The 144,179-nt window shown below is 43.5% G+C and overlaps 3 protein-coding genes and 1 long non-coding RNA gene across 9 annotated transcripts; 2 read left to right on the top strand and 2 right to left on the bottom strand.

The window, feature by feature from the left end:
• Positions 1-661: 661 nt before the first annotated feature.
• On the top strand, positions 662-42,383 carry CDH17 (cadherin 17). Of its 2 annotated transcripts, XM_056333079.1 has the most exons (18): positions 662-789; positions 14,651-14,720; positions 17,481-17,579; positions 18,232-18,369; positions 20,496-20,634; positions 21,837-21,995; positions 22,649-22,848; positions 24,549-24,680; positions 25,556-25,706; positions 26,431-26,646; positions 27,929-28,005; positions 29,476-29,667; positions 30,883-31,127; positions 32,731-32,861; positions 34,032-34,268; positions 35,530-35,646; positions 35,751-35,867; positions 41,484-42,383. In XM_056333079.1, exons 2-18 carry the CDS (start codon positions 14,676-14,678, stop codon positions 41,591-41,593), a joined length of 2,505 nt encoding a protein of 834 aa, XP_056189054.1. In that variant the 5' UTR covers positions 662-789; positions 14,651-14,675; the 3' UTR covers positions 41,594-42,383. The 2 variants fall into 2 exon arrangements, with proteins under 2 accessions (XP_056189054.1, XP_056189053.1); XM_056333078.1 differs by lacking the exon at positions 662-789 and having other exon boundaries at positions 14,360-14,720.
• Positions 42,384-77,237: 34,854 nt separating this feature from the next.
• On the bottom strand, positions 77,238-78,919 carry LOC130145750 (uncharacterized). Its single transcript, XR_008820671.1, has 3 exons — positions 78,858-78,919; positions 78,334-78,402; positions 77,238-77,331 (listed from the first exon to the last, which is right to left on the bottom strand). It is a non-coding gene; the product is annotated as an uncharacterized LOC130145750 (long non-coding RNA).
• A 31,521-nt stretch (positions 78,920-110,440) lies between these two features.
• PDP1 (pyruvate dehydrogenase phosphatase catalytic subunit 1) lies at positions 110,441-119,039 on the bottom strand. 5 transcript variants are annotated; one of them, XM_056332785.1, is made up of 3 exons: positions 118,074-118,223; positions 117,575-117,609; positions 110,441-114,394 (listed from the first exon to the last, which is right to left on the bottom strand). In XM_056332785.1, exons 2-3 carry the CDS (start codon positions 117,603-117,605, stop codon positions 112,743-112,745), a joined length of 1,683 nt encoding a protein of 560 aa, XP_056188760.1. In that variant the 5' UTR covers positions 117,606-117,609; positions 118,074-118,223; the 3' UTR covers positions 110,441-112,742. The 5 variants fall into 5 exon arrangements, with proteins under 5 accessions (XP_056188760.1, XP_056188762.1, XP_056188761.1 ...); XM_056332787.1 differs by lacking the exons at positions 117,575-117,609; positions 118,074-118,223 and adding an exon at positions 118,708-119,039; XM_056332786.1 differs by lacking the exon at positions 117,575-117,609 and having other exon boundaries at positions 118,074-118,220.
• LOC130146548 (translation initiation factor IF-2-like) lies at positions 117,905-120,069 on the top strand. Its single transcript, XM_056332789.1, has 2 exons — positions 117,905-118,119; positions 119,199-120,069. Exons 1-2 carry the CDS (start codon positions 117,905-117,907, stop codon positions 119,422-119,424), a joined length of 441 nt encoding a protein of 146 aa, XP_056188764.1. The 3' UTR covers positions 119,425-120,069.
• The last annotated feature ends 24,110 nt before the right edge of the window (positions 120,070-144,179 follow it).

Below are 144,179 nucleotides of genomic sequence, written 5' to 3' on the forward strand. Positions count from 1 at the left end.
GAAGGCAAGATTCGCTACAAGTACCACAGGGCCTGTGCAGAACATCTGCATCCCTGGTGGGTGGCACCTGCTGTAAGGCTGCTAAAATATAAGCTGCCAGTGACAGTTCTGGTTTCCAGAGTAGTAACCTGGAGGGAAAAAATGCTCGTTCTTGGTCCTGCTGTGAGAGTCAGAAAATCTTGGTTACAACAGTCTAGGCTGATGGATGCTATATGGTAGAGGAAACCCTTCTGCAGAACTGCAGCCTCAGACACTGTGCAGGCTCTGTCACTGAGCATTTACTGCAGTAATTCTGGCTATCCTTGGCAAAGACTTTGCCAAAGTTTATTGCAGTACAAGTAAACCAGCAGACTCTTCCCTCTCTAATTAAAGAGTTTAGTTTGATGGCAGGCAAATCTAAGTAAGATATATAATTGAGATTTTGACCTTGAACCACAAGATTAAAGACTGCACCTGTCTTCAGAAACCGCATTATTTTCTGCACGCAATATGTATTTAAAGCAGTTACAGAATTATTAACCACATTTACAGAAATAGATGACCATAGTCAGGTGTTGACACGTATACTAAAGTCTATCATTAATAACAGTCTAGCTAAAGAAAATGAAACTTCTTTAAATCTCAATAAGAAAAAACTACAGTTTTTTTTCTAATATGACTCCCACACAGATCTGCAAGGACTTTAGCATAGCAGAAGCCTCCCTGCACAGCATCTCTGAAAATCCCCTGGAAGGCCACATACTGCTGCGTCCCTGCTCTGCCTGCTGAGGTCCTGCCACCCTGGGCTGCGTAAGTAGCACTGATGCTGCTCACTTCATTAGGCTTCTCTCTCCGCTGTGATCTTTGCTATTTTGCAGCAGGAATGTACATCAAAAGTTATGAGCAAAAAACCATGAAGCCAGAGGTGCTGCCTAGCTGCCTGGCTACCATCTAGCTGGTCTGACAACAGCACCTTGGCTCTAGTGGCTCAGCTGGAAGCTGACCCCCGCCAGCCCATGCCTGACCCAGTCCACATGCCCTCAGCAAACAGGGTGTATGCAAGTTGCAAGTAGTGACTACAGACTCCCTGTCAAAGTGGCAAGCAAGCAAGGACCTTGTGGGGCATACAAGAAGTACAAGTTTCTGCTTGAAAAGAAAAATGGAGTGAGCTAGTGACCTGTTGGCTTTGAGTTCTCCCAAGCCAATATAATTAAGGCCCTTGGTAACATTGCGTTTTCTTTCTGCCTTTTTTTTGCCTTCCTCTTGTAAGTCTTCCCTTTTAAAGTGCATGTAAACGGGAGTTGGATGTGGCTTGGAACCATAACACAGCCAGCCAGAAAGCTTCTTTTCTGCCTGTAAGGATAGCAGGGCAATGGCAGGAGTGAGACAAACTGTTATCTGAATCGGTAGCAACACACAGGTCCAGCATCCCACGTGGAAGTGGTGATACAGCAGCAGGCAATGAAGGACAGAGCAGGCTTGCTCCGTGCCAGCTGCCCGCTCAGCTCAGCTCTGCTGGGTCTTGGGGGCAACAGCCGTGCCTGTTTGTCACCACTATGGCTGGTCCCGCATGCTCTTCCCGAGGGCACACAGGATCATCACAGCTTTTGTCCTCAGAACTGAATTCTATTTCATGCATCTAGAAACCTTGCTCCTCCTCTTCAAAAGCTATACTCTTCCAACAAAAAGATAGTGCATGCTTCAGAGCACCAGCCAAGAGAACTTGCCCAGCGATCGACTGAACTCTAGCTTTTTAACAATCAGTGGAAGCCACTGTAAAAGCAAGTCTTGGCTGCATTCATACTCTGCATCTTGTGTAGATCCTCACACAACGGTCACTGTTGTCTAAATACAGAAGCAAAAATCACCTACAGAAATCCCCAATGTAAAATATATTTCTGTGAGACCTCTGATAAAAGTATTTATTTTTTTTTAGATTGGGCAAATATTAGTAAGAGAAATTTAGAACATTACTACAGATACATGGAATTGTGCTAAAGATACAAAGTAAACTGTTTATATTAAGCATATAAGAGGTAAAGATGTAAAAAACCAAACAAACATGCATTTATATGTTATGTGACCCAAAGCTTCATAATTTATAATAGACAATAATGGCATGATATTTAAATGGAACTTATTTAACATTTATGTAACATTCTCTTTATGTTGTCCTTTGCAGCATTTCTGTTATGTCAAATACTTGTTATGAACAAACTGCTTTCCTTGCTGCAAGCAACTTAGCAAATATCTACATAAAAATATACACACATAACTTCTATAGTAGCTACATATTAGAAGCAAAGAAAAATAAACCTAAACCCATCAAAACTGACATTCTTTCTTAAAGTATAACAGAAAGTCTGCAAATAGGGCATATTTAAAACTGGATTCCACAAGCAGCCAAAAATAAAGAACAAGAACAAAATAAGGAAAATAAGTTTGCTTCTGTTTCGCTCACCACATTTAATTCAGTAAAAATTTGCAGTGACATGAAGTTACCAATTCTAAGAGTAATTAGCACTTTGTAGGAATTAACTGTAAAAATCCTGTTGTAGTCAAACTATATATGCACAAGTCCAGCTTTTATTTTTACCTGAAATGTTATGCCATTGTCAAAATGTGCTACTTTTCTCATGCCTACTTTTAAAAATAACCAGAATATCAAATACCATAATAGCTTGTGCTTCCTTCCTTCTTTTTGACTTAAGATGTTAATGGAAGCAAAAGGGGTCTTAGTGGGGATTTATAAAATAACCTCACTTGCATTTTTGAAGTAAAGAAAATTCAAATGTTAGTAAAAAAAAGAATTGTAAAGTAAAACTATCATTTAAGAGAGAATTAAAAGAATTAAAACGCCTGACAAAGGTAATCTTACAGTTAGTCAATACTGTTGCAGTTTTTAGAAAGGATTCCTCCCTGGACACACCTCCTCACCAGTTTTTCTGTTTCTAAATAGGAGAAATAATTAAAAAAGTATTAGACACTTCTGCACGAATAATGCAGCACTGTAACCAAAAGATGCAAATAGATTAAGTAAGGCTAAGAGAAATTCAGTAAAAACCTATAAAAGGCAGAAATCTGAAGACTGAACTAAAAAATAAAATGTTTCCAAAGTAAATAGAAATGTAGCTAAATATGTTTTGGGTAACAAAGGACCAAAAAAATCCCCTCAAGTTTTATTAAAAAACCTCAACCAGCTACTACAGAGAGCAATACTCTGTCCTCATCCCACCTCTCCTCTCTGTTATCTTGTCACAGTAGGTTGCACAAACATCAAAGGCATTGGACATGTATTGCTCCTCTTTCTACATCAGCTGCTCATTGTGCTGTTTAACTTCCCAGAAAAGTCATTCATAAAAATTTACTGCCAGTGCTACTGTTTCACAAATGCAAGTCAAAGTCCTTGGACCAATAACAACCTCTTTATGCTTTAGGTTAGTTAAAAACAGGAGCTAAATATCTCTGTAGTTCCAAATAGCTTACTAATTCATTTGAAAAATACATGGGAAGTTCAGACAAAGTTATATTTTTATTTTCTGAGCACACTGTGTTGAAAAAGTCTTATTTTTGTTTGATAGCTTATCCAATTCTATGAACATGTGAGAAGTTCCTTTTTGTTCAAAAAAAGTCTAATCTTCATAACTATAAAGAAACATTATGAGTTACACAGCAGAAGGTGAATAAAAAGACATTAATTCCTGTGGTTGTCCCTATTAAGACCTTTTTAAGTCTATCATTGTATTTTTGGCCTGAATTATGTTTTTTGAATTCCTGGAATTGGCAGTAGCACTACATTTGTGGAGAGGAGATAATTTTTCTTACAGAGATCTTGCAAAATTGGATTAATCCAAGTCTGCAAAACACTTGGAGCTCCTACAATGCATTTTCTAAATGTAAATGTATCATCAACCAGTAATTAATGTAATTTATTCAATATCCCATGAACTGTTGGGTCCACGCAGCACTTACAGAAGACCCATTAAGAAGTTTCGGGCAAACTGTTCTTCAGCAAGCTTGTTTTTGTTTTATAGATGTGCTACCGAAGCGTGGTGGTCTCCCTTTGGACTGGGAGGAGAACCTGCCCCGCAGCAGTGAGCTTGCTGGGCACTGGGCACTTGTTTGCTCTACCCTGCCCTGCTGCACCTGTGCTGGGGATATGGTCTGGGATTTACCTATGGCAAGCAAATGCACACCTGAAGCAGACTTGATGTGCTGCTCAGACCTGAGCCCAGCCGATCACAAGACCTTGCTGGAGTCTAGGGTAAAAGGAAACGGCTTTGCGCTTCATTTTCTTAGTGAAACCTTTAAGCTTGTGTTTGGGCTCCTCAGGAAGAAGTTTGCCTTCTGTTCCTGTTGTCTTTGACCATGAAATTAACTCCGGAGTGCGCAGCACTTAGCTTAAGCTTTGCTGGTCTTGGATGCCTGTGGTCTAGGATGGACACTGGTACCAGCAGCTCAGGCCAGCACCCCTGCATCCCTGCTCACGGGCGCTGCGATGTTAAAAGCACTGATTCATCCTCAGGCTGCACTGACCTGGAGATGTAAAAAGGCAGAGGTAGCTCTGAAGTAAATTTATCCTATTGACCGCCCTTTTAACTTGAAAGGTAGTGAGATGAATACAAGTTTGAGACTTTCAGGTGAGAGATGATGGGGGGCATTAAGTCATGCAGTTTCCATTAACGCCACGGAAATGGAGGTGTACGTTCAGGGAGGCATTTCCATATAAGTCACAGATGAGGCAGGGAAAGAGCTAAAACGGTTGCACTGCAATCTTTGGAAGTACAGAAGTGAACATGAAGTACGTACACTGATAGCCCAATACCACAGCTATTTGGTCACAGAAACAGTCCCTTGAGGTCCTAGCTTGTGTATGGTGTGCCAACGAAAGCTGGTTGTCCACGGTTGGCAGGAGTCACGTGGTATTTCTGGCATTTTCTATTCTAAGCACAGGAATTAGTGCTTTAAATAATGCTCGTTGTAGGTGGCTGCAACACAAAATGTGCGGAGCCTTTTCTTGCAATCCATAGGCCTTATCTTCTAAAGGCTCATCCGTGTGACTAGGTCTTGATCACCAAAGTAGGTAATTGAAATAAATGATCTTATGATGTTTGGCTTGGCCTCTAATGCATGTAAAAATCCTTCCAATAAATAAAGGTCAGTCTCAGCACTGATTCAGGTTTATGATGTGAGCCATGGAATTTGACTCTGAAATGATATAGCCAGTTCCCTATAAGGTTAAAATCCACTTCTCTGGGAGTCCACACTGCTTCCAGTGAAAGGCATGGCTGTAACCAGACCTCATGGTCCTGCTGTGATGAGATGTAGTACAACTGATTTGTGACATTTTTTCCAGCAATAATTACATTTATGGCCATCTGGCAGTTCCTCTGTAAAGAATGCATGCTAGACACGAAATACCTTCATTGCTAGTCAAAGTTGATGCAAATATTCAGTTCCTTGCTATCTATTCCTACCCTTGTCAAAGGCTTTAAGGAAGCCAATTCAGTGTTGGAAATGCAGATATTATTTAGGGAAACATACTCGGGGAACTCAACTATCAGTAAGAATTCCTGATGAGCTGAAGTTTGCTGCTCTTCTTGCTGTTACAGTTGCTGGTACAAATATTTATGAGAGGCACTGTGCTCAAGGGAGCCACCTGGTATCTTATCAGACTGCAAAAGTTTCACCCTGTGATGTAAAGCAGTGTCAGTCTGAATATTGCCTACATGGGGAAGAGATGAGCTTAAACCAAGGGGAAAATGAGCTGGGATTGTTTGATCCCTGCTTAGGGAAGGAGTGTGATTTTTTTAAACCAATCTCAGCAGAACTAGCTGGTTATAAACCTGAAGCAGTTTTGTCTTCACTGGTCAAGCTCTCCGTTTCTTAGGTTTATATAAGCATGGCAGCAATAAATCCCACCATTTGGAGGACTCATCAAGCTTGAGATGAGGATGCTGGACTGATGCTCTCCTTCTGGTTTTACACAGCCAGGGCAAAGGGAGAGTCAGGAGAAACTCATTTTGTATTCAAAAATCAGAGGGTTGGAGGGAGCGAGATGAATGGCATCCATTTCCAGTCACTTGTCCTGGTTTTTAAAAGATGTTTTCATTCAAAGGCCAGTTTTCCTTTGTGTATAGTCCATTGAATTGTGGTTTGTCTTTACTTTGTAAGTCAGCCAACATACGTATTGCATATAAGTAAGTTTCACATATGTATGTACATGTACCATATGCATATTGCACCATAGGCATATTGCACATTGTAATAGTTTTTTAATAAAGTGGTTGAGAATCAGATATAAGAAAAAGCTTAAACACTGCTGGGATTTTTTCTCAAGCACTTGGAGTAAAATCCAACCCCATAGCTCTAAGACCTTATTCCTTACCCAGATAATAGAGACTGTGAAACACCTCAAGGGGGCAAACCCACAAGGCAAGGAGGTGAAGCTGTGCAGTGCTGGGGACCAGCAAAGTCTGAGGACAGGGCTGGATGTGAGTGCTGGCCCCGGCTCTCCGTCTTGGATGCCTGCAGGGAAGTGTTTGCCCCTACACCCAGGACCCAGAGCCCCAGACCCCCCCAGTGTCTGTGAGGAATGCCTGGCTGTGATTTCTGATGGGCAGAGGAAGGAAATGAAGAGCACCTGAGTCCTGCTTCAGTTAAAAGGAGTAATCTTGGCATCTGGGCTTTGCTTTCAGGCTTATTTCCGATTTTTATCCAGTGGCTGCTATACATAATGGCCCAGGCAGCAGAATCTGTGATCATGGTGATAAACAAAGCCCTAGAGACTAGTTTGTTTAGTCATGCCTATTTCAATGTTCTATAGGTGGGCATGTACGTCCAGATGATAGGTGCTCTAAGACCATCTGCTTCATGGGTCCTAAAGCCACCTGCATTTACATACCTGTGTAAATAAAAAATAGTGTCGGCCTGCCAGCTTGATAGTTGTTTCATGTCATAATACTTTCTAATCAGACTATAGCTCAGGAAAGATGGGTTTCTTATTTTGTTTTGGCACAGTGGTATGTATTTTGAGCTGTGAAAATTGTGGACATGTCTCTATATTTATTGAATAGTGAATGAAAGAGGTAAAAAAAAATGCTTCTTTTGCATTTATAAGGAAAAAATATGATTTTGAAATATGCAATTCGTAACTTCTAATGCATATGCCACCCTAAGACAGCATGAGAATTAGCTAGAGGACACCAGCATGCTGGAAGAAAGTGAATTTCCCCTTGCTTCAGTGCAGAGCTCAAGTTTTAATCTCCTTTGGAGGTCTTGCAATAAGTAGTGTAAACACGAGTAATCTCTAGAATATGCATTGTTTATTCCAGAAGAGCCATTTGGTTCCATTATGTCATTGCTTGCAAGAAGAAAAAGGGAAACTAAAATCTATCATCTTGACCTGGGCAAGTTTAATAGCCCAGTTTAACAGCATTAGCTCAGCACCTAACAGGGGCCAGGACCTGATGGCAGCAAGTGGGAGGACTTCTCAACAGGCCTCTTCTGTCAGCAATGAAGACGGCAAGCCAGTATGGTCTGTCTGCGTGTGGTGGGAGAGGTCAGACCTCTGCGCCTGGGGAGGCTGGACTGTGGCTGAGACACTACATGTACAGGGAAACTTCTGTGGGGATGGGGCTGACCAAAGCCTTCAAGGAGATCTTCTGGGGACAAAAGTGGGGATGTGCTGCTTCATCGGAGCCAGGCATGCTGCTGATTCAGCTTCCTCCTGCTTTGAGGGTGGCTGCACATACCTACAAATGAAACCAGCATGGGATATCTCTGCCCAAGTTGCTGGGAGATTTACTGAACCGCGAGGTAGCATCGGTGTCAGTGCAAGCCAAGAAGGAGGTACCGTGTAGGTGAAAGGTGCTGGAGGAGGTGGCTAGGCTGAGATACAATGGTGGCTGGGAGAATTGCATCAATATAATGGACGTGGAGTCCTCCAAGGATAGCCAAAGAAAGATGCTGGACACACAGAGCAGCGACAGCAGGGAAGGAGCATGCTCCTCAGGGGGGCTGAACTGGACTGTGAGCTTCCCTGAGGAAGGACAGAGCCCGTGCCTTCCAGCAGGTGGGCAAGTCACAGTGACAGGTCCAAGGAAGAAGGGAAGCAGAGAGTGAGTGTCTCTGCTTCTGAGACAGTGTGGGGGAACCTTTTCAGGTACCTCACCTGAGCTCCTGGTGGTCTGTTATCTGCTTCCCCAGACAGGATAACCGATCCAACTAAGGTTAGCAGGTCAAAACTGAAAATCAAGTTCTGGGAACAGGGATGATTCAGGTAAGATTCTCATCACCCAAGGCACAGGCGTACATGGGCCAGTCAGAAAGCTGTATCTCCTGGGTAGGAGAGCAGGGTTGCACAAGTGGTGTAGCTTCATTCATCCTGGCCACCTGGATACATCTGCTTACCCTTTTTTTCAGGGAATTTGCTGGACAGTCAGTGCCATGCTTTATTCCTATTCCTATCCCAACACACGCCTATAAGGTGAACATAAGTTCACCCCTCTCCTTATGCCGTTTACCATGGTGCCTCTTGTTTTGGATGATTGCTTACAAAAATATGTTCATCTGATCTTCTTGGTCTGTGCATTTGTCCTCTCCCCAACACCACATCTTGCACCGTTGTATAAACAAATTATCTCAACATGAACAGGGATATAAACAGTAGAAAGGGCAAGGCTATCAAAATAGATTGAGGGATGTAAAAGAAAGGTCTGAAGAACATCTCAAATACAAGTAATATGGGGCCCTGTGACACATAATATGTTCTCAAGATTACAAGAACCTCAGAGATTTGGCTGAATAATTTCAGACTGGACTGTTTGTATGGGCGGGTAAAGTGCTTCAGAAAGAACCGACAGGAAAAAAAGTGAAATGTTGGTGGGGATGAATATATTTATTTTGAAGTGAAGAGTACAGCAGATCGGGGTGATGTAAGTGTCTGGTAATTGTACTATGATGAGAATCCACAGTCCTTGCAAAGGGAAAGAGGGAAAAGGGAAAAAATTACAATAGACTTGAAAAAAACCCAGATTTCTATAAAGTAAGATTATTGATAAGAAGAATTCATAGGAAACCAACCAAAGAAAAGCATTAGCAGGAATGACCAGGTCTCTGTATAAATGAAATGAACAGCATGATATGTCTCCATGCAGAAGTGGTATTGGGAAGGGTAGTAAGAATAAAGTACTTTGTTAAATCAGAGCTCTTCCGTGTTGTCAAATTCACAAGGAAGCACAAAGACAGTCATAAGTAAGTTACATCACTAAAGATGAGTGTATAGCATAAGCAAATACAGACAAAATCAGAATTATGGCAGTGCAACTACCAATGCAATGAAGATAACATGAAAATGCTTTATAAGTAAATGCATCGGCAAGAGTTCTATTGTTTGGGAGACAGTGTTTGTAGGAGCCTGTCCTCAGCAGCACTGGGGAGTCTCACCTGGGAGAATCTGTGGGCAGAGCTCATCAGCAAAGGTGGAGAGTGACTGAGCAGTATCTAGAGGGCAACAATGTGAGTGAACAGATATCTGAAAGTGCCACAAGGATTACTTATGGAGACTAGGAGTGACCATTATTTGCATTTTTTACAACCAGGGAAGTTGCAGGTATACCTGATTCTGCCTCAGGAGAAGTAAAGAAAGGAGATGACCAGAAATGCGAGTTTCTTTTAAGCATTATTTTTCTATGCTTCTTCATCCACTGGTGCTAGCTCATTTTGGCATGTATTGATGATATTGTGAAATTATCACGCCCTAAGAGATCCATAAAAGACATATTTTCTAAACAAACAAAAAGGGAAAGAAGCTGAGGTCAGGCAGGTCCCATTAGTTTTGAAGGTGGAAGAGGTACATGGAGAGACATCAGGTGGATCGAAACAAGAAGTAAAAGTAAAAAGGCAAAGAGAAAAAATGAAAAAGGAGCGGGGGAGGAATGACAGAGCTGATAAATAGGAAAAGTGAAAAAGATGTGACTGATGATATGAGAAAAGTTGTTTCTGGAAAAACTGACTCCTTGACCAATGATTCACACAATAAACACCTGGACATTTGCCTTCTTTTCATCAGACTTACTCAGAAACAGCTGGCTCAAGGAACCAGCCTCACTGCTGAGTTTATTCTTGTGATTTTATCTATAGCACTGTGTTATGACTGCTGTAAAGCTTTAAGTGCTTCTGGACTTTGTAATGTATTTGACATGGGAGACTTTTTTTTCCCCCTGTGTGGTTACAACCTCTGTGGCTGGGAAATTATTTCAGCCAGAGAAAGAAAGATACCGGGGGCGAGCAGGCTCACCTTTTCCAGTGACTTTAAAAAAATATAGGTATTCAATCAAACATATTAGGTACCTTAAATTTATATTTCAAGTACCACACTGCACTTCCTAGTAATTGGAATTCCAAGCAGAGACACGAGCATTTGAAAGACAAACACCTGACTTATTTTTGTGGCTCTGACTTCTGACATCATTTCCTGAGTTATTCTGCACATGTTGTGTAAAGGAGGGCTAAAAAAGACATTAGGAATTCATTTTTGTGAACTTGTTTTTGCAGCATGAATTCTTGCTGTTTTGAAATTTATATTTCATGCTGAAAGTACGGCTCATCCATCTCCAACTAGTACACAGTTAATCTGCATATAAGTCACTTAAAGTCAACGTATTTCCAAGAAAGTTCTATCTCCATTATTATATTTACTTTGAAATCATTAAAAATGAGTTCTAAGGCATTAATGGAAATTGTTGGGTTTGTTTTGTGCTCTAAAGATAACTCAGTGCTAGCAGACAGCTTTGAGAAAGTCTGAATCATTCTGAGTGCATGAACAAATGGAGAACAGTTGTGTTTGAAAGCATGCTGAAAGCACAGTCTAGAGGGTTTTTCCTGCAAAAACAAACACTAATTTTGAGGGAAAAGTGTGATCTGAAGCACAAACAGAAAGCTTACCTTTCCCAGAATGGTGTGCCTTCCAGTTGTTATCGATTTCCAAATGCTGCTTTCTTTGGATGTATAATTCAGAAAATATTTAATGTGCTGCACAAATAATTTAACAATGTTCAAGAGCAACCTCACATACTGAGGAAATTGAAAGCAGGAGTTAGAACCTGGATGAAAAGTAACATTTCATGAGGGAATAAAATCAGACTTTTTAAAACTTCTGAAATAAGCTTGATATTAAAAAGTGAGTTAGCAGAAAGCATAAAATTTTAAGGATTATTATTTTTTTTAAAGTTCTGGGGGTTTGCAAATATGTTTTATTTATAATTTATTTTACCACAGTTCTTTACAGCCCCGATGATTTCAGTTCCCCTTGCAACAGGTGCTATAATGCAGAGACCAGCAGGGACTGGTTCCCTGGAAGGGCTGAAAACTTAAACAGACGTGAAAGATGACACACGAGGGAAAGGAACGATTACATCCATTATGTGACGAGTATCTGGAAAAGGGCAAATAGAGTAAAATGCCCGAAGTTACTCAAAGTGAATTTGTTGCAGAGCTCAGACAGAATTTGAATCTTCTGAGTTGATGAATGACAAATTATTCTCATAACTAGGCTGAGTCCTCCCCATCTGCAGGTCTTCTGTGAAAACAAGCCACCTTTATGTCCAAGTTCTTGTCTTCCAAATGTGAGTTATCCCTGCAGCTAGGCAAGTAGCAAACGTGATCTCCACCTGAGGCCCATGCCTTCTCCTTTCCACCTCCTCTCCCAAAGGAACGATAACCTTCCCCCCATGGCTCCAACCCGTGCCCCGCATGTTCATTTCTCACAGCCCCACTGAAAAAAAATGAATTCAGAAAGAAAATCCCAAGGGACATAAAAATATTGAAGGCTGTAAGTTATCTTGGAGCTACATTGCTTTCCTCACATGGCAGCCATTTCACACCACACCTAGTCATTAGGAATCAATAATTCTCCATGCTGTTAATGTTTGAGCTGGGCGAGTCTGAGGAACCATAAAACCGTGTGGAGAAGCACAGGCAGGCACCACCGATCTGTGCAAAGGTGATTCCCACAGATGAAGGAGAGAGGCATTTTTAGAGCAAAATAAGCTTTTCATGTTACAGGTAAGGGATGATCTAGCTGTTGTTTCACAGAAGGATTTTAAAAGCTGAAGCAAGGGTTTTGCTGAATGAAGGCTTTTCAGGCAGCGTTAGGAACTCAGCTGTCCTTGTAAAATGTATGACTGCTGTGCTAAGGCTTAGTCTGGTTTGTATTTGATTTGGATCAATTTGCTCTGTTTTCTCTTTACTGGATTTGAACATCTGAAATCAATCATTTAAAGAAAATCAAAATATTTTTTTTTTCACAGAACCAAATACTTGTGATTGTTACTGATCTTTAACCTCCAGGAATATTCTTTGTTCTCCAAATGTTTGTCATTGAAAGTTGCTTGGATAGTTATATGATGATTATCTTAGAGATTTCTGTTCAGGTGGGGAAACCATAAGGAATTATTAGGGATATAGCACTGAGATGAAGCTACGAAATGAAGGGGAAAATATGGCTCCAGTTCCCTGCCAGATCTCAGGCTGCTTTTAGTTAAGCTGATCCTATTCTAATCCTGAAACTGCCTATTATTGAAAACTTTTGTATGAATTTATATATACTGAAACTCTGTTCTGAGTGACAGAGGAGTGTGTATTTTGCGGCTTAGGTCCTTGGCAGTGTGATGCTTCATGAGACTTGCTAACAGCTTCCAGCCAAAAATGAATGTTCGAGGGCTGATCAAGCCACTCATCCTGGCCTCGCCACAGGCACCGCAGATGGCACGGCATTAGGGAGTGATGTTTATGTTCAAACAGAAGGGAACAGCAAAGACACTTATCATGCGAACCCATAACCTGTGGCATGGCTCTAGTTCTACTGCTGCATTTCATAGCTGGATCTGAACAGAGAAACCTGGCTGAGACACTGCAGTTGGGCAGCCACATGAAGGAGTGCATTTTCTGTCCCCTACACTAAGGCTGGATGTGTCCCTTCCTTAAACTTTCTCCTTGCCATAGTAAGTCTTGTTCCTTCTCTATTCCCTGAACATAGACTGTGGTAACCCCAGACCTCCCCATACCCTTTTTCCTCATCTCTTTCTGGCTTCCCCCAGGAATTTTAGCTCCCTGGTGTCTCTGCCTTTGGGGAGGGTGCGCCTTTGGGTCCTCTGTTCCACCTGGTGCCCCCCCCCCCCCCCAATAAATAAGGAATTAGTTTTTTGAAGTTCCCACCCTGCTACAAAGTGCATCTGAAACTGACCAAGGTATTCAGAAGGTATTCAGAAGAGACCAGGGGGAGGGGAGCAGAGAGGCTGTTGGACAGATGGAGGAACTGAACAAGCTTCTGTTGACTAACTCAAATATCAGCAACAGTCTTGGTTCAAAGTGTCCTCCCAGGAGGTTCAAAGTGTCTTCTCTACGCCCCTGTCCCACCTGTGCCAGCCCAGCTCCTCCAGCTGCGGGCAGGGCAGGGAGGGACCCGCTCAGCAGGCATCACTGCCAGGCAGCTGCGGGGGCTTCACCTTCAGCCCTCGTTTCCTGACAAACCTAATGATTTTCCTGATCCCTCCTGGTTTCAAAGGAGTGTCATTTTATCCTCTTCCAGTACTCACACACCTAGCTTCAGCCCAAGGAAAGAGCCCAGTAATTTCCAAGGGTGTCACTGAAGACCCTGCTCAGAATGGGATTTGCAAGATAAAGTCCTGTGGCACATCCTAAAATGAGTGCTGGGGAGAACAGCAGGGTGGGCAGCCGTCTCTGTATTTACAGGTCCCCTTTTGGGTCAGCCATTGAGGAAGGAAAAGGATGTGGGGAAAAAAGAGTATGATGGGAAGCCCAAGCAGGAAGGCTTCTGAAGGGAGCTGTGCCTCCACATGGTCTTCTTCTCCATGGACCCTCCATGGGACAGAACTGGGGTAGCTGATGGATACCTGTAGGTGTGAGCCACTAAATGTGGAGCACCACTGAAGACAGTAACACTGTACACCAGCTTCACCTCTCTCCAGAACCAGCCTCATAATTTTTGTTAAAATCTAGAAGTAGTGAGAAAGCAGGATTATATTTTTGAGGAAACCATCTAGTTTCCAGGAGGATGTAACACAAGTCACGGCAGTGTGTGCTCAGCATTTCTTTGAAATTTGAGGCAGGCAGTGCTCCTTGGACTTGGAAATTTCATTTCCAGTAGCCATGTTGTTTTAAGGGGTGCAGACACCTCCAGCTTCCTCTGCCTCCACAAGCTGCACTGAACAGTTGTTTTTTGTAAGCAGAAGACAGAGTTCTCAGGATGGTCCCTGCAAGACCTTCATGTTCTTGTGGTTCTAGTGTTTCCTGTGAACGTGTTGTTGCCTTCAGTAAAGCAGAAATGAAAATTGGGCTTGGGTGACCTAATCATTGCAACGGTGAGGTTGCATGGCTTGAAGTTTTATGTCCAGTTTCGACCTCTGACAGCTGTTTGAGGCTCCTGCAGCATGTGGCACCTCCTGCACCACTGGAGACAGACCTTCCCAGAGAGCCCAGCAATGCCAGCGATCTCACCACCCATGGGCAGAGCTGTGCCTGGCCCTTCAGAGCTCACTCTCCCTACAGCTTTGGGAAAGATTAACTTCAGCCTCTATTCACAAAAAGATTGGGCCAACTCCATGGGGTTAAAGTGACTATTAAAGTGACTATTGTCTCTTCTTTGCAGGACCTGAAGCAAGGCGTATTCCAGTATGTTGAAGCTGTGTGGAGTTCAGTTTCTGCTTGTCATTCATTCGGTGAGTTACAGCTTTTCCTTTGTTTATCTGGGATCAAACAGCAAAGGTTGCGTGTGTGCCGCTGAGCTCTAACCCACAGGGCGTCCCGGTGCGCGGGTCGGGCTGGCAGCACGGGCTGGCAGAGCAACTGTAGTGCTGGGTGCGGGAGTGCAGCCTCCAGCACCTGTGTGAATCCCATGGCCAAAAGTTAAGACACGTCACTCATTGGGCAAAAGACTTTAAAAAGGCCTAAAAGTCACCGATTTACCTATTTTGCCTTTTGTACTTCCTCCTTAGATACTACTTTTTCCAATAGGTGGATTTCCTGCTAGAAAAGTTTTAAAAATACTGCAACAATTCACCAAACAGTGAAGACATCTGTATCATGTGTTCTGTATTATAATCCATACATGTGATGACATATTAAATGTTTTTTAAGGCATATAATGGCACATGATTTAAACCATGCTTATTAATTACTTAACCTTATTATTCCGTCTATGTGAAACCCTTTTCAGAGGACTTTCTGGAACTGAAATGTATTAGTTATGCTATTTACATACCTCATCTATTAAATTCAATAGTTTTATGGATATTTGTAGAGGCTACAGTAGTGGCTTCTACTTTACAATTGAAATTAACAGAGGAGATAAGAACAATGAATCAAATTCAAGTCTGTTAAAAAATGCCTCAGAATGTGGAGACCCTGAGGGGTGGGACTGATGTGCAGTGGTGAACACCTCCTTTTTCCTTCCCATTTCAAAAGCTGCTGCCTGTGGCAATGCCAATCCCCAATGAAGCCACGCCACAGGCATTATAGACATCTTCTTAAGGGATGCCAACCAGATATGGGCCAAGGCGAAAAGCCTATTTCCCCTTCAGACCCCTGAGCAGTGGTTCATGCTGTAGACATATGTTTTATGGCCCACATAAAGTAATTTTAATTGGCAGGAAGAGATATATCTTACTTGCTTTGCAGCCTGCACTTTGAACCTGTTGCGTTTTATAACATCACCCTTTGTTCCTCCATGGTGAAGAACATGACCAAGCAAAACCCCTCCAAAAAATGGCCCTGGGAGAAACCTCCAGGAGCCAGGTTGTGCCCACCAGTGCAACATGGGAACAGCTGTAGCACATGAGATCCAGGGTCCTGCTATCTTGTCCCTGGCAGAGGCCAGCAGTTAGCATTTAGCAAAAATAGTAAAGGGTGGCTGTAAAGTATTCTTTCCTGTATGTGTACCTATTACATGGCTTTTTTTGATATTTTTCTACTGCCAGTAGTGTTCGCTAGCATCTCCCCCCCCCCCCCCCCCCCTTCCTTCTCCTTTTCTCACAATATTCTAGTTTTCCTTTTTGTAAAAAGAGTCACAAAACCTTGCAGGCAAGGAGGGCAGCATCTCTGGCTATTATTAAGCAGATTCTGGTGTTATTCAAACACCACTTGTGACACACACAGAGAGCAGTGCTTTAGGGTAAATTGCAGTGAACTTAGAAATGTTGTTGTCATAGGCAGAATTAAGTTTTCCCTTGGTAATATGTAGACTGTGTTTTCTATCAGAGGTCGAATAGCTGTCACAGCAGCAATAGGACCAAATCCAGGGGAAAAGTCATGGAGCAGAGAACATGTGCCCCCAGAGCCCGAATCCACGGGGTGATGAATTGAGTGGCAATGGCACTCCAAATCTGTAAAGCAAAATGAAGTAATTTTTCCTCTGGAAAAAAGGGAGTTTCACCTGTGCAGCCAGATGATGGAATCCTAATTCTGGCAGGCAGCTCCTCAGCACTGATAAGACCTTGGGGACAGGGAGAGTAAGCATTCAGGGGAGCTTGGTCTTGCCTTTGGAGAAACAGGTAGATTATCTGAACCGTAGGCTGAATTGTCTTATGTGCAAGAGCTGCTCTGGGAGGCTGATTTTTGCTTTGCTTTTTTTACCTGAAAGCAAGAACAGTACTGAAACATTAGGGCTAGAGTGTGTCCAGAGGTCTTTGGGCAGTAAGGAGGAGATGGTTATAAAACTCATAAAAATTTTGCCAGAAAAAACCCCATGTGAAGGCATTACCAGCCATTAGGAAGAAAACAGAGGCCAAGACAGTTTTGCATGGCATTTTTGCCATGAGGTAGAAACCAAAGATCAGCAGGACATGTTTGCAGGTCTTGGTTTTGGTTTGTGCTCACATGCAACTGTTGTGAAGACACAGGGCTGGAGCAGCTTGCCCAGATGGCTGTGAAGCTGTGGTGGGATAGGGGACCTGGGGAGGTCCACCTTTTTCTGTACAAAAAAGGTTTGGATCTACTGAGCAAATTAAAAGGGGCGAAGCCCCAATTCCTCCCCATCTACAGATGTGGCACTGGGTCTCCCAACACACTTGGGGCCACAGGACTGTGCGGCTCCTGGATGGGATGTGGCTGGTTCTGCTGGGGACACAGAGGTGATCCAAAAATGCTTTTATAAATTTCCCCTTGTTCTCAGTCTACATTCAGCTCTTTGCTGCTTTTGTTTGCTATTGAAGGTAGATCAAATGTCATTTAATTATGTAGTGGTTAGAAAAGGTCAGAGCCCAAATATTTGTTTTCAAATTAATTAATAAATAACATTGCTTTTAGAAATGAATGTGCACTAAAGAATCCAGATATATTCAGTGCAAACCAGCAAGAGTGTCCTCCATTACACTACAGCAAAATAACTTGCAAGAGGCTCAGTGACGGAGAGCTGCTGTTCATGTGTGGTGACAGCAGACGTTCCTCAGCTGCTTTCCTCCATCCCTTTCTCTCTCTCACAGGCTATGTGCCAGTACTTGGGGGACCTGCATGTAACTGGGCCTCTGAAGGACATGAATTTCTCTGTTCCAGAAGGAGGGGGAGTGCGCTTCATCTACCAGGTAATAAAGTGTCTCTTGGTCTCCACTCTGGACAAAACGCCCATAGCTTCACACACTGACCTCAACAGGCGGTGTTGTCATCGGTGCTGGTGGGAAGAACAGTCCCCTGAGAGGATCTGGAATTAACTTTGACTTCCTCTATCTGGGAATTCAAGAGTCGACATGCAAAAAGCAGGAGACAACCCCTTCTCTCGAACACATTTTAAGAGGATATCCTAAGACAGGGATTAATAAAACCAGCATTCCTAGAGAATGGGTTTCCATGTAACTTGTGTCATCATTTTCCTTCAGCTCTGAGGTTTTCTTCCCAAAGCTATAACCACAGAAGGACAGATCCAGCTCCCAGGCAAATGGAGGATGTGTGTCATTTTTTTCCACTCCCGTGCTCAAAGCCCTGTCCTAAGCAGACATTTGCTTTGGAAAGAAACCACAGCTGGGATTTCCTGAAGCATTCAGGAAATAATGTGAAAACTCCTCTGTTGAGGATCAGAAAAGAGCAGATTTGTTTGAGCAGACTCTTGGAATAGCATTCCCCTAGCCAACCACACTGTTGGCAACAGATATTAGAAGACACAAAAGCATGAAGTTATTTCGATTATGGTGAAAATGCTGAAAAAAAGTTGATTTTCCCTCTGATTTTTCCCCATTCTAGTTCACATCTGAGGTGCCTGCTGTGAGTTTCAGAGTGACTGGCGAAACAGATGGAATCATTGACATTGTGCCAAGGACAGGCATCCTGTATCTCAATGGGTCTCTGGACTGGGAGACCAGACCAGTGCACAGGCTGCAGGTAAAAACCCAGTGAAGAACAGCAAGTGAGGGTTAAACATGTTGACCCTTTTCTGTAAACTTGAGATTAATGGAAAACTGTTGAAATTTAAAATTATTTCTTTTGTCTATGTTTACAGACAGCTTTTTCTTTTTTAATATAGAGCTTTGTTGAAGGATGCATGATTTTACAGTTCTGAAAGACTTTGCATAGGAAAATGCTCCTTAGCATAGGCTGGTTATGTTGAGAAAACAAAAATGATGCTGATACCAGTCCTTTAATTCTCCTAATATGAGGAGCACACTTGACTGGAAGAGAAATCTGGCTCCAAGAATGAGATTCACTTGTCTCTGAAGACTGATAGGATGAATTCCATGGCTGGAATGGGAAAATAAACTGTTGTAATCTTTTTAGGAAGATTATAATCTATTTAGTGACAAATGGTGTGAGCAAATGACATTTAGACACAGAGGCATGGATCTAACCTCAGCAGAAAGCTGTTTGTCAGATGTCAGAGGCTATTAGAGGAAAGAGCATTGTGTGCTTGTCCTGCTGTTATGCTCTTTTCACAAGGATCTCATTGTAAACACTGTTGGGAGTGGGACAGTGTGTAGGCTATCTTTAGGTCTCAATATAGCCTTGTGCTTATATTCTGTGCGAAAAATAGTATCGTCTTTTTCTGAGGCACTAGCCACTGCAAAGGAGATGATTGTGAGAGGATCAATATCGGAACGGACAAAGTGCATGACGATGTTTCAGCTAACCTTAGCTATCTTTCTGAAGTTTAGCACCTCAGGTTTAATGGTTTCATGTCCTCAGCTCTAAAGCACCCTTGGAATGGAATTAGAGAGGATAATTTTCTAGCTTCAGAAGTTATTAACCCTAAACATAGGAATCCTTTACAGACAAGAAGACGTGATGACAGAACTGAAAAATGATGCTTGGTTAGGCATAAATAATCATGATTTGATCTATTATGTGCAAAGAAAATAAAGTCTGACAGAAATGACATGGTTTAATCCCAGCCAGTAACTAAGTACGACACAGCCGCTCACTCACTCCCCTCTCACCCAGAGGGATGGGGAGAAGAATCAGAAAGGAATGTAAAAATCAAGGGTTGAGATAAGAACAATTTAATAATTGAAATGATATAAACCAACCAAACAAACAAAAATAACAGTTATAATGAAAAGGAGGGAGAAGGGGAGAGGAATGAAATCCAAAGGGAAGGGAGAAAAGAACACAAGTGATGCAAAATACAACTGCTGACCACCCGCTGACTGATGCCCAGCCAGTCCCTAGCAGTGACTGGCAGTCCCTGGCCAGCCTCCACCCCAGTTTATATACCGAGCATGATGCCCCATGGTATGGAATTCCTCTTTGGCTAGTTAAGGTCATCTGTTCTAGCTCTGTCTTCTCCCAATTTCTTGTGTCCCTCCAGCCTTCTCTCTGCTAAGGCCTGAGAAACTAAAAAGTTCTTGACTTGGTATAAACGTTACCCAGCAACAACTAAAACCATCGGCATGTTAACAGCATGGCTCTCACAAAATGCAAACCACAGCACTGCACCAGCTACTAAGAAGAAAACTAACTCTATCCCAGTTGAAACCAAGACAAGATATAACATATACTTGGTGCTTCAAAATCAAAGAAGTCTGAGAAATAAGAAGTCAAATTGTTTGGAACAAAAATGTAATCAGAACTAAGAATTAAGTTTTCTTTACAGACACTTAGATCAGCCTATTTTTCTGCTTGATATTTACAATAGCACACTTGATTCTGCTATATCATGTTGCGTTTTCTCCTGGTTCTTTAGAAAGTATCTGTTTCTATTTAAAGAAAGCCGTGAAGTCTAAGCTGTGCAAAAATACAAGTAGTCTGCTACGACTGGAAGTAAGAAATTGCCCTCTGAAAAGTGTTATCAGAAGCAGGAGTAGGTTATTTTGTTTTGTTGGCATTATATACTGTGGTGAATTATTGTCAGTGAGCTACTGTGGTAAATCTGTACTTGTACATGGAGCCACCCAGTGATGGCTCTCACCAGATTTGCATTACAGTAAGAATTTTATATCCTGATGTTCATTTATGTCTTTTAATTTATCTACGTGAAAATATTTATTTGCTGTTCCTTCTTTTTCCAAATCAAGGTGGAAAGCCTGGATCAAAAGGGAAACATAGTGGAAGGTCCATACACTGTTACAATATATGTGGAGGATATCAATGACAACCCTCCACAATTTGACCAGATAAAGTACACTGGAGTAGTGAGGCAGAACTCTCGTCCAGGTAATCATCATCATAATTAAATATTATAGTTAATCGGAGTCTAAGTAGATTAGTTAAACAAGAAGATGAAGTGGCTGCTCTACTCGGCAAGCTGAAACATGTATCAGTTTTCCTTCCCGCAGGATTGCACAAAATAAGGATGCAAGCATGTATAATATAATGAAAAGGCAAAGAGGTGACCACTATGTGGTGTGAAGGGATAAGTGTAATCAAAATTTTTCATAGTATGTGTTGCTTTGCAAGTATCACTTAACAGGCAAATACTGCTGCCCTCTCCGTTGCACTGAAAAAACCCCCTGAGCTAGAAGGAGTTTAAAGTTTAAAGGTTACTAAAAACTATATAGAAAGAGTAATCTAAGAATATGTAAGTCTTTGCACATCAGTGAAATAAAATGCCCAGGTAGATATGGGGTATGTGTTTACTCTGACTGATGCTTCTCAGAACGTGGGCTGAACCTTAGTGTTTAGGAGTCTCAGATTATGGATTGCCATGATCCAGTCCAGAAATCAGGAAAGTATCAAAGAGCAGTTCAAGACCCACATCTTGGAAATGAAAAAAAGGACTGAGCCAGCTGTTATCACTGTGACTATGGACTCAAGAAGAAACTTTTGCTAAAGAATATGCTTATAAAGCTCCATGGGGTCAGAAAACCATTCTGCAATATTTTACCGTATTCTTCAACTACATGCAAGTCAAAAAGATTTTGCACGTTGCATTGGTGATCAGAAGGCAAAAATTCACTTACGTCACCATGCATTTCCTTTATATTTTTTTTTCAGTGTATGATTGTCCTTTTACTTATAACTGTTACAGCTGTAGGGCATTTTTCTCAAGGTGCTTTGTGTTGAACTGATTTGTACAAGGACTGCAAAGTGGTCTTAAAGAGGGATACCAATGAGCTACATTCCAGGTGCAGGCACTCTTGGGTGGTATAGCCCTCTGATTTAGCTGTCACCTTCATCAACTGGTCTTCAGACCTGTTGTGATCCTACTAAGCAGAGCTGGTAGAGGAGGGACCTGTGGAATGGTACACAGACAATGTTACCTTCACACACAAGCATGGTTTAACCATAAGAGATGCATTATGAAACAACAGCAGCTCCCCATAAGCTGCCTTCCTGCCTTGAGAGCTCTGCTCGTATGGACTATATGTTGAGGTTTCAGTCTCCTCTTACTACTGTTTCTTCTCTAATCTGAACAGGCAAGCCCTTCATGTATGTCCACGCCACTGACCGAGATGATCCTACAACTCCCCATGCACAGCTGACATACAGCATTCTCCATCATTTTCCCAACCCTTATGCAGAAATGCTTTTCCAGATCAATAATGTAACTGGAGCAATCTCACCAAGTAAGATGGGTATGTAAAAAGATTGTTGTTTGTCAAAAAGCAACCGTGAGTCCCTGAGTGTACATAGGAACAAAACAATAACACAGCTCTAATGTTAAATTCTGAATAAACATGGTCTGTGGAACATATTCCACCGAGGTTTTGGGGAACTTTGTGTCCCACAAAATTCAAGGGAATTAGCAGAAATGGAGATTGGCATCTAAAAGTACATTGAGAACAGAGGTAGATCCTCTGGCCCTCAGGACTACGCTGGGCTGGGATCTTGGGATTAATTGTCTTCCTAGAAACCTAGAAATCCAAAAGCAGTAACATGAAAAGAAAACTCATCTGCCATGATGATCTCAACCTAACTGCAATGATTTAAAAAAACCATCTCTTCTGCTGGGGCTGAACAAGTGCCTAACTGGAGTGAGGGCTGTTCAGTGATGCATCTGCACAACATGAGACCACAGCACAGAGGTCTCATATGATTACATCCATATGACGTTGTGCTGCACTGTTCAGAGAAGCCAAAGATTTGGCTTGCTGAGATTTGGCACAGAGGCCTTTTTACGGAGCGTTTGGAGCAGATGAAGCAGCATAGTGCATGTAGGAGGCAATGGGCAGATAACCATCTCCGTAGCCTCTGCGTCCTTTCACTTGGCTCTTTCCTTTGTCTGTAGGCTCTCATTACTTAGATCCTCAAAAGCAGGACACCTTCACGCTTGTCGTCACTGTGAAGGACATGGCAGGAATGACAATGAATGCTTTCACCAGCAGTGCTGATGTGATCATCACTGTGAAGGAGAGCCTGTGGAAAGCTCCCCCCATCATCCACATCCAAGAAAATTCAACCCAGGTCCACCCTGTCAATATCAGCCAGGTAGGGTCCTTGGTCACACTCCCTGCATCTCTTCTTGGTGCCACGGAGTCTTTTTCTCCCAGCTAACTCTGGTGTCCCCACTGTATTCAATGCCAGGCTCTTCAGAAGGACTTTGGCATCTCCTAGTTATTTTTTATATGGTATCCTTTGGAAATGATCTTTAGTGCAGGTCTCATTAACTTACTTTTAGTATGAAAGTTAATGGTCTGAAGGTGACTGAGACACAGTCAATACAAATGCTAGAGTGACTGGACTTTGGCTGTCAGTTTGGAGAGGCTGTTGGCACTGCCTGTGTGTGAGAATATCCCATAGACAGAGGAAACATTCAGGGAATCTTGTTACAGCATAATGACTGGAAGAAAAAGGTGCTTTAGAAGCCTGCTTGGCACAATATGGAAGATAAAGCCCCTGAGACACCCAAAGGGGCTCTGAGACAGACACATGGCAGTTGGGTGCGCTCTTCTCTCCCAATGAGTTTCTCTGAGCACTCTTACCCTTGCTTTAACACCATGGGCCTTCCAGGCTTTGGAGGAACCAAGAGCTAACCTGTTGAAGGTTATTTTGAGGTTAGCTTCTTCCATCCGCAGAAGAGCCTGGCAGGGGACCAACTCCACTGCAACCCTGCTGTGAGCAGTCCCCTGCACTCAGGGACATCTGCTGTGACCAGTTTTGTGTGATGCAGCACACCTGCTATATCAGAAGTACATGGGAAGGAATGAAATGCCCTCCTTCAGCATTCTGCATTCCCACGGTATTCCTTTTTCATAGTGCAAATGCAAAATATTTTGCTGATAACTGCAGACCCATAGCAAAGTATACATCTGTAGATATTAACTAAAAGGCCAGCAGCCTTTTAGAAATATTTGACTTTGAAAAATGCCTTGCCATTGACACTCCCAATGCCATCATCCTTTGGACATGTCAGGATTCCCTGGATCCTGTTTGCAAGAGTAACTGACTTGCTGCTATTCCTACTGGCCTCAGTGGCAGCAGGTGGAATAAAAAGTAATCTGCAGTGGTGTCCCCATTCTGGGCTCACTTGTATATAAATTTCATGTGGCAGCCAATGACATGTCGAGTCTGCCTAGGAGAAAATGAAATGCAGTTGCTGCTATATAGTATAAAACATAAACAGTAATACTGACTCCTTCATTAATTTGGCAGCCTGTTCACTGCATTTTATTTTAAATCTGAAGCACCCCACTAAAGATCCTTCATCACAGACTTTGATGTATGTAAAGAGCATGCACACACATATGTGCATAGGTACTGGGTATTTGTTTTGTTGTTCCACATCCCCGAATTAGATAAACCAAAACAACAGGCAGGAATAGACAGTCTAAGGAGATGGAATAAACTCATGCTAAGACATTCAAATACATATTGTTATCACCTAATAGATATATGTATCACCATTTAGCTCCACATCTCAAAACCCTTCCATAAAAAGGTAAGTGTTGCAGCCCACCTGGACAGCTGGAGAAACTGAGGTGAAGTGGTTTCATCACAATTCGGAGAGCAGAGGTGGATATCAGTCTTTTTTTCTGCAACTCATCCCAAGAGCCTGACAGATTGTTAATTTTCTGGTTTATGAAGCTAACAGGAATGTAACCTTTTCTGTTTGTGGTCCCAAAATGATCCCTGTTAAACCTCAGTCTACACTTCTGACTTCCTATCCTGACTTATTTTTATGGTTTTAGGTGCAGTCAAATGAGCCAGATGTAATTTATGACCTTTTTGAAAGAGAAAAGCTGCGCAGGCTCCCATTTTCAGTCGATCAGAATGGTGTTATTTATGTGACCAAACCATTGGACAGGGAAGAAACGGATACTGTAAGTAAACACATAAAACCTGACCGATGGGAGAGACCATAGCAGGAAGCTGATTATTGGTGAGAAAGTAAATACAAGAAAGCTCACTAGAAAGGACAGAGGGGGGAAAAAAAAAAGAAAAAAGAAATAAAAGCTTTGTTCCTTGTCATTTTTGTTTGGGAATGACTTGATAGATATGAAAGCCCATTCATCTACTACATTGTAAACAGCTTTCAGCTTGGTACCCTACATTTCTCCAGGGGTCTGGCAGTAGCAATCACTGCCCACAGTGTATATATAGTGTACAACATGGACCAGCCATGGCAGGACTGTAGGTGCATGAGAAAGAGGTAGGCAGTGGCTTCTGTGGAGGTCAGCAGATTTGGATGTTTCAGATCTGCTCCAGATCCCAGGGGCCTCAGGGATCTCTCCACAGCAGAAGCAGAGTTTAACTTACAGTTGCAACTATAGTTACCCTGAAGTTCCCCATCTGGGGGTCTTTTAGACAGAAAACCCTCTGTCCCCTTCCACTCTTGGAGGAAATTTGTGCACGGAATAGGCCAGAGATCAGATATGCTGGAGGAATCCTATCTCTGTATGTGACAGATGAATTTGCAAGGTGACAAAAATGACATATTCCTACTTTTCTTGAATTTTTGTGAGAGCAAGTTCACAGTGCAAGTGAAGTATTCAGGACTTCTAAATTCTTTTGAGAACTCAGACCTCAGGCACTAAGGGGTGATGGAAGAGTTCTGAATTAAACAGAGTGAAAATACTGAAGAAACATATGAGAGGATATTTCATTTGCATGGAATGCTCCCATAGTTGCACATATAAATGCAAAACATGGTCACAGTGGACATTCAAAACACCTAATCTCAATATTCTTATTGCAGTATGATTTCTTTGTGGTCACAAAAGATAAGCAGGGAGAGCTGGTGGACAAGCCTCTGCATGTTTCTGTTATTGTGGAAGACATTAATGACAATCCCCCTGTGTGCCAGCAGCCCCTCACTGTAATTGAAGTTCAAGAAAATGAAGGTGGAGGTAAGAAAACAGCTTCTACTCATTCATACACATCATTCTAATCCAGTTATTGTTTCAAGCTGAGTGCAAATAAAGCTAGAAATTCTGATCCAAAGAGTAAAATGTGGCTCTGCTGGAGAAATGTTTTCCTGTGCAAACAGGCCTGTTGTTTTCACTTCAGTAATTCATGTGGAAAGGATTTCAATAACCTGAGAAGGACAGACTCAAGACCCCAACTTACAAAATGCCGTTCCATTTAAAACATAAAATTGCATTTTCCCACAACCACAGTTCTGGACAAATGCTTAAAACATAAAAACACCCTTTTTATTACTAATACAAGAAATACTGCTCTAAAAGTGGCATGAGCCCATTTTCCGTGTTCCAGATGCTCCACCAGCATCATGCCTTTGACTTCAATGGACCATTACTGAAACCGGTTCCTAAATCTTCACATCAGTTATAAAGCTCCAAGGCTGAAGTGTCTGTTGTTAGTCATTTCTTCTGATCAAAACAAGTAGCCCAGTCCTTATGGACTTCCCCAAGCCCAAAGCAGCTGTTTGGGATGCTAGAGGAAGAACTCCCAGAAGTCAAATGATTGTGCCCATTGCAGTGTTTTCCACACAGCTGTATTTTTGTTGCCCCTCTACCCTTTGCAATGTTATCACTGCTGTCAGTGTGTATCTCTGTGGAGAAACAGGACCACTGCATGATCTTACTGACTCTGGTCTGTCCTCTGCTACAGGGAGTAATATTGGCACTCTGCTGGCAACGGACATGGATGAGGAGAACACTCTTAACTCTCGTCTGCAGTTCAAAATTGCAAGTCAGGTTCCTGATGCTCCTGCAAGTAATCTGTTCTTTATTCAGCAAGACACTGGGGTTTTGCACTTAACTAGCCGTTCATTAAACAAGCGCATTGCATCCAACTATTCTTTGAAGGTGCTGGTGACAGATGCTGGTATGTAACGACTGCTGTTACACATTGGAATAACTTTGCTCACACTGACATCCCCTGTGCTCAGTGTCCAAGGGGTGAGGGGAGACCTGGAGGATTCACTGGATGGGCAGCAGCACTGAGAGCTGGCTCGCTCTGGTGTGGTACTGCCTTGTTCTCGAGATGCAGGGAGGTTAATCGTGATTCATAATGCAAGTATGGAAGGAAACCAGCTCTAGGGCAGAGCATAGCTAAATTGGGAAGCTTGTTAACAAGTACTCCAGTAAAAGATTTCCTTCCACAGGGGAAAAAAAAGAAAAGAAAAAAAAAAAAAAAGAGAAGATATGATTGTGGTTTTTCCCCAAAATCTTTCAAAGGGACTTACTGAAAAAAATCAAGAAATTAAACACAGCTGCTCAGAGTCCAGATAACTTATTTTAAAGGATTAAGAGCTGAAATTAATCTTCAAAAAGAATCTTGTCCGTTATGTAAATTCCCAGGAGTCCTTTGTGGTTAACTGAATGGAAAGGAAATCAAACTCCATGCTAAAGCTTAAAGCTTTATGCTGGAGACCTTATAGTCAGGCAAAACTTGTGGGTGGAGGAACTGGCATGTGAAGAAAGCAATGTGGCATTTCTGTAAATGAAATAGCATCGCTTAGGCAGATGATACAAAAACCAAATCCAATTCATTTTGGATACTTATTTGAATTCCATCCAAACAGTTTTGTTTGGAATATTCCTTAACTTTCAGCTCATGAAGCACATCTGTAAACCACTAAAACTCAGCTACGTACAAATAGCACATGACCAGGCAGAGTATGCTTCTAAAATCACAAACCCCCATGGCTATGGGTGTCCCTGACTAGCTAGCACTGAGATCTGAAGTTCAAGTCTGTCTGTAACTGTAATAATGAGAGTGCTGCCTAACAGCCCACCAAGAGGACACGGTAACATAACAACCTGGAGCTTACTTTTTGACATGCAAAAGTGATATTAAGAAGGCAAGTAGAAGCAATTCATAGCTATCATCATCCTGGTAAAGGAATATGGTTTAAAAAAAATTAGGGAAATTAGATGAAACAGGATGAGACAATGTTGAAGGAATTGGGAAGGTGAATAGCAAGATAGAGAATGAGGTTGTCACTGACTAGAAATATTGGAAATTAAGTACGTCTTACAACAGCAGGACTTTGCTTGGATTGGGCAATTTGGCAGCTCACTTTTGCTCAGAGTGAACCCTTTTGAAGGAAAGTTATTTTTGGCAGAAGGGTTGCCTTGACGTTGTTTGTTCCCTTTCCATGCAGTATTCCAAACGATCTGTGATGTGCAAATACACGTCATCGACATCAATGATCAGATTCCCATCTTTGAAATATCAGATGTGAGTACTTTTAATTTCATTTTTGATGTCTCAATAACATTTGAGAAATGTCTGAACGTATGTCTATAGAATGTCAATGGGAAACCAGCCATTTACAGCACAAGTAACAGAGCAATCCACTAGAGAAAATAAAGGCAATATATTGTTTCAAAGCCTGCATATAAACTCTATCTAGACAGTGAAGGGTGAACAGTGAGACTGACATAGTTAATTCTGAAATAGAAGGTAATTTGCTCAGTGGGAAACTATGTGTACAGAAGGGAATGATTCTATTAAAGCAGTTTATTCAGAAATGTAAGTTCTGGAGGGAAAGGAGTAAGAAAAGGCTTTAAAATTAGTTAAAATAGCTAAATGGAAAAAAGCTAACATCTCCCAAGTTCCCTTCCCAACACAATATTCATGTATCCGGGAAAGCCAGAAGGTGAATGGAGATCAAAGGCCCTATTTGCTTTAACCAAAAACAGTGGTTCAGTGATCCATGCCCAAACGCATACCTGCTGGCCCTTGGTTCTAAAACGGGTGTCAGGCTCTTGCATTTTCCTCTGGTGGTGGTGCTGGCATCTATCAGAGAGATCTGCAGACCTTCTGTGACTCCTGCCTGCTGGCCCAAGCCTCCCTGCAGACACTGCAGTGGCTGGAATGTCTGCATTTAGGTGTCTAAGTTCCCACCATACTTGTAGGCAATGTAGGCGGTGGGCTTGGGAGACCTGTCTGATCCAGCAGGTGGAGGTGTCCTCTTGAGGAAGCTGTCTCTTGAGGAAAGTCTTGGGCTTTGCTGACTGCATGGCCCAGCTCTCTGTTGATGGTGGCGAGAGCTTAGGCACATGCAGACTAGGTGCATACATAGCAGGCTGTTGACTTTCTCACCTCAAGGTCTCAGTCCAGGACCTGGTCTCAAGATGAGACTGCTGAATCGGGGAACATATCAGGCAGAGTAAATGGAGCTGGGCTGCTAATGTGGCAAAGGCCTGTGCTGCATGGAACAATTAAATATTTAACGGTAGTGGTTAGGGTGCTCACTGGATGCAGAGGAGCTGTACTGTACCTACTGCTGTATTGCATGAATGCGGAGAGTGGTTTCAGCAGAGGAGGTAATGGTTTGGGACTGTTGGTATAGTAGTAGCTTGCCCACTGACAGAGATGCCATCACCTTTGATAAATGTATGGCTAAAAAGGGGGATATACGAGCTTCGCAGAGGCTCTAGTGCCCATCTTGCAGCTTTAGGTTCCCCTGGGCAGTGAGGTAGCTCACAAGTATTGCTGCAAGGCACTTCGCTAATGTTTTTGTACATCTCTTTTAACCTGGTTACGTCTCTGCTGTGAAGCACACGCACTACTTCCCTCCCCTACAACGCTGCTGTGGGTTAAAATACATCTGTGCCTGTGGGTCACAAGCTTGTTGTAGTGCTCAAGTTTTTAACTGCAGATGGTGCTTGGTGTGTCGTGTTTCAACCATCTCTCTCTCCTCAGTATCACCACGTGAATGTTGCAGAAAATATCCCAGTAGGAACAGTGATATTGGAAATCCAAGCTACTGATAGAGACGAGCCTGCCACAGGGAGCTCCTACATCATTTACCAAATGAAGGAAGGAGATCCAAACAACACGTTCATCATAGAGACAGATCCTGAAACAAACCGAGGCTTCGTCAAGATTAATAAGGTGAATAGATGGGTTTATTCTTCTCCTTTATAACTGTATCTATGTATATGTATATATTTGTCATAAACAGTAACTGCCCTAGTGATGACTTGGGGGCTGGGGGGTGGGGGTTGGCTGGTGGCAGGGATGAGGACACCCTAAGCATGCTGCTTACTGCAGGAGGCCCCACTCTTGGGCTCAAGCACCGTGCCTGTGCAGGGCTCAGGCACACCTAGCCTCCTGCCCTTGCTGTCCCCTACTCACCCTCCACCACCAGCAGCTGGCTCTGCTGCTGTCCCCTTCTCCAGAAGGGCAGGCTCTGGTTGGTGAAACAGGTCTTTTTGCACCATAAAGAAAAAGAAGTGGCTTTGAGTGATTTTGCAGCAGCATTTCTGGAAAACAGAAAGACAGCTAAATGCTTCCATGGGCTGTGGTCATGGTGGTGGGCTGTAACGGGGCAGATCCTTTTCCTGCTGGTGCTCTGGACTGTTGGTGCCTCTTGCAATGGGAGGTAGAAGTGAGACCAGCATGTCTCAGTGTCAGGATGGAGAGGCAGTTTGTTCCTGCTGAGGCAAACGTTAACTATGTCAAAACCAAGGTCAGCATGGGCTGTGATGGGTGATACATCCCGTATGTTGAATGCTGGAGGCAGGAATATAAGGAAAACTTCTGCACCCATGAATTTCAATGGCAAAAGTGCTCTCCCTTTGAAATCAGCCTTCTTGAAGGCACTTGAATTACAGATCCAGGACATTTTCCAAGGGATGATGTTGTTTGCCTCCAGTTCACCTGCCACCAGCCAGGCCAAAAGGCATTTGGTGGACCATCTTCAGGCTCAGCCTTGGCATTTTTTTTTCCCAAGGAGGCAACTGTAAGAAACTCTGTGGTGTAACAACCCTTGCATGACTTTTGTCACCTGGAGGTTACCCTAGGCCTTCTCGTTCAGAGCTACAAATACTGTTGCTATAAACATGGTATAGTTATTGAACTTACGTCAGGCAGGTGGCAATATTATTAGGAAATGCAGTTGCTGAGGAGGCCTCAGAACGGGCATGAGGTTTCATTTAAATTGACTGTTCCTACTGTCATTTTGCTTCTGACAGCTCTCCCTTATTTCATCTGTATCTGGGATGCAATTTCCTCCTTAAGAAGAAGGGGACTTCGTAGTTTCCCATGGGAGCTCCCCGTGGCAGTGGGGCCATTGCTTAAAGCACCTCTTCTTTCTAATTTATCCAGGCTCTTGATTTTGAAGCAGCTCCAGTATACAACCTGGTGATCAATGCCACAAACCCTGAACCGCTGGTGCCAGGCGTGCAGTACAACTCGAGCTCCCTTGCCATTTTTAAAGTTTTCGTATCAAACGTGGATGAACCGCCTGTTTTCCACAAGACAGTTTACAATAAAGAAGTGTCTGAAGATGTTCCTGTCAATACTCTGATCATAACGGTGGAGGCCTATGATCCTGAGGGGGATACTGTACGGTAAAAGAGAGTGACCATGATTTATTTATTGAATTTAGGATTTAGAAAATTGTTCTAAAAGAGGTACAAGGAAAACACACCCAATATTTGGCATGCAGGAAGTATTTTTATACAAAAGTCTTATATCCTGGTAGAAGGGGTGCGGTGGGATGGTGGCCAGTGACCCACCTGCAGCAGACTGCTGGGCAGTGCCTTTCTAGCCAGCTTTCTCTCTGTGCTGTGACAAGCATACACCAGCAGGGCCCTTGAACCAGGAAACTAAAAGGGAGGAAGGACAATATATGTCTCCAGGAAAAAGGCAGAGCCAGTCTGAGAATACCAGGGCTTCCATTACCTTTAATAAATGAATGAAGCATATACTACCAACACCATGTTGTATGATCAAGTCACCTTGAGTCTCTGCCAGCTCACGGTTCTCTGCACAGTGCTGTGCTGCATGGTATAGATGTACCTTACACAGTAGAGTTGGATAGAATTATTTGTGGCTCCTGCTGCATGATTCCCAGCTGGGATGCTGAACAGATCAACCCAAAACAAACAATCCTTGAAATTTAACTAAAATCCAGCAAAACACCAAGTAGTTAATGGAGTTGCAGAATATGACTGTTGGGCCTCCTGTGGATTTTTATTCCCAGAGGTTTCTCATCTGGCTTTCTACTTTCCCCTAACTTTTGGGAACTTAGAATGTTTGGCCTTCTGTCAAACTGGTTTGAACGTGAGCCACATAGTCCAGAACCTCTGGGGGATGATGATAGAGACAGATGACAGGAATTCATATATACATGAACCACATTTCTGCTAGAAAATAGGTTAAAGGGCATAAAATAAAAAGTATAAAAAGTAAAAGATGTACAAGCATGTCAACATGCTCTTTTTAATGCAAGGGGTACTGAAAGAACAAAAACGTTGAATGAGGAGGTCAGGTCACATCTACCCAAGCAAATGCTTGTGCTTTACTGGGTCATATGTTCATAGTTAAATTTGTGTAAGTAAATATCCAAAGACCTTGGTTGTTTTTTTAAACAATAATATAAAAGCAATTATGGGGGGATGTTTAAAGCACTTTCTGTTCCAAGGCTGCCCCAATGGTAATTACAAACTGCTCCAGACTGGCAGCCGATAGCCACTGTCGTCCATCTCTGGGCCCTGGCCCCTTGCTGATCCAAAAAGGGATGCCTGGCTGCATGCTCCCTCTGCCCCCCAGCCTTTGGATTGTGCCTTCATCAAAACCAAGGCACGGGAGATGCGAAGAGGAGAGAGGGACATGGGGTTGGGACAGAATGCCCTTTTGGACCAAGAGCTCAGGAAAGCCTCAGGTTTCCCAGTCAGGAGGAAGGTGGAGTTGCAGTACATAGGCTAGAGGAATGGTGGTGTTCCCATGGTTCTGCTCACAATCATCCTCAATGATTTTGGCCTCCCTTCCTCTGTCTCTCTCTCCTGGTTGGCTGTAGTACTGGGACTTTTCCAAGAACTCTCTCTTTGAGTACAGTTATAATCAAGCCGCTTGCCTAAAATAAAAAAAACAGAAGTATTTGCTTTGTCAGCAGTTTTTCCTGATTTGGAATAGTATATGTGATTTTTTTCCCCCTCTTTCTTTCCAAAGATACTCCTTAGAAGGTGACGTGAGGAAATGGCTGAGGATTGATTCAGCCACCGGGCAGGTATACACTGCTTCCACTTTGGATCGAGAACAACAAGAAATGTACACAGTTGAGGTTGTTGCGTCAGAGCTAAGTAAGTGATGAAACGGCTCCATAGACACACAGAGGGATCCCTTGCCCTTACTGCGTTGTGAGGAATTATCATACTTCCTACGACTAAACCCATGAAAAGTACAGGAACATGTGATGTATCCTTAGAAGTAAAATTTTCTTAAGAATTTAACTTACTTAAAAGAAATCTTGCTGTTGCAATGAGGATTAAAAAAGCATACATTAAGTTAGCTATCATACACCGTTATATTTGCTTGAGCCACATGGCATGCAGCGACAGAATTTCTTCAGCGTTTTCAGCATCAACATTTTCTGCCATCTTTTTCCTCTATAGCTGTAAAGCTTTTAGTCTTTGTCGTAGGTACATTTAGGCTTCCTGAAAACAGCTGGAGAGTAACTTGCAACCTTGTACAGAGTTTCATTTTGTTATGAATAAAAGTAATACACTGGTTGGTCTGAAATATATTAGGGGTCTTAGTTCCAGCCATTAGAATCTTTCAAAAGTCCATCTGAGGAGATTTCATATGTGATTTACATTTCATAGGGGTTAAAAACTCTGGACTATATCTGATATAAATCTAGATTTCCCTTCTTAAACACAGATAAACAATAATTCTGGCAACTGTTGGGGGGGATATGGGTTAAGATGCAGTTCTTGTATGTCAGGAAAAAAAGAGTGCTTCCTCGAGCACCAAGATGGAGTGGGGCTGTTCCTGCAGGAACAGGCTGGAGAGATGACAGGGCTCTGAAAGCTCTCCTCGGGCCCCTTGTCTTGGCCCCAAGGCAGAATATTGACTTCATTTCTTATATATAGAAGAGAGATGGGAAACCCATGGAGTTTCATGCTTAAAAGAGTTCTCCAAAGACCACCAGTCATCTTGGATATGACAGCTTACCAGATATGATGGGTGTGACCGCTTATGAGAGATGATGGTCTATCTGCCTCCTTTCGCTTGCTAGTGTTCTGTAGTTAGCAAGAATTGGGGATAAATAAACCATACTTTTTAAAAAGTGGTGGCAACAACCACGAGTCCCTCAGGACCTCCTGAGACCTCGCCTCTGCAACCTGCAGACAGAGTACCACCTCCCACTCTCTGCCTGATGGCGTACCCATACAATAGCTGCAAACACAATGAGCCAGTGTGTAAGTCCAAGATGTGCATGTAACTTTGCATTCTGCTAAACTCTGCAGGTAATGCAGCTCAAAAATCCAAAACAACCTTGATACTACACTTAAGTGATGTGAATGACAACCCTCCACACTTAGCTATGGATTATCCACCTTTCTTCTGCCACCCACTCAGTGGAGGAGAGAGAGCTTTCATTCAAGCTGCTGATGCTGATGAACAGTGGTATTATCCAAAATTTACTTTTTCTCTCGCGGATGATATGAATACAAGAAATAATTGGGAAATCTCAAAAGTCAATGGTAAGTTAAAGCTATTTTTATAATGATTTGGGACTCTAAGTACTCAGGGAAATATAAAAAAAAATGGAATTCCTTTTCATTCCTACTGTTGCATATTCAGTATTCCATGAAGAAAAAAAGTAGGCTGTTGAGAAATTGCATGCTTTTTGGCATTTATTTTTTTGTACATCTAAGTCATTATTTTTTTCAAGAGATAACATCTAGTATGTTGCAAGCTAAAATTTCACTAGTAATTATGAGAGAAGAAACATGTAAGAATAAAATGTACTGTGTGTTTAATGAATACAAATGACTTTGGCTAAATCAATAAGGCAGTTTGCAAACTGTCTATTTCTGACGTTTCATGTGCAAAGGGAAGTCAGGCCTCACAAACCAACTGGAGTTCTTTGAAGGTGGTCAGTAAGCACATGGATAAGCACTTGACCCACAGAGCCTGTCTGCATTCCTGAAAGATGTTTGATGAAATGTCCCACTAGAGAAAGTTGGGTTACCATGATGTGAAAGGGACAAGTTTTGAAAGGATAAATAATAATTTAAAATTCAGGAGATGGATTCAATGGTCAGCTCTTGCAGTGAAGGGAGTTCATATCTGGTTTTCCAAAGTGGTTTTTTTTTGCTAGGATCTGTGCACTTCAATAAATATGGATTTGCAATGAGGAGGCAAAGTTCACTTACTATACAAAGTTATTTGGGTAGGAATGAAGTGTGAAGAACTGCAGAACATAGCCTCAAAACTGAGTTGGTAGAAAAATAAAATGGCAGATTCACATGAACGCTGGACTTATTCTAGAGACAAGATACTGATGCTGATAGACCTTTGGTCTGGTCCCAACAGCTCTTACAGTCTTACTTTTCCAAGTTGTAAAGAGTCTTAGATGTGTCAGTGTACATGCGCTAGGATGGTCTGTCCTACTAAATTATCTTGGGAACAATTTAAGTTGGTTATGGCTTCTATGAGTACGGGGGTTATTCTTGAACTGGATGTGATGCTGTCAGTGTAGCACTACCCAAGATCAGATCTGGTCAGCTGTAGAAATTAGGAAGGAAATGTTATGACCATATTATGCTGAAGGCCAGACTCGACTTTTAGACCATCCTTTTTGACTTAATGTCTGCAAACCAATGAGATATGGGAAGACACAGGAAAACAGGAACTACCATCATGTGCAAAGCAGCCTTAAAGGATCATTTGCAGCTGGTATGAATGTTGAGCTATTTTTTTTTCTTGTGCTGACATGAATGTCCCATTTCCTACTTACAGGTACTCATGCTTACCTCTCCCCAAAACATGTTGACTTTGAAGAGAAGGTCTATAATGTTCCAGTAATAATTAATGACAATGGACAGCCACCTTTGGAAATGAAAGTGAATCTTGAAGGTATGCTATGCACAGAGCTATTCATTTCAAGACAAGTTACATTTATGAATAACCAAACCAGACTACTAAACTTCTCCTTAACCTCATGGCATTTCTTTTTGCAGTAAACATCTGCAAGTGTTCAAGTGAAAAGTCATGTTTTATCGAAGTACAGCGTGAACACTTCTGGCCAAGTCCCGGCCAGGCAATTGGGATTCTGATTGGGGTCCTGCTTGTCATTGGTAGGTCACTGTTTCTTGGTTTATATGAAGCCAAGTCTCTGAGAGATGAAGGTGCTGCTGCATTTCTGATGCTAATGCACTTGGGTGAAAAGATGTCATGAATGTTGCAGAATGAGCAAAAGGGGGAAGATCTCATGATTGTGTATAATGTTTGCTGCAAACTTGTAAGTTTTTAGTCATAGGAATAGCTTTCTTTGGCTGTGCTTCTGCTTCAAAGTGCAGCAAGCAGCTGCGACAGAAGAAACCGCTGCGCTTGTCACATATTGTCATTTCATTGCTACCTACTGCCTTTTCCCTGTCAAGGAAGGGATTGGAGCCTTGTCTTGGGCTTCTAGATTATAGGAAAATAGTGAAGCATCCAAGGATGTCATGCTTAGAATGCCTATACCCATAGCTTACAATTATGGTTTTATTTACCTATTTCATCTTTGTAGGTTTCCATTTTTCATATGGAGGATTGCTTTGAGCCGTGGGAATCTGGCATTTACATGAACAAACTACAGTCTAATTGTTAAACAGTAGTGAACAGTATTATGTTCTTCTTATAGGCATAAGCTGATGCAACTTCAACAAGTAATTTAAAACTTTTTCCAAAACAAGACAAAATATTTTTTAGTATTAGAATAGGATAGGGTAGGATAGGATAGGGTAGGATAGGGTAGGATAGGATAGGATAGGATAGGATAGGATAGGATAGGATAGGATAGGATAGGATAGGATAGGATAGGATAGGATAGGGTAGGATAGGATAGGGTAGGATAGGGTAGGATAGGGTAGGATAGGATAGGGTAGGATAGGATAGGGTAGGATAGGATAGGATAGGATAGGGTAGGATAGGATAGGATAGGGTAGGATAGGATAGCATAGGATAGGATAGGATAGGATAGGATAGGGTAGGATAGGATAGGATAGGATAGGATAGGGTAGGATAGGATAGGATAGGATAGGATAGGATAGGATAGGGTAGGATAGGATAGGATAGGATAGGATAGGATAGGATAGGATAGGGTAGGATAGGATAGGATAGGATAGGATAGGATAGGATAGGATAGGGTAGGATAGGATAGGATAGGATAGAGTAGGATAGGGTAGGATAGGATAGGATAGGATAGGATAGGGTAGGATAGGATAGGATAGGATAGGATAGGATAGGATAGGGTAGGATAGGATAGGATAGGATAGGATAGGATAGGGTAGGATAGGATAGGATAGGATAGGATAGGATAGGATAGGATAGGATAGGGTAGGATAGGATAGGATAGGATAGGATAGGATAGGATAGGATAGGATAGGATAGGATAGAACAGGATAGGATAGGATACAATACAATACAACACGTCATTTGGAAGTGGCCTACAATGATCACAGTCCAACTGCCTGACCACTCCAGGGCCAACTAAAAGTTAAAGCATATTATTAACAGCATTGTCCAAATGCCTCAAACACTGACAGGCTTGAGGCATCAACCACCTCTCTAGGAATCCTGTTCCAGTGTTTGACCACCCCAGTAAACAAATGCTTCCTCATGTCCAGTCTAAACCTCCCCTGGAGCAGTTTTAAACCATTCCCACATGTGCTGTCACTGGATCCAGGGAGAAGAGCTCAGCACCTCCCTCTCCACCTCCCCTCCTCAGGAAGCCATAGAGAGCGGTGAGGTCACCCCTCAGCCTCCTTTTCTCCAACCTGGACAAGCCCAAAGCCCTTACCCACTCCTCATCGGACATGCCTTCCAGCCCTCTCACCAGCTGCGTTGCCCTCCTCTGAAGGCTTTCAGGGACCTTCACATCCTTCTGAAATTCTGGGCCCCAGAACTGCACACAGTGCGCAAGGTGAGGCCGCAGCGACACTGAACGCAGGGACAGGCGCCGCTGGGGCCGCTGGTTGTGCTGTGTCCGATCACCCCAGGGTGACCCAGCACCCGTGGCTGCCAGGGCACGCTGCTGACTCACGCTGAGCCTGCTGTCACCAGCACCCCCAGGTCCCTTTCTGCAGCGCTGCTCCCTAGCCACTCCTCTCCCAATCTTTACTTGTGCCTGGCGTTACTCCATCCCCAGGTGCAGAATCTGGCATCTGGATTTGTTAAATTTCATCCCATTAATCATTGCCTGATGCTGCAGCCTACATAGATCCTTCTGTAAGGCCTCTTGTCCCTCAAGTGAGTCACAGCACTGCCCAGTTTGGTATCATCAGGGAACCTGCTAACGGTGCGTACAGCTCCTGCATCCAGATCAGTGATACCTGTGTTGAACAGAACTGGCCCTAGAGCTGAACCCTCAGGAACGCCGCTGCTGACAAGTCACCAGCCAGGTGTAGCCCCGTTCACATCAACCCTTTGAGCCCTGCCCTGTAGCCAGCTCTTTGCCCAGTGCGCCAGGAATCCACTCACACCACAGCTGGGCAACTGGTCCTGAAGGATGCTGTGAGGGACAATGTCAAAAGCCTTACCAAAATCCAGAAAAACTGTATCTTCCATCTTTCCCTTCATCCACTAGGTGGGTGACCTTATCATAGAGGACATCAAATTAGTTAAACAAGACTTTTCCTTTGTGAACCCTTGTTGACTGTGCCTGATGATTACATTATTCTTTAAATTCCTTTCAGTGGTACCCAGTATGATCTTCTTCAGAATTTTTCTAGGAATTGAGGTTAGATTAACAGGTCTGTAGTTCCCTGGGTCTTCCCTCATGTCCTTTTTGTAGATTGGAATAACATTGGCTAGTTTCCAGTCAGCAGGGACCTCCCCAGACTCCCAAGACTTTTTGTCCTTTTGTAGATGATCGAGAAGGGTCCTGCCATAACATCCTCTAGCTCCTTCAGTATTCTCTTTATCTATGTAAGTACAAAAGTAGTGAGGATGACTGTTGATGGGATTCAGTCCCCTAGGAAGTGAAGAGCAAGAAGAAGTCAGCGCTCAGTCCTGTGTGATTTTTGAATGTGATGGTCACAAGAGCCAGACTGGAAAACTGTGACTCAGCTGTAGCAAGGGAAGTGTGAAAGACCCATGGAGAAAATCAAAGAAAAGGAATTATATATGTTACAGACCTCATATCCAAAAGAGTTGGATTAAATTAGAGAATAAAAGGGAAAAAACCCCAAGAATTTACATAAACTATCATTACTTCAATTCTAAAGGAAGACAGAACAAGCCCCCAAGAGCAAGTTCAGTATCTAAAAAGAGAAAACCAAAGCTGTGTTGATTTCCTTTTGTAATACACAAACCCCTCAAGCAAGAGAAAGTGCCAATGCATATGTGATGCATATGTGTTTGTCTTTTGAAGGTAAAAATAATTCATAGCCATACTCAGCCATACTCAGACCATGTGATTGACAGAGAAACCCCTCAATCCGCATCATCATCTCTGTTCAAGCTTCTCGCATCACTTATTTCTGCACAATGCCTTAGTCAGATCCTTCACTTAGTATAGTGTCACATTTAAGTGAAAATTATGTTGGATAAATGACTAAAGGTGTTTTCATTCCAAGAGAGCTGATCAGCTTCAGAGAGCATAGTAAAAGTTGTTACTTCTTTATGACTCTTAAAAAACACAGTATACGTAGCTCATAAAGGATTTTTAAAAGAATTCCTGAAATGGGTATGCATGTTTTTTCAGTAGCAAGTTTCTCTCACTGCAAAGGTAAAATCAGGTGGAAGCCTCTCAGATGAACTTAACAGGGATCAGAGATGGGCAAGGAAAAACAACGAGAGGTATCTAAAGATTTTATGAAACCTAGGGAGATTACAAATGTTGAGTTTGGCCTTGAAGCTCAGAAGATATGACCATAAAAACAGCTGTCTCTTGGGGGCCTGTCTGACACCAGAATGTATTCTGGCTCAGACCTCAACACCTTTTGTCCCAAAAGCAAGGATCCTCTATGGCCTTACTTTCTTTAAAAGAAACACAGAGCATAGACACTAGAAACCAAAATACAACAAAACAGATAATATACCCCAAACCTTCAGCCAGTCTATTCTGATGGGAGAAACTCTTTCATTAAGGCAAACTGTCTCTCTCCTGGAAGGTATTTCTCCCACTTGAGAAGAGCGTGGGGGAATAAATATCCTATGGCAGATACTAGTCATGTTTCTTGATTGACTACTCAAATACTGCAAATATGAATGTAAAATAAGAACAACTACAGAAAAGATATTCAGAGCAATAAATGGGGCAAGGGTAGTAGCTGAGCACTCCTATATACTTTACTAAAGGAACAAAGAGGTATGGAAAGTGATAATCTAACAGTGCTAAAGAGGAAATAGTTTTAAATATAGTGTAACAAGCTCATTAGGATTTTAAAAGATCAAATACATGTGTCTATACATATGTATATAAGATGTGTATATATACATATGAATATATGCATATGAAGGCATCTAGACACCTTAGATCAGGGGCCCTCAAACTTTTTAACCAGGGGGCTGGCGCGCGGATGCAGTGGCAGGCAGTCATCTGCGGCTGCTTGGTTTCCCCCCCCAAGCCCTGGCTGGGGGGGGCAGGGGGGTCTGTAAATACTGGGGGCCGGATTGAGGACCCTGGGGGGCTGTATCTAGCCCGTGGGCCGTAGTTTGAGATCCCCTGCCTTAGACTGAGTACGACAAGTGATGATAAAGGGTATAAACTCTTCTAATCCAGGCCAGAAGAAAATCTTAGCTATTCTAAGCCGTAGGTGCATAAATCTCTGGGGTCCATCAGCTATTCCTAACAGATAACAAGGATGTTCCCAAAGAACAATTTTGCTGTTATTAATCTCCATTTAATCTATGAAATTCCATAAAAAATTCTAAATCTATAAAAAGCTATAAAAAGCTATAAAAGCTATTCATTTGCTGTGACAGAATTGTCATTCCATTGGGAAAAAAACACCCAAGGACTACATTTCAAGGCAAATATGACAAACCTAGAGAACAAGTCTTACAAGCAGTGGCTGAGGGAACTGAGGTTGTCTAGTCTGGAGAAAAGAAAACTCAGGGGGGACCTTATCTCTCTCTACAGCTACCTGAGAGGAGGCTGTAGGCAGCTGGGGGTCAGTCTCTTCTCCCAGATAACAAGTGACAGGATAAGAGGAAACGTTCTCAAGTTACACCAGAGGTTGTTTAGATTGGATATTAGGAAAAATTTCTCCACCAAAAGGGTGGTCAAGCATTGGAACAGGCTGCCCAGGGAGATGGTGGAATCACCATCCCTGGGGATGTTTAAAAAATGTGTAGATGTGGTGCTTAGGGACATAGTTTAGTGGTGGACTTGGCAGTGCTGGGTTAATGGTTGGACTTGATGATCTTAAAGGTCTTTTCCAACCAAAATGATTCTATGATTCTATGATCACTGCTCAGAGGGAAGGGGGGCTAAAAAAGACACTTTGCCATCTGGTCAGATCCTAGAGGAGATGTTCTCCTTTGGGGGAAGTCTTTTGAGACGTGAGGCATCTGATCCTGCTCACCAATGCCTGGGGTCCATGAACATGTTGTCAGTCCAATGTTGTAATTCCACAAAACCATTTCCTTCTGTTCAAGGGGTAAAGCAGTATGGATATTACAGTGTGGGTGTCACATCCTTTGCTGAAATACCTTTTCAGAAAGTTTTCTCTTCCCTTTACTGATGACTGCTCTCTGTTTTCCAGGTTTAATTTTAGGGACTGTGTTTTTTCGGATGAAACACAAACAGAAAAATGAAAAGAAGAGACATAAGAAAGATGTAAGGGATAAGTCTGAACTCAACAGACTGGCTTAATGACTGTTTCATCAAGAGACAAAAATGCCCTTTGGGTCTGAGCTTTGTAGCTCACAAAGCCCAGAAGTGTACTATCACAAACTGAGGATACAAACATGCAAAAGCAGGCTCCCAGGGTTTTGTCTTCACTTTTGTGAACTAAAATAGCATGTTTCACTAATACTATTCAGTCATGAAGCAGAAAACATACGTACACTTCAGCAGCAGCCATTAATAAGAATATCAGCTTTGGCCAAAGTGTTAACTCACGACAACACCAAATGCTGAGCTCCTGCAAGGATGAATACATGGGACGTTTTTGTGTTGGACCTTCTTTGTGTGGACCTTCTTTGTTTGGCAGCTGAAGTAAATATGGACTTCTCAGAGGACTACATTTTGTCTAACTGCACATCTTTGGATCTTTCCATCTCACTAAGTTACCGAATAGCAGAATGGCAAATAAAGTCCTGTGCTACATTTGAAGATGTCCCATGAAATTGGAGGAATCTCTGACTCTCAACAAAGGAGCTTCCAAATTTACTGTAATCTGTAATCTGCCCTGGGTCATGCCTGCTTACATTATGCTAGTGAATTTGTGCTAACTAGCAATGTGACATTTCAGTTTTTCATTTTTGATATCCACAGAATATAACCAGTTTGTGAAGCACCGTGGCCTTTCATTATCGTTTCCGAGTTAAAAAAGACATTCTGAGTCATGTGGAATTGGGTAATGTTCTGTTTATCATACTGCTGCAAATACTGTTCTTGCCCCCTACACATTAGATAAGAATAAAAAAGTTCTTTAAAGGTTTTAGTGCCTGCTTTTTTTTTATTTTTTTAAAGAGAGAGAGAGAGTGCATGAGAACAAACCATTGTTACTTGGTTATCTGTTGTATTTAACCCTCACTTTGGCATAATACAGATTAAAAATGGCTCTCAAGCCAGAGTGACACATATCCAGCTGATTCAAGATGCAATGATTGCTGGAGGCACTTGTATCTTGGTTTCAGTAAAATGTATTTAAGCCCAGGGTGACAGTCAGAGAAGGAAAGCCTTTCTCCTGACAGCATGGCTATAGAAGGGCATTTTTGGTGACAATTTGAGGGAGGCTTCTCTTTTAAGCTATAAATAAAAGCTGACAAATATTGTGTTACACTGAAAAGACAATATACTTTTGAAAACACTGAAAAAAAGGTCATATGGAAAAGAGTATGTTTGTTTACGCAGGATTTTTTTAATAGCTTTTACATGCAGCACAGAACTAGAAAGAAAAGAGCACTTTTTTAGTAGCATTGCATTATAATAGGTTTTCCTAGAATGCTGCCAGAAAAAACTTTGCTTTTGGGCTTCAGCAATGCAACCCAATTGTTGTACCTCTTACCCCAGCTTCCCCAGCTGTTAGAGCTCTGTTATTTGCTGTGGGGCTCACTGCTGGAATGTATTTATTTTATGATGGGAATGCAATCCATTATATTTGGAAAGAATGACATTCAGTTACGTCAGTGTGTCCAGGGATCGGGATTAGTATATTGTTTTATAAATAAAGGAGCCAAAGTTCAGGAGTCGTTGTACTTGTGTGTACCAATACAGCTTTATCTGAAGATGGGGAAAATGTGCAGAAGTTCCACTTTGCTCTATCTCCCTGACTTGCCTTTCTGTTTGCCAGTTTTACCCAACTCATTTCCTATTTTTAACAATATATTTTCTGGAGAAGGGTCAAACAATGTCTTGTCTTATTTACCTACATCCATGGCTGGTTTGGTAGCAGGACCTTATCTCTTTCTTCAGCCTGCAGAGGCATTGCTGCAATTTCTTGTGGCTCGTGGGGTAACTCACTGTGCCCTCTGCCCAGCTGCCCTTAGCCTGGTGGGCAGCAGAGCTTCTAGGACAAACAAAAAGGTCCCCACTCCTTGGGTGTTGACCATATATTTAGTTATAAAGACTTTCAGTCTCAGTGTATGGGGGGGTCAGCACTCCTGCAGGTATTACTCTACCAAATGTGGTTCACGTGTGGTAGGAGACATCTGAATGAAACCACCCTGTGGTGCTCCCTCTCTGGTAGCTGCCCTGGGCAAGCATCTCTAGGGGCTAAGCATGTTTCCCCTTGCTGCTGCAATGAGCCCTTGGCAGCCCATGCTCTTGCCTGCTGCAGAGCACAGCCACGGCCCACAGCACCCTGACTGCCTTACCCTACTTGCCCAAAGTCCCCTGCACTCAAGGGACATGTCATGTCCATGCTTGCATGGGCACTACCTAAGCAATGCAGCTGCTAGCTAACCTCCAGCTGGGGCCCCACATACTTCTTAGTGCTTCTTGTACTGCATTTTATTCCTACCCTTAACCCCCCCCCCAAAAAAAAAAACCCACTCAAAAAAAACCCAACAAAACAAACCCTTTCCAACCCTGCCACAAATAATCTCATTTTTTTCACCCTCCCGCTGCCTGCCTGCCTGCCAAGACTTCACCCCCAGCCCTCCAGGGGTTTATTTAACCCAGTCCTGCTCTGGCTTCTCCATCAGTTCAGTCTCTTTTGGGAGCCAGACAAAAACTCTCACCCAGCCTTAACCCTCCCCCCACAGCAGACTGCTGCCCCCGGCCTCCTTTCCAGAGGACAAATTCAGTTTTCTTTGGGTCTCTAGAGAGGGAAAGAAGCAATACTTATTATTGTTCCTTCCCACCATGCTTTCCACCAGACCCAGCTGGTTCCCAGGTCCCTGCAGGAGCAGCAGATACTAGGGCGGTTTGCCCTTGTACATTACATTTCGCTCTGAATTCAAGTTTTAAAGGACGAGTACTTCTTTTTGAGCTCCTCAGATTCCTGCCAAGGTCTCTTGGTCTCTGTATCCCCCAAAGTAGTTTTGCTGACACTTTTTGGTAATAACTAATAACACATAAACTGCACGTTACATGTAAAAGTGTAAAGATATAGACAGCACTGAAAACAAAATTTAGTACAAACTTCCAAAAATTAAGTATTTGAAGTTGGCCACATATATTTTTTTTAACAATGTTGAAATATTGGCTTATATTTGTTTTTTACGCTTGATTAATGGGTATGGCATACTGACATGATTTGCACACATACACTATTCACTATGAAGAAACTAGTGAGGTTTGCAAGCATTAAAACTGAATTAGTGCTTTAAATGCATGATACTTAAAAGAAAATGGTGGAGAAGCTAAAGCTCTACTACTTTATATCCACAAATTGTTAGAACAACTTTATACATTGATATGAGAAAGACAAATTTTGAAAACAGTGTTGATGGCTTTGGACTCCAGTTACAACCTTTCTGCCAAGAATAATATCACACAAGAAGTCCAGTGGTGAAATCTGCTGAGAATATGTCCTCTGGTGGTGCTCCTTCCCATGGCTCCTCCTCCAAGCATGCAACATCTCATTACAAGGTTTACAGATAGCAGAAGATGTTTCAGTGCTTTTTAATTCTTTTTTACAGGATTAGAGACTTATCAGAGTTTTTATTATCTCCAGGATTAATGGCATGCATTAATTAAACTGTCATTATGCCTGTTTTTCAACCCTTTTGTAAACATAAACTTGAAAAGTAAGAACAAGATTTTTATCTGGGTTTATAGAACAAGCGCCACAGAACAGCAGCTCTTGGGAAAAGTGTCCTTAATCCACGTTTTGAAGTATAGTTCATCAGCTCTGCTCACACGATCAAACACACAAGGCTGTATCCACCGTGCATAGCTACTGCCGTGCCTGTTAATAGCGATGAAGATAAGGCAGCCCTCAGTGGCATGGCGATGGGTGGGGAGGGCTGTGGGCCAGCAGTGCGACTGGGCCTGCGGTGCCACTCAGCTGGCTGGAGCCATAGGTGCTCGTGGAGGGACAGACTCCTCCTCCAGACCTGGGGAATGCAGGGGGAAATGTGACTTCACCCATAAAACAGCTCTGCAGTGATCTGTGCCCTTGGGGTAGGCAAGCACCACGTGGAGGAGCGCAGAGGGCACTCAGGCAGGATTAGGAAGCTGACCAGTAAGGGGCAACAGGTCTTGGCTGAAAGAGGATGGATCTCCCAATCCCCCTGTGTAGCAGGTAACCATAGATGCACCTCACCAGGAGTCTGAGAAGACTTTTCTTTAAAAAAAAAAACCCACACATTTATTCCTAGTGTTATTTTTTGCAGATCTGCCAGAACTGAGAGCTTTCATTAGCTAATCGCTTGTACAAACTAGAGGGAGGAACCACTTAATGCATAGAATTATCACTCCTTCTAGACACCAGAGATCTTGTGCCCAGTCTCTAAATGTCATTCCAATGGCATTCAGCCCCTCAGAGAAGTTCTCCTTCCCTGCTGACTGACTTTGGGCCTTGCACAAAGGACTCAGAAATTTGCAGCTTAAATTACGAGATAAAGTCTTCTCTGCCATGGCAGGGGAAGATCCTCTGGGGACAGAGCTCAGAAAAGGAAGGCATCAGATTCTGCGACCAGCAGGTTACATGAACATGCATGAGCATCCACTAGTGCAGTAAAGTACAGTGGAAACACTCAGAAAGATGGACAACATCATCAAGTCAAGGATCCGAAGCCAGGAAAAACACTTCCAGTTTTATAATTGTGGATTCCAAAAGCAAAACAGAAGATTAAGGCAAACCGACAGCAGATCTTTGAACTCATTGCTGAACAGCATGTTCCTCTACTGACAGTGAAAGACTGCACAGCTCAGGGAGAAGAACTACTCCAGCCTGTTCTGTTTACAGCTTGGGGGCCAGAGACAGGCCACAAGTACAGTTGCAAAAGGGTATTATGCCACGGATAAGCTCAAGGGGAAGAAGTGTCATGCATTTGCAGCTGAGAAGATGACAACTATTATTGCCATGAGCTGCATGCATACGTACATCCCATTCATCTGGTTATGATATCAATATCGTAAGTGGACTCATCTCACCATTCCTGAACCATTCCGTAAGACATGTTAATGCTGAATATGGTCAAGAAATGTGTTTCCACAAACTCCTCTTCCAGTGCACAGCTCCTCAGGACTAACACTTTACTTGCAAATCCTCTGGGGAAGTGTAGGTCTAGCATAGCATTCCTGGTTCTGAGAACTGAGCAGGAATAATAGCAGCTGGCAGCTAGAAATCAGGGCTGCTCTCTGGTGCAATAATCCCATCACCGGGTGAAGAGCTAGGGTTGGCATCCACTTGCTAACAGCATAGGGACAGCTTCTGCCATTTCACCATGTCTAGAAACAGCCTCTTTGAATATTTCATACCCTGAGGTCTTTATGGCAGAACTACATTCCTACATTTGAATTATTCCTTTTGCTTGGCAAAGCCGAAGTCACCCAACAGCTGAGCCCCCAAGACATTTCCTCAGGTGAGACTCGCAGAGGGTTTATTGCATCCCTCTGTGCAGTGCAGCAAGCTCACCCTTGCCAGCAAAGTGACTTGTCTGTCCTCACTCAGCACTGAAAGACCACTGCGGGAAGGCAGTGGAGGACTCGCAGTACTCGAGTGGAGAGAGCAAAGATTTACTGACTTATCTGAGTTACAACTCAAGAAAACTTTCAAAACCAACTTTTCCCAGCTGGCTGAGCAGACTAACATTGGCATAGCTGGTGCTGTGTTGCTTTCACACATTTAATCTTGACAGTGAAGGGTTACTGGAAAAAACGGTGGTGTGAGAGCATCAAAGGGCAGAAGGAACAAGAAGGCAGCACCAAACAAGACATGACAAAAAACGAGAGCAGAAGTCTACTCCAAGCCTCAGCTGAAGACCCGCATGAGTGGCCATGCCTGAAGGCTTTGCAGCTCCTCTGAGCCACCTCTGTCTTTCCTGCCTGGAAGGAGGTCGGTGAACTTCAGGATGCATATACATCCTTCCAGGTCCGGTGGCTGCAGAAGAGTTAGAGGCAGCAAGTGCCAGTGGCTTCAGAAGCCAGGGGATTTCCAGCTGCCAACCCTCTTGAACTTCTTTTGCTGTTGCCTGCTGCTGCCAGGCCTGACTGAGAAGGGGCCTGGTTTTCTTTCATTTTTGGCCAACATCTGAAAGGCTAAAGATTTTTTCTGTTGCTCTTTGGATAACTCTGTTGATGTTAAAGTCTACTCTTGTGAAACTTTTTCCATTTCCCCAGGAAATATTTTGTGCTAATATATTCTTATCCTTTCCTTATTGATTTTATCTGCAATGCCTTTTGCCAAGTCTAATTTTTAGAGCCTTACGTTTATTGTCTTAGGTTGCAGTTGTTAAGTGTTTTGCTGGGCTTCTTGTTTTTTCCATGATGCACAGTGCACTTCTTTCAAACAAGGCACAGCTAAGAGGGGTCTGTTATTTCTGTCTAAGTCAGGCTGTCGGTATGGGCTAGCAGAAAAAGTGAACGAATATGAGACAGGGCACCTTCCTACATGCTTACATCAGGGGAGCTGAGGCCTAAAGAAAGCTGAATGGTGCCTAATTAGTTAAGATAAGAAGGAAATGAGAAGGGGACACATGGGAAGCCCTAAGCGGTGACTGTTCGCTCATGCTTCTGACTATGTGGGTTCAAGCATTAGTAAACCATTTTGTACTAACAAGTCATTTAGTTACAAATATCTTTTATTTTAGGAGCATCCTGGATGTTGGACTTGCAGGTTTGTCACCTGTTAATGTCTCTGAACTTTCCAGAGCTCTGTGATGGCGCAGGATAGGGTCACCCTGGGGACAGTGGGTCTCTGAATGCCCCCAAGTGTCAGGGCATGTTGCAGTGTCTCCTCCCTGCATCTCTTCTGCATTGGTCACTTGTTTGCTTTGCAGACATCAGCCCACGTGCTTGTCCCATTTTTTTAAGGCCTAACTCCTGAAAGCTGTAAGCTCTTGTTGCAAAAGCAGATGTCTTCTCTGCCAGGCGCATGCCTCATCTGCAAGTTAGACCTGCTGAGAAATGCCTTTTAAGTCAACTTGTGGAATATTATCACCTGTGCAGAGCTGTGGGCATCCACTGGAGAGCCCTTGCTGGGCTGCTGGCTTGCTCCCACCAGCAATGCTGGCTCGGCAGACCCTGCCTCCTATTCACTCGCAGGGATGAAACCACCAGCTGCCTCCTTTCATGCTGTTCGTGTGGGTAATAACCCAGCTCTGACAACAAGAACAGCTCTGTGTGGGCTAAGTGAATGCCTGACATGAGCAGCAATGAGCAAAATTGGTGGTGGGGTGGCTTCCCCAGCAAAGCACCAGGAGCAATGAGGAGCCCTGTCCAGGAAAACATGGATGCTGGGGAGGGAGGGAGCTTGGCCAGAGACACTGAGACACTGAGTGACTCTGTGTGCCATGTAAAGGATGTTCAGTTTGTAGGGATATGGAAAGACTTGTTTTCCCAGGGACTCAGGGAGGTGTTATCACAGCAGAGCTGTGATGATAGCCACTTTCCCAGAATATTTGGAGCGAAAGATAGCCTGAATATTTAAATATTATTGATATTAGCAATCTCCAGAGCCTGTTTGATTTGCAAGGGCCTATCACCCAGCCCCAGTCTGCCTTTGATGTGCATTCCTGCATATGCACGAACCACATTCATTTCCTTTTGCAGTGTTTTCATTTGCTGCTAGCAAGTCTCGGCCCCTCAGACAGGCCTGTGGCTATTCAAACTGTGTCAGTAGTTTTCATATCACTGCAAGTCTTAAACAAACTCTGCATACCACCATTTAACCATGGTCCAGAGAGTTTTAAATTCCCACATGAAGGCTTATGGCTTCTCTTCATAAACTACCCACCATCATCACTGCAACTGCCCAGAATATTTGCCTGAAAATTGAGTCCTTGCCAGCACCCACTGTGGAGTCCCACTTTCTAACTCTGTGTATAAAACAGGGCTTCCCTGTCTGAAAGAGGTATCGAAGGGTGCCACCAGAGCACATGACAGGAGGAATAAAATGGGGTACAACTCAAATATATTCTGAAGATGCTCTTAAGCTGTACAGATTTGCATGTGGCAAAGTTAGCTGGAGGCAGTCTTAACAAAGAAGTATGTCCATGGAACACTTCCACAAGAAACATCCCTGTAAAAACTAACATGTATGGGAAACAAAGCAGTTCTCTGTCATCCTGCTGTCCCCTATGCTGCTTCTACTTGTGCCATTTTTGTGTTGTTATATGGTGCTCATAGCAGAATGACAATAATCAACCCACCAGGGCATTACTGTTTCTCAGGGTGCACCACTATGCCTTCAGAAGGTGGTGACATGAAAAGACAGGCAAACATATTGCAGCCATTGTCTGTTACCAAGGATGTAGAGTGGATCAGCTGAAACTGGAGAAAAGCAGAACTAACAGAAGTAGACAGTAGGGTATGCAACAAAACAGGCTGGGACCAAAGCCAGGGTGGAAGTGTGGACAAGACAGGCCCATGGTTGAAGGCCAGGTCATGATTCAAAACATAAAACCATGAGCCTTGATCATGGTGCATCCAACTGGAACACAGTGGTGCAGTCTGGAGTCACAAAAATGTCGGGAAACTTAAAAAGCAAGGAGGGTAGGGAAGAGACTGAGTGACTGGAGCAGGGTAAACAGGTGGATTGGGAGTGGTCACCAATGCTTCTGAGGAGCCCTTGGGTATCCCGCCTGTCCCACAAGTGCTGGGCCAGGAGGGTGCAGGTTTCCCACAGAACCTGGGTCATATCTGCAAGGCCCAGGCAGATGGCAATGACATAGCCCTTCCTAGTTTGTCAGTGTGGGAGCTTGTGACATTACCCTCTGGCGTTCAAGATGTGTTTAACTATAAAGCCATCATGACCATGGATAATAACTAATGGGGGAGGAAAATGAAGAGGATGTGAGCAAACAGAAAAGGATTAAGCAGTGAAGCACTACAGTTTTTCTTGGACTCTTGCAGTGCTGGGCAAAAATGCATCAGTGCATTAACCGAAAACAGGTTCAGATAACAGTGGCAAGCATGTCTGTGGTTTGAGGACTTCCAACACTTAGCTGTCAGCTGAAAAATGAAGGGCCTTCAGGGAGAAGCAATGCAGGTGTTCTTGCCAGAGTTTCTTGGCATAGTGGTTGATCACCTTTGCTGCACCAGAGATTCAAGTGGAGCCAGTAAGTGCAGAGTGGAAGTAGGGAAGAAACTCTTGGCTGACAAAGAAGCACCCTGGAAAGTGAAGGCACGGAGGGCATTGTCCTGAGCAAGCATGGCCAGGATTACCACAACACTTTGGTGAGGTTTGAGAAGGCAGTGGTGTTACCTGACACTGATTTCCATTGCAGGGGACTAAATGACAGGGTGATGTAGAGGGATTTGAAAATGATGTTTAGAAGTCTAAGGATTTACCACTAGGTATAAGAAATGAGTGTGGACCTCAGCTTGAAATTACCCTGAATGACACTGGAACCAGATGCTCTAAATGGCAGCGAGCAGTGGGGGACCCCTGCATGGAGCCATCTGTCTCTGGGGGTCCTGGTCACCAGGTGCAGTCTTGTGAGCAAGGCAGCTCAGAGACGATTTCTGAAGGCAGGATCAGTGATGTCTGGAAGGAACTAACTGCTGTGGACTTCTGTGGATTGGTGTGACCTTAGGTACTACATGAGTTGATAGATACTCGCACCTCGGGTTCATACATCTGGCCACCAGAAATTGCCCATGTTCCAGTATTTCCAACACAGTTTGTACCTCCAGGATGAAATATCACTGTTTTGGGACAGAGCAGCCTTCAAGCCTTAATTTAAATCCAAGGTAGCCGATGTGTCTGTCAAGGCAGGGCAGACCTGTACTAGGATTTTTACTGGAACTATCTTGCTAGCATAATTCCAGCAGAACAACCTCTATAAATTACACATTTTTTCACTGTTGTAACTGGGAGGTCTCAGAACAGTATAAGCTGCATTTGCCCTTTACTGAGCATCTGCCTTGCTGTTTTGATTTCTTGGCTGATAAGGAAGTTACACAAATCTAAACACTGAGGAGAAGAAGGACCATGCCGCCTGTTGCTTTGACAGCACAGCCTTAACTGCAGAGTTAGAGGCATCTGAGCCCACAAAGAGGAGCTCTGCTGGGTTTCAGTGTGTATGTGTAGGGATGAGGTGATCATCTACTTCAGCTGCTCCAAAGCAAACTGCAATTCCCTGGAACATTTATTCTCCATTTTAGAGAGTACAGGTAGAGGGGTCACTCACTTGAAAAGCTTTTGATGAACCTGTAACATACGTCAAAAAGGAAGCACGCATTTTTTAATTAGCTGGAGCAGCAGCCAAGCTCCCAGTATCACAGATCCAGGAAAGGGATCTCTATGATCTCTTGGAAGATGTTATGCAGAAATACCATGACTGTCACTTTGTTTGGAAAACAAAGAAAGATTACTTTGACAAAGAAGTCCCAGGGCAAAGGAAATGTAGGATCACTCTAGTTTTCCAAGAAAAGAGGTGATTATTGTGTCTGGTTACTATACATCAATCTAATGATAAAACATTATGGATAAAATTCTGGAACATCACTGGAGCATTTAAAGACATTTGGGTATTTCAAGATACTAAAACATCCATTGTTGATATAGAATATGGTCTTCCATTCACCGCCCTGATGGATGTAGATGTGTTCCCTGAAAGCCAACTTAAATTTAAGATCAGTGCTTCCTGCTACCTTTGAAATACTTCATTTCTGAGGAGTGGGGGATATAAACCTCCAGATTTGACTTGATTCAGAATCCTGTTGCCTACAGAAATGGCAAAAGTCTGGACTTGCCCTTTGTGAAGTATGAACTTCACCTTTCACTAGCACAATCCAGAGTATCCCTGGATACACCAGCAAAGAGCATTATGGGCTTGTTCATAGAGAGAGGGCAAAAAATATGCCTTTAGTGTTGTTAACTCAGTAGAACCACATGATGCTATATGGTAGCATTAGTCCAAGATTTGGCAGAATACCTGCAATGCTCCCCTACCTTGCTAAATAACGTTTTGGTTTGTGTCCTAACTCAGGTACTTTATCAGGTGTCTTGACTGTGATGATGGTATGTCAGTTCAGTAAAGAATAACAGCAGCTGTATCAGGAGAAGTTGAAAGGATGAAACTCCTCACGTTTCAGGATCTGTCACTACTTGTAGGACACGTGAGGACACCGAGGGCAGCTTTACAATCATGCCACTTAACAGCAGTACACAGGGAGTGGAAAGGATTCTTCTTGGCTAACCAGACCAGGCATAGCAGAGACAAGAGGAAACTGATTAATAAAAAGGATATAAAAAGGGAGCTTAGAATTCCCTGCAACAACAGTGAAAAAAAAACGTCAAGGATGAGGAAGTTCAATGATAGAAAATTAAATTCATTCTTTAGGCAGGAGTGGAGGTATCTCCAAGAATGGATGTAATGACAAAGATGACAACATTTGCAAGAGGGGTTACCTGACAGCAGGTATTTATGTATAAGGCCCCATCTGATGTGACTGATGGAACAGAGCACCTGTGGGCAAGAGTTAATACTGAAGGTGGACAAGACGTGCAAAAAGGCAGATGCTGGCATGGGAAGGGGAACAGAAACATGTTATTGAGAGAAGAAAACAAACCGTGAGGAAGAAAAAATAAAAGAAAAAAGTTTATCCAAGAGTACAAAGAGCAAATAAAACAGGAGGGAGGCTGTAGTTGACTGAAGAATAGAAGAGCAACCATCTCCACCAAAAAAAAAAAAAAGAGTAGGATAAAAAAGATACAATCTGAAGAAATTGAGCTGAGAACTGGTGGCAGACCATCAGTGTATGTCTTAGCCGTCAAAATGAAGCAGCAGAACTTACATGTTTAGGATGTAGCGAGTCAAATGGGTGCAAGAATGTAAACATACTCTAAATGTCCATGTTCAGTTTGAAGAAAAAAACTCTACTGGAGCTTAGATGTTCCTAGATGTTCTAGCCAGAATACACTTTCAAAAAGTTACTGAACAAACAAAAGCAATACAGTTTTAGACTTGACTTCAGTAAGTGGAAGGAAACTACAGAATGCCTGTATTAGATATAAAATAAAGTTATTTATATAACTTTAGCAAAAATATTAAAAGTTTATATTTTCTGGAGAGGCTACCAAAGATAAACAAAAAATACAAGTACTAAAACATGAGCTTTGGTAATATAACAAAAAATGGTGAAGTTGCCTGAACTGAAAAGCTCAGAGAACTGAATGAGGAGTAATTTTGGTACTTCTTTAAGTCAAAGATGCAAAACCTACTTGTAGGGAGAGACAAACTTACAGAGAAGCACTCCAGATTTAATTGGCTCAGTATCCTCTCAAAGAAGACATTAGGAATAGTCCTTAAAATACAAACAAGTTCTTATGATCAAATAAAGCTGTGGTCCTTAAAGAATACAAACAATTTTTTCTGAGCAAATAAAACTATGTTTTGTGCATCATGATGTGCAAAGATAAAGCAAGAATAACCCAAAAATCAGAATTTAGATGCAGCAATGGAAATTTAATAAAAAAAAAATAAAATCAATGTTATAATAAAGAAAAAAAACCAACAGGGAAAGAAGAAGTGGAGCCACAACAGAGCAAAGACTGATTAGCTGAAAGATTCAATTAATACTTTGTCTTAGTTTACAATAAGAAGAATAAAAAAAAGCATGGAAACAAACAAGGCAACTATAGGAAATTATTGCATTTGAGTCATAAACAGATCTTCAAGTACTCAATAATAGGCTTTCATCTCCTAAATTCTAGTGGAATTAGTTACATGCAACCACAGTTTTGGTAGCAAGATAAAAATGGTGTGATTGTGAGTAGAGAACAGCAAATACGATGCCTCTGTTTCAGAAAGGAAAAGATAGTGTTCTGGTCCAGGACCAGTACTCTGACTTCAGGAGTAGGCATGGCTTTAAAGAACAAGCAGAACTGAAATGAAAGAATAATTAAAGACATGAAAATAATTGCTGAATGGGATAAAAGACACATGGGTTTACAAAGTTTAATTATCCCAGACTGACAGAAAAATTAATTTCCCCTGAAAAAGAAATACAACAGATTTAATCCCACTGAGTGTCAGCTGATATTTTGATACATTGTCAAATGGGAAATGGTTAATATAACTGAGGAACACAGAGGATAGAAGGGGGATTAAAAATGATACTAGGGTTTCACAAAGAGAAGGTAAAACCAGACGACATTGAAAAGGAAATAATGGCTAAAGAGCATTGTTAGAGTTTGTCAAAGATCAGTCTTGGTTTCATCTAATTAAATATTTTCCTTTGGGACTTCAGCAAGGAATGTAATTTTTCCAATGACATTTGCTAGGGACACAAGTAGTCTGTAATGGTCAACACAATGCAGCACCAGAGTATCACAAAGGAGTAAGAGGTGACCTTGAGAAATAAGTAAATAAGAAATAAGAAATAGAAATGGGTTGAAAGTTAATAAGGGCACCATCACTTGGGGATCAAAAATAATTTCTGCTGTATCTGAAACAACAGATGGGAACAGCTTGGCAGGGAGAAGCCAACTATACTAGTGTGGTGTTGGATGAGCGTGAACCACTGCTGCAACACAGCCATGAGAAAAACAAATATGTGCCTAGCGTGCATCAGAGGAAATAACAGAAAACTATGAATATTGGCCTCCAAGACACTGCAAGGTCTTATCTGAAATGCTGCCGACATTCCTGGTCATCCCCTGTGAGGAAGGATTACTTGAAACAAGAGTAGATGCAGACAGTGTCCAGACTGATGGACACTATCTTACAGGAGGGACTGGAGCCTGCTTAGCAGGGAAAAGGAATACAAAGGGTTTCTAGAAATACATCAGCAAAAAGTAAACACCAGGGCAAGAAAAATAGTTATATAAGGGGAAGTGGCATAAGATGGAAATCTAAACTAGTTACAAACAACGTTAGCATAGATGATAGAATTTGGTTTTTAGGATTCAGGAGAGCAAAACTGTGGCGCATCCTCCCAGCAGGAGCAGTGGAACAAGAAATTTGCCTGATATCAACATGCAGCAGGTTCGCTGCATAGGAGATGCACCCAGTGGGGCTGCCTGAGAAGCAGCAGACTGCGCTTGGGGGTCCCTTGTGCCCCTGGAGGAGGTGAAGGCAGGCCCCTGTTTCTTGTGGCCTGACCAACCATGGTTCCTGCATCTGAGCTATCAGCCTGATTTAACTAGAGCTCTGCGGGTCTCCCTATCCTTGAATTAAATGTTGCATGTGTGGAAATCTGAAAGTGCTCATCTTCTGCATCTTTCAGTGCCTCTCACTCTGCTTCTGCTTTAGCAGCACAATTCATTCCTCCCATTTGGACAAGAAGCTCTCTACATCAATCTGGCTGTTAAGCTTTATATGTTATTATATTATTATAATATAATATATATATGATAATGAAAATAATTATAATATATCTGTGATATTATAATATCACTGCTGGACATGCATCATTGACACTATTCCACAGTGGAGGAACACATAATGTGCTCCCTTTTTGGGACTGCCTGTTCTCTTAACTCCCAGGAACATGTGTTCCCCTTATAGACTATACAGTACCAACTTCTTGCGGTGGAAGGTTATCTCTAAATTACAGAAAAATCATATTTTCACAGGTCATGCATTATATAGTAAAGCTATAAGGTGTACATAGGTTTACAATGTATTTTCCTGATAACAATAAATGTCTATAGTAGTACAGTGAGTGAAGTATAACAAAAACAGCCTGCAGTTTGTGTCTAAATGAAACAAAGCATAAAGCAGATAAAGTGCTACCATCATGTTATCATAGACATGTGATTAGGAGAACTACTTAGTTTGAAAGTTACAAAATCCTTTTGAAGTCTAAGCTTGGATGAAGCTAATCTGCACAGGAAGCAATCATTTTTCTTTGTATTCCACTGTTGTTCTTCCATTTCAGCTCCCTTAGAGTTTGTGCCTTTTTAAGCAAATAGGCTGCTGGGCTGTGGGAAACTGGGCACCTATATATTCGTCATCTTTCACAGTGATGGATGAAATCCAGAAGCCTTGCGTTTGCTTTAGTGCCCAGTACAGAGCACTGGACCTCAAGAGTCAGATGTTCATGTTTTATGTTCACTGCAAATGTATGAATAACTTGGGATTTACTGAGCCCAGGATTTAGGAAAAAAAGAAAAAAAGAAGAGAAAATCAGTGCTTATGGTGGAGAATATAGGGCATGAGAGGAAGCAGGTGAATTGCAGCTAGCAGGGAAATCTTGGATAGCAACTAAAGGAAAAGTAGCTGAAGAAGTGTAGAGGAATGAAGCTGGGTTAATTAACATTGATAACATACAGCTGTGGGCTGGCTTCAGGGGCGGTGGGTTGGCAGATGTGGATAAGGTGCAGCTGTGGCTGGTTCTGTTAAGGGACTGGGCAGCCAGTGAAGAGGGAGCAGCCAAGGAAGAGAGAGGAGGAAGAAGCAGAGAGAAGAGAGAGAACGCCTGCCCTGGGTGAGGAGGGACAAGGAGAAGGCAGCAGAGGGACTGGCATGAAGAGTATGTTGGAATGAGATGGTAAAAGACTTTGTTGCAGCCGGCTAGTTTGGAGAGTGCTGTGACAAAGAAGCAGAGAAGGGAAAAGAAATGGAGGAAGCAGAGCAAGAAAGGCATATGAAAACAGGAGAGGTGGTGTAGTTGTGCAAGGAGAAAAGAGCTCACCTGCTGGAGCTGGATGGGAAGGGAAACAAGGCACAAAATTACAGAAATTTTCAGAAGTGGTTTGCTGACTGTGCAAAGCAAGTGCTAAACTTAAAGCACATTCAGGTGCATTCAGGATCATAGAATCTACAATCATTAAGGTTGGAAAAAACAATTAAGATCATTGAGTCCAGCTGTAAGCCCGACACTGCCAAGTCCACCATTAATCACGTCCCTAAGTGCCACATCTACATGTCACTTTGAGAGATGGTGACTTAAGGATTTCCCTGGACAGCCTGTTCCGATGATTGACAACCCTTTCAGTGAATAAATTTTTCCTAATATCCAATCTAAGCTGTTTCCTCTTGTCCTGTCACTTGGTATCTGGGAGAAGAGACCGATTCCCCCCCTGCCTACAGCCTCCTCTCAGGCAGCTGCAGAGAGCAACAAGGTCCCCCTGAGCCTCCTCCTCTCCAGGCTAAATAACCCCATTTCTCTCAGCTGCTCCTACAAGACCTGTGCTCCAGACCCTTCACCAGCTCCGTTGCCCTTCTCTGGACACACTCCAGCACCTCAATGTCCCTCTTGCAGCGAGGGGCCCAAACCTGAACCCAGAATTCAAGGTGTGACCTCACCAGTGCTGAGTACAGGGGGATGATCACCGCCCTGGTCCTGCTGGCCACACTGCTTCTAATACAAGTCACAATGCTGTTGGACTTCTTGGCCACCTGGGCACACTGCTGGATAATAGGTTAAAATTAAGCATAAATGTAATTTCTGTTATGATTCCCATCTTGGAACAGAAGACAGATTAAGAACAGGGAAAGGGTGCTACCTTGAACACCCAGGTGACCACCTGATTTGCAATGGACTTTGTAATAGCAAACACCTTCAGAGCAGGAGCTCATTTACTCACCCCTCCACCTTTTCCCTTTCCATGAACTCAGAAAGAAAAGAAAGTGTCAGGAGAAGGTATCCAGAGCTGCCTGGTGTCCAGGGGCTAAGCAGGCACTTCAGACGTGCTGAGGATGTGATTCATGCTGATGCCTTCACTGCATTTTGTGATTTCCTCCTTTCTTCCAGTCTCTGTTTTGGTACGGTCCCTAGAGCAGTGTGGGAACCAGAACATATGTTTTGGGGAATTTCTTTCTCTAATTGGAACAGAGCACAAAACGAAATTTTCACAAAGCAAATGACACTGGTGAAAACTCACCAGTTCAAATGAATATTTTACATTGACTTTTGCATTTCCAATAAGAAAAAAACCCCTATATTTTGAAAAAGATTATCCTGAAGTAGAAGAAAAACACTGCTTTTTTAAAACTGACAGTTGAAATTTTAAAATAATAACAATAATAATAATAAAACCCTAGACTGAAATATTCCATCCTCCTTAAAGACTTCTGGAGGTTTTCCTTTTCCAAAATAAAATGCTCTTGACATACCCATGTTTCCACGGAAAGTTTCAGTTCTGACATGAATGGCATTGTTTGACTGAAAAAAACAGTCTTCCACTGGAAAAAATCTGACTAGTTCTTGTGTGGCCATCCACACCCCTTTCTTTCTCCTCAATATCTTTTTCCAGTCTTGATCAGTTAGTCCTCTGGCAAAAAAGCTCTGCCTGCTGGAAAAAGGAGCAGAGAGAACGTTTGCTGCTGTTCTACTCATTGCTGTGAATACCCTCTGCTTTTTCACATCAACCCTTTCCCCACCAAGACCTTGCAGAATGTAGGTTTTCAGGGCAGCCACCGCTTCCCTCTCTGCAGGACCAGTATAACGGGGCAGGGTCAAACCACAAACCCCATCGTAACACTCCACCAGAGGAGACACCTTGCTGTGGGCAATGGTAGTACCCCAGCTGGGGCAAGCAGGCTCTTAATAAACACAGGTCCTTAATAAACACGGTTACATTTTGTAGCGCTGCATGTTTGCTTTTCTGTTCTCTCAGCTGCCTTGGACCTGAGTAATATTGAGTAAGTGCTGATTACTGACAATTAAAGGAGTTCTGTGTGCAAATAGCACTGATAACACAGGCTTTAGGCAGGTGCTGGCATTTTTTTTAACTGCTCCTGCACCACGTGAGGAGGATTTCTAGGAACAGCCAAGGTGGTTGAGTGTAAGCTCTGCACACAGCTATGTCAAGGAAAAGAGTTATTGCACATAGCAGGTCTTGGTTTCCAGTGCTCTAAGTGCACCATTAGTTCCACATCATCCCCAGACAGGTGAGTTCATGGCTCCAGCAGCGCTGGTGCAGGGCCTGAGAAAGATTTGTTGCTGTTACTTGAGTTTGTTAACAGAGCACTTGGGCAGCACTGGAGGACAGGGCTATTCCAGTAAACACAATGGAAAAATTGTCTGTGGCACAGAGCTGCATCCCAAGGAGCCGAGGGAGGGAGGGGAGAGTGTGCCAGCTGAGTGCCCCTGTGTGACTCTTAGACCATCTTCAACTGTGCATTAAAGCACAAGCTTGTTTTAAAACATCTATTACAGAAAAGTTAAACACAGCTAAACATCACTCAAAGCCCAGCTACCATTTGGCTTTGGGTAATGCTGACATTAAGAGGAGGGTCTGGATTGGGGTGGGATATCTTGCCACGGTACCCAGCCCAGCCCAGCGAGCCATCCTACAAACTGCTCCAGCTGCAGCATGGGATGGACGGTGGGCAACTGCCCCGACAAGAGGGCTGCTCTGCAGTGGCAGGAGGGAGCAGCAAGCTGTAAATCTCCCTGAGTGGAAAGAGCAAACACCATGACGTAGGCTGGAGCTTGGCTGGAAGCTGTAAACGCTGCCTTCGTAAACCCTTGTGGAACTACTGCTGGCATGGCTGAACTGTGGCTGTGAACTGCTGTAGAGATGACAAGCCCCGACAGAAATATTTATGTGCCTGTAGCTGCTTAAAATCAAAAAAGCTGTTCAGCAATTGACTTGTGGGTCTATCCAAAAATATGAGCAGAAGGGTCTCTTATTCCTCAAATATTTCAAAATTAGCAGGTTCTATCTTTGCCAAAATAAATCTTTAAAGCTTTATAATACTTATTCTCATAATTTGAGTCTTTGATGTGACATCTGTCCTTGAGTCCATGTTTAGAAAGGAAGGCTAAGAAACACATCTGAATAAAGCAAAGCTTCAGAAAGCACCATGTCATGCCAAGCAGTGTCACCACTCAAGGACCAGTGTCACACCACAGGCATCCCTTTGAGGCAGCACTCTCTCTCCTCCAGGCACCAGAGGTACCATTCCCACCAGAGCTTTTGATTTCTGCAGAGCTCCCAGGGCCACATGCCCTGAAAGTGTCCCTGGTTTGAACCTCAGGGATGCTACAACCCAACCGGAGTGAGCAGGATCTTTCTTTGTCACCGATGGTCTCCTCCAAGAAGTTCTGGGCACCTGCACTGTGGAACGGGGATCAGTATTTTTCCTTAACCATCTTCAACGAGGGGAAGGAGAAGAAGTTGTTGTTAGGACTTAAACGTGGCTACTTCAGAGGTGATATTTCTCTAGCTCCTGATAGGCAATAAACGTTACCTATAAAAGAGACAACACTGACACCAAGGAGGCAGAGCCTGAGGTGTTACAGACTGATCAGTAGCCCTCAGCAGCCAATACTGGGCTTTGGTGTTTGAACCCAATTTCAAGTCTGAACCACGTGTGTCTGTCCCCATCACTTGCAATGACACAGCAGCAGCACAGCACGGAGGTAAAGCCCATGGGGCTTCTCTGCACACATGGCTGCTGGCAGGAACATTCACCAGAGGAGAGGCAAGAAGCGTGCTCTGCAAATCCTTCTCTTTACACAAGTGTTTCTTTCCTTGTGTCAATGGAAATGTTATCACCACCAGCAACAGCAGCAGAGCCAGAGGTCTCTTTTGTTTGTAATCTCTGCTGAGCAGATGAATCATTGCTGCACACCATCAGATCATTTCTGTTTTCTAACACTCTGCTCATTTCATTACAAAAATCCAGCCTTGAGTGGAGTAAATTAATTTGTCTTTTTCTTGTCCTCACATTCTTTTGATATTTGGAATGTGATTTCCATGTAAAAACAGAAATCTGTGCCTGGGCCAGTTAGCATCAGGCCGTAGGCTGTGTCCAGCACCACTTTCTGGGCACCAGCCACTATTCCGTAGATGGGCTCCTTTGGAACAGACCTCTTAGTTATCCAGTTCACATCCTGTCATCACTGGCTTGCTGTTTCATCCTGCTGCAAAACAAGGTAGTTCTGGAAAGTTTAAGCCCAGTCCTGTCTGTCTAATGTCAAGTTTAAAGCTCCCCTGGCCTTTTTTGTGAGTTCACCTGGGTACACCCTGCCCGAAAGCTGCAATGTGCATCAGCTCAGGCAGCTCAGCAACTGCCTTCAGATCAGGAGATGACTCTGTCTCAGTGGTGCTGTGCTCTGTCACCATACAAAAATCTCCAGAGGATGCACTAAAATGAAAAGCATGTGTAATTATCCATTGTATTGTCTAACCATACCAATCTGAAAAAGAGCAAAGAACCTCAGGCCGACCAAGAGCAACAGGGTTCCTCCCCAGACTTCACAATGAGGCTGAAATTGTACCCATCCACCATGTGTGCAGAGGAAAGTATTCTCTGTAGGAGCTCCAAACAAAGAGAAACTGTTGCTGGGATAAACCCAATGAACATAAAGTAGCTCATCCTCTGGTGTGAGTCTTCTAAGATATCACGCTGAAATTTCTGCTGTCTTTCTAGTTTGCTTTTCAATCTTTGGAACTTCTATCAGCTGTGAATTTCTTTAGTTCAGTGTAGTAGAAAGGAGTAATCTGCAACATGTAGCTGGTGGAAAAATAGCAGCGGTAATGATGGCTTGGCCAGAACTGTTAATATTGTAAAGTTAAATAGAAAATGGGCAGTGTAGAATACTACACCGATCCCTAAATATACATACTGATATTGGGACTAAGACCACATTTTGTGCCCCTGCTCTGAGCTCCCAGGGGCTAACACGGACGGTTGCACGTGCTCCTGCGATACTGGTGCATGCAGGTTATTGCAGTACATCTCACTCCCATCCATGCCTCCCTCTGACCCATGCCCTGGGCTCTCATAACAGCATTAAGGGGCAGCAAGGACCATGGTGAGCAGTGCTGTACCATCAACCCTAAGTTTTAGGGAGAACTCTTAACTGTCGGGGTGGCATTGAAGGTGTACACTTTGAGTGCTGATTTCTGTGAGTGTGATACACACATAAAAAGAAGTATCTCCTATCTGCTTCCCCGTTAACTGCAATGTCCTGTGTCATCTACCAGGTCTGGACTTTTGGACTGATGCAGAGACTTCTCTGCTAGCACAAACCTCTGCAAAGCACTTCAGCTCACTGGCCAGCACCATGGCCTTTATTCACAGGGCATGGCAGCTTAGAGAGGTTTACTTGCTGATCTTCAGCCAGGGTTGGGACTCCACAATTTCCCATTAAAAAGAAAAAAATATTTTGAGTGTGACTGATTTATAACAGAGAAAACAAAACCCCAAGAAAATGTTGTATGTAAAGGCTTTTGTAAACAAAATGTTTCAGAGTTTAACTGAGGCTTTGCATGCACATACTAATGTCAAGCTTAATTTATTGTGCTTTGTTGCTTAAAAAATCATGGGAGAACCATCTTCCCGCACGTTAGTTATTATTTAAGAAAGGAAATTCTGTTAGTACGGCATTGAACCTTAGGTCACTGCAGGCCAGGGGAAGATAAATTTCTTTACCTATGTGTCTCTATTTTTCTTCTGTCTCTGCAGGTCTACTTAAAGCAGGAGCTCCTGGGTCAGGCAATGGCTAACTGCGTGTTTGTGCAGCGCCTGGTGCAACACTGCCCCAGCTGTGCCTGGGGATGCTGCTGTATGTAAGTGTTTTATAATAACATGACTGATTGGTAATTCTGTACATTTCAGGAGTAATCAAATTTGTTGAGATCATCTTTATGATTCAGCCACTGCTTTATCATTATTAGCCAAAGTCATGCCTATCCCTGCACCAGACTGTGCTGGAATAGGAACAAGGGAGTTTTCTTCCCTGGCTCTCCAGGACCATGGTGGGGCCATAGGAAGCAGAGAGCTCCTCTTTGCCTGTGTCTCAGCCAACAGCTTGGGAAGCGATGTATCCTTCTGGATCCCATAACCAGGGGCCAGACCTTTCATGCTGTTTGAGGGGAAGTCTTGACTGCATGTTACAAGAAATCACAAAGCAGGCTAGAAACATGACAGCACCAGTCACCTTTGCTGCTCTCCAGAACTGCACACCACAGTGTGCCTCCACAGAAAGACCTAAAGGGCAGTCAGGCTAGTGAAGGACTTTATCTTCCATCTCAGAGGCAGGCACCCAAGTCTCTGAAATACAAACTGGTTTATGCAGTCTTGCAAAGCTCAAAACTGTACGAAAGAAATCTCTAAATTCATTGAGCCCTGAGCCCAGCTTGCTGCTCTGGGGAACTCTTTCCTGGGCTTGCTCCATTCCCGTGTGTCACCAGGCCCTCTTGGCCAAGGTTCTGCTTTGTCCCACAGCAAATCATACAGAGGTCCCCTTGTGCCCTGTGTCTGGGGCATGTCCCACCACTTCCCTGCACCCTGCCCAGCACCGGTCGTGCTGGGCTCTGCACCCCAGAGATGAGCTGGCAGAAGGGGCTGTGATAATGAAGCTTCTGTGTGTGGCCAAAACAGCCTTAGCCCTTGCAGTGACTCTGCTTGCTTCTCCCCATCTCAGCCTCTTTTCATTTATCGACTTCTTTCTTGGAATGCTGTTAGGGAAGTTCAGGCCAGCACCCTTCTCTAGGCAGCTGCCTTCCCTGTTGCCTGCAGTTCTCGGTGCCTCCCCAGCCCCTCTGGCACACCACCACGCTCCCTTCCCTTTCTTCTTGGGGACATGCTGGGGCTGAGGTGAAAAGTGCAAGTGAAGTCTCTGTTAATATTTTGGGAGTACATTACTGTATGTGTTTGTACATAAACTCTTGGAGGTTCATCAAGTTAACTCTGTGTCCTGATGAATATAACCACTTCTGGCACTATCTCTTCATTTCGCAGATAAGATTGTTATCTGCTAGTGAGTCTTTTGATTTGTGTTTTGTTGCATGTACTTATTCTAGATCAGTTTGTAATGTTGCTTTATTTTTCCTTCTTAAGAGGTAAACACAGCTGCAGACTTCAGTTCTGTGTTTCCTCACCTACAGCTCAGGGACACTGTCGTAAATGATACCCCATAGCTGAGGTGGGTCAGAATCCACAGCTCTGGATTTTGAGGTTGCTCAACCATGCGGATTTGGCAATGTGTTTTGCGAAGTGACCCCTCAAATATGTGTTGAGCTGTGGCGTTGAAAAAAATACAAAGACATGTGCCTGTGACTTCCATGAACAGCAGCAAAACAGATCACTCTCCCATGGAAAGAAGAACATCACAGGAACAGCAGCCATCTCCATCACCACCTGAACATGTGGAAAGCAGAATGGCAAGAAGTTTATTGAAAAAGCAGGCATTGGTTAAGTACATTCTGCATGATTTTGTGCTATTACCAATTAAAATATTGAGTTCTTCAGTCATTTCTCATCTCTTCACATAGGACAATAAGGAAAAAATGGTTTCTCAGTCTAATTACAAAATTTCAGCTAATAAAACATATAGCATGCTCTGCCTTCACAGGAGAGGTTTTCTGTCATTCAGGTCTCCTTGACCTTATAAAGGGAATATTTGCCAGTGTATACTATAATACTGGTTGAATGTTATCAGCTAGCTATTGTGGTGTCTAACATAAATCTATAGTGCTCCCCATTATCAATTAACCAATCCCATTTAAAATGTTTGGCCACACTAGGGAGAACTGAAAGCCAGCAGGAGATATATCACCTTAAACATCATACTTTCAGGCTGTAATAGCTAAGGAGTCTGAAGAGCTTTAGGAAGGGGGCAGGAGCATCCATGACATGCTGAGCTCTCCCTACTATATTAGGTAACATGGAAGTGGAGAAAGCTGTGCAGGATTACGAGTAGGATGAAGAACGGTATGTTTCTCTCTCGCCCTCTTCGCTATTTTTCTCTGTTGTACTTATCCCAAGCAATTTATGTCTAAGTTTTAAATTCTGTTTAGAAAGTGATAGTTAGGTCAAGGCTGGTGACAAGATATAACACATCTGACCTCCACATCATTGCTTCTCTTAATGCTCAGGAAGGTGTTGAACAGAAGGTGTTGACCTCTGGTCACTGTGCAGAAGAACTCATGAACTGAGATGTCTCACCCTGAATCTACTTATTTTGCAATAGAGATGTCTACAGCTCAAAATCACTGCCCCCATTGAAGCCAGCATATCTGTAGGAAGAGAAGCCAAAGAATAAACGAAGGTGGGAAATTAATTATGCCCTAACCCTTAGAAACTAATCTTGCTTCAAATAATTTATAGTACAGGCAAGGTCAGAGGTACCACAGCATCCACATGTGCCAGAAAAGAATGATGACTGGATCTTGTTGCTGTGAACCTCATCCTTATCTTGTAATCGTCCTGAAATCAGCATCTCATCAGCACCACACAAACTATGAGAAGCAGCTTGTTATTATTTTACTGATCATCATTTTCAATGGTGATTTAACAGCTGGTGTGGAGAGGAGCATGGCATGTGAAGGCACACTGCCTGCTCCCTGTTAACATCAGACAAATGAGCACTGTTTTCCTACATGTCTAAATGAAAGGAGGTTCTTTCTCAGTGGTCTCTGACATGTCATATGTCTCCTTGCTCTCTGCAAATCCAGTGCACATCTTTCCAGCGTCTCCCGCTGGGCCAGAAAAAAATGGACAATAAAGTGCTGCCACAAATTAATCAAGGTAGCAACAAGCAGCCCCTATCACAACTGTTGCCAACTGGTGACTTTTTAAAGACTGGCAATCCAGTGTAGTACCTTCAGTGTGCATTAGTCACTTGGCACGGTGGAAGTCTTTCATGGACACTCTCCTTTTCTGAATGGTGCAAAAAAGATGGAGTTCCCCAGTTTAAGATTTTCAGCTTGCTAGCATTGGGAAATGTCTCATTGTGCCCGTGATGGTGTCTGAGGAAATAGCTGTTAGTGCATGTCAGTGCCAGGATGAAGTTCGGTGAGTTGAGGAAAGGGACTGTACGGTATGGTTGCTTGAAGTACAAGGAAGCTGGGTTAGGTGACCTCAGGCAGACAAGCCCAATCTTTCTGACAAAGCAGATCATGCAGTCTACTACAAATCTATTAGAGGGCTCCAGCCCATCACAGTTTGAGATTTGCTTCCTTTGCCTGACTGGCTGAATATGAATTTTTGTAAGATGACCCAAAGGACATGTGTGCACTTCTATGGACGAAGAGTCCATTTGGACCACTGTCTCATCCTCCATCACATATGTAGTCATTCATGTGTGATGGATGACATCCCCAAAGTGCTCAAGAATGACCGAGGCATGGAATGGACAGAGGTATTGCTCTACCAAGCATAGGTCAGCTTCATTCCCTAAATCCAAGCTTGATTGAGGTGTGTTCATTTTTTCCTCCCAGATGAGTTATATACACACAGCTACTCAGATACCATGTTCTTCTCACCATGGACTCAAAAACTGACTTGAAAAGTCTCCTCTTTATCAGTCCCTCCTTCCTTCTGATGTTACCAAAACAGAGAGTACACTACCCGTGTCTCTAGACGATGTCATTGTTGCAATGGAAAAACACTGGGAGGAAACATAGATCATCTTCTCATAAAGTGTATAACTTTTCAAGTGACTTATATTTCCCTGAGATCTCTATGTTTGGAGCAATAATTATTTTTGCCTACACACAACATTAGAATGAGTGGTAATATTTTCAAGTCATCAGCTGCATGAAAGCTTGCAAGTTGTAATTTTGGAATTACCATTCATCTTACTTGTCCCATTAATCTCATTGCGTGGATCTCTCTAGCAAGACATTTAACTTCTAAACTTGTTCGTACATAAGATATTATAATAAATCAACTTAATTAACATGTATCAAGCTGTGACACAGTTATTCCAATAACATAATTTGTTTAATGATATAATTTGTTGGTTTGATAGCAAATTAATAGCAAAACTACTAAAAGTATACACAGAATCCTCATTACAAAATATCAGAACTAACTGTATCTAGGCAGTTGGATGAAGAAAATACTGTGAAAGAGCAGGCTAATCTAAAATAGCTTTTTCCTAAATAAAAAGTGTTGTGTCAAATTTGAGGACATCATTATGTCTAGTTTTATTCAGTGCTTTCCTGTATTAATGGACTTTTTCCAATGTGCTACACAAATTGTCAAGTCTTTGAGGATATTAAATTCTAATTGCCACGGGCTGTTGTGCACTGCAGTTTCAGAGCTGGACTCAAAAGCATCTGGTTACAGTGGTAACTTTTGTAAATATCTTTTAGATCAATAACATTAACTTTCCAAAATACATAATGCGAACAAAACAGGCAAGTGCTACAGATGTGGCTTGGCTTTTACAGAGTCCTAATAGGCAGAATTCCTTGCTATTCCATGAAATTTCCACTGCAGAACTGAAGACAGCAAAAACTTCGAGTGAAATGAGACTAGCAATCAGGATTACTTTTAAATTCTGTCTTCTTAGTTGTAGCTTGATCTGCAAAGTGCAACTAAATAGTCACAGATTACAGATGTAACATTGAATTCCGTCAATATATTTCAACAATATGTTCAACAGCTTTAAAAATTTTTCCTATATTCATGAGTGACATTTTGTTAGGTAAAATTATGTATTCAAGGAAAACATTGTGAATACTCAGCATATACCCAGCTGTGTATGTGTACTTGGGCATATTGTCACCAGAATTATGCAGGTAGATGTCTTTGACATCCTCTCCAGTTTTGATGCCATCGAGTTTACAGCATCAGACACTGCATTAGCAATCTTTCCTGGATGTGCCTGAAGTGGTGTTCGAGACTTACAGGTTCCACAATGTAATGATAAGGGAGCCTACATTACCTCACAAAAATATTAAGTGGTCTGAAAACCAGCAATACTTGCAAAATACAGAATTCTGTGAAAGAAAGAGCATGCATGGATATAGCATAGCCCTTTTATAAGTTATTTTTAGCACTGGCATTTCTAACTGCTAGGCTTTAAAGGAAATTTCTGTTAAGAAAAAAAGACATTTCCAAGGAGCAGACATTTGACCCATCCTTGTGTTTGTAAATACAGAGATTACCATAAAATGTTCTTGTTTATCAAACAATCACGTCTTCTTGAGAGCTGTTTGACTTTTAATTCTGACATGGCTCAGCGTTCACTAGCTGGGAAGAGTTTACTCCCATCTCTTCTGTTTTACAGAACCCAGGGAGCCAAGCCATGCCAGGTGGTGACAGAAACCTTCTCCAGACTGCTTCCTGCAAATGACATCACCTCCCTCACTTCTGCCTCTTGATTTTCCATGCTGCATAGACCTGTAACAGGGAGTATGAAAATGAGAAACAATGCCAAATCCCCAACTCCAGCCTCACTGGCTGAGGAGGAATTTTTCCGATCCACCTGTCACACCTAGTGCAGATCTGCCTGGTCCTGGTGCACCTGCATCCCTGTACCATCCACAGGGACAGTCAGTCAATTTTACTAGTGAAATCCTCAGGTGGGTAAAGTGTCCCTGACCTGTGCTCCTCTGAGGTGCACACCATGGCTGTGATCCACATGGGGTGCTCCCCTGTGCCTTTGGAAAAGCCACCTTCACCCTCCTTCCATCACACCATGCTCAAGTGAGTCCAACTGTATAAAGCCTCTCTTCTTTTTGCCTGTTTCTAGTCACCTGGAGGCCAGAATGTGCTGCCTATATTTAGTGAAAAAATAAAACTGTCCTCATCGTGTTCTGTTTTAAGTCCACGGAGAACTTTGCTGCTGGTTTTAACATGGAAAGGACAGTGCCACGTCTTTCTCTCTGTGCTGGAGCTGCCACTGCTGCACTGCTGCCCTTGAAGCCCAGCACTAAGTCAAAGCCTTTAAATCAGAGGGCTCTGTGCACTAGCAAACAAATGCCACCGGGCACTAAAAGAAACACTTCTGAGAAATCACAAGACCAAGGAAAATAAAGATAATATTGCAAAGGAAAGGAAGGGCATTGTTATGCTGCTGGGGTGTTTTTCGGTGATGATTTATATTTAACCTACCTAAATAAACTGCAATGACTGTTCTGTGAGTGCAAAAATGGATTGAAAGTTTCCATTTGATTAAATAAGGAGAAGAAATTACCCTGTGGCTAGTCTGTACATTCGCTGATCAACAATAAAATCTCAATGGAAACTAGTGACCTGCCACTGTCAACACACAACCAATTTGAACTGAGCTTGAAGGGGGCAGTCATGCAAGCACCACTTTGGCATTTATTTAACATCACTTTAAAGCCCAGTTTTCTGTCCAGGTCACACTATTTTCCATGCATTGTTGGGTGAGGCATGTCGGCTCTGGCTTTACACAAGGATTGAACAGGATCAGGTTATGCCGAGCTGTTGTACAGCCGAGTGGATGCCCTGCACTCTGAGACTTGGAGGAATAATCCCCCCAGGGGACTTGAGACAAGCTGGGAGATGGCACAGTTAGGGACGGCTCCCAGAGTCAGACAACCCAGATTCTGGAGGGAAAAGGGGTTGGTAGTGCAGATGACAACCACTCTGTGCCAGCAGGCACCGGCACAGGAAAGCAGTCTGAGGAACATGTCCTCTGGGTGCAAATATCTGCAACCACCCAGCAAGGCAGAGACCAGCTCCCCAGTGCTCTTCAGCCCCAACTCAGTGCCAACCGTGCCAGATCAAGGTTGTCCCCTTCCACAGCCACCCCTAGGTCTGCCTACTAATCTCCCTCTTTTTACCCTGCTCAGGCATCCTGGGAAATGTGAAGCTGACTGCACTTCACCTACCTTGGGAAGACCCAGGGAACTTCCATGTTTACTAGTGGAATTCTTGAGCGGCATAAAAAGATAAGCTTCAGCCTAAGCCCTTCCAAGCTAGAAGAATTCCTGATGGGTTGTGTTGCATATTGGGTTAAAAGGAGAGTTGAAAAAAATTAAGTTACTGCAGATTTAACATCTTGCTAAATTTTGCCACCCTTTTGCAACTTCTTTCCCTAAACAGAGCATTGACGATGCTGAAAATACAAGTCCCAAAAGAATTTGCAGTAGGATATCCTGCTCTCAGCTTCTCTCCAGGGAGAAACTGGACTGAGGGAGATGTATCTAACCCATACAAAGAATTTTAACATAAACAACATAAACAGTCAACCATCCTCCCACTGGTTGCTCAGAGACCTAGTCAGGGAATTCTCCTTTATTTCAAGATTCATTATCTAACATGAAAAATGTTCAACACTGCTCGCTTAGTTTAGGAAAAAGTTGCTGTGGAGTTCTTGTTCTGCATTTTCTGGAAATGTACGTGTACTTTGCTTTCTCCTCCCGATATTTATTGACTCTTTGAATTCCACCACTAAATTAAAAGGAAGATATAAAAGCAGGGCTGTTCCAAGGTAACTTTTTATGCCTTTTTGCAGGACCTGCATATTTTCCATGCTCTTAAATCTCTGCATTTGCCTGGTAGAAACACAGAATCTTTCTCGTTTGAGGGTGTTTAGCTGAAGAAGTCTCTGAGATCTCTCAGGCAGTGTCCAGCCTGATTAGGAATTGTGATTTTTTTAAAAAAAAAAACGAACAACCCCTTTGATTTCAGATTTCCCCACAGATCCTACTTTTAAGTTTCATTATTTTGGTCACCTTTTTTCGGCATCGCTTTTATCAGCTTTGTAAACTGTCTGGACTATTTGATTGTCCTGACTTATAAAATCATTTCCATCTCAGCTCAGTCTCTGCATTTTTCCCTGCATTTCTTCTGCATTTAGCATTTGCAGGTATTCTTACTTCTGACTACTTTCTGCCATCAGCTGCTGGTGGCAATGCCAGCACAGCTCCCTCTGCTTTGGCATCTTCCAAAATAAAGCCCAGTGCAGGAAAAAAGCTGGATGCCATAAAATGAGAAGTAACAGCTGTTGTGTGCAACCAACACCCAAAGACCAAGGCAAAGAAAAAAAATCATCTTTTTAATTCCTTCATAATGTTGTGCGACAGTGTGACAGTAAGAGTTTATTTGCAAAGTTTTTGGTTGCTGTGCCTCTGCCTTTCGCTAGCTGGAGAAGGAATGAGCGGTAGCCAGTCAGGGAGGTTTCTCTTGTCTCCTTCACTACAAAGTCTGAATATTTCAGTTCACAAACATAATTTTAGGGAAAAGTATGTTGCACGTTGGAGACCCTCAAATGTGTCTTGCTTTGTGAGGGCCGCTGAAAATGGTGTTTTGGGTACATCATCTTCAAGAATCCTAGTGTACATCAGATTTGTCTAGAGTTGCTTTTAGCGCTGGATGAATTTTAGAAGGTATTAGCACATTTTATTCTATGTCAACAAGATAAGAATGATGTTTTAGTCACTGAAATTGCAAGCACTGTTGCAAAAGAAAAGCATCAAGCAAGAAATGCATTTACAGATCCTGTTTAGCAGCAAGGCTCCTCCTGAGTTGCTTTGGTGCTTTATTTAGCTTGCAGAGGCTAGGCTCAAACCTCTCCTTTCCCCTACAATTTCCAGGGTTACTTACAGCCCCTGGGGTTTTTATGTCTTTTGCCTTCCTCTGTTAGAGGTGGAACTGCTCTGCCTCGTTTTGTTGTCTCACTCTTCAAATGCCTTCCTTTTTTCAGGACTTCTTCCCATCACTGACAGCTGGGGAGAGGGGGATCACTCCCCTCACCTTGGGGGTTTCTCTGAATCTGCAATGCCTTAGGATTTCCTAATTAGCACATTTCTGCCAGCCTGACAAATTCACAAAACGTTCAAAATCATCCTGATATTTTACAACTCATCAGATACTGACAATACTTACATATTTTAAACTCATACCTCTCAGTTTGCTGCTCACTTTAAAGCTCCCACACATGCTAAACTAGTAATAAGGATTGTAGATAATAACTCAGTCACAACCGAGATGGCTTTGAGAACATTTTTTCTAAATTACCTTCTTCACCGTGGGAAAGACATTAAGCTCTTTGGGGGACTGGGTAATAACTCACAAATTGGCCTGCACATTGTCTGAAGAAACTTTCAAGACAAAGTCAAGGCATACGAGGTAGGAACAGTCTGTCTGCTTCAAAAAAAAGCAGAACTCCATTTGCTAGCAGATGAAGGGGGAATAGTTTCATGCCATGGAAAATTAGGCCCTGACAGTTATGTTGCTGGAGTAAACTGTGCTGTCAATATACCAGTAAAAAAAGGGAACATTGGCTGTGAGTACGAGGAGCATGCTGACCTCATGGGCTGCAGCTCGGCTTGGCTGGGAGAGCTTGAAGGAATGATTAACTAAACCAAAAGCATTTCTTCAGACCTTTTCTAACATTGGCTGAAAAGACTTGGTGGGAAGGGTGGGAATTTACATTTCTGGGAGGCACCTGTCCTTAGCAAGGATGGACCCAGTCCTCGGTAGGTTTTGATCTTTCTTCTCTCATGTCCCACATTTTCTATGAAGTTTTGGTTACTGACATAATTTATTATGCTTGGTACAACTTTTTGTCCTCTGAGGGAAGGGTGGAAAATGATCTGCAAGCCTCCCTTCAGTGCTCAGGTCTATGGACCACCAACATCTGATTATTGGTGTTCAAAACACAGGGCAAAGCTAAGAAGGCACCAAATGGAAAAGCTCAGAAGGTAAAATTGAGGATGACACTGATACTAAAGGAAAAGTGGTAAATTGTGGATTAAAGCTACTTGCTTGAGTTGCCTCTGTAGGGTTCAGCCCCCAAAGTATTACCATTCTACTCGGAGCTATAAATACACTTGTAAAATGGCCTTGGGGCATTTTCACTGAGAAAAAATTATTGCCAATGGACTGGAGTTTTGGGAGGTGCCTGAACACAGAGACCCTCCCAGATGCAGGGTTTGAATTGCCCCATCGTTCTCTTCATGGTTTTGAGTCATCAACATGTGGTAACACAATTATCGTATTAAGGACAGCCTGGGGCAGCTGAACTTTGCTTTCTGACGGCTGAGATGCAATCCCTGCCCCACTAGTAACATGTTAAGCTGTTAGTCTGTCTTGTGTCATGCCAATTACAGATATAAACAGTTACAATAATGTTACAGCCCCAGACGTAACAACCGAGATCACCAAAGAGAATGCCTTACAAGACTCACACACAGAAAGATCACTTAAGGCTGATGCTCCAGTTTTCAGTTTAAAAAGCAAGGGCTGAGGTCTGTGAGCATTTCCATGCAGTTACTCATATGCCTGACTTCAGGCTTGCACAGCTTAGGCATTGGCAAGGCTCAGATATGAAATATTGAAAAATACTGAAAAGGATACAGAAGAGAAGGAGATACGAATATAATACTAATATATGTCAAAATTAGAGATTTCTAGATCAGCACAAACAGTTTTTGAGAACATGTTTTCCCATAAGTGTGCCAGTAAAATATAAGAAACAGCAAAATCAGTGCCAGAAGCTCTGAAGCATCCACTGCAAAGGACTCTCACTGAAAATTGTTTAAACTCAGAGCAGGAGAAAGAATGCAGCCATAAACTGTAAAAAGTGGGCATTTAACATCTGAGAAATACTGTGTAAAATCTATCTTTGTGTCTTTTCTTTCAGTTGTTCTCAGTCAGAACAAGTAGAGGAGGGTTTTGCAGTGAACCTGTGCCTGTGTGTCATGTCCCCAGCCACCATACTTCTTCCCTTCTTCACTTGTATCTCCTGCAAGAAAACCGTTAGATGGACAAGTAGGAAGAAATGGAAATTAAGAGTGAGATGTATCTCAACAAGACAGCTCTATAAAAGGGAATTACTCAGCAGCACTGGGAATAAATCAGAAAAAAACCCAAATCCAGGATTTACTGCCCTTAGCTGTTTTGGATGAATCAGATCCAAAGCCAAATCTGAGCTCTCATTTCTGGAAGAAAGAGCAGTACTTAGTCATGTACCTAGGGACAGTAAATGCTTTGGGTGGCGTGTCTTGACTACCTCCTTCTTTTGCGATCAGCCCCTGTGCCAGGTCTGTGTATACTAGATAAACACATTATCCTCAATTATTTGTTTTTCAGGGCCCATTCTGCAGGGTTGCTGGCCCTGGCCAGCCACCTGGGCTCCTGCAGCAGCAGCAAGGCAGCCACGTGGCCGGCCGTGCAGGCGCTGCCGTCCCTGAGCACGAGGCCCTTATGATTCATGGACCATTTACTGTGGCCTTGGTGATCACCAGTGAGGCACATCACTGGGAATTACTGCTGGAGGTGTCTGCAGTTTAATACTCACCACCACATCATCCAGGTGGGCGGCTTGTGTATGAGCAGGCAGTAAGCACATCGTCATGCTCAGCCTTGGTGCCATGCGGCAGAAGAGCGATATTTCCATTTAAACGCCAGGCAGGAAAGCAGTGTATCGAGCAGACTACAGGATGCAAGTCAATCTAGTTCAGATCGATATTCTTATTTAAGAGTTATTGTGGGCCAGGCAGAAAGCAAAATAGCCCACAGCTTTCAGTACTGTTCTCTTCCTAAATGATCCTGAAGGATTTTATCGATGTAAGCTACTCCCTCCATTTAGGCTGAGCTCTGAATTGCTTATCAACCCAGATGAGGTGTCATGGTATGCATTTGACAATACCATGACTTTTTGCAATTGTGCATGATTTGTGAAGATGGACTACTTGAACTAAACGTGTGCCATTGCAGCAAGCTAAGGTCTAGCTAGGGCTTGCTCTTCCCTTGCACACTCACCAAAGCCCCATTTCTCATTTTATGTCTAGATTAAATTAAGCAATAAATCCATTTTGCTGGGAGAAAGAACATTTGCAAGGTGGCTCAGCAAGGTAAGAGTGGGAGCTAGCACCAGCGAGGTCAAGAGGGATTTACAACTTGGGAAAACCCAGCTGACTAGCAGGGATCTTGCACAACAGGCTTCCTACACAGGTAACACCACAGGTAACACACGAAGGTCACCTTTGGAGGAGACCTGAGCACCAGAATCTGCCTTAGGCATCCCAAATTACCCTCTGCAAGTGTTATCTTTCTCTATCAACTAAACACAAAGGGGTTTAGCTCCCCCTAATAAAACCAGCTCTTTTCTCCAGAGCATTTTAGAAACTGAAACGCAGGCAATTTGATCACCCCTGAAGAGAACAGCAGGATCAGCAGAACAGCTTAAACATACATTGACGTGCCGTGCCTGCTGCCAGGTCACCAGGGTAAAAGGGGACTTTCCAAGGTCAGAGACAGTTTATAGGTGTTTTCTGGCTCCTCTGGTTCAACTGAAGGGAAAGCAGGATCAGGAGAGGCTCCAGGCAAAAGGGCAAAGGGATTGAGTAGAGTGTGGGTGAAAAAGCTCCTGGTTTATAGCTTCTGATCCTAGATTCAGTGGCTTGCTGTATGTGAAAGCACCATCTTTCAAATGTGCTTTGTCATGAAAAGGCTGTTAGAGGAAGCTGGGAGAAAGAAGCCCTGCAGTGGGATGCTGCCTCCAGTCCAAAGATGGTCACACAGTCCCTCAGGTGCACGTGTACGAATGACCTTGCTCAGAGCAGAGGAAGACAGTGGATGCAGAGCCGCCCGTGCTTGCTGCCTCCAGCTCCACTCATCCCAGCCTCCTGTTAACCACTGTTTTGGAACAGTTGCTTAGATACCGCAAGAGCCTGGCTTCAACTTCAGGCAAGTTAATTTGACATTAAAACTTGACAATACCAAATGTATTCCAGGGTTGAGACACGCTTGCAGATGAAAACCACAACACTGGTAGACATCAGTATTAAATCTAACTTGAATGAACAAACCTCTTGTCAGAGATCTGGTTGAGCCCCCCCCCTTCTCCTCAGGCTCTCAAGGGTGGTTGCAGTAAGACCCACATGTGAAATGTCACATGCCCTCAGCTTGCTGGAGCTAGGCTGGGTGCTGGCTCCATCCATCCATCCCTGGCCTCAACTCCTTAAGGGGGCTCCAGGTGCAATTTTACATTTGCCAGTCCTTGTAGTGATGAGGCCCTAGGATTTAAAGGCCGTGTCTGCAGACCTAATGACGTCTCTCACTCCTAGTTCTTGCATCTTTTTTAGGAAGCCACCTGAGATGCAAGCTTCCTGGCTCATGGTTTACTTCTGCAAGGACCTATGTTAATAAAAGCACTACTTGGAATAGACACCACTTCAGTACATTCTGACTTAATTACATAAGGGAAAAAAAAAGAAACCAATGAACAAAAATGGGATTGCATGAGAAACCCCCTTTCCCGCTCTCTCTCCCATCCACTTTGGAGTCTGATTCTGTCCAATTTGTCCAGGCTCCTTGGATCTGCGTGTAGTGACGCTCTTGGTGTCAAGCAGGTAAAAATGGCTGAAAGACCAAGAATAAAACATTTCTTACTCTTCTGTAGCTCTCAGGGTTTTTTTGACAAATGACCAACAATTATAAGCTGTCACAGACCCCAATTATCTTGGATAAAAAGTCCTTTATTTCTCATGTTTCTTTCTCTTGCATCCAGAAATGACTATTCTCATTTAGAAACTAATGGGATGTGGTTACTGCGCTGTTCTGCACTGCTTTTGTGACTGACAACTCAAAAATGCTTTCGTGATTTTTCCCTTATCACTAACATATTGTGTAGGACCCTGCTGCAGCAATATTGCCTGCTATAGTGTGCTGGCTTAATGACTGTCTGGGGCTAGCACAAACGGGCTGTTTGGGTCCCTATCAGAGCAGCGACAGAACGCTGGGCTGTTCCTCCCATTAACTGGTTACATCCATGATCAGATTGTCAGAATCACTGATCTGAGTAGATTTCACTTTCCGTGAGAGCATTCATTAAATAGGCATTCACTGGACAAAGTCTTGCAGTCTTTAATCAAGCATTACTCCCAAGAAGAGCGATGGCAATCAGCCTTTGACCTAAGCCACTGATCTAAGGCTCAGTGAAAATCAGAGCACTCTTTCATTGTTTTCTTATTAATAGATCCCCCTTTGTTTGGAACACGAGAGTTTGTCTCTCTCATCCCAACAGCTGCATAACGGGGCCCTTATTTCCCTTGGGAATCATTTAAAATGGTGTAACATGCCACTGAGAACAAATAACCTAGGAAAAGTGCTGTAGACAACATTTTAATGAGCTTTATCAGATGATGGAAAATACAATGTTTTCCTGTGCAGCCATGGGGGGAACCATGAATCTTGATCTTGACAGTGGCTCTGCAAGAGAATGAAGGCAAAACTGAGAAAAGATAAAGTTTTTCAGTGTCAGCTTTCACCCTTGAAAACCAGAATCTCTCTCTTATTTGGTCTGTATAAAAACTGTCTACGTCTACAGATATTTCTGGTGTTCTTCCTTGTAATATCTAATTCTATAAGAAATTGTTGTTTTGAGCCATATGGACAGACATGTCAGCGACTGTATCACAAACAATGTATTGCTTTTTGCTGCCATGTACTTCATAAGAAAATCACTTTTAATGAAATATTGTCCAAAAAGGTCTCCTAAAAACGATAGTAAACTAAAAAAAATCCCTTTGATATTTAACCCAAAAGGTATTTTCTCACTCAGGCATATTCAATTTTCTTAATCAAAGGTATAAAGGATGGAAAGGGAGGTCTTAAACTGCATCTGAGAGTATTTATTGCTTTTTATCTCTAAGCAAAGGGCAGATCATTGAATCAACTAGAATTCAGTTGAAGACCTCCCTTTCCGTCCTTTATACAACTGAATTTGAGAGTATTTATTGCTTTTTATCTCTAAGCAAAGGGCAGAACATTAAATCAGCTAGAAGAAGGGTGAGGTTGGATCTCAGGAGGCTGCCTTACAGCTCTTTGCATTTCTGGAGACTCACTGGATCCAGGGAGGTATCTCCCCGCTAGTTGTGAAGCCTTCCCCTGCACGTTAATGCTTGCCCAGCTTTGCTGCCCACTGATGTTTCAAACTACCTCCCGTGCTACTGTGAATCATTGCAGAGTTTATGAGCTCTGGAAAAACCTTCAGGAGAAAAATCAGGTAAAGCAAATTGATAGTTGTTTATTATCATCATACCAAGAAAAAGCAACCAATTGTTTTTCTAGATTAAAAACATATGGAAATGACAATGTGATTTAGTGCCATTCTATGTCCACCTCGCGTGAGATCTGTCTCCTAGCCTGACCCCACCTCTCTTATCATAAGAAAAAGCACAAAGTATTTACTGTAAAAAGAAGATAAATTACCTTAAATGGACAGCAGATTTCCCTGCTGGTAATTCCCAAGTGGAATAAAGCCAGGCAATGTTGACAGTCCTGTGGTGTTGGGAAGGGAAGAGAAGAGAAGAGAAGAGAGGGAAGGGAAGGGAAGGGAAGGGAAGGGAAGGGAAGGGAAGGGAAGGGAAGGGCAGGGAAGGGCAGGGAAGGGAAGGGAAGGGAAGGGAAGGGAAGGGAAGGGAAGGGAAGGGAAGGGAAGGGAAGGGAAGGGAAGGGAAGGGAAGGGAAGGGAAGGGAAGGGAAGGGAAGGGAAGGGAAGGGAAGGGAAGGGAAGGGAAGGGAAGGGAAGGGAAGGGAAGGGAAGTTCACAATATTTTAAGTGGAAATTCTATAATTCCAATTTTCAAACGTAAATAGAACAGGCAGTATGTACTTTGTATCTATTATACTGCTTCAGCTGACTTTTTTTCTAAGGGTATGCTAGGATGCACTCCGTAAGTTACCAAAAATCAATATGCTACAAGGGAAAATAAACAGAAGTTGTAATTCCTTACCTAACATCAGAACAATGAACCTCAGGTAAGGACGAAATAAACAGGCCACTTAGAAGTTCCTGTAAGATTTGGAAAGACAAACCCATTGTTTATTAACTAGTAATAGTAAAGTCTGCATCTCTCAGCATACCTGCTGACAGATTTATTTCTGAGTGTAACTGGGAGGATGTATTTTTAGAAAAGGGTAGTATATTTTTCTTGTAATTTGAAAGTTCAGCAGGAAGAAATAACTCAGCCTTGAAAAAAAAATCCTAGGGCAGTGCTGTAGTTTTATGAGCACTAGATTTTACCAAGATTAGTGTTCAGCAAAAGTTAAAAAAAGAAAGGTTTGCTTTTTAAAGAAAGGAATTGCCTTAAAAAAAAATAATTGCTATTCTATTAAAGTTCCTGCAATCAGACTAGCAAAACAGGAGGTCTAGAGGCATACTGGGAGAGGGGTATTTTGCTCCCAGAGGAGAAAAGATTTTTAGTATCATTCAGACATTTGCATTCTTCTGTGATGTTGAGATCCCTTATCTAAAATGTGCTTCAGTTTTGTGTCATGCTTAGCAAATACAGAAAGATCCAAACTCAAACTTTTCATCTAAAAATGACTTTTTATAGTAAGGACATGAGATCCCAGCCCATGGATGCACACTGGGGCTGACTGGCTGGTATCTCCATGGTAGAGCTTGAGTGTGACCGTGTCTTACCAGTAGCTACTCCATCACAGCATTTGTGCCAAGTGGTTGGAGAAACCTGGTGGTAATATGGCAGCCTTCACCCAACCGGAGAGTTAAATTCAAAATTTGAAGGCCAAATATCTCATCCTGAAGTTCAACAAAGAGAACTAATACAGTACATAGTAAACAAATACAACATGGTTTGCAACTGGTCTCCCACTTCCAAAAGATTACAGAGAATATTAGGGTTTTGAGTAAACAAATTTCTCCATGGAAAAACAGGTGGCCACCATGGAAAACGTTCATGCCATTAAAAAACAAAAACACATTTTGACCATAAATATTTTCTATTTTGAAATATTGTTACAATATTCCATTAGTTGCAGGAGGTGAAATTCAGCTTTTTTCCATCCAGGCTCTTTGTGGTCTGGACTTCATCACAGGACATCATGCTGGATGCACCGGAGAGCTCAGGAAGGGGAGAGGTAACGCATCATGCAAGGTGGGATGTGGCAAGAGACTCTGCCCATGAGAGGAATGGGATGGGGAAGCAAGGATCCTGCTACGTCTGGTGGGAGCTAAGCAGAGGCAATTCAGAATTTATGATCTGGCTGAAAAGATTTTGATCGACTAGTAAAGGTTTTGAAACACCCTCAAGATCTTCTCTTTAACACAGTTGGCTGATACAGCCTCGAAATCGAATGGCTTTGCTGGAACAGAAGGCGGCTGGGAGACCGCACAGCCTTCAGGACTTAGGGGCGGGATGGGGGAGCACACCTGGAAAAGCACCGTAAGTCACCTTCTCCGTATCTTGAAACAGCGCTAAGAGTGTGGTCCAGCAGACAGGCAAGCTGCAAGACTGGGGATCTCATGACCTTGTTTTGCCATTTGCAGCAACAGCTACGCATGTTGTAAGATGCTTTGAAAGCTAGCAATAACCATGTATAAGTGCTATTTCCTTACATTGTTGAATGCTTATTTTCTGTTTCAGACAGGCAGAGAACAGGTGGAGGCAGCTGGGATCAGGAGTGGCATTACAATGTTCTTTGTGTTTATGTTGTAAATGAATTTTTCAAACTCAGCTTTAACAAGAGGAATCACACTTTAATCCTAAAAACAAAGAATAAAAGTGTGCTGTGAATGTTTATGTATTTTCAAGTAGAGTAACGAACATTTTTATTGAACTGAAGACATTAAACTGGGAGGGAGAAAAGGCCCAAGTTTAGATCTAGATATAGTTAAGTATTGCATAATCCTCCTTTACATGACTTAGGCACTGCAATGTATCTCTTACCTATCTGTAACATAAATCTTATGAACCTAAAGCAATCCTGAAGTAAAACTACCTCTCAGGATAACGTCAGGTATATTTCTTATAGGCTGTAGGTTGAGTGGCTTTAATTACTACCCAGTGGAAAATCCTATGGATCTGAAATAACACCTTTGCCTTTTAAAAAATGCACTCACACTCCAGCAAAACACTCAATGTATCGGCCCAATGACATGAGACATCCAATTGCACTAAAGCCACCGATGTTGCAGAAAAGCTTGCCTGTTCCTCTTCCTTTTCCCTTTGTCTCGTCACTATCCACCTTGCCCTGTCAGATTTTGACCTTCAGGCAGTGAATATGTATTTCATTTCTTTGACAGCAAATTTTATCCTTCTGTAGAGCTCATAGTTACCTGAAATTTCTGCTCTGTCTCTGAAATTCAAATGGCCATATGTGTTTAAGAAAGGCCAATTCAAACATAACCTTTGGCTCAGCTTTATTAAAGAGCTGCAAATTTACTAATTTACTACAAATTATATTAATACTCCTGAAACTCTTTTTTTTTGGTGTGAAAAATATTCACCAAATGTCCTACTTTTTATTGCTTGACTACGTATGGATGAGTTGCTTACACCTTACTTGTCCTGATTATGGAAATGTTCATGTTTATCACAACCAAACCCTATTTCTTACCTCCAGACAGAACTGGGGGGAAGAGAAGGGGTTGTTTGCTGGTTGCACTTAGCTGAGGGAAAGGTAGAAAGAAAAGAGGAGGAGACAATGGAGCAGAAGTAGAATAAAGTGAAGGGAAATAAATAAAAGAGGAGAAAAAGATCCATCTTTGGTGCTGCAGTTTTATAACCTGGCCTAACCATCAGCCTATGGAACGGCATTTGAGGATTATTCATCCCTGCTGAGAGCTGGGAGGATGATAAAACAATAGGAAAATAACAAGCAGACACTCGCCAGAGATATTTTTTCCATTTGTAGTGAGGTTAGAAACAAATAATCAAAACAAAATCCAGTGCAACTTTTGCTTTTTCCACAAAGTTTTCCCTGCCAAAAGACTTAATGTGACATGGATCTTGCAAGGCTGCCAGCCTGGATCAGCCACCAGGCTGCCGTGACGGCTCCCACCAGGGGAGACCCGTGCTGTGGGCACACAGGGGCTGCAACACAGTGTCTTCTCCCAGGCTGTCTGGTGCTCCCCACCTCTGCCACGAAGCCACTTTCCCTGTTTATTGTGAGACCTTGCTGTCACCATTGACAACTTGCTGTCAGCATCCCCAGACCTTGGACCTAGGCTGCATTCAGTCCTGCACTGACCCATTGAGAGTCAGCCCACCCACAACAACTACCTGAACACCTCCATTAAGGAACTTTACAAGGGTTACAAACCTTCAAGATCGCACAGGACAAGTACAGATCTAGGAAAAAGAGGAAATGCCTACACACTGTTGCTCCCTGCTCCCCAGAGCACAGCAGATGCCCTGTCTACCTGCCACAATTTCCATGTGCTCCTGAACAGAGACCGTGTTCCTACCAGATAAAGTTATCCTTATGGCTTTGGTGTAACCACCAGATTAAAGAACAAATCTGGTTTTTGGTAAGAAATCATAAAGTAACCTTTAAACCCATGGTATTTACATTGTAAAATCACTTATATATGTCACAAGACAAACACCTCAGAGCAAAGGCATGATCCTGATTGCAGAGTAAAAACTAAGCAGACCACAGCTTAGCCCTGGGCGTCTTACCGACTGCAGAGTCCATCATGCTTCACTGTGCAGGTGGCAAAATTTTGCAAAAGGCAGAATCTGGGACAGTCTGAATCTGGAGGTGGCCATATAATGGATCACTGTATTTAATCACAAGAACACAGCTATAGCTTAGGTTGTGGAAAGCAACCACTCCACGACAGTGATGCTTAGACACCACAGTACACAAGACTGCGGCCCTGATCCAGCAGTGCAGTAAGTGTAACCCAGGTGTTCCCAAGTTGCGGATTTCCACAATTCATTTGCACTCTCAGAGGTAAGTAGAGGGAGAGAAGCAGAGGGCAAAGTAACAGGGTCTCTATTTGAGATTGGAGACATCTTCGTTAGCACCATTATGATGAAAAAGCTAATTATCACAATAAAGAGTATATCTTGAAGTTGGATTTTTGTTTTAACAGGTGAGATTAACATTTCCTGGGTATTTGAGCTACGTAAGCTTAGGTGCTCTAAAGTTATTGTAAATTAAATGAAACAATTGCAAATGTGGTTCAGTGTCCTGTTTCAAATCAGATGAACATGCTTGCAGCCTTTTGTTGCTCAATTTACTAATCTAGAAAAAAGTATAGATAATCCTTTAAAAAGTACATGTGCATATACTGCATTTATCTTGATATAGTTGCCCATGGAATACTCTGCAATATAAAATTACCGTGAATAATCTTCATATTTGCAGTTCTCTTAGACTTATTAATGCCTATACCGAACACAAATGCAAACAACTAGCTTTCAGAAGACTTTCCCACCAGGGTATATGAAAAAAAAGTAGGTTGGTTTGATTGATTGCTCTTGTCGTTGCACTTAAAGATGTGGAACTGAGCTTACTTAACAAATTTGATAAGCAAGATGTGACACTGAAAGTTTTTCTCCTCCATAACTGGTATGAACTCAGAGAGACAACAAAGTTATTAATAAAACTATGCAACATAATCCACACAGTGTTCTTTCTTTTCTGGTCTCCTGCAGCAGAGCATGGTATGTCTCCAGCCTAGGAGTTTCTGTAAATCAAATGATCCTTGTAACTGCAAGCAATCCTTTTGCTTAAATTGCTGTCAATGTGATCTGCAAGGTGTAGGATGGAAAGCAGAAATGTAGCTGTACTGCATTTGCACTGCACTCCAAACTGAGAGAGAATGGAAAAATTAAGAGCAGACTGGAAAAATAAAATCCCTGTTTCTAAACAATAAGAGCTGCAAGATATCCACTGTTTTGGTTAATATTTTTTTCCATTTTAAAAAAAGCCTATTTGTTTTAAGGTGTATTTATAGAAGGCATTCTCTTATTTTGCATTTTACTATGCCTCTGATTTTAATTGATGCACTCCTGTGGCAACAGGCAGGGAAAAGCGGCGATTCAGAGGGGGGGTTGTGCTGAAGGGCGTTGGGTAGGTGACCAGACCACTTCCCACGCAGACCTGCGAGCTGCGGCAGGGCTGGAAACAGGCTGTGCATGGGTGTCTCCAGCTGTTCTGTCCTGGCACTGCAGACTGCTGCTCCCCCGGCAATCTGTACATTAAAGCCTGAACTTTCATGGAGCAGGAATAGCCCCCAGCTATAGATTGAGAGAGACTCTTGACTTTGTGAAATGTCACACATTTGTTGCCTCAAAAATTTGCACCAACAGATGGAAAATGTGGGAAATCTTCCTAACCTAATGAGCCCCATCTTCTTATCCAGGAAAGCTGGCTACTTACTTGCAGGGAGGACTGAGGGTATAACAATCCAGTTATAAAAGACCATATTTTTCCATCTTCAGAATTACTGAGCTCCCATGAGGCCTCGGGATGTTTTCATAATTATTTCCAGTTTCTAAAATTCCTTGTAAATACAGACTCCTCAGCCCCACCGATATGAATAGATCCAACAGGGCTTGAACAGTGGTACGCATCTGTTCCGCCTGCCCACCTCAGCTGCCCGGTGCGATTTTGGCCCCAGCCATCAGGTCCCCTCATGGGCAATGCCTGGGTGCCTTTGGGGGACTGTTCCCAGGATAACATGCAGGGGAAAAACTGCTCCGTTCGAGGGGGACAGCTGAACTGCCAGGGCTCTGGCTGTGCCTGCCGTGCTGCGCAGGCTGCCCTGGGGCTGGAAGGGCAATGCCTGGCGGTTCTGCTTATCGGCACAGACACAGCCCATCGAGCCAGTGTGGTTCCCAATGACCACAGTATCTTCTATGGGCTTTGTTATTTCAGTCTAAAATGTCCAAAAAAATTCTGATGGCTGTGCTGCAGCCCAGCAACATGCTGAGTGGTTTTATGGCGTGTAATGAAGGGCAGACGCTGCGTGTCCTGGGCTGTGCAGGAGGGCAAGTGAGGCTGCTTGAGGGTGCAAAGGCTGCCAGGATGCTCCAGAGGGATATGCAAGCGGAGGCAGGCAAACTGCATGAGCACCATCCTTCCTGGCTACCGGGATGGGTCTCAGGAGGGAGGAGAGGCCTCCTGAATCACCTGCACACTGTGTTTCAGAGGTAACCAGGTCCTCCAAAAGAGTGGTTGGGGTGAACTCAAACTGGAGCCATGTGGGCAGCCAGGAAAGAAGGAGAGAGATGTGAACCACAGAGCTAAGCTGTCTGAAGTGTAGATGCCATCCTAAGGTGCAAGAAGCAATAATTCTGACTGATATTAGTAACATTATTTGATCCGTTGAATACAATATTAAAAAAAAATGCTGAATTCATACTGATTAATTGAATTCTCTCTATAAAACTGCCTATGTACACAGCCTCCCACAACCTCTCTTCCACATCTTCATTTAAAGACAAGAAAAGCCTCATTATCTTTGGCAGGGACTGAGTGTTTGATAAAAATGTCTGTGTGACACAAGTATCTTTTGATTACACTGTAAAAACTAGGAAAAAGATCCAGACAGAGCTAGGTGATTGGGCAAAGGGGTTTCAAAGAAAGGGAAAGAAATCTGGGGAAAAAAAAAAAAAAAAAAAAAAAAGAAACTAGGAAAAAATTGAGAAGCTAAGGCAAATCTGTTCTCCACAAAGCTGACCATCTGGAACATGTTACTGAAGAAGAGATGTGGGATCACATAGATTGTTTCTGGAAAAGGAGGGGCTTGAGGGGCATGGAAAAAAACCCAACATGGTTGAATTAAGAGCCAGCCACAAACACTGAGCCAGATGTTTTTTTCTCTTCTTATAATGATGTATGTTCTCATCTTTCTATATCTCTGCTAATCGCTTTAACACAGGAGAAGTACATGGAGCAAGATGTTAAGGAGGAAACAGAGGGACCTGGATAAGATGAAAAGAACTTAACTTCTCTCGTATGCCGCTCTGTACTATAAACTGAAATTCAAAACATGGATGTCTCTCTTATGCAATACTACATCTGTTGCTGTTCTGAAGTCTTTGGGCACAGAAACTCTTTCCAGACAGTGCAGAGCAATCATTTGGGTGTTTTGACAGGTTTCCAGCTGTAAGCCGTATATTTGTTTTATAGCAAATTTTAGGTTAGTTCCTAGAATTTAAAACATATTCAATCTGCTTTTGTTTTACAATCTGTAAACACTTTTAGAGTTCTATTCTTTATTTGATGATAGATAGGCACAACACAGCTGTTCTCCAGTGGCCTGTATTTTCAGTGTAACCTTATTCTTTCCTACACGCACTGTTCAGAGTTCCAAATATGCTGGAAGAACAAGGGCCAAAACATCAGCAGGCCAAAAGTGCACTGAAATGAACAGAGAAGGTGAATGATTTTTAATTTATATCCGCAAGACGGTGACACTGACTGTCTTTCATGGTACCCAGGGCCATGGCTTGGGTACAGCTGGTACAGAATTATGTTTCTATGGCTGCTCAGCAGAAGATACTCAAGGTAGTGTAAGGGGTAAAACCAAAACTGGGATATCAACACAAAGCCTGTTGAACAACTGCATGTAATTTCTCAGAAATGCCAATTAATGCAGGTCAAGCATTGCATCAACATAATTATAACTGCTCCTAGTAGCCAAGGCAGCTCATTCAGAGCTGGTGTCTCAGCATGGCACTTCCCAGTGTCACATAATCCCCCCATGAGAAGAGCCGAAGGGAGCAAGAGCCCTGTGATTGTATGAAAAGCATTGGTGCAATTGCCCAGCTAAAGTTAAATTTTTCTGCCTGCACAGCCATGTCGGAAGGCCAGATCGGTGCCTCTGTTTAATGATGCCCTCTGCTGCGCCCTGAACTCTCATTCAGCAGGGTACATGATGACCTTTCCACTAGCAATAAAAGAGTCAGTTTCTACTTGGACTTCAGTTTATATTTCAAATGCTGTGATAAAATGATCCCCCAGCACTAAGGAATGAAATGTGCCACTATAATGAACACCACAGGCCCCAAGAATTAGGCTGGCACCCAAGCTTCATTACAAACGCTTGCATATAATCTTCCTCTTAGAGAAACCACACTGACAAACTGTAACTCTGCCCTTTGGATGTGCCCGGCTCACGTTCCGCTCTGTAAACACTGCACATTCACAAATCAACCCCATGCTCCTGCAGAATAAGCAACAGCCATGAGTCCAAATTCACCTCCTGACAGGTTGCTGCAAACACAGTGAATTCTTTCCTTGGTGCCAAGTCATTCTTCAAGGAAAATAATTTGTTTCCAGAAAGCGTTTCCCCCCCTTACTTACAAAGCTTCAAGACGGGAAATCCTGTCAGCAGTGAGCTTGACGAGCGTTTCTTTTTTACATACTCGTATTAATAACTTGATCCTTCTCAGAAGCTACTTCACTGTTCAGAACAAGCTGCCCACATGCACAGGGATAGCTCTGCAGATGCTGCACAGCACCTTCCCTCCATCCTTTTGGGAATCTTAAATTCCTGCCCCCAGACCAGGTGGCTCAGCCTTTTGTGAACTTCAGTTGGGAAAGAAATGGCCAGGTATACCATTTCAGGTCCTTCCCCTTCTGCTGTCAACTTTCCTTACCCCTTTGACACCTTCCAGTTAACTCTCCTGGGATACATGGGGCAGGGAATAGCCATCCCCTTAGCTTTTTTGCACCTGGAAACTCACCTGAGGCAGGGCTAGCGGAGCAGTACCGGGTTGGGGGGGGGGGGGGGGGGGGGGGTGGGCAGAGCAGCAGGAAACAGGGAGCACCACGCATTAATTTTTATTGTTGTTGTTGTCATTATGGTGGACCAAGAGACCACTGCTGTTTAAACACAGAACACAAAATGGTTGCTTCCCCCAAAAGTCTGCCCTGTAAATATAAATATTTGGCATAAATGCAGCCTGGACAGGAGATGATATGTAGGGAAAGAGTCCCTCCTGGGCAGTGCTGTGAGTGAGGATCTAATTGATACCAGAGGAGAAAGCAAGCAGGCTGCACAAGGGAGTGCTGCGTGGGCAGACAATAGCAGCATTGTGGACAGGCACAATGTGTGTGAAAGACAGAGAGGTGACTTTTGCAAGAAGATTTTGGTGCTAGAAGCAAGAGAGTTGTAACCTTCTTGATCCCAGCTGTGCATTGGGAAAAAAAGAGCTATTTATATTCTTTACAAATAAACAGGGCTGCATCAAAGAAAATACTGGACCTACCACCAGTTTCTTCTCCTAACCTCCAAGACCCCGGACTGTAGCTCAACAGGGTGACCTTATTCCTCCAAGTAATCCTAGAAAAAATGAAGAATGTCTTTGTATCAAAACATGTCCTAGTAAATTATATGAACTATAGGCATTATTAGGCTGCTCAAGGCAAGCTGGGATTTAGAAAATAGCTTCCCACAGGCACTGATCCAAGGCCTGTTGAAGTCAATGGGAGTCCTTCCTCTGACTGCAGTGGGATTAGGGGGAGGCCTCCCATCCATCCCATCAAGGCTCCTATACAACTGACAACAAGTTGAAAGGATCCACCCTGCACAGATGGTCAGCTTGTGCCACAGAGGAGGTTCCATCAGAAGCTCCCTTCAAAGACCTGGAGAAAAGGGCTGATGTGTTAGATGTGTGGCATATGGAAACACAGGAGGCCACCTACTGAAATACAGAATCTCAGAAGAGAAAGTTTTTACACATCTAACAAGATATTTCTAGCACTTCAAGAGTTAAAGAGTTTCTATAAACTTGCACGAAACTCACTTTGACTGCTTGACAAAGGACTCACCCTTGCAGAAAAAATCAGAAACTAAAGAAGCTGCCACTTACTGCACTTCTTTCTGTATGTTGCATTCAAGGCACTTGCACTAATAAAAGGTGACTTCTCTCATGTCTCCTCCTCCTTGCAGAATACCCCTCAGCCACATGGAAATTTTTGCAAACTTTGGCACTGTCTGCACTCTAGCAAGTCATGCTGGCAAAAACAACCAGGCAGAATTAATGAGAGTAGTTAGCTTGCAAAACAGTGCAGTATGTCAGCAGCAACAAAGGAAGAAGAGCCATCCGGATAGTCCTGCACACGATTAATCGAGAAGAATAAAACTGGTCTGCTGGTGAAGTAGTTTACAGCTAAAAGTTTTAACTTTTATCGTGGTAATAGTCCAATTTGTAAATTCACTGCAAAAAGATACCACAATCATGGCTGCAAGGAATTACTCTAGAGTAGAGAACTCTTGCACTGATTAATAAAGAACAAGATTTTGAAGTAGAAGGGCACGGGACTGTGCTCTGTAATTGCAACATCTTCTGGTACGTGCTTATAAAAATGCATAAATTCTGTAAATTATCTTAAAGAAGATCAAGAAAAGCCATACATTACTGCCTTATGTTGGCAATAAAACACTCCCACAAGTACTGGAGCAAAAGATAATCCAGCAGCTCATGCCACTGCATGGGGCAGCAGCCATACCAGGGAACACGGTGAAGGCAGTTTGCCCTTTCTAAACAGTTTCAACTCACCCCAGCATACACAGGCTGTTGTTTTTTCTAATGCGAAGCATCATTGCATATCATGCCTGTGACCACTTTAGCAATGTGGATAGAAGAAATTCCGATTTAAGAACCCATGTTGGGCAACGACTGATGACATCCCTCTGGGCAGACAGGCACAGGACAGCGTGTGTCCGCTGTGCAATGGGGACACCCCCAGAGCTAACTCAGGGTCCTTCTTTCTTTTTTTGTCTAAATCCCCGTGTAGCACCTGAGAAAAAAATCAGAGAGATACCAAACATTCACTTCAGTTGTTCATTTACATACCTACTAGCTAGAAAATTGTCATGCCTGAATGAAAGCCATGTGTTTGTTTGTTTTACTAAGTAACAAAGACAACTTTGCTTTCTGAGGAGTATACTTGTATATTGCTAATTATCTTTTCCATGAGTACACCAACTAAAATCTGCATGGAAAAACAGACAAAAGGATGTCATTAAAATGGGTCCCAAGAACCTTTCAAATGATTCACAGTGGTCTTGTCCTAATTAAAATTGAATGCAAAAACAAACATGCTTGCAATTTGCTAGGATAATATTGGGTATTTATGAATTTTGTCAACCTAGCCCGTATGTGAAAGAATGAAGCACATGTAGTTGAAGTTTAAGATCTTATTCAGGCAGTGTAAGATGCTTCAGTTGAATTAACTTTGTAGAGAATGATAAAAAGCATTTGATCTTACAAATCCTTACTTACAGTAGCTTGTTAACTGTTAACTAGGAAAAATCTATTTGAGAATTTCACCATGTCCCCATGACTGGAATAGGTAACATCTAATGTACATAAAGTTCATCCCTGAGTAAGTCGAAACGCTGCTTTGAGTCCCACTCTGCCTGCTCTTAGTGCTAGTATGCATACTTTCAAATTTATACAAGGAAAAGAACTGGAAAGAGATATTTCTTTTTAATGTTATGCTCCTTTATATTTGAATATGAGGAGGGGCTAACTGGAGGCTACTAAAAAGCTAGATATAGTTGATGGGCCATGGTGATGGCTGGAGAAACTGACTCATTGCATCCTTGGTACAAAAACATTGGCTTCACTCAGTAAGATGTTTAGAACAGCTGTAGACTGAGCCTACAACTAACAAACAGTTTAAAATCAATAACCTATGGGGAAAAAATAAAACACAAATATGAACACAGACACCCAGATCCCTAGGAAACTAGTAGGGAATTTAGGCAACACTGAATTTATTGAGTAGAATACAAGATTTCCTGTTACAAATTGGATGTCCATATACCATGTGGGATGGGGTCAGGCATCTCTGAGTAGGGGGTTTCTGGGTATTTCTTAGAAGATGTCTGAACTCATCCCACAAACTGTATGGACATCTAACTTTTTATTAATAAAAAACAATGTGGAGGAAGGAGGCTGCAATCCCAAGGATCTGAGGGGATTAATTCAGGGCTGCAGGCAGGTGCTTGCACCCCTGGGCACCTAGAGAAAAGGTAGCTACATCAATTCTTTCAAAGAATGGATCAAGAGTCACTGTTTTCTTTTGAAGTGGCACCCACTTTTTACCTTTTTGACTTGTGATGAGCATTCCTTTGGGAAGCAAGAGACCAGAGCTCAAAATACCTGCCAGCTCCCAGGAAAGTGCAATAACTGCTCAAGCCGGGGAGGAGAGGAGAGACAGGGACACGAGCCCTCCTTTTGTCAAAACTGCATCCTGTTTCAGGATCGTATGATGTGGGACTTCAGAAAGAAAGGGACTCAGAAGACTTACAGAAAACATGATGGTTTTGATAAGGACGTTTGACAAGGATGAGGGAGCACTGTGGCTCCCTCTTGTGAAATTACGACTGTTGTTTATATTAAGCAGTCCCAGATAAAAGGCAGAAACAGTCCTGCAGCAACGAGAAGGCGGCAGCAGCCCTGATGGCACTTTGTGCTGTCATGTCCTTTGCCACGAGCACGTATATTCTGCGTCTTCTGGACTGGGTGCCTCAGTGTCAGCAGCACTCTGGCTAATTTCCCTAGTCTGACCTGGCTGCAAAGGAAGCCCTGTACCTGCTGTCCTGGACTGAGAATATCTCAGCAGGCAGCCTCAGAGCTCAAGGGAAATGTCTAGGAAGAGTAAGTACTAAATTACTTCTGGATTAGTTACCTCCAGTCTGTCTAAATTCATTTCTGAATATAGCTCTCAAGGACAAATCTTGTTCCAATTTCAAGGAATGACAAACCCCCCCTGCACTCCAGTGGGCTGGGGAAGGGATGGTGTCTGTTGTCCAACCCTGGCTGAGGAAACAGCTGGGCTGTAATGGAGTACTGCATTATGAATCCCGGTGTGCTAACACAGGGGAGGGGGCACTAGTGGGCACAAGGCCATCGTCTTAAAAAAACACCGGAGAGCACTGCACTGTCCCTGCTGTGAGCCCATCAACACCAGCCTAGCAGTCTGCCTGGGCTTCCCGGGATTCCCCTGTCCCTCCTGAAGGGCTCCATGGCGCAGGCCAGGACCACAACACACCACGCAAAGACAGAGCCTGCAGCTGACACCTCTCTTCCTTTTGGCACAGTGCAGACCGTTCTGCAGCAGGCAATGGCTTTACTGGTGCAGGCAGCCGCCCACCAGGTTTCTCAGCAGCTGGCAGCCAGAGGGTAGAGGTGTCCTCAAAGCCCCAGGGCTGGTGAGGGAGCATGGGGAGCTCACCTGGGTTCCAGACTCTGGGTCTCTAGCCAGTGCTCGGCTCTGCCACAGCCCCTTTTTCAGGAAGATGCAGGTTGTTCCAGAGCTAGTATCTAACTTCACCCAGGTAAAAACACTGCAGTAGATATATCCAGCACCTGTAACTCACCAGTAAGGAGCGCTGGGGCCTCAGAGCTGAGCCCTGCCCAGCGATGGAGACTGCCATGTCTGGTGGGTGGAGGTGATCAAAGCCCAACACTCTCAAGGACCAAACATCCCCCAAACATTTCGCAGCTCATACGGTTCTCTTAGGAAGAAGATGAAAGAAAGAACAAACTACACACAACAGACATTAATCACTTTGCACAGGCTCAACTCTGTAAAAGCAGTCAGGATTGGTGATACTGACTGCTAGATGCTGATTTTTAGGTACTCATGGTCTAAAAAGGAGATGTCGCTGTTCCCTTGTATATAATTTCTATTATAGGAGGCTCAGGAATTAACTCAAACTATTTTTGCAATTCAAATCTTAACCTATAGTTTCCAGTGTCAGCAGCAGAAGAAAACAACTGTACGGGCATCCTGCTATTCAAATAGCCACAGCAAGCTGCAGCGCTTTGTGTCCTGACATAGGCAAGCCTGTCTGTCACCAGGAAAAAAGGGCCTATACATGCATATGGGAAGAAATAACTGTTGGATTACCAGCAAACTGGACTAGCCACTTTTTTTTGGTCACTAGTTGTCACTGATTGTCACAGTCTGCTTCAACTGACATTAGCACTCCAGATAGTATGTGATACTACAAAAGTCCACAGTCAGACGTTTCGTTTATTTCCCCACTTCTTTTTGTAGCATCCAGTTTTCTAGCCATGAACGCTACACCAATTACACAGCAGTCGGCTTCCTTCCGCAGAACACTTTGATATGTATATAAATAACTCCGTCAGTGAGGCTGCCGTTGCTTTGATCCACCGCCACCACGGAAGCTACTGCAGCTTATCAAAAAGAATCAAAACTTCTTTCCTGTGCTCGCAAAACTGCCCAAGCGACCTGCGCCCACCGCCACCACAGCTGAATTTTCATTCCTCTGCAGGCTCCCCCCCACCCCAGGGGGAGCGCAAGGGGGAGCGCAAGGGGGAGCGCAAGGGGGAGCGCAAGGGGGAGCGCAAGGGGGAGCGCAAGGGGGAGCGCAAGGGGGAGCGCAAGGGGGAGCGCAGGCGCTGGCTGAGCAGATGCTGCCCCCTGTCTGGCTTCTCGTTTCCTGGCCCCAGCCGAGCTCTGGTCAAGGCAAGGGAAATCGCTCACAGGTTTTGCCTCTCCTGGCGTGATCACAACCAGAGAAGGATATCCAACAATAACCTAGTGGTGAAGGACAGGAAAAAAAATAGTAATTTGCCTGGGAAAATAATTTTCCTAGGCACCAGATAGCCACTTTGATTAAACAGTTATCCAAACTGCTCAGCATCACTTAAAAAGGGGAGGAAGGACCTTTAGGGACATGGTTTAGTGGGCAGTCTTGGGTTAACGATTGGACTTGATGATCTTAAAGGTCCTTTCCAACCTAAATGATTCTCTGATTCTATGACCTAAGTCCATGTCACAAGACAGTGGCAACTTCAGATTATCCCTGATCTTTTTGGGATGCACTACAGTGACTTTATGTTAGTTTATTGATTTTTTTTTTTGCATGTGCTGTTTTGAATTACAACCTTTCCAAAGTCTGTAGCATCCTGTGATACTCACTACTGGAGCCTGCAGCTTGTGGAAGAAATTGTACCCAAGGTGAATGAGCTGCAATGAGGTTTCTTCACTGATTTGCTTTTTACAGCTGTAAAAATCAACATGGCAAATCCCACTGTTTTACTTCCAGGGGCTGCTAAATTTCCAAAATGAATGAGGCCTCCATCCCAAAAACTCCAGTCAAAGTCAATCTTAAATGATGTCAACAGATCTTAGAGAATCAGGAGTACTTGTGTATGTGTTTTCATATTTCTACATGAAATAAAATATCTTCCTATATACCCCCCTTTCCATATTGCTGAACTCTGCCAGAGGTGTCAAGGCACCCCAGAGGAGAAGCTTCCCAACATGACACTCCGAAGAGTTGAAGCAGGATATATGAGCAACTTCAAGGCATTTTAAAAGAGGTTTTAAATTTATAAAAATTGACATTTTCCAATACAGTTTGAGAAATTAGCACTTTCCAGTGGAAAATGATCATGCTGGTCAACTTCTGAGTAGCACTACCACTGTTCCAGCTTGCCATTCACCATGAGACATTGCCAGTAGGACTTGAAGTTAATGGTTCTGCTGATGGTTTTAGCCTGTTTAGATAACAAACACAGCTAAGATCTCTGCCAAAATAGCAGGTAGGCAGCCAAGGAGTTTGTTTTTGAATGGAGAGCTTTTTCCTAGACTTGCTGGTGACCAGGTAGGACTCTGACCCTGCCATGGCTGACAGGACAGATGAGTCACCCACTGGACCTCACTGCTCATGCACTGGTGACCCAGGCAGGCATAGTGACTGTCATGTGCATACTTGGACATGCCCATTAGGTTTCATCTCAACATCAGAAAGAAATTTTTTCCAGTGAGGATGACCATTCACTGAACAATGTCCCCAGGGATGTGGTAGCATCCCCGTCACTGGAGGTTTTCAAGATGCAATCGGACAGAGTGGTAGCTAATCTCATCTAAGATCGCTTTTCCATGAAAGGTTGGGCCAGATTACCTTCTGAGGCCCCTTCCAACCTGGGATGTTCTATGATTGTGATTTACATGCCTACGTGCCCATTGGCATATGTATAAGAAGTCCAGCACGTCCCAGGAAATGTTGGACCCCCTATTTTCTTAGCAGTTTGCTATGAAATAGCTCTTCACACAGGAGTGAAGAACATTGCTGTCCAGAACTTTGGAAGATCAGGAGAAATCTGCAGAAGCTAGTGGTGAGGGTTTTACTGAGTGTGTCAGATGAGGGCTGTCCCTTTGCCCTCCTCAGCACAGCTTCCAGATGCCGACAGGAGACATGAGGAGAGCACTAGGAAAAATATCTAAAGCCCAGAGATCCCCCATGGTAATGGAGAGTCTGCTCAGCACTCCTGCAGGGTGCTGGGGCCCTGCAGGGCAGTAACTCTGAATTGACAGGTACATGTTAGAAAGAATTAGATCTGACTTTTTCACAAGCCATGACAAATTCTGTAGGAAAGATGGACCCTATTCACTAAAATGTGAATTAATGTAAATTAATGAAATTCAATACAATATAATGTTTCAGAAAGTGCCAAATTCTCACAGAAACAGGTCAACACGCTGGGATAGGCCAATCCTTGTATTAGCCTTCTAACATTTTAATAGTATTACCTTAAAACTGCTGGAAATAAATGGGTCTTCAAATAAATCATACAAAAATATTCCTGCTTATTAAATAATAAAGGTATTGCCACTAATACCATCTGCAGAACATCCACTTCGGTGACAACTAGCAACGTACAAGTGTCAAAATAATATCCAGGCTACACCAGTAAACTGACTTCTCTTACTTAGGGCTCAAGCCAAGCCATGGCACACAAAGGAAGGCTCACAGCACCTTAGGTGGACAGAAGTGTACCGCAATATAACATCCCTTTTAAATGTATAGTTAAAAAGAGGAAAAAAAAAAACCCCTTGAGAGGACTCTTCCCTTTATGAGTGCTAACCTAAAATTATTAGGGCTGTACTGGTGCTGCACAGAAGGACTCTCAAGCATGTTAAGCAAGCACTTTGTTTTGGGTATAAAAATGGCCTGTTTGAAACAAATTTCCTAACACAAAGCTTGCAGTTTTCTTTTTGGCATACCTTTCATCCTTGTCCCACACCTTTTTTGTCATAGCTTATGTTATTTTTTTTGTTCTTTATTTTGCTTCTCTACATTATTTTTGTCCTTTAGAACTGTTTTCACTACAAAGAAAGAAAATGCTTTTGGAGATTAACACCTGTCCATCCCAGCTGCTAGCTGATACACTTACTGGGATTTCCCTGCTGTAAATGAAAAATTAATCTAGAATGTGTTTTGAACTTTTCATGTGCTAAGAAGGATGGAAGGACTAATGGGAGCTATCAGAGCTGCCAGCCCCTGTGAGACCTGCTGCCTAAGCTGCTAGGAGGCAGAAAATGAGGATGAAATTAAGACCTTACCCATAAAGACACAAGCCTTGCTCCCAGCAAAATGGCAATATTTACATTCAGTACTGAGTGTTTCCAATAGTTGCCTCCAGAAATATGTTTTTAAAGATAACAAAGAGTCCATCTTTTTAAAAGCATTTGTCTAAGTAAAAAGAGCAAAGGCCAATTAATGGAAGGACCTCAGAAGGACGTGGCTGCTCAATGTGTACCATGTAAGGAAATTTTTTTCTGGGCACAAAATACTGTATTTGCTGCTCTGTGAAATGGAAGTGTGTGAGAATTCCAATCTAACCCGAGGAAAAAGCCTGGAGACAAAACCCCTGTTTTTTATTTTAACGCTCTTTGATGTTAGCTGAAAAGCAAAGGCTGAGCACTCTCAAAGCTATAATGCTGAGCTGAATCTGGAGAGAGCTGTTCTTGACACAGGAGTCATTCACCTTGTGCCAGCCACAGCACATCCACACTCAGGCTTAGAAGGTGGGCAAGCTTTTCCAGGTAGCCCCTGCTAGCAGCTGGGCCAAACATTACGAGAGATGTAAGACACAGCAAGCAGAAATGCTGTTCAGATGCTGCTTTGAAGCAGTCACATGGAGGAAATCCAAAAATTGCAGACACTTTTTAAAAATTCAAAGCTGAATTCGAATGCTACAACATGGCTCCCCTGTGACTTCAGTAGCTCGGCCCCTTCCTTCCAGGAGCCAAGGACCTGAAGCGTAGCATGCTGGGCAGCACGCAAACAAAAGCAATTTTTGTTTCAGAGCATGATTATGTGCATTTCATTGCCAGCAAGAGGCCAAATTTATGTCTGTTCAGAAGGTACACGGATAGGGCAGCAAAACGAAGTGCTTCCTACATGGTGGTATCCCTCTGTCCCTACCTTTAGCACCTAGCATATTTATAAGGAAAAGCTGTGGTACCTCTGCTAAAACTACAGTTATTGCTGGGTAGGTGTGGGGTTTTTTTAGCAACGTAAAAACTGGAAAAATAAGGTTTAGAAAAATTCAGATGCACTGGCTTATTTCCAAATTTGTGCACTTGCATATAATTCAGAGGGTTTGAGACTTTTTCACCCTTGAAATAATTGAATTTCCTGGGCTACAACAATCTCATAAAGCCAGACTGTTACTGAGCTGGAACCTGCTGAATAAAACCTGAAAAGCACACCCACCCACCCCAGGAACTCGATTCTCTACCTGTATTCTGGCAGGCAGTAGAGCATCCTATCAGTAAATTTAACAAATTACTTTGCTTTCTCACAGGTGAACCCGATTCCCATAAGGTATCCAGAGGAAGACTGATCTTACTGACCATATTTAGCAACGTTATAATTTTTAGATAGCTCAGATCAGAAGTCCATTTAATGCAAAATGTGAAGATAACCATCAGAGTCTGATTTACTAGCCCAGTTGGAGCCATCTCAAATTCCCTTTCCAGAGGCAGGCTCTGTGGCAGGGAAGCTGTGTTTCTTTCTAGGCTGAGATCTGGGTTACAGACTGCACCATTCACCTGTGCAGCTCTGACTGAATTTAGCACTGGCAGCTCTGTTATTCTCAGGACAATGATAGCATAAATATCTCATAAACGGCATGGAGACAAACTAAAAGGAATATCTATGCCTGCCTTGCCATGAAGTGCTTGTTCATCCTCTCCATGGAGAAATGGGCAGGTTGGTTAGAATTTCATGCTTATCTGTTCAAATATCAATATTTCTCTCCTAAATCAGATCTGTCAGTTCACATATTTTCCACTTTATCTTGTTAGTTCTTTTCAAACTGGTCTGACTCGTTTATTCTTACTTTGAGGAACAGTATGCCTATTGAATTTTAAAAGGTGTCTTTCTGCCAGCCTTTCAGGAAGAGAAGTGTGCATTAATTACAAAACAGTGACATCAGCTTCTACAGGAAAGGCTTCTTTGGATTACTGATTGAGCCAGGAATACAACAGCCAATGAATCCATACATCATATTTATATATTTACTACATCATTCTTCCCATAATCCATCATTCTCTGCCTTCTATACCATGTCCACAGCCAACATAATACTTTTTGCAGAAAGGTACAATAAATCCATAGTTTGCAGCCAAAAAATAATTTGCCACTAAAACAACTTAGTCCCTAGTGTGCTCAGAATCTTAAAGGTATGGAAGCAATCCTAATTTCCAAATGCATTTATGAAGTCCCGCAAGTACTTCAGCTGTTTATACCCTTGTTATCTCTGTGACAATGATATAGAGACAAAGACAACAACTGATTCATTCCTTCTTGACAAGACAATCGATAGGTTGATTATAACAAAACATTTCTGTTACTATTCTTACCTTTATTTCCTTTTGCAGGTATTGAATATCCTCTTCTCTCGTTAAAAAGAGCAAACAAGTTGGCTTATTTACTTAAAGACTTGTACAGAACAAAGCTTCCCATATCTGCCTAGGTTTTTTTCTGCACTCAGTAGCACGCATGGTAGATAATGTCAATCAGATCACTCAGACTTTTATAAAACCAAGTAGAAATATGCTTTGAAAATAATAATAATAACTCTCATCCAAATGAAAAATCAAGCCTATTTGCTATTAAGAAAATCACAACAGCACTGTCATCATCATTGTGCCCCAATGACCACCAGTTAAATCCCCAAGGGAGATTAAACTTACTGGCTTGGTGACTCCTCTGGTTGCTCTGAGGCTCAGGTGGCACTTCACGATTCAGTAGGGTGAAGCTACAGGATGAAGAAAGGGACTGGAAAAGTCCCTGGACCATGTTCCTGCTGCCAAGCAAGCTCATAGCGGCTGACAGATGTACACACCAATCTGCAGTGCACGGAGCTTGTGGGCCACCCCTTGCACTTATGACTGCTCACACCTACAGGTACAGATGCACGCCTGCTCACAGCTGTACTTAGAAAGACACACACTTCTCAGAAATGTCATTGCTTGTGTCTATCTGGGGTGAAAATCTGAATTTTCAGGTGGACCTAATTTTGTTTTGACTTTTCATAATTAAGTGGAGAACAGAAGTTTTGTGATTGAAAATAAATATAAGAAGAAAGAACATCAAAGATAAATGACATATAAGAAGGATCTATAAAATCCTATTAAGGTAAAAATATTGACTTTTTTTAAATTTGAATGGACAGTTTTCACTTTGACGGGATCCTTCACTTCAGCCTAACATTCAGATATGATATTTTAGGGGTTGATCACACTGAACATTATTTCAGCTTTACTGAAAAGAATATTTGACTGAAAAATCACCATGAAATAAAACTGTGGGCAGACTGGGTCACTGCCATTGTGTACCGGTTCAGGACACAGAGCAGCGTTTCCTTTCAGGATTCTTGCTGTTGCCAAGCCTGCTGCTGTTAGGAGCAGCACCTCCAGCTAACGTAAAATTAATTCAGAATTAAGGGCAGTGGGGAAATTTGCTTGTATCTGCCACAGCACCTTGCAGCCATTGGAGCTTAGGCCACGGCGCCTTGCAGCCATTGGAGCTTAGGCCACGGCGCCTTGCAGCCATTGGAGCTTAGGCCACGGCGCCTTGCAGCCATTGGAGCTTAGGCCACTGCTTATTTTCTAACAGGGCAGCTGTGATTAAAAGCTTTGCTGGCCTGAGGAGAGCATCTCGCTTCCCACTGCCTTGTGCTGGCTCTTCACAAACACACCTGCAGAGCACATAACCATCAGCTGCCTCCAGGGCTTGCACATCAACCTCAGGTGTGAAGTGAGGTTATTGTTTGCATATTAATCCTTAACAATTTGCTGTTTTTAAACCTAGGCAACTTGCACAGATCAGCCCAGTTTGCCCAGCAAAGGGCTACCAACATTACCCATGAGGAGGAGCCCAATTTACAAATAATTCATTACAAAAAAAAAAAAGACTGGCAGTTCTGGTTAGCTAACTAAACAGACAAGTGAATAATCACTGCTTGTCTAAAGAAAAAGTGTTTCTTTCAGCAAAACTCCCATCAGGAAGACGATTCACCAGTCAGGGGATGTTTTCCTAAGTACATTATCCCAACTTTTCCCAATTACTGGGAGAACAGATGTTTTATAACTGGAAACAAACCCAAACAGAAGGAACATCAAAGACCAACTGCCTACAAACAAGAGCCTACAAAATCAAATAAAAGCACCTAACTAATCTCACAGGCTGATTGCTGTGTTACTGTAGCCTGGTTTGGCTTTTTCTTAAACTGTAGTAGTTATAATGCTGAATGCGTTTTGTCTGGGCAAGAAGGTGCGATTAAGCAAAATTGGTCCCCTGGAGACTATTGGATGATGCTGAAAGAAAACAGCAAAGTTTAGTAGAAAGTTTTACACAGTAAAATAAAGTTATTATATGAATGCGTAACAGCAGTTTGCATTTCTAATGTACTGTGCTAATTGCAGTATACCCCAAAAAGCTTAGTTCAACTTGGCAGTGGCTTTGTAAATAACCTCATCACTATTTTATGGCTATAAAAATCTGTAGAACTGACACATCAGGGAAGATGGGCAAGCATGCAAAGTGCCTGTTCAGTTGTGATTTCCCTTGCCTGATTTTCAGATGCCTGAGTCTTCAGAGAGCCATTTGAAGTCAAAAGGGTGCATGTGCACTCTGAGCCTGCACAGGCACAGGCTTTGCAATTGTAATGCAAAGCCTGGGGTTTGCAAATTAAAGTGTCCATGTTTCACAACTCCATCTTGCGCAACTTGCCTATGGTTACCCAGTCATGCCTGGCAGAGCAAGGAACAAAATCCATTTCTGTCAAAGACTAGTAAAATGCTGCCAGATGCCTCATGAGAACCTGCAAGAATTTCTCTTGAATTCATTTGAGCTGGGGTTTCATTCAAGACATCGTTCACGTAAATGGGTGACAGCTCAATTCTCAGCTGACTCACTTTCTCTAAAAGCAGCACGGTTTTTCCTTCTTGTTTATACATTTGTTTTATGTACCCAGAATTCAGAGTAAGGCTCTCTTTTTATCTGCCTGTTGCTATCCTGATTACTTTGTTTTCTTAATTTGCTGCCCACTCTGCAAAATAAAATTACCTGAGCTGTTTTTTAAGACTTCAGAAAAAAAATCTTATGGCTATAGTCTTTTTCTTGTGCTCTTTGCATTATTCAGAAACAAGTACTTTCACAAGAGCCAAGACTGTTTTAATGAAGTTGATTAAATGCTGAATTTTTACATTCTAAAAAAACTGCCCCACCATGATATTGGCTGGTGGGTCAGCCCAGAAGGGCAGAAACAATCCGGGGATTATTGGAGTGCACTGATGAGAACTTCTTAATGAAGATGATCACAGAGCCAACAAGAGCAAGTGCCCTCCTGGACCCCACACGTACAACTAAGGAAGAACTCACTGGGGATGTGAAGGTCACAGGCAGCTTTGGCTGCAGTGGCCATGAAAGGTGGAGGATTCTAAAAGGAGGGAACAAGGTAAGTAGCACTATCAGCCTCTGGACTTCAGGAGAGTAGACTGTGGGCCCTTAAGTACCTACTTGGAAAAATCCAGTGCCTCCCTAGAAAGGAGAGGGGACCAGGAGAGCCAGCTGGTCTGCAAGTATCACTTCTTCTAGCTCCAGAACAACCCACCTTGATGTGCAGGAAATCAAGCAAAGGCAGCAGGTGGCTGCAAGGATGAGCAAGGAGACCCTGACAAAGCTCAAATAGAAAAAGGAAGCATGCAAGAGATAGAAGCAAGGGCAGGTGACCTGTGAGGAATATAGAGACACTGTCCCAGCATGCAGGGACAGGAAAGCCAAAACCCATCTGGAGTTGAATCTGGCAAGGGATGTAGAGATCAGCAAGAAGGACTTCTACAAGTGTTTCAGCTGCAAAAGGAAGACCAGGGAAAATGTGGGCCTGCTACTGAATGGTGTAGGTAAAAAAATTATATGGAGAAAGCTGAGGTAGTCAGTACCACCCTTGTTTTGTTTTTTTACTGGCGAGACCAATCTTCAGGAATCCCATGCTCCTGAAACCTGTGAGAAAGTCTGAAGTAAGAGAAGTGGAGGAAGATCAAGTTAAGAAACACTTTAAAACAAAAGTGGGGGGGCATACTAAAGTCCATGGGGCCTCATGGTATGCATCCATACCTTCTGAGAGTGCTAGCTGACGCCATTTTGAGGCCACTTTTTATTATCTTTGAAAGGTTATAGTGATCAGGAGAGGTTCCTGAACAGTAGAAAAGAGTGACTATCACTCCTGTCTTCAAGGGCAAGTAGGAGGACACAGGGAACTACAGGCTGATCAGCCTCATCTCTGTCCCCTGGAGGGTGATGGAGCAAGTATTGCTGGAGACCACCTCCAAACCGCTGAGGGACAAGGTGACTGGGACTCCGTAATTACATAGCCCTGCAATACAGCATAGCCATTGCTAGTAACAGGCCACAGGCGCTGTACTGAGTTTGCAAGGCCTCAGGACTGAGGCTTGCCAGGCTTGCTTTATCCAAACTTCCCTTGACCCACCTGAAGCTTTGGTCCACTTGACTGAGCTGTGACAGCAGTTTCTCTGACTGGGAGGTTGAGCAGGAGGGTTGGATTAGATGTCCAGAGGCCCCTGCCAACCTCAACCATTCTGTGATTCTGTGAAAATAGATTGAGGAAATTAACTCAGAGTTTGTGTTGCATCAAAGAACTCCACAGCCCATTTTTTAAATCATTTGACTTCTTAAGAAAACTTCAAACCACAATTTCCTCCTTATTCTGACCCTTTCTTTTTCTGATTCAAGTGACTAATTACAGATCATGAAGGAATGAATAGTAAAGAGCTGATGTAAAGTGTTTGGGAGGAGTTTATTCAAATTATTAAGTGACAAAATACTGGTTTAGTTTGACTCAAATTTTAAGAAAAAAATAAAACTAGCCTGCTCTTTTCATTGCTCCTCCGAGAAGTAATTCAGCAAATTAATTTGTGTGAATGGAATTAAGCATATGAAAATTAATACACATTTTGAATCCAGAATTCCTTTAGCAGCCATTGTAACTTACAATGTTTCTTAGTTTTGTCCTACAAATACACCTGTAAAGACCCATATCTTGTATAAGTCGATTGGTTTTTAAAATCAGTAGATCAGAACTGGTACCAATTTGATCAAACATTTTCTCTGTCATTATTAGTCACTAGGTTTTTTATTTCCTTTTACCCCTCTTTTACAAGAAAACTTCGAACTTACAGTGGAAAATATTTAATTTTTGTTGCTGGTTTAGGTTTTTTTCCCCAGCTGGAAATGGATATTTTACTTCACATTTTATAATCTTTCATCCAGACTAATAATGTTTTTACTGTATTAAAATATAGGATTGCCCATTAAGTTATTACACCTAAGATCTGTGTCAATTTTTTTTATTATCTTTGGGGTTTACATTCCTGTCCTGCTTTGCTGTTGGGTCTGAATATATTATTGTCCCTGCTAACCTAATACTCTACAACCTCATATTCTGCTTAATGCAGTCAATTGAACAATCCACTATTGCAAAGTCCAAATGCATGTTGGACTTATGTTCCTGGCAGGTTCTGCCCACACAGTCACATCACCAATACAGGCTTATTCACTGTGCTACCAAACCCCCACCAGTGGAATATTTCAGGAACTAAATTTATCTCAGAGGAAGTTTCTGGAAATGAAATATTCCCCAAAACCATCTTATGATAAAATTTTAGTTATTTGCCTATAAAGCTGTAGCTACCAAACATCACATGATGCACCCAGTTTTGCAACAACTCTGTCACCTGATTAATTACTCCCCTCTCAGTAGTACTTGACCCAGCTGTCTCTGATGACTGGCAGGATCCCCAGGTGCCCCGAAGACACATACATACCCACAGCATGCTCTTCTCTTGAGTGAGGGTGATTTAAGATAAACAAAATCAACTCTATCTTCAGGATAGCAGCATTCACCCAGGTATGGAGAACTAGAAAAACTTGTTGAGCAAGGGAATACCACAATGATTAGTATTAATTTCAGCAGCAACTGGTGCAATGCATGAGAGCAAAACTTCTGGTTTTGCATTTTAACCACCATGGAAATCTCAGCATATAGTTGCTTTTAACGACATTGTATGCCAAATAACTTCCCATAGTCTACAAGCACAGCCTTAGGGCCCAAAAAATCTCTGAAAAACCATACAGCCATCATTCAAACAAGACGACTTTTAGAAAAAGAAAATCAAGTGGCACAAAAACAAAAGGGAATAGAGAAAAATAATTCCCATGAGGCTGTAGTACAAAGAAAAAGATGTAATAGACTGACTGTGTTATCCTTGACAATGCATTAAAGCAGCTACATGAACTTGTGTGCCACTTCTGTTCTCCCTTCCTTTCAATGGGTGTTCCTCAGCTCTGAATATCATTGCTTTCCTCTTAGTCTTTCTGATCCTTTTTTTCCTCCTTTCTCACAGCTTCCTTTCTTCTGCACTGAGATGGCAATGTAAAAATCAGAAAGGTACTGTTATGTAGTGTGCACAGTCCTTAGTTTTTAAAATTTCCTGCACTCATACATTTCTCTTGATAACCTGTATCTCTGTTACCATGTTTGCACAAAAACAGTAAAGCAAACATCATTTAAAAAAATAAAATCAAAACAACAGCACTTGTACATTGTTTGGCTTTTTTTTTTTTTTAAAGCAGCAGCGTTTTTGGTCTTCAGCTTGGGCATTCAGCTGTTTCTGATCTCACATGCAGCATGCTGTTTGCTTTTTGGTTTGTGGCTGTTTTTTCCTTCTGAGCTGAACCATGACACCAGCAGTAACTGATACAGCATCTTTCTATTCATAACCATCACTGATATCATCATAGTTTATTGTGCTGCCTTCTGCATGTTGTGACACACATGTAAGTTTTCACATGTACAATTTCAACTTTAAAAATGCATTATGACATGATTTTTTCCTCCTTCCATTTTCCTACTTTATCCTGGTGGGTTTTTTTTAGGATTCACATCCATTGCACCTGTGTACTCAGAAAAACTCCCACGTTCTGTTCCTTTTCTGAACCTAACTACTCGCTGCCATTTCAGTCATTGCCTCACAGTTCATGACGTGCTTTCTCTGTCTCTTCATTAGCTAGACAAATCTTCCCTATTTTTTATTTTTAAGAGTTAGCTGCTGCACTGAGTGAGAGCTTCCAAGCACCCTTCCTGCAAGAATCCTGCAAACACTTGATCTCCTATCAAAGGGACTTTCATGATTCCCTGACTTCATCACTGACCTTTTAATCTCACTGCTGTGACATGCTTCAAAGACTCCTGTGAGCTGCTGCATTAGAAAATAGGGCCATAGCACTCAGGCATTTCTAATAAAGCAGGCATCAAAATTCTCTGAATTGTGTCTTTTACCAAATTCAGTAATGATATATTCCAACTGTTTGAACTCAGACAATTTTAATTCACAAATGTTGTTTGCTACAGTGGCTTTACCATGCCATGATACCAGCATGAATGTTTGCCAGCTACCAGTCTGAAAAATTTTTGTTATTTTGGGGGGCCTAATCTTGTATGACTTTCTCTCCTCCTTGTACCTTTCTGTTTAGTGGATTTTCATAGTAGTTCCTTGCATACTCTTGACAAAGAATGAGGAGTAGTCAGTAGCCTTCTGCAGCTCTAAGAAGTGCATACCTTGCATCAATTCTGTGGAATATAGATTCTTTTCACCTGCTGAAGACGACTTGGCATGAAGTTATATAAGCACGGCCCAAATATAAAAAACCCACAAAAAAAGACTGTCAAGTGTGTGTCAAACACCCACCATTTTTTAATGCTTATCTATCTTTCTGACATTGAGCTAGACAGCTTCTCAGACTCTTTCATGTCAGTGCTCGCTAAGCAGTGCATGGCACCTCAGTGTCCGTTTCTAGACCAGATTCCCTGACGCAGTTTGGCAGCAGTCTGACTGCCATTGCCCCATTACAGTGCTGCCAACCTGCCTGCTAGAAGACTTTTCCCTTCTGTACTACCAACTACAAGTTAGGGTTGTTTTTTTCCATAGTATTTTGGCCTTTTACAAGCTGGACTATTTTGATAAAAACACACTGTCTCCCCAGTTCAGGAATTTTTTATTTCTTTTTCAGATAAAGGGGAACTATGTAAAGGCCTGGATTATCTTTTCTACAGACCTGTCCTTACCATTGAGCTTAGTAGTAGAATAAATAGAACAAATTCCTTGATCAGCTGTGTTGTGAGCTTTACTATAGATTCCTACTCATTCAAACTAGAAGGAATGCTGAACTCTGTTGCAAGTGCAGGTTTCAGAGGGTTACGCCAAGGAAAACACACTGCTCACTTAACTGTTAAACACCAGCAGGGCTCTGTAACAGGCAAAGCGAAGGGACTCCTTGGGGCAATAGCAGCACGTCATAGCTCATGACAGCCATATCCTGCACAGCACCTGTGTAGAGCAACACAAGTGTTGCCACTGGGCTTTCATATGCACTTCCATATAACTACAGGGCCAAAGGGCAAGAACATGCCCTTAGAATAGGGCCTCTTGGAAGTACGTTAGGTACAACACAATTTAAGAACCTAGATAACAGTTATTACGCAGAAGTGGCAGATGCAAAAACTGCAGGATCACTGTATCCTTGCATACACTGGAAAGAATAGTTAAGATTTGCCTCCAGACAACACCTAAATGGAGCTGCCTATATGTGGCCAAGGTGACTAAGCTTCTATTACACTCAATGGAGTTTAATGTAGGTGTGGAGTAGGCTGAATAACTATTGAGACTCCACAGCATGCACTGAATACAGCTCTGCTACCTGTTAATAGGAGCTTCAACACCCAGTATGTAGGCACACACAGAAGTATCCAAGTTGAGGTGTCTTAAGACAAAGCTGGTATCTACCCACAACAGACAGTGACTACATATCCATGGGAAAACGCTGAGTTTTGCAGGAGGGCTGTATTGATGCAGCATGCTGTACAGATTAATACACCTCGCTTCTTAGCGGGAGTAATATAACCCTGTTACGCACTGCTCCCCTATAGCTGGGTCTTCTGTAGAGCAGCCCGTTTTTGTTAAGAGATGAATGAAGGTTTACCTTCTCCTCCCTCTAGAAGAGGCTGCTGTTACGGAAGCACCATTCACTCCTCTCACAGCTGTCTGAAAACTAGGAACACTGACTGATTACCATTAGCCACCTTAATAAGCTTTCATATAATCCATAAAGTCCTGGAAAACCAGTATTTTTATATTAGCCCAGCTGTCGAGACACCACATCGGGCAAGGAAGTACCAGGGATGGGCAGCAGGAGAGACCTACAGAATTAATGATTATAGGCTTGCAACAGCTCTGACAAAGACCAGAGTCATAGGGAGCTGACGCATTTCATTAACATACAAAGCTTTTGAATGAAACTGAGTGGTTGTGTGTCAGCTCATGGGGTGCTGCCTGGTAACATCAAGGACTTCCCTGTTTTCTATTAATAATTTTCCTTGTCTTTCAGTATCATGTGATTTGAAGGTTAGACAGACTTTACTGGATTAATTTTGCAATTAAGAGGTGAGACAGTACATAAAGTGCTACCTAGATATAGGATATTAAAAATGAACAGCTTGTTCATGATGCTATATAAAAAGTTTGGCATTAGCAAGTTTTATTAAATAGGATTTCCTAGCTAAAAAGATCTAATAGAAGGTCTATAAATAAAGGATAATTTTTGTTCAAAGGAAGATCCACCGTGATGGTAGCAAAAAGCTTCCTGCATAAAACACCCCTGCAACCTGTGATTACTTATTCACACTAGGAACCATAAGAACAGATACACATTTCTTTTGTTTTTCCACCACCACCACGCCCCCAACATGTAATGGGAGAACTATCCCAAAATAGTCTACAGCCACCCTGCACCTTTGTGTTTCCTCTACTGCAGAGGTATGATGACAGAACATTCCTGTTTAGCTTTAAACTACAGGCTAATTAACACTGTATTTTAAAGGTGTAAACTAAAGAAATAACTCCTCATCAAGATTTGATAAATCAGGTTAATGGTAAGCTGAGAAATATTCTACCAATGAGTTTACATACATTTTATCTGACAACATGCTCCGGACAAAGGGACAATATTACTTGTTTGCACAGCAATTAAATATACTGTAGCTGTTGAATAAATAATTTAATCCAGAACACATTAGCAAGCCTTTTTCCTGCACAAATACTTTAGTCCTAGAAAAGACATCAATACATCCTGCAATCACTGTTGAATAAAAAACAAAACAATTGGAAAGATCCTGAAACTGAAGGCACTTGGCAAAGGAGAGCTTTCAATTAAAAACAGGGGAAAAGGACAAAACAGTTAACCTAGCGTGAGAAACCATGAATGTATTCATTCCAATGTCTGCTTCATTTTAAGCATATTTGTTTTAACATAGGACCACATACACAACAATGAACTCTCTCCTTAACTTCTGTATTTAAGCCTCTAAACAGAGCATAAAGCAGCAGCAGCCAAAACAGTTCAGGGAAACGCTACCACACCTGAAGCACCTCTCAGCAGAATACAGATTATCTTCTCTGGAGACAGACACTTTGGACTTCCTCATTTTGCTAAGCTAAACCAAAGTTCTTCACTATACATACAGCAAGAGAACATCATCAAGCTGCAGCATGCCATCTGGCAGGCTAGAAGAAAGTTACTCGCACCCATAGCATGTGCTTCATTCTAAGCTTCAGGAAACTGAAGATGAGGCATTTTAGCCACACCTTCCAGCTCCACATATTTTATTTGTTTATACATTACTGAACAACAACCAGGAGCTGCACAAGTTTCTTACACAAGATCTAACGTGGCAAGTAAAAGATGCCAACTACCTTGGCATCCCAGACCACCTTGTGCTAGCAAAATGCTGTTCTTGGGCTGCTGTGCACAGCACTGATCATGGCATTCAGCAGTCCATGCTCACAAAGGTCACTGGTGCAAATCAGATGGCATGTATTCATCAGTCATGAAACCAGGTGGATTGTCTGCATCAGGGAGCTTTGGACACCACAGATGTTTAAAATAGAAACTGGAATTATCCATCTATGCCAGCATCTCATTACCAATATGGCTCCCCACTGAAGAAGGGCAGAGCAGACTAGCCATTTGGCAGAGCACTTACCAGAAATAGTTACCAGGTATCTTCCTGCTCCAGAATTGTTTTAAGTACAAGGACCTGAGTTTAAGAGTATAATGACAAACAACATTTAGTGATAAGACTATGCTCCTTGCTGTATGTGTCATGTTTTAAAAGTTTGCTATATGCAAAACTCTGCCCTGCAATGAGAAAATTAATGGAAAGGGAAAATAATTTTGTAAGCTCTGTACTTCCCAAGTCATGCACACAAGAGGCAAATAGAGAATACAGAAGTTATAACAGTAGGTGTCCAAATTATACGTATGTATGTATGTGCAAATATAACGCACATATTTTGAACACAAGGGAACAGAGTTAACAGAGCCTTAAATTGGAAGCACAGAATCAGAGAATTTAGGTTAGAAAAGACCTTTGAGATCGTCAAGTCCAGCCATTAATCCAGGACCGCCAAGACTAAGAAAAGACCTTCCACTCTTGCCTTGTGTTACTGTTAAACAGTTCTGCCAACACACTCATCTAGAACAGTTTTAAAGATTTAAGATTTAAGATTTAAAGGTGAACTTGAACACTTGTGCCAACCAACCCAGAAGGATGGTTGAGCCATGTATTTGCAGCTGTAAAACCTTCATTTAGAAAATTAATCACAGCATCCCCCCTAAGTAGCCACACTTTCTGCAATGCAACAAGTCTGGGAGACAACACAAACAGAACATGTCACCCACCTGCAGCAGAAGATCAACGTCCATCTAGGTTACCATCAAGTCTTTCTTATGCCATTTCAATCTGCACATAAATATTTCACATTGTTTACAACATGTTGTATTGCTTTGTATAGGGTACAGTCGACAAAGTAATGATCTCGAATTATGCTGCTCTACGTGTAGCATTGCCACCGAAAGTCATCATGAGATGATGGGAACGGAGACATGCAGTGACATTGACGGAAAGGTCTGAGCTTTGCTGCCAGAGGGCGGCAGCACCAGCATGCCCGATGCAGAGGTTCAAGCCTCTGAAGTCCAATCCCGAGTCTGTTTCCATTTATACCGTGTTTGGCCATTTGGTCTATTCATAACAGTGTCTACACAGAGTACATTCACGAACGACAAGTAATCCACAACCTTCAGCCCTAGCAAAATAGCTATCACATTCTATATCAAGCCAATACACATCAATTTCTGCTTAATTGATCATTTTATTGGAATCTGTTAAAAGATATTTGTTCAGACCACCTGTTCAGCAGGCAGTTATGCTGTGTCTGTTCACTGCATACATACTGAGCAAGTCTCCAAGCAATACATATTATTTTGTCTGACCCCATACATACACATCTTTATTGCAAAAAGCAGCTTTTCCTCAATAAAAGTTGTATCCATGGGACCAATGTTTCTTTCTTCTAGCTATGACTTGTACCAAATCCATATCAATAATCATAGGTTAAATACATCAATACATGTAATAGAGCTTTAACAGTAAAAAAGTATGAAAAGTTAAATACTGCAACAGCTTAGATACATACTGCATTTGAATGATAGAGCATAAAGTCTATGACCTAGCTAATGATACAGTCACCAAAACACAACATACAGAAGCAATGTCAACAGCCAGTACTTGTCTAAGCATTTCAGAGTTCCCTTTCCCCTTCAAATAAAGGGCTGTGCACATCTTGAATGAACTCAGATATCATTAACCTTGCAGCAACATTGATCCTGATATTTAAGGCTGCGCAAAAAACCAGACATATAAAGCTGCAGGCCACTAAGTATACGTAGCATTTTTGAGTTTGATGAGCCAATGTTTACTATAGCACAGGTTCATTGTTCAGCTAAGTGTACCCTCTGTAACAGTAGCATTAATTGGCAATATTTCTATTTAAAAGTGCCAAATTACTTAACCAAAATATGCTAGGTTTTTAAAGTGTCATTTTAACTACCTATGATGAAGACTAGGGAGGTATTTTAGCTGAAACACCACGGTAAAGTGAAATAAGCTGACCTGTTGTTCTCTTAACACAAGAATCAAGTTACACGCGTTCTCTTGGTCATCAAGAGCTGATATTTGATCCAGCATTTGAGATTTTAACCTAGGGCAGGTTATAAACCTGCATACAATGCAACATACCTAAAATAGAGGCAATGCTGACTTCAGTTGTCGGTCCCTACTTTTTTACAGTTAAAGCCCAACAACTTCAGGCATGCGAATTATAGCCAACCTTTTAATTTCAAATTCAACCACTATAAGTCAGAGCAACCCATTTCAGAGACTGCTCTATGACAGTGTTCTGGACTGTAAGAACATGCATACACCAGCTGTTCAGAAACACAGAGCTACTAATAAAGAAGTTGCTAGGAAAAACCATTAAACATACACATGCAATGCCGGTTACATTTCCCAACTAAAACACTATTTACAAGCATTACTTCAATTTTTATAATTTGTTAACCCAACTTACAAATATGAGTTCAAGTGCAAGACATCCAATATGTGACCATTTGAAATAGTCAAGGTGAAGATGAGTGCAAATTACAAAGCCACAAAGAGGTTAATGATTTCCTGATCTTTCCAGATGAAAAATTTATTTACCAGATAAGTAACATCAGACAGGGGTGGAGTCCATGAAGGACGTGACCTTTAGGAAAGCCAACACAAATCTTGACCAACAACACTTTTTGAAAAGTATTGGAAATTTCTTCATACTGCCAACCGAAGTTCTCCACAAAGTTATCTGGTATCTTACTGCATGTTGTAATGTATTATTGCCCTACAAGTTGTGCAGAAACCACAGCCAAAAAACTATTAATGCACAAGGAATTCAAAGTTACCGTGCAAAAGATACAATTAAGCTATAACAGAATCTCAGGTACTGATTATGGCTTAGACCTGCATTGAAAGTCCAACACTTAGACAAACATCCTGAAGTTAATGACATTGTCTATATGAAAGTTAGACAACTTTGTTACACTGAAGACTTGGTTAAAGTAACATTCCACTTAGAAACAGCAGACAATATGTTCACTAACAGCCTCATCTCCTTCGCAAAAATTAGCCCTGTAAGAATTCAACAAAATCCCTTTTTACTCATCTTATCTTTAAGATAATATGTAGATATTTGTAGATACTTATAAACAGGATTTATTTTTTGAACAGCCAAATCTTTGATAGTTAATTCTTTATCCTCCTTCCTGCCCCCATCCAAGTCTGCCAAATTCAAGACATCATTCTAGCAGCATTCATGAAATCAATAGTGCAAAGTTATTACAAAAAAAACACTTTTCCCAAGCTGCAACATCCTCTTCAAGTTTGTATTAGGTCAATAGCACTTCCCACATATTTAGAGCTCTGGGGGAATGCAGGAACAAGACAGGCTAAATCTGCTATGGGGGGGTTAGGGAGTTTTATTGTTGGGTGGTTGTTTTTTTATTTGCTGCTCATACTGGCCATTGTTACAACTTTGGCAACTAGTTCACTACATTCAATTCACAGTTCCTCATTTTGACATGCACCTATAACATGCGAGTTGAACTGCACCACAATAATTGTAATGTCATCTCTATACATTCGAGCCAGCTCTTCTGGAAGACTAAGCATCTTGGACAGTCGCTCATGATCCACGGTGCCAAACTCATTGTTACCCACTGCATGACGTATCAGGTGAGTTGCTGCATTCTGATCTTCAAATACTGAAGAGATTCTTGCTCTCCTTTCTGTTAAGAGACCATGCATCTGTCCCAAAGTTACCTTATAGCCACCAACAGCTATTGGCTGTTGATGGTGAACACCAGTGAGGTACTCCCCTACAATTCTAGCCACATCTTGCCTGTGCATTGTCTCCCACAGCCCATCTGTGGCCAAAACCAGGAACTTGTCTTGTGGCCGTAATTTGTGATGTATGACTTCTGGTTCAGCTGTGAGGTATGGGGGAGTGTGATAGTTTGGAGGAATAAACTTTGTATATTCATTGTCATTCAGCTGATCAGGGCCCGATTCTACTACTCTCTTCTGTAGTTCAATACTCCATTTAAACTTCACATCACCAAAAGCTCTGAAAGGCATCAGGAGACCTAAGAGACGATCTTGTTTCACAAGACTTTTCTCTTCAGACTTTGGATGCTCCATTTTCACACGTTCCACTTCATGTTCGTTTTGTGCATTGTGGTCATAGGACAGATTAACTGCAGACCACGATCCATCTTCTTCCTGAACACCAAGCATTGCCCTACTGTCACCCGTGTTGGCAATGTGCAAGTCAACACCATCCACGTGGGCCACACAGGCAGTTGCACCAGAAAATGCTACTCGCAGTACTAGGTAGTTAAGAAAAGAATTGGGATCTCCTACTTGAGCTTCCAAAGAAATATCATTATCGAGCCTCTTAAAAGCATTAATTAAAGCTTCTTTCACATCTGTAGTCTCTCCACTGTTGAGATCAATCAGCTCCTGCCAGTAAGTTCTTAGACTACTGAAGTAAAGCTTGGAGGCTTCTTTGCTAAAGTAATCATTGGGATGCTTATGCCACTGTAAAATGGGCAGCAGAGCTCTGCCACTTTCCACAGCATTTTCTATTTCAAGTAAAGTCTCATGAGGTAACAAAGAGACAGCAATGTAGTAAAACAGTCTTTCACTGACAGCTTGAGCACAAGCACAGCCTGCATGGCCATCAAACACACCCAGAAGCATCCCTCTTGTCTGTAAGCAAGTGGCAGCACTCCTCCTGTCTTCTATTGGAGCATTAGCAGGCAACTGGTTGCTATCAAAGCCAAGAACAGAACTTACATTTTTACCATCAAATTCTGGAACTTTGAAACTGTACTCATTTGCCTTCAGAATACTGTTGACCTGTGGAGGAGTGAGGTAAAACCTCTGTGGTGCAGAAGCATAATCCCTTGCATGAATAAAGTGATTAAAGTTCTCCTTTGGCCTATAAAGTGCTGCAAATTTCTTCTGAGGTGCATATCTGAAGTGACCATGAGCAAAATGAGATGATAAACAACAGAGATGTTTATGGTGGCAGTAACACACAGTACTGCATATTCTGCTAATCTCGCAGTTACGAATCAACGGAAACAGATGAGCCGGTGCTGGCATGGCATCAGACAACAATGGTAGCCTGGAGCTTCGGACTGGAATTGCTGAAAGACAAGAGAACAACTATGCTTAGGGGGACAGAAAACAGATTTTTTTCCCCAGAACTCTGTGTTAAGACATTTACAGCCCCTAACACAGTTGCTTATGATAGGAAGTTCATAGCTTCACAGGCCTTGAGACAGAAAAGGTGTTGAGGTACTTGTCTGTAGATACCACATTGGGCTACAACAAAAAAGGTATACCATAATTAAGTTCAGCATGCATATTTTAGCTCTTATATCCACTCAGATAGCAGGCAGGAAGTGAAAACATCCAGACAGACAATGCAACTTCAAACAGAACGTTAAGACAATGCTTAGCATGAAGCATGCTACAGTATTGCCACCTTCCACAAGACTTGTGGAATTTGTTTTCCTGCTGATTTCCCAGCTGACAGAGCCAGACCAGGTAGAGTCACACAGGGAGGAAAACTTTCTATAAGGCTGAAGAGAAAGCACCTAACAGATTCAAGAAACAACTTTGAGGTGACATACAACTGGGTTTAAGATGAAGATGGTTTAGATGACAAAAGCAACTTGTAGGTCACATTCTTTAGACAATCACAAGTCAGCAGCAGGTTTTGTTTTCTCCCCGCTTTTACATATAAAAGTTCAAGCCTGCATAACACCATGGTGTACACACACAAAACAGCCACAGTGGTCTATGCAGGAATTTTCTAGCTTATCAGACAAAACCACAAGAGGTAGAAAGGAGATATATCTCTCCTACCACCAGCTCAGCTACCCCAGTAAGTTTTAGGATTACAAACTGCTTTAGAAAGCTAGTCAATTGAAGAATTATATGCAAGCTGCGTTTGCTTCCATGACTACAACAGAGCCCTGCACAATAGCCTAAAGCTAGTTCAGTGTTAAGATAAACTATTAAGCACTGCATCCAAGAAATGTATTCTTCTACTTTTTGCCACATCTAAAAACTTCTTATAATTTCATTCTTCTCAAGACAGACTATTCTAACATACACTTCCCTGCCCCCATTTACAAACTGAATCACAACATTAACATGAGTGCTTCTTAAATCCCTTATTCACTATGCCTCAGTAGCCGGAAGTCTTTTAATGTTGTACTTGAAAAAACAGTTCCATAGTGGAAAAAGGTTTGAACTGTGCTTTCTGAAGTACACGTGGTTAAAGGGAATTCAATTTTCTCTTTCCAGCTTTTATAAGTTTCACTATAAAAGCTGCTTCTTAGAAAAGACCATTACAAGTTATCTTACACAAGGCTTACTGCAGTCCTAAGTACCAGTCTATCAGCACCACTGTATCTCAGCTTTAACTGTTCTACCAAATAAATGGATATTGCTGTGTTGTCCAGGGTGCTTTAAGCCAAGCAGGCATACCAGTATTTCAGATGAGACACAAGCCCTATAAAATATGCAGTAAGCCCTTATATATACTCAATCTGAAGAATTATGCACCACAGAAGGAACTGCATTCTGTGATCACTATTCTGTAAGCTTTCCATAGCTTCTGCCACAGGATTCCAATCACCAAGACCAGTTGGGAAGTGTCTGGAAATATATGAAGCTTCACCCCACTCTGTGTTGCAAGAAAAGGCAGTAAGTCACATTCTTCCCTCCAAGCTTGCTTGCCATCCTTAAATAATCAGGAGTGGAGCCCATCTCTATCACAAGATACCCAAGTGCTGAAAGTAAGCTGGAATTCATGTTTCTACCACTCCACTGACTTCCCAGTATTAATGAGCGACTGTCGGTCTTAACATTTTCACAAATTTTTTGTTCATTGACCTCACTGACAGCCATGAAGACTGAACTGGCCAGTTTTCTGTTGTTCAGCCACCCGGAAGAGCTCCAGTTGTAGTTCTGTGGACCACAGCCAGCTGTCCAGGCACTCAGCAGCAGTGTATTGGCTTGAACTTCCAGACACATACTAAATTCATGTTAGCCATTTGCTTCCCAGAAACTATTTCTCCAGCCCAGACTTCACATGCATACAGCATAATAGAAGTAAACTGCAACTCCAAATATAGATTGCCTTCTAATTAGAAGGGAGCTATTATGGTAACAGTTACGTATATTTCTTTACATGACATTTAAAAGCAGTTATTTTTCTTACAGAATTGTAACCTCAGGGTTCTACTGATGTGCCTGGCCTACAGCAGCACCTCTCATTCAGTGCTGGTCTCCCATTAGACAACTAAATCAAGTTCATCTGACTGCTAAGCATTTGCATTCATGGTGCCACCGTGTTCAGACAGTTTTGTTGTTGATCCATGATGAAGTGAAAATAAAAGTGTACAACTGTTATAGGGGTTCTGCAGTGCCACCAGAGGATATTTTGCTGATTTTTAATCATTAGGTTATCAAGTACCACATGAAATTCAAGAGGAAGTACTAAGAAGCTGGCCTCAAATCTTCCACAGACTGTATCTTTACAGTAGAACCATGTCAGCTTAAAACACCAGTCTGTTTCACATATCAGATTTAATAAACCCTAATTGATTAAGTCAAAGAGAAATTCCAAGTTTGCCAAGCTGAAGTTATACTAAGTCTCTCCCATTTGTCCCTGCAACATTGATGCCCCAAATATAACACTTCAGCTAGCACTTAATTACTTTTAAGATCCCAAGTTCATTACGGTTATTCAAAAGATGGCAGAGAAATAAAAGAGATTAAGTGAAAATTTTACAATCCTATCAAGATTTGTCAGATCAGAATCAAGCCAGTATACCTCTCCAAGCCAAGAACAGGGTACAAACACTACTTTTCAAGCTAGGAATATAGCCAATAGAGTCAGATGATCAATTTATGAGTTTTGCAGTACTACACTGATAAAATGGAGAAAATATTACCCCTTCTTTTAATCAAGCCTTCTTATAACAGTACTATTAAGGCCGACTGATCCTGCATAGAGAGGTTCCCTCAAAACACCAGCCGTAACTGTGCCAAAGACACCCGTGGCTCCAAGTAAAAACACTTACCCCCGGTGCCTTTCATGAACTTGACAGACCTGAATGAATTAGCCTGTTGGAGAGGACGGGGCAGGAGGAAAGGAGAAACAAGAAGCATTCAACACAAGCAAAACCGTTAATCCTTCCCTCCGGCCAGGCCCCAACCCTCGGGCACAGCCCAGCCTGGCAGTCGCTACCCCGGGTCCCATCCGACCCCCGAGCCCGGCGCTCCAGCGAGAACCGGCGCGAGGTACATACCGATCCGCCTGGGCCCAGGGCACACACACATTCTCCTGTCACAACAAGAAGCCGCCAACATCCACAAAGCAGAAGCCCGAGGGGCAGGGGAGAAGCAAAGCAGAGTTTGTTAGAGAAGGCGGAGAGCTCCGACACGGAGGGAGGACGACAGAGAGGAGACACACACACCGCGCAGCCCTTCTGCCGCCGCCGCCCGCCTGGCGATGGGAGCGAGCCAGCTCCGCAGCGGCGCGCCCGGAGCAGCCCGCCGAGAGCTCGGCAGCCTCTGCCCCCGCCCCCCCAGGCGCCGAGCCCCCCCGCCAGCCCCGCTCTCCCTTCGGCAGAGGCGGGATGCCGCTCCCGCTGGCCGCGGACAGGGCCCGCCCGCCAGCTCTGGGCGTCGCCGCGGCGGAGACCGCTACCCCCCCTCAGGCGCCGAGCGGCCCCGACATGGCCGCCCCTCCCCAGCCGCCCGCCCTCTGGCACGACCCCCTCTTCCCTGGGCCGCGCGGGCACAGACCTGGCCCCTTCCCGGACGGCTCAGCCCGGCTCCCCGGGCGGAACAGGTAAGCGGGTCGAGGGACCGAACGGCCCAAAACACCCACACACCCCCGCCGCTCCCAACCCCCGACAGCCGCCACGACCGCCTCACGCCTGCGGCCAGCGCGCTGCGCGGCGCTTTATAAAGGCCTGCGGCCCGCGGCGCGCCGCCCATTGGCTGCCGCGGAGGGCAAGGCGGGCACGTGACACGGAGGCTCGGCGGCAGCTGCGGGAGCGCGGGGGGGCGGCCGGGGCGAGGAGGGGGGTGCTGCGCGCGCGCGCATTGGGCAGGGGCGGGAAGGCGCGAACGCGGTGGCGGCGCGGGGCCCGTGCCCCCCCCCCCCCCCCCCGCGCTGTGTGCCTGAGGGGGGAGCCTTCCCACCTCGCTCCTACCCCTCCTATCCCTCCGCCGCCCCTCGCTCCTCCCTCCGCCGCATCGCCGCGGGGCGGGCCGAAGCTGCCCCTCCGTGAGGGAACCGCCGGTGGGAGGCCGAGCCCCGCCGCTTTCGGCAGGGAGGGAGGGAGGTTGAGGCGCGGCGAGAGCGAGTTCCCCTGCGGTACCCCGCGCCGGGCCGCCCGCCTTGCCCTCGGCTCTTCCTCCTCCTCCTCCTCACCCTGGGGACTGAGGCAGAGGTGAGGGATGCTGTGCCTGCGGCTGGCGGCTGCTCCCGGAGCGCTACGCGGGTGTTAGGCGTGATTACCGGCGATTTCCAGAGAAAAACCCGGCCTCCTGCTGGCGCCTGGCACTAAGTCGAGGAACTGAAGGGAAACCCGGGTGGCTCGTCCCGGACACTTGTCCTGCAAGTGTGGCCGTGCTACGTAGTCACCCGTGCAGCAGCCTGCCCCCCACGCATCTGTAATCAGGAGTCAGAGTCATTTAACTTGTGCCTGTTACGGAGACTGAAAATGGGAAAATTTTTAAAAGCTGCTGTACTTTGAATCAATTTTAGAGAGTGGGAAATGAGGGTATTTTTCCCTTGAAATGTTCATTAAGTGCCTTTAACAGTCACAAGGACGTTAGCTCTGCAAGAGACCGCAGAAGCCTGTACTGCAGTGTTTGATTTTTCTGTTTTTCATTTGCTCCCTGGTGTTCTGTCTTCACTAGAATCACTCCAGGCAAAGCAAGCTGCCACGGAGTGCAGACAGCCAGGGACCCTCAGCCCTGTGCTTCTGAGAAAGCCGCGTTTGCTGCTGCCGCTGCTAGCAAGGAATGGTTTGAGGGCAATGGCTACCAAGAAGAACCGACCTTCCCCAGAAGAGCAGCACCTGTCATTCCTACCAGTGCGGCAGGAGCAGCAGCCACCCCTCTTCCTTTCTCTCCCCCCTGTTAGATACAATCCTGTCCCCATTCCACGTCTCTAGGGCAACGTTTAGTTTTGCATATGCTTCTGAGATACTTTGATTCAGCCTTATTCTTCATGCAATTTTTAAAATACACAAAGTATATAAATCTGACAACGTTTTGATTTCCTCGATCGTCTCTTTCTCTGTTTATAGATGCATGTGCTCTCACACCTTTCTATTTTCAGGGTGGCTGGGATGCCCACTTTGCTGTGTGTTGTTGGCAGCAGATGTTCAGCTAGCCTGGGAGTGTTGCAATTAGCATTCCTTTAGCAGCTGTAACAAAACATAGATTTTTGACTGTACTTGCATCTTTATCCAGTTGGTAGGATGTTTACAGCTATATACTGAAACAAGTATAGGAAACAAAGGAAAATCTGCACTTGGTGCCCAGAAGACTCAAGAGGTTGACTTGGGATATAAGAGTGGAAAGTGGTGCCCTGTGACCCTCTATATGAAAACCAGCTAGGAAGATAAAATGATGCCATCCTTAAAAATGCAAGTCTCCCGTGGTAGTAGTTGAAAGCAGAGAGTATTAACATTTCATTTATTAGTGTTCTGGGTGACTTTTGTGACATTTTTTTGTTTATCCAGAAATCTTTGAAGCTTATTTTGGAATTAAAAAAACAACCCAAAACATCTGAGAGACACCATTGTACATTAAAGACTTCATTAAATGTCATGGAAGCTGAATAATTTACATTCCTTTTTAGCAGTAGCACATTGTTAGAAAAATATTGGCAGAGAATGCTGTAACAACAATCATTTACATAATTTTCTGCTTGCAGCGAGAGTGACTGTAAAGCACCCAAGTTTAGAAATGTTCTTAAAGACTATGAAGGTGGCACAGTTAAGGGGTCCTCTCGCCCCATCAGAAGGTAGAAGGGTGTGGGAAGATGGACCTGTGTCTGGGTGTATTTGAGTGACAGTTGTATGAGTAGATATGCAGAAATGGATTAGGATGAAGTCAGCACTGACCACCTCCTATTTCTAACTGGAAGTACAGAGTTTGTAGAGTGGATTCATGTTTGACTTCTGAAGATAATGTTGCTGTCTAGAGTTGCCTCCTGAGAAAAAAGAGATCCACAAAGTAATTAGCATTTAGCTCTTCTGGTCTTTAGAACATCTTGTGACCATTATTTCAATATCCCATAACATGCTCTGAAATTGAAAGGTTAGTGTTACAGCTACCTGTTTATTTATTTTATTCATCCCTTTCTCTTCCTGATTTAAGGCCAGGAGGGGAGCTACTTTTAGTGCTGGGATTGGAAGCTGTGGTTCCCTGTCTCACAGTATCCTGTGGATACCACATATCCCTTTGAACAAAAGAATCTGAATTTTAAAATACTGAGAAGAGAATTTGGCCTTAGCAGCTGCATATAAATTCCACAAATGAAAGATAAAATACTAAAACTTGGCTGACATTTTGCTCCTCAAGCTGATGTGAGTTTGCTGGTATGCCAGAAGTTGGATGTTGCAATCTGAGTGGAAAGTTAGGTTTTCCTTTTCTTCATCTTGCTGCTGCCAAGACCTTCTTGTGCACTTTGAGCAACAGGCCATTTTTGCTGATTCTAAAGAACAAAAATTGTTTTAATGAATAAAACCCTGTTGTTCCATGTTTAACATTTTACATCAAGGACTGATGGAAATGCAAGTACTTGTAATTGCTTCAAGGTATGTGAAGTCTCTCTGTTTTCCTGGAGGGAAGGATTATCATCTGCGTGTAGAAAAGACATCAATTGTCTACTGCTGTGCCTGTTGCTGACAGTGGGTAATTCTGCATTGCAGAACCAATAGGCAGCTATGCATTATCACTGCAGCTAGTGTGCTGCAGTAGTTACCCTAAAGCTTTCTACACTCATTTCCAGAGAAACTCCATTACAGATCATCAAAATCCATTTTAATTTCAAATTGTGTGTTTGTAATAACCTTCTAGTTTAAGTAAGTTCTTGTGCCAAACATAAATATTTTTTCAGTTTTACTGAAAGCCAGGTCAGGAACACAGAGTAATACTTCAACTGATTTTATATCTCCTGACTCCTTAACATTTTAATGATATCTTTGCACATGATCTTTCAGAAATGCCATTTTGCTCCTGTGCCTGTTTAAAAGAGCAGTCACTTACAAAACCTGTCTCAAAATTGTGTGCACAGATCGAACACTTCCACCTGGCATGCTGCCATACCAACCTGGAGCAGAAAAGAAATACAAATAGAAGAATGATACACGTTTTGAAAGCGGAAAGAAAAGCCTAACAAAGGGGAAAATAAGGGGGGAAAACATGCCACATACTGAATAAACAGGGAGAATAGGGCAAGTCTAAATTATCTTTTTTCCTTTCCCAAAAGCATTATAGAAGCAATGACAGCAATGTAAGTCTGCTGTTGCACAGCACAGTAATTTATTTTTAGCAGGAATCAGGAGCATTACATGGTAAAGATAAATGTGTCAGTAGAGCTCAAAGCGGGCAGAGTACCTGCAAACAGCAACGGCTGCTGTGATCTCCAGTCTGCTTCAAAGGAAGGTTTTGGCTGTACGTTCACGTATTCTGCTGTCCTCTTGGGGCGCGTTTGCTGTGGGTGGTGCATTCGGCCTCCTTTAACACAGCTGGGTTCCTGGGTATGGTGAATGTTTCTGAAGTTTTACAACGGGCCATGCAAGAGGTGATTTTTTAAAAACATCTCTTAAGAGTATCAACCTTAGAGTAAACCAGCAGCACTGAGCCACACAACTTGTCTCTCCCCTGCCCTTTCTAAAGGGGAGTCCAGTGGGGAATCACAGACACAGTTGCTTTCAGGGGGTATTTTGCTGTCACTGTGGGACCCAGGGATAGTTTGATTTATTTTGTCCCTGCCCCCAAGAGGCCCTTTGTATCTTCACTCTCAGTTCCTTTCTGAAATGAAGCAGTGCGTCTGGCTTCATTCAGCAGTTGGGATCCAGCTTCCTACTATCAGAGAGTAGTTGAAGTCGGACGGGACCTCTGGAGGTCATATAGCCCAGTTCCCTGCTCAAAGCAAGGCCGACTTCAAAGCTAGGTCAGGTTGTTCAGGGGCTTGGCCAGTCCTGTTTCAGATGTCTCTGAGGACTGAGATGCCCTAGCCTGCCTGGGGCCCAGTTCCAGTGCTTCACCGCTTCCATTGTGAATAATTTTTCCTTGTAGTTAATCAGAATTTTCCTTGCTCAGCTTGTATGTGTTGCCTCTTGCTCCTCAGGACTTCTTTGCACCATCCTATTATAGTCCTCAGTTCTCCTTAGCGAAGAGCTAAATGCATTTTATGCATTTGGTAGGAGTAGTACGCTAGCTTGCACCCATCCCCTGGGTTGGTCTTTCAGGGTTTGGTACCCAGTTTGAGGAGTACAGCATTCTGACAACTTGATGAAGTAAAGGAATTCTGTAGTAAAATGTTACTGGAAAATACTTTTTTTGGCAAGCTTCAAGAACCATGCTTATGATGTTATCAATGCCTGTGCTATGAGGAAGCAGTTTCAGGATATCAGAAGGTTGGCTCCAATAATTAATTATCTTGGCTCTGAAGGGGCTGATCCCTTTTCCAGCTGTAGTTTGTTGTCTGCATTTTCCAAATTTATTTGTTACAGCCATTTTAAAAAGTAACTACATTTGCAGTTACGGTGACTGCCGTGCAGAAGATTCAGTAAGACTCCAGGGGAAGCAGTGGAGATTAAAGTTGGGAGGGGAGGGGAATCTGCCTGCATTTTTCCAGAAAGACAGTAGCTTACACTTCACAACAGGCAAAATGTTATCTACCTAATACCACTGGAACAATGATATCCCAATTTCATTTTATCACATATGATACTTATGAAATTGAAGATTGTTTGGAGACTGGTAATTGGGTACAGGCTTTCGTCTTTACTTGAGATCACCGGAGTCGAGATGGAAAGCCAGCGGATGGTCTCTAGAAACATCTGGCTGATTTGAGTTGAGACCTTGCCTGGCAAATGTGAATGTTAAAGAATAATAGTTTTCCAGCAATGAGGAAGAGCAACCAGTGCCAATGACTAGAAGTACTGGTGTTGCCTTCTTAGTATGAGAGTGTACTTTGGAGTGGAAAGTAGTTATGGAAGATAAAATTAGAAATTTCTATTTAGAATGAAGAGCAGACTCTGAATCAATCTCTTAGATGTCTCAGGGTCTGGGGTTAGATCAGGTCCCATTTCCCCTTGTAACAAGGAAGTTTAGGACAAATACCAGACAAAAGTGACCTCCTCCTCGGCCTATTTGCTTTCCTGCAGTTTACCCTTGCCTAAATGCTGGAAAAATAAGACCCAGCTGTATCCTTTGGGGACTGAAATTTGTATTTGATGAAAAAATAGTCGCGTTTGTTATATTTTTCTCTAGAAGAAAGATGAGTTAGGTTGCTGTTTTCCTTGGTTAATAAATAGAGTTATTATCCCAAGTGAACCCACCTACATAAACATTTACTGTTTGCTTTATACTGCATGTTTAGTTTATATTTTTAAACAACAAACCAAAAATGTATTTGTTCTACCCTCTTACCTTCACTCTGGTTTGTCTGCCTGTCCCCAGACAGTGTGCTTCACAAAACAAGGAAAATACTTTCCTGGAGGCTTGGAAAGGAGTTAGCTTGGGTCTAGCCACAGACAAATAGCTGAGAATGCTGTGAAACTAATATATAACTAATATAAACATTTTAAAAAATCTGAAGTCTTAGGGCTAGATCCACTAGATTATTCTGTTCTTTCAGGCAGGTGCCCTAAGCAGAAAGTTAGAGTCCCAGTTGCTGTCTCTTGAGTCAAGGAGTGGATTCCTGTGTGAGTCAAGGACCAGTCTTCATGGCAGGGGGAAAGGATTGCTCTCATCTCAGCTGACCTGCGGCTGTACTCTTCTGGAAAAATGGGCAGTGTGGGCTGAAGGTGAAGATTATACCAGTGCTTTCCAGTTACAGGGACTAAGCTTTAGTTATTAGGCTATTACACGGTAAGATAGGAACCAGCAGAAGGAGCAGCACTGTGTTTTGCAAGAGAAGCTGGAGCTTTGTTTACGGTATTCAGGAACTGGAGTCAGACAGAACAAAGCTGTGCGCCTGTGCCAGGCTTTTAATCAAAAGAGAAGAATTGACTGTGACCATTTCCAGCAGGCCTGCTTCAGGCGTGCCTTTCTTGTCCTGGTGAGTTTTTTAGAAGGTCATTTAGGGATACCCAGTCTAGTTTTGCCATGGATTGGCACCTGGTTGCCTTCCTTGGCTCTGGATTCCATCCCAGGGCTATATCTAGCTTGCAAGTCTGAATAACCTGCATATTCAGTTGCACAAATCAATGGTGTCCTGGTGGCACAGGCTAGGGAGGTGGTGCAAGGTTACAGGTTTCTCCACAGATGGGCTGTGCCTCTGAGGAACCTCCAGAAAGATCTGAGAGCACTGGGAAGACATTCATTACGTGTAAGGTGACTGCTACCCTGCCTATTGTCAGGAGCTCACAGCATGTGTTTCTTGTGGTTGATTTTGGGCTTGCAAGTTAGCAGTCCAGGGACTTTACTCTTTCCCCATGATCATTTTACTCTTATGTGTTTCAAATGTCCTGGAGCATGTCCAGATTGCAAAGTGTTTTAGAGTAGTATTTTCAGAGGAAGGATCATTTCTTCTACCAGCATTGACACTAAACACTGGGGCTAAACACCAGCCACATCATGCTGTTTCTTTAAAATGTCTTTGAACTTTGGATGCATCTCTACAGCCCACAGCTTTATATAACTGCAGAGTTTTGTTCAATTCAGCTGGATCTTATATAATCAGTCTTTTATTTTCCTTTTGCTTATGGTCATATAATCATAGAATTTTTTAGGTTGGAAAAGAAATTCAAGATCATCAGGTCCAACTGCATATTATGTAGGCTGCCTTCTTAAATTTCAGCAACCCTAAGGCAGCCTGAGTCATGTGTATGAGGCTCTTTTTTGCCCTGTTGTGTAAGGTAGTGAGTTGCAAAGGTCATGGGAATGAGTTATTTAAAAACTGAAACATGCTGGGCTCTATCCAGCTTAGCATAGATGAGCTCAGAAAGGCATTTACGTTTTAAATTACAGCTTTGGTTATCAAGGACTAGTTGCCTTCAAATCAGTATTCCTGTGTCCTTAGCAAACTGCAGTAGCACACAGTATTCCTGTTTCTTTTATGTGTTGCTGATATAACCATGCATTCACACATAAGACAATGAATAAAATATTTACTTTCTATCCTCAGAAAACAAATGCATTCACAAATATTGTCATCATAGACAGAGTCTTTATGCTTATTGGTTTTCAGTGCCCACAGCAATTAACCTTCCTTACCATTTGTTCTCAATGGAAAACATCAGATTGATGGTCAAAGTGCGTACTTGAGTGGTTTGTTCCAGCTGGTAGACAATCGGGCTGTGATGTGACACTACGCTCTTGTGTAATCTGGCTCAGTCATACCGATGCCGTTCAGGTAAAAGGCACAAGAACAGATAACTGAAGATCCCAAGGGCAAGTCCATATGTTTCTGATCACCTTGTTGCCGGTCTGGTTTAAGCCATCCAGCTGTATCCTCATTTACGGGAAGCTTTCTTGCTTGTCCCCTTCCAGGCCCTTCAAGTCACCACCCATGAAAGAGTGTGTCCAGCCATACTTTAAAGAAGGAGTGCTCTGAACTACGCCAAAAGCACTTTTAAACTTGGATCATTTCACAGAGCAGTTCAGGGCATGGCTCCACAGGTGGCTCAGCAGGCAGAGCAGTCTCTGGCAGAAGGGAAGGGCATTGCAGCGGGGCTGGGGGAGCAGGAGGGAATGCAGAGCCACATTGCGGGAGTGATTTTTGTTCTTTCTATCAGCCTGTGCAGCTATGCCAACGTAATTTTGACTATTTACAAAATCCCACATGTGCAACTGTAATGTACTTCTATTTTCATGCAGCAAAAGGTAATCAGCCTGCGATCACATAAACTTTTGTTGAAAATAGGAGAAAGTTATGGGATGAGAAAAAAAAAAAAGTTGAATTGGTTTGGCATGAGAAAGCAGTTAAATGACTGATTACTGAAAACCAAAACAGCACAATCCACCTCCCAAAATGTGGCACCAGTATCACGTAGTTAAGTAACCGCTTGTCCCATACAGGCTGGTAATACAGTGAACTGGTAAATGTAGAGAAAGCGGTTAAGCCCTGAGTTGTGGAGCCACACATGTGCACATAAGACAGGAAAACAACTCATAAAAAATGAAGGGTAGAAATGCAAAGGGGACAGTAAAATGAGTTCAGGGACCTGACACTGAAAGGAAAGAGAACACTGGGGTAAAGGGCTTCCTGGAAAAGGCTTGAGTGTGAGCACAGGTGGGTTCTTACTGTTTGCCTGCCTGCTTTTTGCTGTGTTCAGAAAAACAAGAACTTTGTACATGTCTTTTTAAATGAAGGAATTGTATAAAGAATAACGCTTGAGTCTATTGCGGTATAGCTGGTACCAGCATCGTGACTCAGGTGATTGCTAGGATGAAACAGGAAAAGCTATAAAAGGAGAGCTGGAATAAGGGACAGCAGTGGCTAGTTAGCAAAAAAAAAAAAAAAAAAAAAAAAAATCCCAGTAATTTTCCTAGATTCAAGACTTTCTGTTTTGTATTTGCCTGTATTAGTGAGTAAAATATATAAGATTCAAAGGTTTGTGTGTTTCTTGTACATTAATAATCAAGGGATGTCTCTTACTCAGAGTCTAGAAGCAATGCTTTAGGTTCATCTGGAAACCACTGCTTGAATCTGCCATCACCTGGAAACTGGCAACACGCTGACTTTTCTCCAGAGGAGAGCTATAAAACCAAGCAAGAGAAACTTGCACAGAGAAAGTCTGTTCGATTCTCTAACACTGCCTTATCGTCTTGAACTATCTCAGGTCAAGCAACTGGAAGACAGCATGTTCTCTAGGCAGCCGGCTCCTGGCAGTCAGTCAGTACAGCTGTGAATGTGACACTCCATGCCAAACATGAGTCTGTAATTCCTACTACTCTCCATTTGTCAGCTTTTTGAGGATACCATTTAGTCATTTCCTGGGAAGACAAAAGGTGCCCATCAGAGCTAATGGCACTTGCACACCCGTTGGCACATGGCAGGTGGCTGTAACGTGCACTTGGAAAATGAGCACAACTGATTCAAAATGACAGCAGTGGTGTTGATACAGTGCTGCCAGGCAGTTCTCAAAGTCCCCTGCACCCTTTGTCAATCGAGGAGGAATTTTCTTCTGACTTACTTTTCTCAGCCGTCTAAATAAGAGAGCAAACGCGCCTCAGGAGAAATGAGAAGTGTGTTAGTTTTCATTAACTTTTAATTTGAAGCATGCATAACTGAATGAAACCACTGTAGTAATCTGGAAAGGGTATCTGAAAGCCCTGTTGAATCAAGAGACAATTCCTACCCTCTCTCTGAAAAGTACATATAAAAAAGGTGCTTTGTTCAGAGGCGCGGTATCCCCACCAGTGCTGGCAGAGTCTTCTCAGACTCAAGCAGTAGGAGCAACTCTAGAAAGTCATTTCAGGCTGCTGCAACATTCCCAGGGCTATAGTAAAGGTCAGTGTGTTGTGTCCTTCAGCTGTGTGGAGTTTTGATTAGAAATCTGCATCGTTGACAACTCTGAACTGCTTCCAGACAGCGATATATTAGGTCTCCCATGTGCACCAGAAGTGTACTCCCCGTGCCCAGCTTGTGCTCAAAGGCACAGGACTTACTGCGCAGCATTTAGGCTGTAACACTTACTGCGGCAAGGCTCACACCCAAACATTCCAGTCATGTCAGGAAAGAAAAGTTTAAAAATGTTGTTTTGCTGCCAGATCTTCCTCCTCCTCCAGAAAAAAAAAAAAAAAAAAAAAAAAAGAAAGGGCTAGTTTCAAATACTTAAGAGTGACCTATGAGAATAAACAAACCTCTGGGTCTCAAATGCCTCCCTGCCAGTAATGCCAACCCTTTTGTGAACAGGGATTTTGTATATGAAATACGAAACATTTGACTAAAGGAAAAGGGACTATGGCGTGACTGAGTCTCTTCCCATGTTGTACCATTTTCCAAGGTCATTCCTTAAGGCCATCTTTACAACACTCAGTGCCAGAACCTGATGTTTTCAGGATTTTAGCATGCCTGCAGCAATTGTAATTCTGCCAGGCGCAATCGTAATTCTGCCAGGCACCTGGCCACCTCTAGCTTGTGTTCTGTGACCATGTCCATTCTTTTTTGGCCTTGCTACCAAAGCCAAATCATCAGGTGTAGTGCGATGTTGGGAAGCATCATGTCCCCAGCCCCATTAGAGCTTCAGTAATAAGAGTTCAGCCAGAAATCTGCCCATCCCTGTGAACTAGAAATTCCTTCTTTTTTGTGTCCAAGTGCTGTTAACCAGTCTTGTGTGGCTAAAGGGTTTGTCAAGTATGGTTGTAGTGCTGTTGCTTCCATATGATGCATCGGTATCTGAATGTCAAAGTAAATACAGGATCTGGAGCATTCTTCCACTTCCTTTGGTCACAAATAAATAGCAAGTGAAAGCTTATTCACTAGCTGCTTCAAACCAGGCAACTACATCACATATATAAAGACAAAGGGTTTGTTTTTGATGTTTGAAAATTATTACATTTCTTCCTTTTGCTTTATCCTCTGTCAGCTACAGCCACTTTCTGTACTAGAAGAATAGAGAAAAATGCTTGTATGGAGCAGAGCTGACTGACAGGCTTGTGCAATGGGCCAGGGAGCAGCCGGTGAGTGAAGCACCTCCCTGGCAGCCCAGAACATCAGAGGAGCTGGATGCAAAGAGAAACTATCACTATATTGATCCATTAATTCTGTTTTGTTTTCTGTTAATACCACACTACTGCTTTATTTGAGGTCACTTATGGGGAGCACTGGGGATTGTGACAATATAGCAAGCTAAGGCTGCTGACACTGATGAAGGTGGGAGGGAAAACATATACTTAAGTAAGAGAAGAATTTGGCCCAGTGTCACCTTTTGATTTTATACAATCAAAGAAAAGGAAAATACTGTTGCTGACAGTGCCAGCTTTTAACAGTAACTGCACAATTACAGGATATTGTATTAGAATTTATGTTAATACTTCATTTTGGATTTCACCTCTTTTTTTTATCTTTGCCTCTCATCTTGAAATGTATCTCTTTTAACACCTGGCCACTCTGGAAGGACATATCCCTGTAGTCAACGCGAACAGGGAATGCAGAAGTAGTCTCAAATTATTTCTGCAAATACAAACTTCTTAGAGAGTTTAATTTTTGCAGAAGTTCATGTTGAAATGTATGTGAGCCAGTGAGGCAGATAATTTATTCAGGCTTACTGAATGCACTGTTTTTCTATAGTCTCAGTTAAATACTGTGAATGAAGATTGCCATAGTTACAGCTGAGTTCAGAAATTAGCTCTATTGTATCATAATTCTAGTTTCTTATCTCGGTTCTCTTGCTCTGGTACAATGAAAGGCACATTTCCATATCTGTAATTAATCATGATGTGAAAGATCTTGCTCATTCATTTAAAAATGCTTGAGCAAATGTGGGAGGAGGGACATGTTCCATTCTCTTGTTTTCACCAAAACTAGTGAGCGACGTGGTACTCCCTGCACCCAACCTTGCATGCCTTCTGTGCGTAACTTTGGCTTAGCCCTTGAAATTTGGTTTGGCATTTTAATTCAGTGCAAAAATATATACTTTAAACAGGTATGCCCATGATTTCCTCTTATGAAACAGATATTGCATGTAAAGACCTGCATTACACTGTCATTTATCTTGGGGAAAAAAAAAAAAAGGTCCCAGTGTGACGGGAGTCAGCAGATCTTAACACTGATTTCTATGTGGCTTGGATCAGGTCTCAGGGTGGTGTCTGGTAAGCAGGAATTGTCAGGGACTTCATGTAATATCTACTGAAGAGTGAATGCCTTCTCCTCTAGATGAGGAATGACAAGGTATCGGTCTTACTGTCAGAACAACTTGTCTCCACGAGCTGTTTGCTAACACATCACAAATGACACATGAATAATTGACAGTGATTCAGGAGCTTTTTTCAGGCTCCTGGGTCATTACAGAGCAGATGGGGAGCTGGGTCGTACTGCCCTGCAGGCAAGAACTCGGCAGGTCTGGATCTGCCCTGTGCTCGCTGGTGACAGCAACGCTGGCTCTGGGCTGTGGGTCCAAGCGGGGAATGGGGCAGTGGCTCAGCAGTGCAGCTGCAGTGATACATCCATACATGTTCCTGCCTTCTGCTTCCCACATTTCTCGCCTGCAGCCCAGCCCCCTTCCTTGTGCTGCCTGTCATGCTGCATGGACCCTTTGCCAGGACAATGCAACTCCCAAAGCTGGAAATAGGGAACTATTCAGTTTTATCTCAATGTGTTAGATACTGCTGGTTCAGTGAGTTGAATCTGCCCAGAGAGGAGGCAGAGGGCTGCTGAGCTGGGGTGAGGGGAGCCACTGACTTCCAAGGAGAAGAAAGGGGGAGCAAGGGAAGCAGGTCTGCCTCTCCTCTTGGCTCCTCTCTGTCATCAAGCTGTGCCTTTTGAGCTGAAAGGTGTGTTGCCATGGGATTTGCTAAAGAATCAGTATCTCTCCCTTAATACAGTAATGAGAATAAATACGCTTTATTCTTCTGGGATGGTGGATGGGAAGGTACATCCACAGTGCAAGAGGGGTGCAAGGGACAACCTTTGTCCTGTGAACTTTTTCCTGGATTTTTTTTCCCAGACAGGAATAAGGCATGTGAGTACCTTGCAGAAGGGATCCACTGGCCATTTGGGACAAACCACCATAAACTGTAAAGAACTTCGCTTTGATATTTGATGCAACACTGGCAGAACATTAGGGAAAACAAGCATTTACCATGCTTTAATATTAAAATCGAGCTCTCTGAGATTATATGCACATCGCATGTACATAGTGGACATAATGAAATATGCATTTCATACCTGTAGTGAAATAAAACTTCAGTTTACTTGCAGCCCGTGAACTGTGATGGTATACTGTGATGGCTGAGCTTTGCTGCTGATGGATCACTGTGCAAGGATGCCTTATGCTGTGGGCTGAGCCACTTGGTGAGTCACTGGAGTAGAATGCACAGTGGAAAAGCTCATTTCCCCAGTTACTCAGAGGTAAAATATTTTTGGATCCATGCCTGGGTTGTGATAGAAATATTAAGGATGTTTCTGTTTTTCTGATAAAGTTCCATTAAGAGAGAGATATCATTGCTGCAGTTAGCACTGAATTCTTTCAGCCTACAGCTGAGGTTTCCTTTACAAATCAGTTTGCGTGGTTCTGAAACATGCCTTGAAACAGTATGGTCAGCTTCTGTACTGAACACAGAGGACTGCATTTACTCTTTCATCTTTGCTTTGTATTTAATCCCCCGTAGCAAACTGGCATTGAGCCCTCATCTGAAACATCAACCGTAGGAAATCTGTAATTTTCCAAGCCTTGATGGAGTAATTAGAAGATGAAAAGTCATATGATAAGAAAAAGATTTTAAAGATATAAATGCAAGTTTAGCCCAGTTAAAGCTACCCAAATTCTTAAAAATAATGAGTAGAATTAAAATAATGTTTTTAATTAAAACCAAAGCAGTGGAAGGAGTGCCCAAATTTTCCCGTAGTGAAAAACTGACGAGGCTAAGAATGAAGTACTGGAGTGAGAGGTCAGCCGGTAAAATGGGTCATAGTCTGTGTTCAGGTGTCTGTGCACAGTGCTGCTCAGCTCTCATGACATCTGGATGTGAGTGGCTGAGCACAGAACTTGCTCTGCCAGCAGCAAACACGGCGAAAGCAGACAACGGAAGAGAAAGAGGTAAAGGACTGATCAGTCATGTGTCTCCATGTTCAGTAAACCCATGTCCATCAGGGTGGGGAAAAGGGCAAGCCATTCCCCAAATCAAAGCATTGTCTCTCCGTTTACTTAAGTCTAACCTTTCCTAAACATTTTGGGATTTGCACCTGTTCCATTTCTGAGGGGGTGGCCACTTGGTTACGGAAGGCAGCAGGGTCATCCGAGCTGTATTTGGTTCTGATGGACCAAAAAAGGCCCCATGCCGATCACAGTGAAGATTTCTGCCCGTTTCTGCCGGATGCACAATACTACAACCTAGTTGGCAGATGCTTTTAATGCACTAAAGCAACAAGATGGTCTGGTAATCAAATAATGGTAGGGAAAATAGGGTGACACATCAGACCAGGTTATATTTAACATCAAAAGGCATCTCATAACCTTTGCTGTAGGCACCAAACCTCAGCGATGACAACGGAAAACCTTTTCTCCCCCCAAGCCACTCATGTTTCCTCATGTTCTCTTTTCTGTTATTCGTCACATCACTCACTCCTTTTACTTTCCACAAGCAAAAGAAATTATATGTATTCAGTGCCTTTCTTCAAGCCCTTCTGGAGTTACGGGACACTTCCTCTGCTCTTGGCTTGGGATCTGCCACCCTTGGCAGCTGGTGCTCCTTTGCTCACACGTGCATCACATTTGATGCTAAACCAGAGCTCTGAAGGAACATGTGAGTACCTGGTACGGTTGTTAATGAGGAATTCAAGCTGGTGCTTGTAACTTAGCAGACTCTTAATCATGGGTAATTAACCAGAAACAGCAACGGAAGCACTTGAGAGAGGGAGGTTGTACGTGTGTGCTTTGTCCCGTCAGGGGCTGGGAAGTGTGTCTGTCAGAGCTAGGTATCTGCAGTTCTGCAAAATGCCCCTGAGTGTCACCTTTAGCAGGAGCCCTGGAGACTGGGTTGCTCTGAGCTGCGGGTGCTCAGTGCTGGTAAGGCATGAAAATGGCTCAGCATGGGTAAGGAGATGAGGGCTGTGGGTTTGTCACCTTGTATGAGAAGCCCTTGGACTGTGCGTAGTAGCCTTTGCTCCCTCCAGCAGTGTTAAATGACCCACCCAATTGGTCATCCAGTCTTGCCCTGGGTGGTGGAAGGAAAGGTCTGCCCAGAAGAAGATGCTTGTAGCCACAGCTGAAGCAGTACATCTCATATTCTGCCCTATCTCTGCATCTCATATGGGCAGTTTCACTCTGGCATACCCCAAAAGAAGTAATACCTGTTATTATGACGCCTTGGAAATCATTGACAAATAGCTGTTATAAACATCAAATCCAGGAGAGATAAGCATCTTGATGAAAGGATGAACTGTATATGCTCAATACCATAAAGCCAGAACTGAGGGAAATATATTTTCCCATAAGAAATCCACAGGAAAACCTGCAGTTCTTGCAACAGATGGGAGAGAGGAAAGGATGGAGAGTTACAAAGCCTGAGCACTCTCCTTTCCTAGGGGTGGGAGGATCTGGGAGTTTGTTCCTCACAGATCACAAAGCAGATGCCCAATTTCAAAATGAAGTTTGGATAGTATGAGACCTGAATGGAAATCCTGGGGTTTAGGTCGGTTGTTTAGGGTTTGGTGCTCCTGTAAACCTCCTTTTCCCCCCAGGAATTTTCTTTTGCATTACCCAAGTCCTCTTCAATGCATCCAGGCTCCTCGTTCCCCAGGCATGGGCATGGGAACCCTACTGTCCTTGATGTGAGCTGGTATCCTCTGGGATGCCAGACTCTGTCTTGCACTGCAGGGAGCTGTAAGCACTGTTGCTGATAGGCATCTCCAGGCTTCCCAGCCCTGAAAAATAAAGTCTGAAATATTAGGAGGCTCCCAGAGACATGGACGCAGGAGTCCTGGGCAACTGTGCAGCTCAAGAAACCAGCGAGGCATGAGGCAGGTGCTGAAAAAAGTCTGTTTCTTTTTTCTCAGAAGTTCATTAGAAACTGCCCTGCTGGTTCAAAGCCTGCTGATTTTGATGAACTGGTATTTTCTGATGAAAACTTGGTGTTCTGATGGGAAAACTCCCACCAGCTGTAGGATGTATGTTACCGCCTGGCAGAGCTGCAGTGGCCAGTGTCAGCCAGGCCAGCAAGCCCTGAGCCCCCGCGGTCCACGCCTGGCTGGGGTCTGCAAGCTGCTTCCAAACCGGGCCAGGACCGGAGAGGAGCAGCGGTGTAGGCAGGCAAGTCCTTCTTCACATCTCCTGCAGCCAGCTGCTGGAAGGGCCTGGCCTGCCCCTTCTTTGCCTGTTGATGCAACAGGGCTACCAGGGCTCGTGTACCCCCAGAGCACTTTCTAATTTGTTTACTGAAAATGACGAAAGCCTGTTTTTATTTCTGTTGGCAGAGGTGCTGTAAACGAGCAGGCTGCTCTGCCTTCTGCGTTATCAGCAAAATTGGCAGCTAAGCACCAACTCCCGTACCCTTTTGTGTCTGATGCTCAGCAATGATGTATGGAGCAGAGCAGCAAAACAAGTTGCCTATTTACATTTTGCTATGCTGGGGGTGAGAAAAAATGTGATTTTAACCACTGAATTGACCGAGGACATAAACAGGAAACGTATGTGTATGCAGGTGGGTATATGGCCCAGCATATGATTTCATGGAAGTGTATTTTGCATCATAACTGATCTAAAATAACTGGGGTTTTGGTAATGTGTAGTTATTTTGCCTCAACTCATACTTTCTGAGTAAATCTCCTAAGATGTAGATTGCAGAGATAAGAAGCTGATGGCCCTGGAGTGTTGTTCTATGTTGTTCTATGTAACAATACATGTATGTAACATATGCATATAACAATACGATATGAAGCGTTAACTCAGCTTATTGTAGGCATAACATTACAAACCCAACATTAACTTGAGATAATTACAGGGAGATTGGGTTTAATTAGGACTGTACTTTCTCCATTGGAAACACCAGTTCTGCTGTTTTGTCCCTTTAACCTCCTCACTCGGCACAGGAGCAGGGACAGCACGGGGTGGAGTTACTGGTGGCAGGGAGGACCTAAGACAGACACAAGAATAAAACACACCAAAGACACAGCATCAGGTGGGCTGGAGCAAATAAATGTAAGCAAATTCATGATAAGAAATAAAATAGTGAATATTTAAGGTCGCTTCCTGGCGGGAGAAGTTTTATAACCTGGTATTTTGCAGCGTTTAATACATTTTTTTAATCTGCTGTTCTCTGGCCTCACAGATATGTATCTATGTAAACTTCTATATTTACCCCTCTCCCTCTATGAGATCCTATTCCATGCGTGTTGTTTTGAAGTCCCTTTAAGACACGTTTTGTGCTTTTGTTGGACACTTAAAAACCCGACTAGGGTTTAACGCAGAGGTTGTCATAAGCAGAGGCAGAAGGCTCTTCCTTTGGCTTCTGCCCTAAAATCATCCCCTTGGCAGCCAGCAGTGGTGGATCTGATACGCAGCCAATGGATGCGATGCTTGGAGGAGGTCACGGTTTTGTTCCCTTTGAAGAAACCTCAGCACGGAAGCCCAGCTAGCAGCGCTAGGGTAGCTGCTGGAGAGACAGCGTTTGGGCCAGAGCTTGTCCCTGTGTGAGACCAGGCTGCGTAGAGCAGGCTTGGACCGGGGATCTCCAAGTGCTCAGCGGAGATTTGATGGCAAAGAGGTGATACAACATTTTGCAAAGTATTTGGGGGGCTTGGAGTGTTTCAGCCACCATTCTCAGAGGGCATCCCCAACTCTCTGTGCTGCAGCAGCATTATGTGAGTTAAATTGCCACACAGATGCTTTCAGCCCAGGTATTTTTGGAAAGCAACAGCATATTTCATCAAGAGGCATTTCTCCTGTGTTCCCAGATGTTTTTACCTTCCTCCCCTCCAGCCCCCTCTATCCCAGGGAACAAAACAAAATCCTGTATTGGTCTTGGATGCAGAATTTCCCCGGGGCCAAAGGTGGCCCTCTAGTCACTTTCTGTCCAAGGAAAAACCTGGCTTTGTCTAATCTGACTTCTGTCAGCAGCTGAGTGTGGGAGTAACCACACGGGATGGTGGTAGCCAGAGCTGCCTGGAAGCACCCATTCCCGGTGGCACCCTGTCCCTGTGGAGACACTACAGGGTTGGCATCCATCCTGCCGCAGGACATGCTGGCAGGGGACGCTCGGTGTCTTGCGGTGTGGTGGTAGGCAGGGTTGTAATGTTTGCGATAGGCAGGTGCATGAAGAGGGGAAATGTCCTTAGGATGAAAGAGTGGAGTTGTGGGCTTAGCGGGGAAGCGGGGCTTGGGACAACAGCCAAGCAACCCCCAGCAACATGTCCAAATGCAGTGTGACAACTGCTCCTTGTCCCTCGGGCGCTGAGCTTGCAGCGCAGAGTCCCTCTCTGGCTCCTCTTCCTGCAGCAGTGAGGAGGAGTTTCCTGCTGAGCAGAGCTGGGCCTGACAGCAGAGCTGCTGCTGCGCAATGGGTTTGATCCTAAGACGCCACTTCGATGCCAAAAGGACCGTTTCAGAGGCGGGTGTGCGGCGCAGGGCTGTGGGAGCGCTGCTGCGGCTGCACTGGGAGCAGCAGCTGGAGCGAGGAAGGGGTGCCAGAAACACCCTTCCTCCCTCAGCCCCACAGCTTACAGAAGTGTGTCTTCTGTCCCACTTTTTTACATGCTCCTGAAGATGCTGGCCGTGGTGAAATCGCCCCTACCAGCTCTCTGCTGCATTTTAGGAGTGCAGCCCTCTGACCCAGGAGCCAGCCCAACCTCAGCAGGGCTCTGGCCCTGGCACAGCCTTCCAAAGTCACTTCTCGGAAGCTGTATCTCATTTAAACCTGCATGCTCAGGCACAGGCAAAAGGGGAATTATCTGATGCGTTGCTTCATGCTTTTCCAGAGCCTTCCTGCTTCGCCTGCTGCGGGCTGGTGCAGCCTTCCAGCAGGATTAATGGGCAGAGCTGGCTGCCTGGGGCCAGCCCAGCACAAACTCCTACCACGGCCAGCAAGGGGCTTCACTGAGAGGCCCCCTTTTCTCTCCAGGTTACAAAAGAAATTTAAACTTTTCTAACAGGTCATCAGCAAGACAATATTCTTAAGTCAATACTGTTCCGGGACTGAGCAAACAAGAGGGAGGTTGTTTAAAACATTTCTGTTCCAGGTTTGGCTCAAGTACAACAACCTTCATTACATGTGTAAACCCAGAGAAAAATTGCATTTGATTAACAGCAGAGTTCGTCGGGAGCATGCACACCTTTCCCCGCTCAGAAATTAACCCTAAAAATCAAATGTTTCAGGAGGAACTGTGCAAGAACCTGTGCTATGAGGCAGCAAGGGGGAACAGGCCACAAGTGGGACTGCACCACGTGCCTGGTGGGGTTTGGGTTTTTTTTGGAAAAGCATTTACAGGCACCAGCGTCACCGGCCAAAGCAAACAGGGCAATTTCCCCTTTCCTTTAGCTAAAATCAATCCTTAGCAACAGAGGAGACAGAGAGCTGCAGCATCGCCAGACTTTGGACAGGGATGTGAGCTTTGAGGCAGTTTTATGATTGCTTACAGCCTTCCTTTAAACTCTTATGCAATGCCTTGAGGCCAGGAGGGTAACCGGACCCTACTGACCCTTGGGCTGATGCTTACAAACCCCTGGGGGCTGGGGGAGGTAACTTTTAAGCCACCAGTGTGGCCACCTGGCTGGGAACCGTCAGGTTTGTTTCCAGAGGTGGTTCGGGATGGGAAAGTGCACTCTGGGGATACCCAGAACAGCTGTCAGCAGCCCTGCAGAAAGGTGCTCTCTATTCCCCACCTTGCTGATGGTGGAGGTGCTCCCGCAGAGTTTATTTTGTGCATGCCAGTGAGTCCCAGTGCCCTTACTGGCCCTGGGTGCCTCCCAGCAGGGACTGGCACGGAAGCAGGGGAGGGGTAGCTCCCAGGAAGTCTCTGGGAGGGAAAAGGAGTTTTTCTCTCACAGCAGGCAGCTTGTCTCGAGGGATCAGGCTTTGGTCTTGGCCACCCTCAGGGCTTCTGACACTTCTGGGAACCTGTCACAACAGCTGGCCATGCAGAGCGAGGACCTGCCTTGGCCTGAGGCTACAAGGCCATGTGCTGGGGGGCTGCCTCTGGTCCCCAGGGGCAACCTGGGCTGAAGCCATGGACTGGGGTAGAAGAGACCAGTCCTTGGGATGTCTCAGGGATGGGTTTTAGGCTCATCAGTGAGAAACCTACTCAGCAGGCTGGGCAGCACTGTATTGTTTAGATCCAGGTACCCTCTGCTGGCTTCTGTTCTTAAATTAAAATGACATCTTCTCTCAATAAATACATTTCCTTAAATTCTGCTTCAGAGTACTTGTAACTAAGGAGATTTGGCCTGTTAAGTTGTCCTGTGGAGAGGTGGCTCAGTTTCCCTGTTTCTTAGCAGCAGCTCCTGCTGGTTTTGCTGTTTATCGGGAGGGACCACAGATACAGTCCTCCCCTCAACCCTACACATGCACACGCTTTCTCTTGCTCTCTGTCACATCATGGGAAGCTTTTCACTTCATGCACGCAATTTCTGCTGGTTTCACCTCGAGTGAAAAATTCAGCCTAAATTGCTTTTGAAGCAGATGCTCTCCAATGTGATTGCTGTTCAGCAAAGAGGGGCTTGGCAGGAGCAACTTGTTCAGAGAAGTGTAAAAACCAGGTGCAGAGTCATGGGGCAGAGTGAGACACTGGTACAGGTTGCCCAGAGAAATTGTGGATGCACCATCATTAGACTTGCTCGTGGTCAGGTTAGACAGAGTTTTGAACTGCAAGGTGTCCCCACCCACGGCAGGGGAATGGACATGATGATCTTTGAAGGTCCTTTCCAGCAAAAGCTGTTTATGGTTCTATAATTGCTTATGAAATGGTTTGGTGTTTCACCAGAGGTCCCTCATTCACTCTAGGGGTGACTGCATGTAGAGGAATTATAGAGGAATGAAGGCAGGTTAATTAACATTGTTAATACACAGCTGTGGGCTGGCTTCAGGGGCGGTGGGTTGGCTGATGTGGATGATGTGCAGCTGTGGCTGGTTCCTGCTAATTAGTTAAATAGCTCCAAGGGGTATGGAAGGGGAGCCCTGCGTGAAGAGAGACCAGGAAGAAGCAGGGGGAGGAGAGAGAGTGCCCTGGGTGTAGGAGGGGCAGCAGAGGCAAGACACAGGGTGGACTGGCCTGAAGAGGATGAAGAAACCGCATGAACAGTAGGTGAACTGTTGAAACCTTGTGGGGATTGGTGGCCGTGCCGGGGCAAGGTGTGCTAACTACTTATTGAAGTTAACCTGGTATGGGATGGTAAAAGCCTTGTTGCAGCTGGCTAGATCTGAGAGTGCTGTGACAACTGCAGAGACCCAGGCCTGCCTGGGGAAGCGTGTGAGGCTGCTTGGCTGGGCACACACAGGTAGCTAAACACATAGTCACCCACCCAGGAGGAAGCCCAGGTATCCAACAGGGGTATCGGTGGGTCTTGTTTCCAGAAACCAGATCTGCAAGTCCCACTTACATACGTACCATAGGTCTCCTGAGCCTTTGTCACACAGAAAAGCTTGAAGACAGCAACATCTAGGACTGCCGGCACCTTTCTCAAGAAATGCTGTATTTGCTGTGACAAGAGAATCCGGTGATTCTTGGGTACGGTCTGAATGCAGAGCTGTGTGAGGAGGTGTCATCGCAGGGTGAGTGCCCCTGCAACATCGCTGTGGGTCGCTTGCTCTCGCCCTAGCTCAGCGCACATCAGGCGGGCAGACTGCAGCCAGCCAGGGACCGCAGCAGCACCGCGCGTTCAGCGTTTACTGCACGCGCTTGCCATGGCAGAGGGGCTGCAGAGAAGGAGCACATCGGAGTGGCCTGCCCTGTATTTCCTGCGCGATGCAGAACAGAGCCAAAGGAGCTGAGCTGTGCTTTGCTCCAGTGCCTTGGGCTGGGCCCCGCTGCCCCAGGCGCTTCTTCCCAGGTCTGGCTCCTCCACCTGATCCTCTCCTCACCTGGTCCCACCAGCACCTGCTGGGCAGCAAACCCTGCAGGCCCCCTGCTTACCAACACCCAAGCCCCCAGCCTCTTGCCCATTTAGATCCATTTCAGCGCTGCTGCACAGACGGTGTTAGGGCTGGGGTCCTTCCCAGCCGTGAGCCGCTTTCTAGCAGTGTTTGTTACCCAGCACCCGCAGAGCTGGCTCGCAGTCCTTGCAGGCTCCTGTGATACCCTCCTTGAGCTGAGGGACTGACAAGGAGTGTGAAAGGCAGCTAGGGCTTTGCACTCCAGCATATACACAGGCACAGAATGTGAAAACATCCACCTCTAAATATACACTGGTGTTTGCAGTACAGCTTTTATAACTACTGGTGGCATGGCAATGACTGGGGGGTGGTGAGCTTCCCGAATTCTCTACCTGCTGCTTTCACCTGCTGCACTCATTTCAAGCTCTCCCAGTTAAAGCAGCTGTGACCAAGCAGTGCTGCAGAAGAAGGGGAAGCTGAGAAAGCTGAAAGCCTGAGGAAACAAAAGCCGTTCCCCAGGGGGGATCAACTCGTTTCTGTTACTCCATCTAGATGCATTCAAATGTTTCTGCTACTTAATTGCATCTTAAAGAGTCCCAGCCCTTGCCTGCTAATGGCTGCTGAGGCTGCAGTGTTGCCCTTGATGACAAATGATGGGAAATCGGGAGGGCTGGGTCAGAGGCGCGGGGAGCACTGGTGGCACCACCAAAAGAGACTCCATTATCTCATGGTCACTTCTGGTTTGACATCTGGTGAGTATGGGCAATGAGTATTATAACTTCCAAGTGTGTCATTGAAACATCATGCTGCATTCATTCATACTGTCAGAAATAAGCCACCGGAGAGCAGTACGAGCTCTGAACAGCAGAAGAGGTTCAGGAAATTGTGGTTTGCTCGCAGGATTTGGGGTGAGGAAGCAAAACTTCCCTGCTGACAGCAGCCAACCCTCCCTCACACCAACCTGTGTAATGGGGGTCTTGCAGCTGCACGTTTGTGGCTGCAAACCAGACAGCATCGCTGTGGGGTCCTGCTCTTTTCTGTTGCCAGGCCAGATGGTCCTGATCCACAGGTGTCAGATCCAGCTTTCCTGTCACTGTGCCCACACATCCCTGGGACCCATCGCAGCATCTCCAGCCTTCAAAGGAATTCATTATCTTGCCTTCCAAACAGCATATTGCTGGGCGCTCGGCAAATGCAAAGGCAGGATGCCATCCAAGAGAAATAACATGCCATCAGATCAGCCTTCGGAATAAGAGCTGCAGCTGCCTGTGCAAACTGGGCAGCCATATTACCTTTTTTCTTTTTTTTTTTTTTCCTTGGGAACTGAATCATGTCTACACAGAGGAATTTGTCAGCCTTTGTCTCCATCCCTATGCAGAGAGATGTCTCCCTGTCCCTGCAGGTTTGGGGTGCTGCGGGGGGAGCCTGGAGTCTCAGGCAAGCTCTGCGCTGAGCTTGGGTGCCCCATGGCACAGCCCACCTCCACACAGCGGTCTTGGCACAAAACCCCCTCTGCATGGCCTATCGCATGTCTGACCATGCAGCAGTATTTTCCAGTGTTGCTTGAGAGACCTACTACATAGGAGGCACAGATGAGCAACTTTGGTGTTTTCAGCAGTGAAGCTCAGACCTCTATATCCACACACACAAAAAGAAAATGTTGAAAATGGGAAATGCAGCCTTTCCCTTCCCAGGAAAAAGTACACCCTGTCTCACTATGAAACAAACAGAAACTAATGACTACTGACCGTATGCTTTTAGGAGAAATGAACACCTGAGAGGTCCCTCTCTGGGCACCACCTCTGCTCCAGCCTTCTAGGATAATGTAGTAAGTACTGAGCTTTAAGCACAACTGTTATTAAACATAAAGATAGCAGCATAACTCCCGCATCCCCTTGCCAAGATTTCCAGGGGTTGGCTCTCTGCAGGCCAGGTGAACTTGAAATGAAGATGTGAGGGGAAGGGCCCAGCCAGTGGGGCGGCAGCCTGGGGCTGTGCCCCAAAGCCAGTGCCGGGACCAGCCCTGAGAGGCTGCGGAGGGAGATGCTGGTCCCTGCAGCACCCCAGCAGCTCCACAGCATGTGGAAAGGATTCGGGGAACTGTGGGACATGGAAGAGCAAAATCCATTTGCCCCAGCTCAGCTGCCCCCAGTGTGGCACGGATGGGAAGGGGGATCAAGCCCAGCTCTGGGAGATACGGAGCTGTTTGCTCAGGAGGTCGGTTGGCACGACTCTTCTTGTCCCAGGGATCAGGCAAAGCCAAAAGCAAATAGTTCCATTCAGCATTTGCAGGAGGAACTGGAGACACATCTTTTTTTTTTTGCATGATTTAAAGGGGATTGTTTTCCCACAGTTGTAAACCAGGGTGAAAAGGTCATGGAGACCAGGGGGTTTTGTCATTCCAGTTTCTCCTGTGCTGCATAAGCCTTTCTGCCACCCTGGCACCGAGCTGTAAAATGGAAATTCAGTAACTGCTGTAATAGCAGGCACTTATTAAAAAAAAAAAAAAAAAACAACAAACCCACAACAAAACCAAACCCAACCACAGAAACAAACAATATAGATCTGTCCCTTAGTTGTTGCATGTTTTCTAGGCGTAATTGCTTTAGTGCTATGACAAGTACATTTCCTTCTCTCTGGTTAGACAATAGCCTCTGCTTTTGATACCATGAGCAATACAGGTTGTGAGGAGGTTGTCTAGTGTGGGCTCAGCTTTCACAGATTAATAAAAGAACAGCTCTGAAATTCAAAGGGAAATTCTTAGTCTGGTGATGTGGTGCTGCCTTGTCTCTGCAGAGCTATCCCGCGGCTGAGCTTTGCACACTGAGTATTTCCTAATTAACCCCAAGGGCTGCCTCACCTCTCCCCAGTTGCCAGGCTTACAGCTACTCCTGCTGTGACACAGGTCACCTGGGAAAACTAAGGGGGTGACAAGTCTTGAGAAGCACTGGTAAGTAGGTTGGTAAAGCAGTCTGGATCAGAGGGATATAGGTGGTCAGGGCTCTGAACCATCCAGGCTTACCGAAGCTCTAACAGGATGGAAGATGTTTGTCTTGCAGAGAGGCAAATGCATCTCCCATGGGGTTTCCCGGTGAACATCCCCCAGGCTCCATGATCCCCAGCCCAATCTGTGGATCCAGGTCCTTCCTGTGGGCACCGGAGGGCAGAACCACGTGCGCACTCCTGCCCGAAGAGGCTGGCAGCAGCTCAGCCATCCTGCCCGCAGGGTGACATCCGTGGTCCTGCTCTTATTGGCAGCCCGTGGTGGGCCAGTGAGGATGGTGGCTTTTCCCGGCCACCTGTAGCAGGTGTCATCGGTCTGCTGTGGTGTGCTAAGTCATATGAGGAAGCTGGGAGTGCTGGGGTGGAGACGGTATGTAGACTATAAAGGAGGCAAAGCTGGAGGAAGCCAGTGCTCAAAGAGCAGTTTGTTTGGAGCAGTCTTGGTTTCACTCCTCCTTCCTCGTAGACATACGCGCAAGTTGGAACTTCATGCTTTTAAACTGACTTCTGTGTTTGGCTTTTCATTCTTGCCAAAGAACCTGCGCTGCTACCCTGAGGCACACCTTGGCACCCAATTCATCGCCACCCAGCTTGGCAGCGTTCTCCTGCAAAGGCCACCTCCCCTCAGCTCTGGCTTTCCCCCGTTTGCCCGGGGAAGCAGGGACAGGCAGCGGCTGCCCCAGCACGGAGCCCTGCTGCCAGACCCACCGGTGGGAGGGCAGGGACAGGATCTGCACACGCCAGCTGGAGGTGGGAGGGCAGGGACAGGATCTGCACACGCCAGCTGGAGGTGGGAGGGCAGGGACAGGATCTGCACACGCCAGCTGGAGGTGGTGGGGCGTAGCAGGAGGCTGTGGCAGGCACCGCTTGAGGCACAGGGGATTAGTGCTTTTAAATGCTGAAAAGGTGTAGAAGAAAAGGGCATGATCCTGGCTAGAGAAGAGACACGAGGGAGAGTAGGTG

This window comes from Falco biarmicus, chromosome 3, assembly GCF_023638135.1.
Source record: "Falco biarmicus isolate bFalBia1 chromosome 3, bFalBia1.pri, whole genome shotgun sequence".
NCBI classification, from domain to species: Eukaryota; Metazoa; Chordata; class Aves; order Falconiformes; family Falconidae; genus Falco; species Falco biarmicus.

Bases quoted from the DNA above. Each gene is read 5' to 3' on its own strand.
- LOC130146548 (XM_056332789.1), top strand. From the start codon at position 117,905: ATGCCGCTCCCGCTGGCCGCGGACAGGGCCCGCCCGCCAGCTCTGGGC. The intron at 118,120-119,198 runs GTAAGCGGGTCG...TGTCTTCACTAG, and splicing joins CGGCTCCCCGGGCGGAACAG to AATCACTCCAGGCAAAGCAA.
- PDP1 (XM_056332783.1), bottom strand. From the start codon at position 117,434: ATGCTTCTTGTTTCTCCTTTCCTCCTGCCCCGTCCTCTCCAACAGGCT. The intron at 114,395-117,346 runs GTAAGTGTTTTT...CTTGTCTTTCAG, and splicing joins GTTCATGAAAGGCACCGGGG to CAATTCCAGTCCGAAGCTCC.
- CDH17 (XM_056333079.1), top strand. From the start codon at position 14,676: ATGTTGAAGCTGTGTGGAGTTCAGTTTCTGCTTGTCATTCATTCG. The intron at 17,580-18,231 runs GTAATAAAGTGT...TCCCCATTCTAG, and splicing joins GAGTGCGCTTCATCTACCAG to TTCACATCTGAGGTGCCTGC. The intron at 29,668-30,882 runs GTGAATAGATGG...TAATTTATCCAG, and splicing joins GCTTCGTCAAGATTAATAAG to GCTCTTGATTTTGAAGCAGC.